Source organism: Dromiciops gliroides, chromosome 1, assembly GCF_019393635.1.
Source record: "Dromiciops gliroides isolate mDroGli1 chromosome 1, mDroGli1.pri, whole genome shotgun sequence".
NCBI lineage: Eukaryota > Metazoa > Chordata > Mammalia > Microbiotheria > Microbiotheriidae > Dromiciops > Dromiciops gliroides.
In genome coordinates, this window is record NC_057861.1 from 761272338 (window position 1) to 761380346 (window position 108009).

General features: G+C 54.4%; 1 protein-coding gene across 1 annotated transcript; it reads left to right on the plus strand.

The window, feature by feature from the left end:
• Positions 1 to 14242: 14242 nt before the first annotated feature.
• TRANK1 (tetratricopeptide repeat and ankyrin repeat containing 1) lies at positions 14243 to 81277 on the plus strand. The gene is given in 25 exon segments (XM_043984829.1): positions 14243 to 14345; positions 42528 to 42656; positions 44291 to 44417; positions 46708 to 46858; positions 47655 to 47773; positions 48090 to 48173; positions 48292 to 48430; positions 48728 to 48859; positions 50411 to 50584; positions 53806 to 53900; positions 53903 to 53969; positions 54218 to 54472; positions 54727 to 54909; positions 55225 to 58152; positions 59671 to 59870; positions 60431 to 60568; positions 61200 to 61346; positions 61784 to 61940; positions 62349 to 62437; positions 64487 to 64590; positions 64686 to 64818; positions 66073 to 66218; positions 70033 to 73076; positions 74545 to 74643; positions 79843 to 81277. Coding segments are annotated over 24 exon segments (8940 nt in total). The 5' UTR covers positions 14243 to 14345; position 42528; the 3' UTR covers positions 79944 to 81277.
• Positions 81278 to 108009: the final 26732 nt, after the last annotated feature.

Sequence of the window (108009 nt, forward strand, 5' to 3'; positions counted from 1 at the left end):
TGCATGCCAAGTTGAACAGGGCCCATCACTGAAGTAGCTGTTTTTTAGTCACGTTGGACTCTTCATGACGCCATAGATCATACTGTCCCTGGTGTTTTCTTGGCAGAGATACTGGAGTGGTTTGCCATTTCCTTCTCCAGCAGATTAAGGCAAACAGGATTAGGTGACTTGCCCAGGGTCACAAAGCTAGTAAGTGTCTGAGGGCAGATTTGAACTCAGGTCTTCTTCATTCATGCCCTGGGTTTCTATCCACTGAACCACCTAGCTGCCTACTGTTTAAAAAAAAAAGCAAACCAGAGGTAAGCAAGGCAGAGCTTCTGAGGGTGCAGACAGACTTGTGATGGTAACATGTGGTAATGAGTATGGTTTACAAAATTGTCAGACTAGCACTTTTTGGTGCCAAAAAATTTGGAATCCCAGTGGGTGTCCACAAGCTTCAGAGTCACTAAATCCCTCATGGGACAGCATGGCAAAGCTGACTGCTGCTGGATGAGCCCAAAGGAACAAGGAGGAGGAAGTCAGAGATGCCAGGAGGGGACAGAGGGAAAGCTGACTGAGCTTAAGGAATGTCCTGTGGGTGTCAGCAAAGCAGAGAGCAGGAAGGGGCAAGAGACTGAGACAAACTGAGCTGGAAAAGGGAGGCTTTTCTGATAAAGGCAGGGAGGGTTTGGGGCTTGAAAGCACCAGTGTCTGGGACCCTGCACTGGTCTGGAGGCACATGCAGCCTCCACTCCTTTGTCCCCCCCCACTTGTTTTCAAAGGCTCCAAGAGTCTGGAAAGTGTTGCTGAGGGGGTCCCCTCAGTGGAGGGGGAGACCCTTCCCAACAGCAGCCACTTCCGGTCCAGGAAGGACTTTCAAATAGGCAATGTCGGATTTTTCCCATCTCCTGCCCAAGCTGCCTCAGTAGGAATCAAAAGAGAGGCTTCTGCTGGTGCCAGGTAAGGGCTGTGGAAATGACATGGACAAGAGCATGGTGATAGGATGGGCTAAGCCAGAGGTGGGAAGGGGCAGAAACTGAGGCTGCCCAGCCAGGAGGGAACCCACAGAGGCCAGCTTGGCGGCTGGGCCTGCAGAGATGCCAGACCTGGGAAGGCGCCCACAGCAGCCCGCTGCCCCAGATGGCAGGAAGAAGAGCTGAGTGACCTGCCCAGTGGCATCCCAGGAGCTAAATGAACTGTCTAGCCCATCCTCTCAGCAGCCAAGCCTGGCAAGAGATAGCTCAGAACCAGGGACCCATTTGCTCAGCCCAGCAGGGCACTGATCTGTCCAAGCAGTGAGAGAGACACCGTACCTTCCAAGGAACAAAACCAGCTGTGCCACTGACCCTCAGGGGAGCCAGTCCAACCTGGTAGGGAGTGACTTGTCTATTACTGCCCTTATCTAAAGAGAGAAAGAAGCCCATGTACCAAGCTCCTGCTTTGCCCAAATTGTGAGTTGTCTTGACTACATACATTCCATAAATGCATGTCTCACTCTTACTGTGCTCTGATTCGTACCCCTCCCCAGGGTTGAGGGGAAATGCTTGACGACCACCATTCTTGCTCTGCTATTTTTAAATAAAATTTTATTTCCCCCCAATTACATGTAAAGATCTTTTTAAAATTCATCTTTTAAAATTTTGAGTTCCCAATTTTCTCTGTCTCTCACTTACCTTCTCCCCCTCCCTGAGACAATAAGCAGTTTGGTAAAGGTTATACATGTGAATCATACAAAACACATTTCCATGTTAGTCACATTGTGAAAGACACAGACCAAATTAACCACAAAGAAAAATAACCCAGAAAAATCTGGAGAAAACAAACTCTGCTTCAATCTGCATCCAGACTCCGTCGATTCTTTCCCTAGAGGCAGAGAGCATTTTTCATCATGAATTCTTCAGAACTATCTTGAACCATTGTATTGCTGAGAATGGTTAAGTTGTGAACAACAGTGTTGCTGTTACTGGGTACAATGTTCTCCTGGTTCTGCTCATTTCACTCAGCATCCGTTCATAGAAGTTTTTCCAGGTTTTTCTGAAATCCATCAGCTCATCATTTCTTACAGAGAAATATTGTTCCATTACATTCATATACCACAACTTGTTTAAAACCATTCCCCAGTTGATGGACATTCCCTCAATTTCCAATTCTCTGCCACCACAAAAAGAGCAGCTATAAATAGTTTTGTACATGCGGGGCCTTTTCCCTTTTTTATGATCTCTTTGGGATATAGACCTAGTAGTGGTATTGCTGGGTCAAAGGGTATGCACAATTTTATAGCCCTTTGGACATTGTTCCAAATTGCTCTCCAGAATGGTTAGATCAGTTCACAGCTCCACCAACAGTGCATTAGTGTTCCAATTTTCCCACAGCTTCTTCGACATTTATCATTTTCCCTTTTTATCATATTGCTTCACTTTCTTTAATGTAGATACTCAAACACAATACTGAACCCAGTCCTGATTGGTGGCACTTACCCATTTCCCAAGTGTAAATGCTCAAATGGAATATTTCCCAGTCGCCTTGCTTGGCCCTATAGTTGCCTTGGTTAGTACATGTTTAACAACCAGCTCTTCATCTCTATCCCCATGACACATTTTGAGGCTGAATTGGCATTATTCACATTTTCTCCATTACTTTCTTCACTGTGAATGCTCAACACAACACTGGACCCAGCCCTGACTGGTGGCACTTTCCACTTTCCCAGATGTAAGCATCACCATAACACATCCCCCTGGCCCTGCTTGGCCCCTCATCCCTCCAGTGTCTCCCATGTTCAGGAGGTAGGAGATTTCTTTAAGTTTTCCTTCTCTATTACTCCTCATTGTTACCAAGTCAACTCGGTTCAGTAAATGTTTACTAGCTACTGGCTAGATGGAAGACATTGTACTGAATAGATCACTTAATTAAAGAGGGCCCCAGCCTGCAATTTCATTGGCCTATGGAACTCCCATGTGAGGAAACTCTCTCCCTCACCTTAGGCTTATAGTAGCCTTGAGAACAGAGAGCTTAAGTGTTCTTGCCTAGAGTCACACCATTTTTCTATGTCAGCCAGCTCTTCCTAGCTTCAAGATAACTTTCTGTCTATTGTGCCACACTACCAGATACTGGGCATCCAGAGACAAAAAATGAACCATTGTCCTACTGGTGGGGGGAGACATTAACAACATATACCCAAAGAAACAAATGCATGGCAATTCCAAGAAGAAGGCAGGAAAAACAATGATTGGTTGGCAACAGATCAGAGAAAGCCTTGGGTAGAAGGAAAGCCCTAATTTGGGCCTTGAAGGAAGCTGCGTGGCAAACCACCTGGCCAAAGGGATGAAAGTGGGAGATGGTATGTCATGGTTGACATCAGGAAGATGGTGAGTTTGACCAAAATGGAGAGTGCGTGAAGAGGAGGAATATGTGCTGGGCCATAGGAAACGAGGACCACTCCCACCCAGTGTAGACCCTGACTGGGAGGTCTGGTCCATCGGGACAGAGAGAAGAGAGGAGGGGGAGAGGAAGGGAAATGGCTCAGGGCACCAGAGGATGGGGAGGGGAGTACACATTTACTTATAAATATTTTTCATTTAAAAAATATTTTAAAATTTTAATTTATTAATTAATTAATTTATTGCAGGGCAATGAGGGTTAAGTGATTTGCCCAGGGTCACACAGCTAGTAAGTGTCAAGTATCTGAGGCTGGATTTGAACTCAGATGCTCCTGAATCCAGGGCCAATGCTTTATCCACTGTACCACCTAGCGGCCCCGGGAGTACACATTTATTAAGTGTCCATCATCAACTGGAGTGGACGGGCCTTTCCAATCAACTGGCAGGACCGGCCTCTAACCTGTGGAAGGCCAGAGCCAAAGAGAGCAGGCTAGAGACAGGTGAGCCAGGAATCAAACAAGGATTGAATGTCTCAGTGAGGGAAACAGCTTGCAAGCGAAGTCCTCCTTGTGATTGGGCTACAAGTCCTTGAGGTCATCGAGCCCTGTAATTGTTCAGCAGAGCATGGAACCAGGCTAGTTTGGCCGGAACAGGAGTCAGGCACCTGGTTCAGTTCACTGGGTGCAATTGTTAGCTCATCAGGGGACCTGATTGAAGAGTTCAGCTTTCAAGTCAGGGTCCCCTGGAAAACAGGGAGCTCCAACTGACCTAAGTAGTTAGTATAATCATTACCTAGATCTTATGGATGAATGGGGACATTATAGCTCTCAGGAGACAATACCAGGGGTCAGTCACTGTGCTGCAGGCTTGACAAACATCTCATTTTGGTCCTCACACTGAGCCAGGGAGGTTGTGAAGGCAGCAGGTGCCTCTCCTCACTGCGCCATCCGTCCTCCCTCCTCTTCCCAGCAAGGTTTTAGACCTCCAGCCCTCTGAGCTCAGAAGAGGATGCTCTATTAATCTTCTGTAAGCAGGACCTTTCACTCTCATCTCTTCAGAGTGCCCACTATCCTAGGTAATTTACACAATCCCTGGGTGTTTCCTCTTCCTCCTTGTGGGCCTAGATGGTTCCTGATATGTCTCCATTAACCATATGGCCTTGGGGTGGGGTGACCCTTTGTTTGGGACTTTGTTGACGCCTTACTATGAAAGGTATGGACAGACCTGTTAATGTTTCCCTGAGATGGCTGAGGCAATGATCCAGATGGAGCACCTGGATCACCAAGGGCTATACCCTAAGGTTGGCCACAGACTTTTCCGTCTGCCCCCCTCCCGGGGCTATCTCCCCCAATTAAAATGTGAGTGCTTGGAGAACAGGCAGTGTCTCATTTTTCCTGGGGTATCTGCTTGGCACATAGGAAGTGCTTAGCCGATCCCTCTTCATCTATAATAAGTTTAGGAAGTAAGCCTGGGAACCTCTGGGAGGAGATAGTTTGGGAGATCCATAAAACAATCAGAGTCTGGAATTGACAGGCAATTCATTGGCCTGGGAATGGAGACCAGAGGAGGATCAGTCAGTTCTTAGTAGATTGTGTTTGTCAGCGGACGATGAACCTCCCTGCTTAAGGGGATGGGTCGAGTTAGCCAGCGTGGGCGTGAGGAGAGGCCAGTCTCTTCTAAGAGTCTTTCTGAAGCGAGCAGGCACTTGACATGCTTTTGGCTTCCAGCTTCAAGAGAGAAGATGGGTGAGGCCCCTAGGTGGGGCAGTGGATAGAGCACCAGCCCCATAGTCATGAGGACCTGAGTTCAAATCCAGTCAGACATTTGAGCCTTACTAGCTGATGTGACGCTGGGTAAGTCACTTAACCCCATTGCCTTGCTGCCCCCACTCCAAATTAAAAAAAAAAAACATGAATAAATAAACAGAAGAGAGAAGATGGGTGAGTCTAGTCCCACTTTTAGTTGCTGTAGGAGAGGATTCTGGGAAGAACCCAACAGGAGAGAAGCCAGCTGTCTCATCATGCCCCTGTCCTAGCTTGCAACTCCAGAGACTTAGGGGAGTTCCCCTGGGGGGAGATCCCGGACCTCTCTCTTGGCTGACCTCCCAACGGGAGAGCTCCTTCTCTCTGTATTGCCTGGTATATGGTCTCCGGTACATGCCATGGAATTGGAGACATGGGTTTCTTTGACAACTGCTACGGACACTCATTGTGGAAGTGACGTTTGGTGGGAAGGGAGTCAAGCTTGCCTCCAGTATAGAGCTTGGGGTCCTGCTTCCCCCTCCAGCGATCTGAACTTATCTTGCTTGAAGGTGAAAATCACATCCTCTGGACGAAGAATATTTAAGGGAGATCATAGAGACAGTTCTAGCGTGGCGCCCTTCTCTTCAGGGAGGGCAGCGCTTGTCTGGTCCCAACCTCCTGCCTCCTCCTGGAAGGAATTCATGTCTCTTAGAGAAGAAAGAGGCTGGGGGTGTCCACGTGCATGCTCCATGTAAGGAAGAAATCCGCTTTGCTTTCCAGGGACTCCCCTCCCCCCGCCCTAAAGAACCTTCCTGGAAACAAAGAAGCACCTTTCATAGAACAGTGTGCGCAGTAGCTGCCTCATTCCACACCTGCGACCCCCCTTCCTGATGAGAAGAGGGAAGTGTGCTTCAGGCTGTCCTCTGGATTGGTCAGCGATGGATGCTCTGTTGTCTGCTCCTGACTGGTTCCTTTACCCAAGGGGTGGGAGGGTCATGGAGCATAACACACAGACACACAGACAGAGAGACACAGAGACAGAGACACACACACACACAGACACAGAGACAGAGACACACACACAGACACACACAGACACACACAGAGACAGAGACACACACAGACACACACACAGACACATACAGAGAGACACAGAGACAGAGACACACACACACATATAGACATACACAGACACACAGACACACAGACACAGACACAGACACACACACACACACACACACTGTGCTGAGAATTGGCTTCAGTTCATTACTGAGTTTCTCTGCCTCTTCTGGTCTGCCGCTTCTTAGAGGGCAGCAATAGTCCAGCCTGCCCCTCAGCCAGCAGAGGTGGTTAGACTCAGGCACAAGAGCTGGGTTTGACTCTCACTGGTCATCTCCGGGAGCTGCCTCCAAAGGGTGGCCCTGATGTTGACCAGGAGGCTGGGTGCTGGCCCTGTTTCCAAGCTGGTGCAACGACTGACGTCCCCTCATGTCCTGGCGCTAAGAAAATCTGATTCCCTTACCTCTTCTCTATTAGCCAATTTCTTCTCCCCATGACTGGAAAGTCTCTGGCTGAGCTGCCCTGTCATTAGGTGGCAAAGAGTCAGCAAGGGCCCAGGTGAAGGGCCTCAGACCGAAGGGCGTCTGCAAGAATGAGAAGAGTCGGCCACGCCTGTCCTTCACGACCTTCCACTCCTGGGGGTACATTATGTCTGTAGTCAAAGGGCTCTGCACCCCAAAAGAACAATCGCAGCCACAAGAAAGGGTAGAATATACCTGCTCTGAAGCCAAGGGACACACAAATGGACACACAATGAAGTGAGCAGAACCGCCCAAGCAATCTCTCCAGTCTCTCTACAATGGAAATGGAAAGAATGGGAAACCCCCATGGAGCCCTATCACAGTGTCTTCATTTGGACCAGGCTGGGCCCTAGAGAAGAATGGGAGCAAATCTTCTCTCTGCCGGTCTGTCTGTCTGTGTCTGTTTGTCTGTCTGTGTCTGTCAGTCTGTGTCTGTCTATCTGTCTGTGTCTGTCTGTTTGTCTCTGTCTGTGTGTCTGTCTGTGTATCTGTGTGTGTGTGTGTGTCTGTCTGTCTGTGTCTGTCTATCTGTGTGTGTCTGTCTGTCTCTGTCTGTGTGTCTGTGTGTGTGTGTGTGTGTGTCTGTGTCTGTCTGTTTGTCTCTGTCTGTGTGTGTCTGTCTCTGTGTGTGTGTGTCTGTCTCTCTGTCTCTGTCTGTGTGTCTGTCTCTGTGTGTGTGTGTGTGTGTCTGTCTGTCTGTCTGTGTCTGTCTGTCTCTGTGTGTGTGTGTCTGTCTCTCTGTCTGTCTGTGTGTCTGTCTCTGTGTTTGTGTGTGTGTGTGTGTGTCTGTCTGTGTCTGTCTGTCTGTCTCTGTCTGTGTGTCTGTCTGTGTCTCTGTTTGTCTCTGTCTATCTGTGTGTCTCTGTCTCTCCCCCTTCCTCTCTCCCTCTCTTATTTTTTGTCATGTGTGATGGGGGACTGGCCCTCTCCCACCCCCAGCAACTAGGAAGCTAAGCACACGTGGCGAGTGTTAGTAGGGGAACGAATGGCCAATGGGTCCAGTCCTTCCAGGCATGTGCAGTGTGCTCGGCTGATGTAATCCTTATGTGGAGAAGGCTGGGGAGCCTGCTTCTGGAGGGCTGTGATGATGTGTCATAGAAAAGAAGGGCTTTGGGGAGAGCGAGTCTATAACTGGTTCTGGTCTGTTAGCCCCATGATAGAGGGAAGCCTCTTTGATCAGCTTTATAGCTATGATTGGGGGAATTCCAAAGGCACTCGCTGACCAGAACAAGTCCATTTTGTTCCTGCGTGGCAGTGCTTCGGGGAAAGAAGAGACCACTCTGCAAGGGGAGAGATCTCGGGCCCTTCCCATGGGAGGAAGGCCAAGGTGAGGCCTGGGAAGCCTCAGGCCTTTGTCTTGGCGTTTGAGGTGGAGATGACAGAGACCTTAGGCTTTTCCAGAGGTCAGGGGAGTGAGCCGTCTGAGGTCTGGAGGGGAGGCAACTTCTGTTCAAATCATGGATTGAGGTGTCTGAGGGGAGCTTTGGGAATGATTTTGGTACTGAGTGTTTCTATGTTTTAAATGGAAACATCCTTTGTAAAGCCAATTGATGCTAACTGGCTAAGTGGTACTAGGGTGTTCATCACCATCACTAACGGGGTGGGGGGGTTTCAAGCCAGTGGCCCTAGAGGAAACACTCACTCTCTCCCCTCAGGAGTGCCCCCAGGAATGTTATGGGCCCAGGGTACCCCAGAAGTTCTCTGGGGCACATCAAAGAACCTTCTCCTTGAGAAACTGAACCAGAGGACAGACATACCTAGAGAGATAAGTGAAACCAGATCAGACTGAGCTAGCTCCTTGACCCCCACCCTTCATCCTGGTCTCCCTTACCCCTGGGGAGATAAGTTTGGGTGTGGCTGCTCCCTTTGTGTCCTGAAGAGATGGTTTGGGAGATCTGCAGCCACCCCTCACCCAATTCCTCCAGCCACCTCCAGTGGGGGATGGTCCTCCCTCACTAAGGGAACTTTCCAGTCAGATGGTCACCCCCATCAGTCCTCTATAAAAGTACCTGCCAGTCTCCTGCTCGAGGAGATTGGTATCTCAGAGCCACGCTCTGTGCCATGCCTCTCTCCCCAGAAGTCCAAGGATTTCTCTTGGTTTCCCTTCCCTTCCTCAGCCCCAAAATAAACTATCTTATTCTAACTACTTTTGTGTGCAAGAGGGTGTAATTCTTTAAAGAGGAATTCCTAAGGACCCCAAGCCCTACCCCTCCCCAAACCCCTTATCTCAATCTCCCCATGACTATGTGCTTCCTCCCTATATCAGGACCCTGAAAGGGAGATGGAGCCAGCCTTGCTGTGAGAGAGTGAGGCCAGAGAAATGGGTACACATGGAGTGTGAGAGGCCTGGATGAGTCTCAGTGGGCCTGGGAGGGAGGGTGGGTGGGCACACGTCTCCATGTGCTGCAGGGGGACCAAGCTTGGCTCCGGCCCCAGGTGGGCCTGGGGCCAGTCAGGGTAGCGCCATCCCACCAGTCTGGTGGGGAGCCTTGCGGAGCTGGATAGGTCAGTTATGATCATGTGAGCGACTGTGGGAAGCAGCTGGTTCTCCCTTTTGTCTAAGTGTGGCTGCAGGGGGCCTGCGGGGCCTTCGGGGGCCTGCAGGTGTGTGGACCCTCTGGCTCTTCATGTCCCTCTGGTCCCCCTTGGCAGGCATTTCATGATAGCTCCACAAGGTGGCGCTGTGTCTCCTTTCAGGTTTGGTAGGACACTGGCCCCTCCAGGACTTAGAGAGGTCTCTGGGGCCCAGGCCCCTGCTTCTTTCAGGGAACCCCTTTGTGCAATGTGTCTCAAGCCCACATCTTCCCTCAGGAGGCCTGGCCAGTCCACAGGACTCCCTTCTCCTTGGGCCTTCACTCTGCTCTTTCTCTGAGTTGGAATTCCCACCCACTCTGTGGACTCTGTGGCCCATGTGCCTCCCCTCAGGGGCCGCCCCTTCTGATGCCTCTGGGGAGCTTCCCTCATCAGGCACATTAATTTGTGTGTGTGTGTGTGTGTGTGTGTGTGTGTGTGTGTGTGTGTGTGGCAATTGGGGTTAGGTGACTTGCCCAGGGTCACACAGCTAGTGAGTGTTAAGTGTCTGAAGCCAGATTTGAACTCAGGTCCTCCTGAATCCAGGGCCAGTGCTCTATCCAGCCACCACCTAGCTGCCCCAGGCACATTAATTTGTAATGTGACAAGGTCCCTTAAGGGGCCAGTGACTTCCCAGCAATGAGCACATAGTAGGGCCTCATTAGGCTGAGGCTCCTTCATGAGAAGGCTCCGTGTGTTCCCCACTGGTCACTTCAGTCTGCTCTCATCTGGGACAAAGAGAAGCACACCATCCTTGGAGCTGGGGAGGCTGGTGTTCTGTTGGCCTCCAGGACCCTGTCCTAGGCACAGTGGAGGCTCTGCTGCCCACTAGGGTGACATCCTCCGAGGGCCGTATGCTTGTGGTCCAGATCCCACTTCATTGGCTCCAGCCCTTTCTTTCTTTCTTTTTTTTTTTTTTTTTTGGTGAGGCAGTTGGGGTTAAGTGACTTTCCCAGGGTCACACAGCTAGTAAGTGTTAAGTGTCGGAGACCGGATTTGAACTCAGGTCCTCCTGAATCCAGGGCCGGTGCTTTAACCACTGCGCCACCTAGCTGCCCCCCTTTCTTCTCACTTACCTCCCAAGCCCATGGTAACCTGGTTCTCTCCTCAGAAAGCGCTCTCTCCAAGGTTTCCAATCCTCTTTTAATCGTCAAACCTGGGGGCTTTTCGCTGTCCTCATCTTGCCTGAGTTTTCTGCTGCATTTGGCAGTGCCAACCACCCGGTCCTGGTGGGGACTCCAGCCTCTCCAGGTTTTGGTGAGGGCCCCTCCCCAGGGGGCTCTGCTGTGGGCCCTCTTCTCATTGAATGGTCTCCTGGGGCGCATGTTGTGAAGTGACTATTTCCATGCAAATGATGCTCAGATGCTTTATCTGCGGGCAGCTCCACTTGGATGTCCTGCAGACATCAGTTTTTAACGATGCACTCCCAGACACCCTCTTGGACGTCTTCCCGAGTAAAGTCCTGAGCTGAAGCTGGAAATGGTAGATTCTTTGGGAGCATCTCTGGCACTGTGGTCATCACCCAGTGGGTTCTACAGTCAGTCAACAAACATTTATTAAGAAGCTATGATGCGCCACACACCATGTTAAACACTGGGGACACAGAGAAAGGCAAAAGCTAGTCTGCTCTCAAGGAGCTCACAGTCTCATGGGGGGCAGATGCCACGTAAACGGGTACATTCATGATTTGGTTAGTGCAAATGGGAGTTAACCTCTGAAGGGGAGACCTGGGTAACTAGTGGGGCTGGGAGATGCTCCCTGCATGAAGTGGGCTTGGAGCCATGTGGAGGAGAGGCAACGATAGGCAAAGGCATGGAGATGGGAGATGAGAGATGAGAGATGGGAAACAGAAAGAAGGCCAGTGGGAAGGGGGACGGAGTAAGGCATAAGATGAGAAGAGGTAGGGAGGTCCCAGTTTTGTGCATGTGCGTGTGTGTGTGTGTGTGTGTGTGTGTGAGGCAACTGGGGTTCAGTGACTTGCCCAGGGTCACACAGCTAGTAAGTGTGTAAAGTGTCTGAGGTCAGATTTGAACTCAGGTCCTCCTGAATCCTGGCTGCCCCGGGGTCCCAGTTTTGAAAGGCTTTGAACACCAAACAAGACTTCCTGTTTGATCCTGGATTTGCTAAGGGAGCCAGCGCAGGTTCTTGAACGTGGGCTTGACACACCAAGGAGCTTAATCAACCCTACCCGGGGAAGACAAAACAGAAGAGGAAGCTGAAAGAGGAGGGGGTGGCTGGCTCAGGGCCATGAGGTTGGGTCAGAAGGTCAGAGTTTAAGGAGGACAGAAGGGGAAAGGTGGCCAGTGATGATGCCATCCGGGTCGTGACCGGCTCTGTGTGGGGCTGGGTTTGGGGCCAGGGAGAAGCAGGTCCTGGATCAGATAGATCTGAAACACTTTGGTCTTTTGCTATTTTGTGGAAACCAGGCCCTGGCTGGGGCTGTTCCTCTTCCTCCCACTCACACCCATCCCCCACAATTCTTTTGAGGCCATGGAGAGGTTGTTCCACTCAGTCAGGAAGACCTGGGTTCAAATGCCAGTTACTCCCTCCTTGTGTGCAGAGGGGCAAATCATTTCCTTTTTTGGAGCCTTGGTTTTTCTCCTCTGTAAAACTAGTAGCTGGCCCCAGGCCACCCTTGACGTGTCCGGGCCTCAGTGGCACAGTCATTACAGCGGCAGCCTCCTCTGGCCATTGGCCTCACCCTGGGGTCCTACAGGACACACAATAGCAAAGTCATTTCCTCCAGTCTTGTCCCTCGCCTAAGCTGGCTTAATGTAACCCACACTCCTCTGACCAGGCCGTGAAGCCTCCTTTCCCGCCCCCCCCCCAGGTCCCTGGGGGTTCTGTGGGGGTCAGAGGAGATACAGAAGGCCAGAGCGCCTCTAGGATAAAGGTGGCCCCATCCAGGGCCTCCCGCTTTGGCTTCCTGCCACTTACCACCCTCAGGGCGAGCCTCCCGAAGCTTGCAGTCCCAATGATTATTCTGGGTCTCCTCTGGGCGCGGCTCAGGGGCAAGGCCTAGGGACTATTCTGAGCCCCCTGCCCTCAGGGTCCCTGCATTCTAAATGGAGGGGTGGGCCAGCAAAGGCAGAACATCATCTATGCAAATTAAACGCAGTCATTTTAGGGGGAGCGGTGGGATTGCACCTGGGATGGGGGCGGGGTCCTGCGGGGCCTCAGCTGTTCTAGAATGTCCCCGGAGCTGATCCCTGCGGGAGCTCAGGATTCTGAGAGGGCGAGCATTCCAGACCCGGAGCATGGCCTGGGTCAAGGAGCGGCGGTGGGAGGTGGGACGTGGTGCGAGGGGAAGAGTCAGGGGCAGAGTTGGGCTCCCAGTGAAGGAGGGGGAGGGATGAGAGATGGGGCGGAAGAGAGGCTCCCAATGCCTGGCCCCACAGGTGGCCCACCGGCTCCCCGTGGTCGGGGAAGACGCCCATGAGCTCCCGGAGATGGCCCCCGGAGCCCCCCATGCCTGCCCCCAGGGGCTTCCTTACTGGAGAAAAGCCCAGTCTTTTTTCCTCTCCCTGAACTTAGCATTGAATAGGACATGTTCCTTGCAGGAGGAGGGGAGGGCGCCCCAGAATCGGGGTAGCCGGGGCTTTGGGGGAGCTTTAGTAGGGCTTAGGGGGAGAGAAAGCTCCGAGGGGGCGGTCCTCAGAATCGGGGTAGCCGGGGCTTTAGGATAGCTTCAGTGGGGTTTCGGGGTAGAGAAGGCTCCGAGTCGGGGGGCTCTCCCGAATCCGGCTGGCTGGGGCTGTGGGGGAGCTTCAGGGGGGGCTTCGGGGTAGAGAAGGCTCCGAGTGGAGGGGGGGGCTCCCCAGAATCGGGCTGGCTGGGGCTGTGGGGGAGCTTCAGGGGGGGCTTCGGGGTAGAGAAGGCTCCGAGTGGGGGGGGCTCCCCAGAATCCGGCTGGCTGGGGCTGTGGGGGAGCTTCAGGGGGGGCTTCGGGGTAGAGAAGGCTCCGAGTGGAGGGGGGGGCTCCCCAGAATCGGGCTGGCTGGGGCTTCGAAGGCCCCACACTAGGGGTGGAGGTCGGGGAGGGGCTCCCCAGAAGCGGGCTACGTGGGGTAGAGGCTCCAGGGCTTCGGGGTAGATGCCGGGTTGGCTGTGGAGCCTGGGAGAGGCGGGGCGGGGCGCCCGGTGGGGGCGTGCGCCCGGAGGGGAGGGGGGAGGGCTTCGAGGGGGAGGACCCGCTCTTCCCCCGCCCCCATCGGGCGTCGTGGGCGGATGGGGTCCTCCCCTCGAAGCCTCAGTTTCTTCCCGCGTAGGATGGCGGATGCGGCGGCCGTCCCCGCCGACGTGGGCGCACTGCGCGAGGCCGAGGCGGCGGGAGGGGGCGGCGGGGAAACTGAGGCAGCGGCGGCGGCGCGGGGCGGGCGCCGGGGGCGGGCCGGGGGCGGGGGCGCGCGGAGCCGCAGGCCCCCTGCAGAGGAGGGGGCGGGAGCACGCGCCGGCCACGAGCCGCCGCTCCGCCCCCGCCGCCCCCCGCCCACCTCCGGCGCCGATCCCGTCACGGCCGCGGCGGTGCCCGTCTCCGAGCCCGCGGTCCCCGGCCCCGCCGTCGCCTCCAGCTCGTCCCGCGCCTCCGCCCGGCCGCCCGCCATGGGCCCGCCCGGGGGCCCTCCCCCGAGGCCGCTGCCGCCGCCGGCGCGGGGCCGAGGGGGGCGGGGGCGCGCGCGCCTCGACCGGCCCCGGGAAGGCCCCTCCGAGCGGCCCGGGCGCTCCGAGACGCCGCGCGCCCACCGGGCCCGGGCGCCCCCCGCCGCGCCCCCCGCCGCGCCCCCCGCCGAGCCCCCCGCCGAGCCGGGGGCCGAGACCCGGAGCGGGACCGGGACCGAGGCCGAGGCCGGGACCGAGATCGGGACCGGGACCGAGGCCGAGGCCGGGACCGAGGCCGGGGCCGAGGCTGAGGCTGAGGCAGGGGCCCGGCCAGAGGAGGACGGGGGGGCCGAGGCCTCGTCCTCGCTGCCCTCCTCCCCGGCCCGGGCCCCGAGCGCGGAGGCCTCCGGCTCCGGGGCCGCGTCCGGGTCCGGGGGGCGCCGCCGCCGCAGCCGCAGCCGCCGCGATGCCGCCAGGTGGGAGACCTTCGGCTCCAGGCGAGTGGGCGGGGAGGGGGAGCGGGAGGGAGCGGGTGTGTGTGGGGGGATGGATCCCTGCCGGGCGAGGGGACGGAAGGGGAAACTGAGGCCCCCCGTGGGGAAGGGGCTTGCTTGGGGTCACTCAGCCTGTGTGCAGGCTCGGCTCTGGTGGGGAGGGGGCGCAGGCCCCAGATCTGTGGCGCCCCCCCCCTCCCGCGCTCCGTGGGGACCCCGGCTTGGGGGGGCGCGGGAGCTTTTCTCCCCCTGTCCCCGGGGAGCCTGAGCTCAGCATCCCTTGGTGGGGCGCTCATGGAGGGGCACGTTGGCACTCGGCGGGGCTGGGGGGGGCGCTCGGGAGCCGGGGGGGGTGTAGGGGGGGCGGCGGGGGCGCGCTCCTTATTGTTGCGGGCTGCCTAGCCTCCCCAGACATTTAGTAACCTTGAAGCCATCCCTGCCCCCCTCCAATCAGTTGCCAAGGCTCGTCAATTCCACCTCCACAACAGCTTTCCTATTGGTCGGCTCTGCTCCACTCGGCGGCCACCAGCCTGCGGGAGCCCCTCGCTCCCCGCTGCCCGCCGCGCACCGCGGCCTCCCCATTGGCCAGCCTGCTCTGGGGCCCGCCCCCTTCCAGGCCATCTTCCCCCTCCCAGCCGCCACAATAACTCCCCCCCAGGCTGGCACCCCCCTCCCCCCAATAATCGGAATGGCTCCTCTCGTGATCCTGGCTCGGGGTGCCCCCCCCCCCCGCCGCTGTCATCCCTCCTGTCATCTCCTTCCTTTGCATTTGTTCGGGCTGTCCCTCGCCTTGAGCTTCAAGCCTTCCTCCTTGGGGCACCCTAAGGGGGCCCAACTCTAGCGCATCCCCTCCCCTCAGGAGCCGGGATCTGGACCCCTGCTCACCCTTGTAGGGAGGCTTAGGGGTTTGTGAGAGTGGGTGAGGCTGGCAGCTTCAGGGAGCCCACCTTGGCCTTGCCCTGACATATGCCAGGCACCCACCTTTGGGGGCTTCCCACTCATCCACCTTTTTGCCCAGCCCCGTGCCCGGCTCACAGGATGGGATGGGCCTATGGGGGAGGGGCTGAGATTCTGGCCCAGGCTCCCATGCTCTGTGGAATGGTCTGGTGGTAGAAGTGTGGGCCTTGGCACTGACCTCTGGTACCCAGAGGCCACTTTTCCACCTTTAAAGTGGGCACTGGGAGTGATGTACGACCTGCTTTCCACAGACTGTTGGCTAGAAGATGCCTTGTAAATGTTGACCTGATTGGCATTAGCCACAGTGGGCATGGCCTGACGCGGTCATGCTCTTCCTCCAGTCTGGGCCTGCTCACCCTGGGCACCTTGGGGCGACAGGCTGTCGTCAGTGAGGAGTGAGGCTCTGTTCATTTCTGAGGATGGATGGGGGCCTTGTGGCAAGCTGAGCTTGCCCTCTCCACGTCTCTCGGAGGGCAAGGAGCACAGGTGTTTCCTCAAGGCCAGGAACCTCCCAGGTGCAGGGATGAGCTGGAGAAACGTGGGGGCGAGAAGGCCTGTCCCGCTGTGGAGGACTGGCCAAGACCTCTCCTTCCTGGTAGAACTGAAGACCCTTGAGGGCAGGCATTGTCTTTTTACCTTTCTTTGGCTGCTGGGGCCGGGCTCCTTTGTGGGAGCCGGACCTCTCAGACCGCCTGCCCACTCTGAGGACTCTGGCTCCTTCAGCAGTGTCTGGCAGAGCAGCCTTCTGGCGTGTTTGCTTTTTTGAAGCCATCATTTCAGCTAGAAGGCAGTAGAAGTAAAGAGGTCATTTTCCCATCCCCTCCCATGGAGCCCAGGGGTACCAGGTTCAGGAGACCTGGATGCAGCCTAGCTCTCTCATTTCAGATCCCAAGGGGGCTGTCACTTTGCCCTCTGCCTCCAGGGCCAGCCCCCTTTGCTCCACATGGTGGTGACCCATACCCCTGGCCAGTTGGTATGTTTGTACAAAAGAGGTGAGTGGGCCCAGCCAGGGATGGCAGAGCCACCTGGGAATTTCTCCATACCCGCTTTAATTATGAGGAGTGCTATCTGTCCTTTGGCAGTTGGCCAGAGTGGAGTCTCACTTGGAAGGCCATGCCTGGCACCAGCCACTAGCCACACTGGGTCAAGGGCAGCTGTCACTGGCGCCCATCCTTAGCCATCCCAGCTTTTTCCTGCAATGAAATTCAAGTGCTGCTGACCCACATATCTTTGAGGCCAGGCTTCTGGGCCTGTTGACACTCCTTGTAACACACCGAGTCCTCTCCCTAGAGAGTTGGGCAGAGGGAACTCACTGCAAGTGACTCGGCTTTTCTTCAGTAGGAGAGGTGGGTGGATGCAGGGGTCCAGGCTGGGCCCCCTGGAAGAGTGTAGATTTTAGAGTTGGCAGGGCAGTCCAGGTGATCCAGTCCAGGCTCTTCCTTTTACAACCTGGGAAACTGAGGCACAGGGGCTTTACCTGGCTTGCCCAGTGTCGTGCAGTGAGGAGGCTGTTCCCTTGTTTCTGGACAGTCCGAAGGGTTGCAGCCCCCTGGTTGACTTGCTGGTGCAAGACGTCCCAAAGCAGCCCAAGCTGCCTCTGTGTTCACTCCCAGGCATGTTGGGGTCAGTGCTGGGGCTTGACTCTTCTTTGAGAATGGAGGGACCCAGGCAGCTAGGTGGCACAGTGGGTAGAGCCCTGGCCCTGAATTCAGGAAGACCTGAGTTCAAATCCAGCCTCAGAAATTTGACACTAACTAGCTGCGTGACCCTGGGCAAGTCACTTAACCCTCATTGCCCCCGCAAAAAGAAAAGAGAAAAGAAAAGAGAATGGAGGGACCTGGGCCCCAGGTGGTCCTTGCCGAATGCAGTGTGTTCTCTCTGCTGGCTGGGATCAAGTACTGGGCACGTTCCTAGTCTGAGGTCACCTGATTGGATGGGGAGGGAGGCCCTCCTCCTCCGAGTCCAGTCCCGTGTTGCTGTCATCCCACAGGAAGTGCTGGGCCAGTCACCTCCCATTCTTCCTACTTGTTCCCTGGCCTCTCCTTTCTGGCTGAGGAACCTCTTATAGCTGGCTGTCCTGGTGTCAGGCCCCCCAGAACATGGGAGAACTTGACCCGCCCTGGGGTCAGGAGACCCATCTCCTTGTCTGGCTTTGACTCATTGGAAGCAGACACTGGCTGTGCGCTAGGCACCGGGCTAGGCCCCGAGGATGCAAAGAAAGGCCAGACAAGCCAGTTTCTGCTCTCCAGGCCCCAGGTATAACATCTGCCCGGACAGCTGAGACACAAGCCAAAGCGCACAAGAAGTGTTCAGAGTAGACAGAGGTGATCCTGGAGGGGCTGGGGGCGGGGGGGGGGGGTGCGGCTCGGGCAGTGTCATTCTCGTGAGGTGATATTTAGCCTTCATCCTGAAGGAAGCTTGGGAAATTCAGTAGACGTGAAGAGGGAGAGCAGTCTGTGCATGCAGCACTGTCAGGACAAAGGTGTGGAGACAGTAAATGAAGTTAAAGTGTGAGGAACAGCAAGTGAGCCACCAAAGCCAGATTGTAGCTCGTGGGGAGGGGAGCCTGGGAGGGAGCCGCTGGTCAGGGGCTTCAGGTGCCTATCAGAGCACTTTCTATTGGACCTCGGAGGTCAGGGGAGCCCCTGGAGTAAGGGGCAGCCTGGGCTTGGGGAAAACTGCTGTGGTGCCTGAATAGGGAGAATCACTGCTTGGAGCAGGGGAGGCTGGAGGCGGCAGAAGCATTTAGAAGGTTCTGCAGAAATTCAGGTGAGAGATTGTGGGTCTCAGCAGGGATGAGAAGACGTGTGTAGTAACTGAAGCTGCAAATGGCCAGGCTTGGCACCGACCTCCCACGCACAGAGGCTGAGAGTCTTGGTGACGGGGCTGGGGAAGGGGAGCTGGGAGATGGGCAGGGGTTGGGGGAGAGATCGTGAGTTCAGTTTGGGCTCCACCGAGTGAGATGCCTATGGGCCATCCAGTTGGAAATGCCCAGGAGGAGCTCAGGAGGGAGGCTGGGTCTGGACACGGCTGACTGAGAGTTATCTGCCTAGAGAGAAGAATGGGATGGGGAGGGGGGAGCCGATGAGATACCAAGTAAGGTAGCATAGGAGGAAGAATGGGCCTGGCACAGGGCTCGGCGGAGGGGCTGCCCTGTGTCTGCTAAACATCTTTGAAGACCAGGAGCTCAGGCACAGTGGTCCCAGTGTGCTGGTCTATGAGCAAGGCCAGCAGCTGCCCATAAGTGGGATCCCAAGCTCCTCGGTGGGTGGAGGGCAGTGGAGCAGACAGAGCAGGTCTTTCCACAGTCGGCAAAGGGGGGCTTCTGTTTACCTGATTTCTGGGAGGGGATTTCCAGGACATTCTCTGCAAAGTCTGGTGTTAAGCAGCCCTCGGCTGATGACAAGGCAGAAGGTCTTAGGGCTCCAGGGATTCACCCCCCCCTCCAATCCGGGCAAGAGCCCACAATGGAGCTTGGGAAATACAGAGGAGTTCAACGGTCTTGTAGACCCCACTCTCAAGTAGTCAGGCTGCTCTTTTAAATCAGGCGGATCCCAGTGATGAGACAGTTCTCAATCAGTAATTAATAAACGATGCAGAATAAAGTGTGCTGTCATCTTCACATTCCCCCATCATGAGCCTGTGGAGCCCACATCTCCCTTGAATGTCATCAGGTATGATCAGCATCCACAGGAACTAGATTAGTGATGGGGCAATGGAAAGGGATGGTCATTGGCTTCACACTGGAGGCAAGGCTGGCTGTGAGAAGTCGGTTTACTGCTGGGCCCCTGACGAGTCCCCCTTGCCTGCTCCATCTGCATGTTGTGATGGCCCCGTGGTCTTTGGGTTCACCAAATCTGCTGGGGGCAGGCCCCCTCGTGAAGTCTGCCTTGCCTAGAAAATGGCACATGGGACAGGCAGACTTTCCATGCTTTCTGGGCAGTCCCCTGGTAGCCAGCTCCCAATACTCATTTCATCGCTAGGTGAGGTTCAGACACCTCGGGTATTTGCGTGGTTCTGTTCTGGAGTAGGGTCCACGGAATGGCCCCTCTGGAAGGGGGGGTCTTCACGGAAGGGCTGGCCACTTCCAGGGGTTCCTAGGTTTCTGCTGTTGCCCTTATACAAAACAGACCTTAATGCAATTTGATGAACTCTAGAAGTCCTCCCTGAGCATCTTGGGTGTGCTCCCTGTAATTACAAAAACAATCACTGGTCTCTGGTCTTTATCTCTCTTTAGCCAAAGCTGGTTCCAATTCCTGCCCCCCCCCCCCATATGATGACCATATTAACAGGATGTGAGAGCATCCATGTCCTCTAGTCAGTTGTAAGGCCACGTGGCCTGGATTATTTGTGATTCCCATGACAATTAAAATGATTCCTCAGGCAGTGCAGTGGAAAAAGGAGGCATCTTACTCACTCCCCCTCATAGGAGGAAGGGACGCTGTGGCACGCTGCGGCAGCATCAGTGCCGTCCCTTAGATTTCAGGTTTGGCTCGCACCAAAAGGCTCCATGATCCACAGGGCTCGGAGCCGGTCTCAGGAGCATGGGGGCGGGAGATGTCTTGTTTGCCAAGATGGGAAAGCGAAGTCACGAGGCTGGCATCCCCATAACTTTCCCCCTGTAGCAGCCCCAGGCCATGGGGCACAGGGCATTCCTCTTGAGGGATCGGACCCTGGGAATAGCAGCAGATGAAGGTCCTGAGCAGCCTTTCCTCAAGCCACATCGAGTCACTAGTTAGGGCGCAGGGCTGGGTTGCTGTTTGTCCCAGGTCTTCTTAAGCATCAGGACAGGCTGGCTCCTTCACATGAGAACACTTAGATTTGAGGCGTTTATTCATGGACCTCCAGTGAGTGTCTGGTTCAAAATGTAGCTTCCCTTTTAGTAACATTTATTAGCAACTCAAATTTCATGACTTTCTAAATGAGCTTAAAACGAAAGTCACGCATTATTGGTCCTAAAAGGGCTAACCCAGAATCTCTTCTGTCTCAGACACGAGAACAAATTGATCTCGTCCTCAGACCATACAGCCATGCATCTAATGAGATAAGCGATTAAGCTACACCATGCTTAAAAGTACCCTCGGTAATGAAATGATAGCAATACCTAATTTATATGGAGGAAATAACATAGCATCTATAGGCCTTTTTAAAAAAAGATGATGGAAAAACTATCGGGAGAAATAGCAAATAGCCGGGGTCTTCAGTGTGGCCCTGACCCCTAACAAAAAGGATAAACAAGAAAAAAATGAAGGACCTGACTATCATTTTAGAAAAAGTTCACTCTTTATATATATATATATATTTATATACACACACACATATATATACATACATACATATGTATATATATATATATAAATAATTATTTAAAGGGTAACTTGGAAATGTCTCCACTTTGGCTGGGAGAACTCCTGGTTCCTCAAACCAGGGAGTTTCACAATTAGGTGTCAGCAGCAGGCAGGGTGGGCAAGCCTTTATCCCAAGCAAGCCCACAGGACAGAGATCCCCCAAGAGGATGGGCTACTCTTCTTCTAACTGTAAATTATTATTTCCTAATTTTAAACAAAATATACCCTGTTAAACAACTAGCAGTTCTCAAATATACAGTAATATTATCCGACAGATTAACACCATTCATATTAAAAGGGGAAGTAATTTGCCTTAACAGCTTTTCTCAGCTTTCTTAATCCAAGAGAAAAGTTTGTGTGCATGAGCCAGTAAGTCAGTGGCATGCATTGAAAATCGTTCAGCCTATCTCCCTTGGTATTTTACTGGTCGTGGCCAGTGACCTCTAGGAGTCAGCAGTAAAGTGAGTAAAGGCAGTTACAAAAATGACACTGGCTCATTTACATGGTGCTTCCCACATGCACGCCAGGCTGCTCTCCGGTTCTGGCACAAGCCTGTTTTCTCTTGAGAACGTTTCCATTCGGATTCCTCGGTTATCACCTGAGCTGCTCCCTAACTTGGATCTCCGGGCAGTTTGGAATAGTAAGACTGTCTGCTTTGCCTTTTGGGAGACTGGTTTAGAAGAAGAGACCCCACTGAATATTGCAGAGTTTTTAAACAATCTTGCTATCTCTTGGTAGTCCAGGTACCAAGAAGCAAAACCTATATTAACCTAATGAGCTCAATTTAGTGCCTTTCAAAGTAACCATTCATTGTTTTAGGGTTTCTTTCATGTGGACAATAAGATATTATAACTTTATCCAAACATGGTTACAAAATGTAGATCACCGATTTGGTTGGGGGGAGGTGTCCTCAAACCGCTTATTAAATCATAAGAATTCTACATTTTAAGGCAAAAGGCACTTTATTATTATTATAACTCTTCAAAGACTTAATTGGGAAGTGGCCTCACTTAGCAGTATTCCACAGTAATTTAGAAAAAATTCACACAGCAGTATGTAATTAAAAACTTATTCTCCTAATTAAAAGAGAATTTCCATTTCTAATCACGTCTTTTATTTCTGTGGGATCGAAGCCTCTGCCTTTCTTCACTTGCCTAATTCTTAAGAATCTTAATAATCTGCATTCTAGTGAATACAAGTAGTTTTTTATAGTATTTTATTTTTTCCAATTGCATGAATACAAATCTTTATTACCCCAAACCAATTAATTGCCATACTGTCATGTTTGGGTGGGTAAAGGTTTACACAGTGCAGTTGATTTATTCCAGTTTCTTTGAGGCCTTTAGTGTTTCTAAGTGAGAGTCAAATAACCCCCCAAACAACTCGCTCAGCTCTTCATTGATGACCTTGGAGAAGGAGCCATCTCTTCCTCACAGTTCGCCTCTCCTTTGCCAAAGAAGCATCCACCCACCCGTTTCATGAGGCCGGAGCTCAACTATGGTTTTTAATTGTTTGGTCTGTTCTATAAAAACAGCTTCCATTTCGGTGCTAGCACTTAAATGGGGCAAGAAACTGAGAAGCACTTTTCCCTTGACTGTGAGAGATCTTTGCTCCTCATCGTTTCCTCCTCTTGTAAAGTCTGTGATATTTTCCAACGCTGTATCCAGTCAAGCACTTGGGATTTGGGGGTGGTCTCTCATCAAAAGGGAGTTAATTTGCTAATGATGTTAAATGAACAGAAATCATCACACTAATTTAAGTTTTATATTCAACCAAATCAAGTACAGCCACATAATGACTACTACAAACAATTTGAGAATCTCCATTTTCGCCAGAGTTCCTCCCTGACTGCCAAGATTTCCCATCGCAAGGCCCCTGTTCGCAATCAGCTTGGGTTTGAACTTTTCAAAATTAACTGAAAAGTGATGGTGAGACTGCCGTTGTTGTCATGTAGTTGTGACCATCACATCGATTTGATTAAATGTAAATCAGACAACAGTAACTCGGACGGCACAGTTAGACAAATCCTTTGGTGCTTAAAGACCCCGATGTAGCTTTGAAATAGCCTTCCCTGATGACTTCATACTGCGTTTACTAACTCTTTGATAGTAAAGCAAATTGTCACCTCTTATGATCTATTGTTCAAATCTTTCTTATTGTCAAACGGTCAACATTTCTGCTAGAAATAACCTTTGATTGGTAGCATAATAATTCCTTCATTGGAAATACCTGATTTTGTTCAAAACACTAACAGATATTAATGGGAGGGACCAGGAATTGCACTTAAAAACAGTGGCTGATGGAGACTGATTTTCCGAAGGGCACAAGGTATAACTTTTTCTCTCTTTCCTTTCAAGTCGCTCCAAGCCTAGGTCCGCTTCTTTTTTCTTACCATCCCTTACTATAGCCTTCACAGAAAAACATCTTATTTTGCTTACTTTTAAGTTGCTTCCTGATCCCCAAACAAGCTTTTCTCTCTGGGAATACTTTGGGATTCACCCTATTGTTTGGCTGATACCCGGGCTTGTGTGAAGGTGCCTTCAGGTTGGTCAGTTAAAACCGGTAAGCAATAGAAGGAGCTCCGGTTTTACTCACTTTGATTCCTTGGGAGACTGAAGGTAGTGAACTTTCAAACACATCCCATTTCCATCCTCCAGTAAATTTGTCAGGCTCTTCAAGGGCAGGTTTTGAAAGAATCTGTAACCCATGTGACAAAGGGATGCTACAAAGTGGCACCAGAGCCTTCATGCTCAGAGACTGAGGCACAGAGACTGCTTTGCAATTGATTTGCCGACCAGAAGTGGGAGTGGCTGCTCGCGCTGGGTGTCTTGGGCAGTTAGAGGTCTGTTTTCCGGCTTTAACTCTCCGACAGATTACTTTGACGTTAAATAGCAAATGTGCTCAGTTTAGACTCAGGAAATTTACTGTGATTTTACTCTAATTTTGCCAGTATCGTTTCCCCAAGTTGTTCTTATCTTAATGTTTCTCTGAACTTCACTGAGCCTCTCTTTGTTTTGTTTTAGTGAGGCAATGGGGGTTAAGGGACTGGCCCAGGGTCACACAGCTAGTAAGTGTCAAGTGTCTGAGGCCGCATTTGAACTCAGGTCCTCCTGACTCCAGGGCCGGTGCTCTATGCACTGCGCCACCCAGCTGCCCCCACTGAGCCTCTCTTGAACAGAGATTTGCCAATTTCTGTTTTTATCAGACTTACAAAGTTTACTGCTACCGTTCAGACTCATCAAAATACCAACAAAGGCACCCAAATCATGATTTAGGAATTTCTAGTGGCACCTGTGGGCGTGGGTCGGCACCAGGCAGCATAGACAAAGCCAGCACTTACACAAGGAGGCCCTTTAAGGAGCAATGGACATGTCCTGTAGTTCATTTGTCTTGTTCATAGTCTCGGTTGCACTTTAGCCAACATCTTCCTCCCTGGGTATCCCTAAAGACACAAAAGCTAAATCCCTGCTAGAGAGAAGATCTGGTGAAAGTTCCGTCACTCCAGACTCTTTGCTAAAGTACATACGTGGAAGAACTGAGGCTGACTAAGGCCTGGGAAAGGCCGGAGGAGAGAAAGCATCCAGGAAGTGGAGGCTTAGGGGAAGTTCAGCCTCCAGGAGAGTCCTCCAAGAGGAAAACCTTCTCCCCCATAAAAGTATTTTATTATTTTCCAGTTCCATGTAGAGATCGTTTTCAGCATTTGTTTTACTAAGGTTTCCAGTTTCAGTTTTTCCTTCCCTCCCTCCCCTCCCTCCCCTCCCCAAGACAGCAAGCAGTCAGATAGAGGTTATATATGGACAATCACATTAAACGTTTCTGCACGAGTCATGCAGGGCAAAAAGGAAAAACCTCAAAAAAGAAAAACAAACAATAGAAATAGTGTGGTTCAATCTGCATCGAGACTCCACAGTTCTTTTTTTTCTAATTTGGAGAGCGTTTTCCATCATGGGTCCTTTCGAACAATCTTGGACCATCATTGTATTGCTGAGAAGAGTCAAGTCTATCACAGTTGATCAACACATAATGTTGAGGATACTGTCTGTGTACAGTGTTCTGGTTCTGCTCATCTCACTCAGCATGAGTTCATGTAAGTCCTTCCAGGTTTCTCTCACATCTGCCTGCTCATCGTTTCTTATAGCACAGTAGTATTCCATTACATTCATATACCACAACTTGTTCAGCCATTCCCCAATGGATGGGCGGCCCCTCAATTTCCAGTTCTTTGCCACCACAAAAAGAGCAGCTATAAATATTTTTGTACATGTGGGTCCTTTTCCCTTTTTTATGATCTCTTTGGGAAAAAGACCTAATAGTGGTATTTATAGCCCTTTGGGCATAGTTCCAAATTGCTCTCCAGAATGGTTGGATCAGTTCACAGCTTCACCAACAATGCCATTAGTGTTCCAATTTTTCCACAGCTTCTTCAACATTTATTATTTTCCGTTTTTGTCATATTAGGCAATCTGATATAGGTCTGATAGGTGTGAGAGGGTACCTCAGAGTTGTTTTAATGTACATTTTTCTAATTAATAGTGATTGAGATCAGCTAGGTGGAGCAGTGGATAATGCACTGGCCCTGGAGTCAGGAGTACCTGACTTCAAATCCGGCCTCAGACACTTAACACTTACTAGCTGTGTGACTTGGGCAAGTCACTTAACCCCAATTACCTCACTTAAAAAAAAAAAGAAAAAGAGAATCAAAGGGTATGCACAACTTTATAGCCTTTGGGCACAATTCCAAATTGCACTCCAGAATGGTTGGCTCAGTTCACAGCTCCACCAACAATGCATTCGTGTTCCAATTTTTCCACAGCTTCTCCAACATTTATTATTTTCCTTTTTTGTCATATTAGCCAATCTGATAGGTGTCAGGTGGTACCTCAGAGTTGTTTTAATTTGCATCTCTCTAATCAATAGTGATTTAGAGCATTTTTTTCATATGGCAATAGGTAGTTTTGATTTCTTTATCTGAAAACTGCCTGTTCATATCCTTTGACCATTTCTCAGTTGGGGAATGACTTGGATTCTTTTTTTTTTAATATGTAAAAACAAATTTATTTATTTATTTATTTATTTATTTTTTTTCAAACAAGAAGTTGCGAGGATTTATTGTACAGGTGTGCTACACTAAGCACAAAGAACAACCAGTCCGGAATGATAGGAGTCCCACGGCACAAAATCAAAAAGGTTAGGTGGCATGTCCTTTTGTCAGGGAATTGTCAAATGGTGGTCCTTCGTCAGATGGTAGAGCTAGCATAGTGCTTCGTAGGGAGATGAAGTTTCCAGATGATTTCTGCCTTCGAGAATGTCACCAAGGGTCATTCCATCTCTGCTCCTGTGGCCTCAGTGCTCAGCACGGTCTGATTACTTGGACCTCTGCCTCATCTTTCTCCTCTTGCGTTTCAGCCTACGCATTCGCTTCTTCCTCCACTTGGCTCTCATGGCGCAGCGGAAATCGACAAGATGGCGCTAAGAAGAAAACAAATTTATTTTAACATCAATTTTAAAAAAAATTGTTCCAACTTCTCTTCCTCCTCTATTCCCACCCCCACCCACTAGAACTCAAGCATTTCAAAATAAATTATACATGAGTAGTCATGGAAAACATTCCCACATTAGCTAGGTTGTGAGAAAAAAACAGTCAAAAAACTCCCAAAACTTCAGACTAAGGAATTGTCAAAGAGAAAAAACATTTTTTAAAAAATGTGTTTCCAGGGGCAGCTAGGTGGCGCAGCGGACAGAGCACCGGCTCTGGAACCAGGAGCACCCGAGCCCAAATCTGGCCCCACACACCCAACACCCACCAGCCACATGACCCCGGGCAAACCACCCAACCCCAATTGCCTCACCAAAAAAGAAAAAAAAAAAGAAAAGAAAAAAAATGTGTTTCCATCTATTTCAGATACTATCACTTCTTTCTCTGTAGATGGGTTGCCATTTTCATAGTCTTTCAGGGTTATATTGGACCATTGCCTTGCTGAAAATAACCACATGCTTCCCAGCAGATCATTTTACACTATTGCTGTTATTTTGTATACAGTGCATTTCACTCTGCTTCAGTTCATGTAGGTCTTTCCAGGTTTTTCTAATAGTATCCTGTTCATCATAACCTAAATAAAGTACCTTAAACTTGACAAAGAATTTTCTTCGTATTAGCCCAGCAAAGTCATCATAACTATTTCCCTCCATCCTATTCCCTTCCCATGATATTTACTCTATTTTCTATCTTCTTTTAAACTATTCCTCCTCAAAAGTGTTTTACTTCTGACTGTCCCCTCCCCTACTCTACACTCCCTTTTTTTTCACCCTTCCTTCCTTATCCTCTTCCCCTCATACTTTCCTTTAGGGTTAAATAGATCACTCCTCCCAACTGGGTGTGAATGTTATTCCCTCCATGAGCCAACTCTGATGAGTTTAAGGTCTTTGAGCTAATTCTATGTTCCAAATTTTCTTCCTCCCTCCCTCCTCAACCCTCCCTATGACATCAAGCAATTCAATATTTCATACTTGTGCCGTTATGCAGAACATCTTCACCTTCCTTGGAAGTATTTTGCTTTTTACTACTCTCTCCCAGAATCTGCCTTTCCCTCCTTCCCCTCCCCCCCCATCTCCCTCCCCTCCCTCAGGGCAAAATATATTACTATACCCACTTGAGTATGTATGTTAGTCCTTCTTTGAGTCAATTCTGATGATATTAAGGTTCAAACACTCCCCAATTCCTCCCCCTCTTCCCCTCCCCTCCATAAGCTTTTTTCTTGTTTCCTTTATATGAACAACCTCTCCCCAGACCATCTCTCCCCTTCCCCCTCCCCCAGTCTATTTCTCCTACACCTCAACCCTATTTTAAGGATGTCATTATGGGTTAGTTAGGTGGCACAGTGGACAATGCACCAGCCCTGGACCCAGGAGGCCCCAAGCCCAAATCCGGCCCCATACATAAGACACCCCACAAAGAACAAAACATAACATCCCTTCGTATTCAGTTCAGTCCTGTGTCCTCTGTATTATCTTCCCATATAGGAATGTTAACAGTTTGATCCTTTAATATCCCTCATGAAGTCTTTTTCCTGTTTATCTTTTTATGCTTCTCTAGGGTCTTGTATTTGAAAGTCAAATTTTCTATTCAGTTCAGGTCTTTTCATAACAAATGCCTGAAAGTCTTCTTTCTCCTTGAAGTTCCATGTTTGCCTCTGAAAGATGATGCTTAGTTTTGCTGGGTAGGTGATTTTTGGCTGTAGTCCCAGTTCCTTTGCCCTCTGGAATATCACATTCCATGCCCTCCGGTCCTTTAATGTAGAAGCTGCTAGATCTTGCTTTATCCTTATTGGAGCTCCACAGTATTTAAATTCCTTTTTTTCTAGCTGCTTGCAATATTTTCTCCTTGACCTGGGAGTTCTGGAATTTGGCTATAATATTCCTGGAGGTTTTTCCTTTTGGGATCTCTTTCAGGAGGTGATCGGTGGATTCTTTCAATTTGTATTTTAGCTCTGCTTCTAGAAAATCAGGACAATTTTCCCTCACAATCTCTTGGAGGATGGTGTCTAAGCTCTTGTTTTGGTCATGGTTTTCAGGTAGTCCAATGATTTTCAAATTATCTCTCCTAGATTTATTTTCTAGGTCAGCTGTTTTTCCAAGGAGATATTTCACATTGCCTTCTATTTTTTCATTCAATTGGATTTGCTTTACTGTGTCTTGGTTTCTCATAAGCTCACTAGCTTCCATTTGTTCAATCCTAATTCTTAGGCAATTATTTTCAGCAGACAGTTTTTTAATCTCCTTTTCCATTTGGCTTTTCAAACTGTTGACTTTTTTCTCATGACTCTCCTGCATCGCTCTCATTTCTCTTTCCATTCCTTCCTCTCTTTCTCTACATCTTCGTTCTATCTCTCCTACTTTCTCTCTTCAAATCCCTTTTGAGAGCTTCCATGGCCTGAGACCAGTTCATATTTTTCTTGGAAGCTTTGGATGTTGGAGCTTTGACCCTGTTATTATCTTCTTCTTCTGAGGATGTATTGTGGTCTACCTTTCCCCCAAAGAAGTTTTCGATGGTCTTCTGCTTTCTCTGCCTACTCATCCTGGCTTACTGTTTCTTGGCTTTTTACTCCTTAAAGTGTAGCACTGCTTCCCGGACACACCGTTGGTGCTACAGCGTGGCCCAGGGGGTGATTGGGCTTCTTCTCAGCCTGCCTGGCTTGTGAGTAATCACAGCTGCTTTCTCTTTGACCCGGAAACAGAAGTCTGATTGAACTCTGATTCTCTATAGTCGGAAGCTTGGCGTGCTTTTACCCCTCCCCCACTGGGCCACCACCACTCGATTCAGCCCACTGGTTCAGACCCAGGGCGCTTTGCCCCAACTCCAGTAGATACTGCCTCCACTTCACCCCGGCCTACCTCCGAACCCCCTCACCTGTCCGTGATCGGAGCCTCAGAAGCTGCTGGTGCTGAAGACTCTGACGTGTTGGAAGCACTGTCCCTGGCTGGGTCCGGACCGCGCCTGAGCTGTTCAGCCTGATCAGTAGGTGATCAGAATCGCCCTCTTTTGCGGAGAAACAGTCTCACTCTGTTCTTATGTGCATTAGGCTGTTCTGGGTTTTGATTTTTACCGCATTATTTGGGCGTGAATGGACGGGTTTATCTGGAGCTTGTGGGAGTCACAGCCTCTCCTCCACCATCTTGGCTCCGCCCCCCATGACTTGGATTCTTATAAATTGGATTTAGTTCCCGATATATTTTAGAAATGAGGCTTTTGTCAGAAACACTGGCTATAAGAATTGTTTCCCAGCTTTCTGCCTCCCTTCTAATTTTGACTGCATTGCTTCTGTTTGTACAAAACCTTTTTAATTTAATGTAATCAAAAATCATCCATTTTCCATTTCATAATATTCTCTATCTCTTGTTTGGTCATATAAACTGTCCTCCTTTCCATAAATCTGAGAGGTAAACCATTCCTTCAAGTTCTTCTGAGACAAATCCTGGGACTGGAGGTGATAAAAAATCTGCACTGGAGAGAAACCGAGGCACAATGTTCCAAACATACTCATGTATGAGCAAGACTAGCAGTGAGCTAAGTGGGATCCCAAGCTCCTCAGTGGGCAGGGGGCATTGGAGCAGTCAGAACAGGCCTTTTACAGTTGGTAAAGGTGGGCTCACATTTAGCCTGATTTCCAGGAGGGTTTTCCAGGACATTCTCTGCAAAGTCTGGTGTTAAGCAGCCCTTGACTTAGGACCTCAAAGGACATCTTAAGGATCCAGGGATTTATTCCCCTTACCCCAATCCTCATTCCGGGGTAAGAGTCCACACTGCAGCCCAGAAATATAGGGGAGTCCAAGGGTCTCCTGGATCCCAATGTCAAGTAGTCAAGCTGTCACTTTAAATCAGACAGATCCTAATTAGACACAGTTCTCAATCAGTAATGAATACATAATCCAGAATAAAGCAGGGATCAGTTTCACCTCTGGATGAAGCAAAGGAGACTGAGAAGGAGGAGAATTAGGAAAGAGGGGAGGGGGGCTGGAGGAGGAGAGGGGGATGAACAGGACTGAGAAAGGGACTCGTGCATTTGTAACTTTGGCCATTTGGGGAATGATGTAGAGATGGGGAAGGAGAGGGAGAGTCTACAGCCCATGAAAGGCCGGAGAGGTTCAGGACCATGGTTAGCAGACAGATGGCTGAAGTGAGGCATTTTTGAGGATGGGGAGACCTGGGCATGTTGGTAGCCAGTGGGAAAGCAGGCAGTAGATGGGCAAAGATGGGAGATATGTGTGTGGGGGGGAACAAGGGGGCCGTCTGTTGGAGAAGGATGGAATGGGATTTCGTGCATAGAGAGGGGTCTGCATGCCTTGGGAAGGAGAAGGCCACCCCTTCATGGGGGACAGGAGTGAAGGAGGCATCTCGGTAGTGGGAGAGGAGGGGGCTCTCAGCCAGTGCTCTCATTTTTTTCATGTTCTCAGCGGAGAGGTTGGGAGGGGGGCAGCCTTGGGCAAGAACAGGTGGGTTGGCACACCACGGAGCCCTACCAAACCGAGTGCCGCATCCAGGAGAGTTTGAGCTGCCGTAAGCATCTTGTGCGGTCTTGGGCTAGCAGGGATAGGATGTTAAACCCTTAGTGTCAGTGGCTGGTTGGACTCTGTCCTTTCTGTTAAGTGCCCGGCTGAGTCCTTCCCTGGGCCTCCTGCTTCAGGGACAGAGCTGGGGCCCCTGGCTACTCTCTGGGGGCGGGGGGCAGCTTCTCTCCTCTTGGAGATAGCCTGACTGGGCCCTAGCCCCGAGGAGACGGTCCTTCAGTAAGCTTGTGTTCAGCACCCCCACAGGTAGCGTGCATCTGTGTGCAGCATGCTGGGGATGAAAAGAGAAGCAGGCTCCGCCCTCGGTGCTTCTGTGGTGCTGGGGACCAGGCAGAAATGTGCATGGCAGAACTTTGGACTGAAGGCGGGTGCCAGGGCTGAACCTGGAGGCAGTGAGAACTTGGAAGAAAGCAAGCCTTCTGGGCAGGAGGGGCGAATCACAGAGGTGGAAGCTGTTCTGGCCACTTGGGGCTGGAGTGCAGATCTTGGGAGGGGCAAGGCCAGCAGGGTGGCCTGGAGGCAGACTGGCAGACCTTTCCTCTCTGGGCTCCAGGCCTGGAAGGCTCTTCCTACTCCTCTCTGACGCTGGTCTTCCCTGGCCCCATGATCTCCTACCTGTCCTGTCTAGGGCTGTGCTCTGTGGGTATTTGCTTGCCCTGGGTTTCTTCCATCAGATTGTAACTGTCTTTGCCTCTTTTTGTATCCCAGTGCTTAGCACTGCCTGGCCCACAGTAGGGTGCTTCATAAATCTTGATGGAATTGGGTGAATTGAAAGTAGGTTCTTGACAGTAGAAGAAGGGACCATGTCCCCCAAAGGTGTTGTGTAGGGACATGGACTGTTCGCCCCATTGGTTCCCCTTGCAGGATGAGGGAGAAGGCAGAGTCTGAGGTGCCAGGGGACTCACCCTACGCTGAGGACCCAGTAGGGGCTGGAGGGAGAGGGAATAAAGTGTGATGGGCTGGTACTGACAGCCCTGCTTGTCCCTGTTTTCTCCATCACAGTTCCAATGTGTCTTGGCATCGTTTTCCTCAGAGAATCGTCTGCATTGTGGAAATTGTTCCCCTAGATTGTACCATCATGGAAATCTTCCAAGAAAAATAGGTGATGCTGTTAGGGGCACAGATGGTTTATGGCCAGGGCCGGGCCTCAGGAGATGGTCATTTTGGCAGGGATGTGGAGACTCGATTGGAGAGAAGAGAGATCGGGGGTCATTTCATTTGGCCAACCAGGCTAGATGTGCTTCCTTCCCACTGACCGGAAGCCTCTCCCATCGCTCCTCTGCAGCAGCTGAGTTGGACCTCCTAGGATCTTCTGGGTGTGCGCTCAGAGGCTTTCTGAAGCAGGAGCTTTGCTCCCTCCCATCTGCCCCGAGGCCAGGGCTTCCCACTGGGAGCCCATCTGGCCAGGACCCAGGATGCACCTGTGGTGCTTCCTGTTCATGCCATCCATTATGCCCAGCTGAGCCTCTGCCTGCAATCACTCCCACCCTTTGTTGCCTTCCTGCCTGTGTATGTGCTGCCCAATGAAGGTGGAGAAAATCATGCCCCGTTTCTGGTGTGACACCAGCTCCGCTGGGCCCTCGCCACTGCCAGGCAAGCCTACTCTGCCCCCCCATCAGTCCCCTCCCTCCCTACCTCAGCTGAGACCCTGCCTCCTATTTATGGGAAAACAGAGATTCTCCATGAGCTCCCGCTTCTCACCTCCTCCTCACCTCCATCACTCAGGCCCTTCCTCCTCCACCCCCATGCCCCATGAAGAGGCAGCCTGACTTCTTATCCCAAGGCTGACGAGTGATCCCTTCCATCCCACCTCCACTGCAGATCGGCCCCTTGTCTCCCCACTTTCCCTGTCTGCTGGCTCCTTTCCCTCCTGCCAACAAACATGCCCCTGTCTCCCCCATCCCAAAACACCCTCCCCTGACCCTTCCATCCCACTAACTGTCTCCCTATATGCCCTTTGGGGCCTCCACAGTCTCTCTCCTCATTTCTTCTTAACCCCTCACGGTCCGGCGTCCGACCTCATCCTTCCACTGAAAGTGTTCCCCAAAGTCCCCCGGTGGTCGCTTAGTGGCCAAATCCAGTGGCCTCTCCTCAGTTCTCACCTCGGCCTCTCTGCAGCCTGGGACTCTGGGGGTCACTCTCTCCTCCCTGACACCTCTTTCTCCCCAGCCTCTGACGGCTCCTCCTCTGCCTCCTTGGCTGGATCCTCCCCCAGATCACGCCCTCTGACCGTGGGGGTCCGGCAGGGCTCTGGCCGGGCCCCCTTCTCTTCTCCCTCTATTCCGCTTCACCGGGTGAGCTCATTAATGCCCGTCTCCTTGCCGAGGATTCTCACATCTGCCTTTTGGTGTCCCAAACTCTGATGATCTCCAACCTCACATCTTCATCTTCCTTTCAGACATTCAGGCTGGATGTCCAGTAAAACACCTTCAACTCTTTATATCCCAAACGAACTCCTCCCCTCCCTCCTAAACTTTCCTGTTACTTGGAGGGCACCCCCAGCCCCCCAGCCCTTAGAGTCTGGGAGGCTTTTGGTGAGTTTTATACGGAATATAGACTGAGCTTAGACTTAAGACGATTTGTTTTGTGTTTCTACTTTCCTATCCCTCTAATCAACATCACCTTGTGACTACCATACAATAAAAGCTCTAACTAGAAAACCAGAAGCTTCTTCCATTTACTAGTCTGGGAGATCAATTAAGGGAAAGGTTAAAGAGGGGAGATTTATGATCTAATATCCAATTTTAAAACTCCTCACTGCCACCCCATATCCAGTATGGTGTCAGGGCCTCTCCCACATGCCCCCTTCTCTCCTTGGATCCTGTGCTCACCTGGTGCAGACCCATACCATCTCAGCCTGCACTATGGCAATACCTGCTGGGGTCTGCCTGCCTCAAGTCCCCCCCTCCCAACTCCTTGGCACCCGGTCACCCTCCTGAAGCAAACACAAAATGCCTTTTGTAACCTAGCCCCCTCCTCCCTTTAACTCTTCTGACCCCTTATTCCCTAACACGTCTCTGCCATCCAGTGGTCCCAGCCCCCTGGCTGCTGCATGGACCTTGGCTCCATCCCTTGGCTCTTGGCGCTTTCTCTGACTGGCTCAGACACAGCCTAGGATGCCCCTTGCTTACTTTCAGATCTCATCTGCAGGGAGCCTGCCCCAAGCCCTCTCCACTCCAGGGCTTTCCTCTGTTACTTCCCCCCTTAGACTGTGAGCCCCTTGAGGGCAGGGAATGTCTTTTGTATCTCCAGCACTTAGCCCGGGGGTCTGGCCCCAGTTGCTTATTGAATAAATGTCTGAGAGGAAGAAGTCTGCCTTCCAGGCTGAGGGCAGAGAGCACAGGCAGGGCCCTGGCCAAGCTAGAGGTCCAGCTGTTGCATGCCTGCTCTTGAGAAGTACAGTCTGGGGGCGGGGGGGGGGTGTCTAGGTAGATCTCCAGTCTGTGAGCCTTAGAGGTTCTGCACGTGGCCGTGGCTGTCGGTCTGCACGTGGCCAGTGCCAGTGGACACTTGAGCTTTGCTGCTGCTGACCCTCCTCTGGCTGGACTTGACCATTCCAGGGCATCTCTGGTAGTGTTGTCGATGCCTTCTCTCTTGGTGTGTTGTCCTCACTCTCACGGCTCCCCCACCCCACCCCAATTCCTGGCTTTGTTCTCTGTCTCCCGAGCTAGGTGTGGGTCATGGTCCAGGGGTCTAAGGCTGTGCTCCTTTGGGTCGGAGTGGAAGTCTCGGAAATAGGCCGAGTGGTGGTAGCTTGTGGGGCCTCAGCCCCCAGTATGATTAATGCAAATCAGCAAACATCACCGGGGCACTGGCTGGTGCTGTGCCTGCTGAGACCCAGCTTCTGAGCCAGGACTGCCCCCCATCGGTCTTCTCAGGGTGAACAGAGTGAGGCCCTCAGAGCGAAAGGGGCTTCTGTTAGCCAGGCCTCCTGACTCCCACTGCAGGGCTCTGGGGTGCTCAGGACTGGTCTGGGGGGCCCTGGTCATCCTAACCTTGACCCCTGAAGCTTGGCAGGTGGGTTTGCTTTAGGAGGAAGTCCAGTCTGTAGGTGCCAAGAGCCCCTGAGTGGGGACCCTTGAAGGGGTTTTTCCTCCCTGCCACTGTGTTGGGGGGGCAGGGTGCAGGTGTGGACTCCCCTCCGATTGCTCCTCAGAGAGAGGGCCCGGCCAGCCTCACCTTCCTTCCTGCACGTTGGGGCAGAACAAGGGTTGGGGAGCCTGCTTGGAGCTGTGCTCTTTCCACCGGGAGGCCCAGAAATCCCTGGGGCTGTCCTGGCCTTCCTGGTGGCTGGAGCCAGAGGCCTGCCCTTCAGTGGGCACACAGCCCACCCTGCACCTGGAGGGCAGGCAGGAGGTAATGCCAACCGAGGCCAGCCAGCCAAGCTCCCCAAGGGGAAGGCTTCCTGTGATTCCTCAGGTGGGGCCCCCCTCCTCCCCCTCCCCTCTGCCAGGGACATCCCCACTGGGCAGGTTGCTCCTGCCCTGAGGCTCCCAAATGCGTGGAGGGAGGGAGCAAGGACAGCAAGAATTGGAAGAAATAGCTCAGAAGGACAGAATGACCTGTCCTTCTGCCCTGCTGAAGGGGGTAGGGGGCTGCTTCTCAGACCTGCCTTTGGCTTTTCAGGGGAGCTCCCAGTACTGGCTTCTCAGCTTCTTTCCCCCCCCCCAGCCCCACTAGGGCTGGCCTCACTCTGCCCTCAGGGGCCAGGGGATTCCTCCCACGGCTGTTCGAAGTATGTGGGCGCCTTGAGGACCTCGCTCCACTTTTCCTATCCTTCTTAGAGCTGGGGTCCAGCTAGCGGTGCTCTTGGTTCCCCAGAAGGGAGGACAGGTCCTGAGCAGGGGTCCCAGGAAGCTAGCAAGCTTTTCATTCTCGTCCAGTTAACTAGGAGATGGCCTGGGCATCCTTGGCCACCCCAGCACCCCTTCTTGGCAGTGAGGAGGCCTACCAGTGCCACGGAGCCCCTTCCCCTGCCCCACACTCCCAACAGCTCCTGGGAGTGCCCCATAGGCCCTTCAGGGTGAGCCTCCCATCTGCCCCTGAGCTCTTGGCAAGGGCCCCCCCCCCCCCCCCCCCCGCAATCTTTCTGGTCACCACTCCTTTCCACAGGATTTTCCCACTAACCCACCTGCTGTGTTCATGGTCCCTGAGACTGTGCCCCCCACTGTTCTCATTGTCCTTTCCTCTGTTTGGGGTTCACCCTAAAACCAACTGAGACTCATGGAGAGGGGTCCCACCTTGTGAGCCGACCCACCAGACCCCTTAGTTCTGTGTTGCTCATCTAGGCCCATAGGTGGTATAACAGGGTATAGAGTTCCAGGGACCTGAGTTCCAGTTCTACCTCGGATGCTTACTAGCTGTGTGACCCTGGGCAAGCCTCAGTTTGCTCATCTGTAAAATCAGGGTATAACAGTACCCACCTACCCCAGGATCCAAAGTGCAGGTCTGGGAGTGAGGGAACAAATTGTTGCCCTTGTTTTGCCCCCTCCTCGCCCCGCCCCTCACTCACCCAGGGACCCCGCCCAGCTGCTGCCCTCCCCCTGAAGCTGGCCACAAAGGACTGTGCTGAGGCCGAGGTCAGCTGTGAGCCCTAGAATTAGGTGGGTGATGGTGACTGTGCCTGCGCCGTGCCACGTGAGGATGCCAGGGATGCCCTTAGAGAGCTTGGATTCTAAGCAGGAGGAGATTCGAGAAGTGGAGAGGAGCCGAGTGGCAGGAGGGGTGCGGCAGACCCGCCAGCCCAGCCAGGCTGGGTCCTGGCAGGCTGGGTGGCAGGTGCCTGCCCAGGCTAGGGGTGGCTTGGGGAATCCTGCTGTGGGGTCATTTGCATAGAGCTGAGGATGAGCCTATGGAGAGCTGGCCTGCGGGGGAGGGGGGAGGGCAGGGGGGAGGAGCAGGCAGGCGGAGGGGAGCAGCCCAGGCTTCCCTCTCAGACAGAGCCGGGCCACCGTCATGGCCAGCATGGGGGAACGTGGGGGAGCTTCCAGCCCGGGAGCCTGAGGGCAGGCCGCCAGACAGGTGAGAGGAGGCTTCGGGAGAGGGAGCGCCCAGCGGTCAGGAAGGACCCCGTGCGGTCACCAAGCTTTGGCCATGGAGCAGAGGAGGGAGCAGGTGGACGGCAGAAGGGACCCGGGAAGGGTCTTTGCTGGGGTGGGGGAGGTAGACAGAGGCGTGTTTGCAAGGCGGGAGGAGGGACTGAGCCGGAGGGAGGGGAGGGGGGGTCCGCCCGGGTAGGGGAGAGGGGTAGAAGGCACCAGTTGGGACGGGAGATGAGGAGGGGAGAGGTGGGTTCTCTGCTGGGGGAGAGCCTTAGGAGGGGGCTACCCTCAGCCATGGACCAGGGACAGGGACCTCAGGACGGCTGGGGGGTGGGCACTGGCCCAGGCGGTTCACCAAGGGGGTTGAGACACGGAGGGGACACAGTGTAGCCGACTAGGGTGACAGCCTTGGAAAGAGCTAGGAGGTCACCCCGGGGACAGGGCGGGGGAGAGCAGGGGAGGCCTCCTCAGGCCCTCTCCCTCCCCCTCCCCCTTCCTTTCGCTGCCTCTCTTCTCCCTTCCTTCTTCTTGCCTCCTCTCCTCCTTCCTCCTCCTTCCTCCTTCCTCCCTCTCTTTCTCGCTTCCTCCTCCCTCAACCCTTCTTCTCGCCTCCCCCTCCCTCTTTCCCCTTTCCTCCTTCCTTCTCCCTCCCCCTTCTCTCCCTTCCCTCCCCTTCTCCCCCTTTCCCTCCTCCCTCCCTGCCTTCTCCCCTTCCCTCCTCCCTCCCCTCCTTCCTTCTCCCTCCCCCTTCTCTCCCTTTCCCTTCCCTTCCCCTTCTTCCTTCTCCTCCCTTCTTCTCCCCCTCTCCCCCTTCCCTCCCTCTTCTCTCCCTCCTCCCTCTTCTCCCTCACCCTTCTCCCCCTTCCCTCGCCCTTCTCCTTCCCCCTTCTCTCCCTCCTTCCTCTTCTCCCTCCCCCTTCTCCCCCTTTCCCCTTCCCTCCCCCTTCTTCCTTCTCCCTCCCCCTTCTCTCCCTCCTCCCTCTTCTCCCTCCCCCTTTCCCCCTTCCCTCCCCCTTCTCTCCCTCCTCCCTCTTCTCCCTCCCCTTCTCCCCCTTTCCCCTTCCCTCCCCCTTCTCTCCCTTCTTCCTCTTCTCCCTCCCCCTTCTTCCTTCTCCCTCCCCTCTTCTCCCTCTCCCCCTTCCCTCCCCCTTCTTCCTTCTCCCTCCCCTTCTCCCCCTTTCCCCCTTCCCTCCCCCTTCTTCCTTCTCCCTCCCCTCTTCTCCCCCCTCCCCCTTCCCTCCCCCTCTTCCTTCTCCCCCTCTTCTCCCCCCTTCCCCCCTTCTCTCCTTCTCTCTCTCCTCCCTCCCCCCTTCTCCCTCCCCCTTCTCCCCCTTTCCCCTTCCCTCCCCTTCTTCCTTCTCCCTCCCCTCTTCTCCCCCTTCTCCCCCTTCCCTCCCCCTTCTCTCCCTCCTCCCTCTCTCCCCCCTCTCCTCCCCCCCCTTCCCTCCCCCTTCTCTCCCTTCTCCCCCTTCCCTCCCCCTTCTCTCCCTCTTCCCTCCCCTTCTCTCCCTACTCCTTCTTCTCCCCCCTTCCTTCCCCGTTCTCTCCCACCCCTCTTCTCGCCCCCTCTTCTCCCCCCTTCCTCTCCCTCCCCCCTCCTCTTCTCCCCTTCCCCCTTCTCTCCCTCCTCCCTCTTCTCCCCCCTCCCTCTTCTTCCTTCTCCCCCCCTTCTCCCCCCTTCCCTCCCCCTTCTCTCCCCCTCCCTCTTCTTCCCCCTCCCTCTTCTCCCTCCCTCTTCCTCCCCCCTTCTTCCTTCTCCCCCTCTTCTCCCCCCTTCTCCCCCCTTCCCTCCCCCTTCTCTCCCTCCTCCCTCTCCCTCCCCCTTCTCTCCCTCCTCCCTCTTCTCCCCCCTCCCTCTTCCCTCCCCCTTCTTCCTTCTCCCCCCTCTTCTCCCCCCTTCTCCCCCTTCCCTCCCCCTTCTCTCCCTCCTCCCTCTTCCCTCCCCCTTCTCTCCCTCCTCCCCTCACCCCACACCCCACCAGCCATTTTGATTTCAATGTTGGTTTCAAAGTGAGCTGGTTTCACCAGCAGGTCCTGGCTCTTGGCCAGTGCTTGGGAGACTCTTGGCTTTGGTGTCAGAGCCCCGGGCGCATTCTCGGGAGCCCCAGAGAGGCTGTGTGGTGCACTGGATGGTGTGGAGTCCGGGAGAGCCGCAGATGTTTCCCCGCCATGAGACCCTGCAGAGCTGAATTTGGGGGCTTCTGTGCAGCCGGTGTGAGGGAAGCCTGAGGCCAGGTGCCCGCCCCCCATTGCTCACCCCATGACTGCCGGCTCCCTGACGGCTGACGCTTCCATTCCCTGGGGCGGGCAAAGGAGGACGGCCCTGTCCTCACCCTCCTGGTGCCCTGCGCTCTGGGCCACTTCCCACCTCCCTCACTCTCTACCCGCTAGTCTTCAGCCTTGCCTCTGGCTGCTCTGGCCACCCCCAGGAAGGGCACTCGCCTGGGGGCTCCTTCTCTGTGAGTAACACGGGGCTCTCGGTGGGGGCTTATAAGGTGCCCCCCCCTCTGAGCTCAGTGGACCCACGCCCTCATTTTCATTTCTGTGACCTATTTGCATGGCTGGACCTTGGGCTTCCCAGATCCCCTGCTTGTTAGCCTCCCTGCAGGTGTGGACTGGACCTGGGGCCTCAGCTGGCATCCTCCCCTCCTTCTCCCTTCTCCTGGCTGTTGTGGGGTGGTTGCCGCCTTTTCCTCTGCCCAGGCCGCTGGGGCGGCTCGCTCAGAAAGGACTTCTCATAGTTCTTGCTCTGGTGGAGGCGAAATGAGACTCCTTGGGGGGCTGCCCTCCCCAAGACAGATCCCTGCCTGCTCTGCCCCCACGGGGAACCTTCAGGTGCTGCCCGGCCACAGCCAGTTTGGGTCCCAGGCAGGATGTGAATTAAGAGGTTGAGGTGTCTTTGTCAGGCTTTTTATGGAAGGTAATTTATGGGCTGGGTGCCTGCACCTGGGGAGGGGGGAGGGGAGAGGCAAGGGGTGAGGGGGGAGGGAAAGAGAAAGGAAAAAGGAGAGGGAGAGAATAGAGAGGCCTGCAGCCATCCGTGGTGGCCGTACCTTGCCTCTTCTGCAGGAGGGAGGCAGCGAGGGAGGGGCAGGAAGCCACAGGTGTTTGGGCTCATGTTGTTCAGAAGGACCTCCTTGGACTTTCTGGGCAGCGGAGCGTGGCCTGGGCATCTTCTCGTTTGTTTTTTGTTTTTGTTTTTTTGTTTTTTTGCAGGGCAATGGGGTTTAAGTGACTTGCCCAGGGTCACACAGCTAGTAAGTGTCTGAGGCTGGGTTTGAACTCAGGTCCTCCTGAATCCAAGGCCAGTGCCTTATCCATTGCACCACCTAGCTGCCCCTCGTTTGGTTTTTCTAAGGCCTGGACAGGCCGCCACCGTGTGAGTGCAGAGCACCAGGGCTCTGGGTCCTGGGCGTCTCCCCCTGTCTCCACTGCGGGTCCCCAGGGCTGGGGTTTGTAAAAGGAAGTTTCATTACAAGATTGACATAGAGTGTCCATGCACCCAACCAGCTGACCTTGCTCACTGACTGCAGCATGCTGGGCTGGCTCTTGGGTTACTTCTTCTCATGCATTTCCTTTCTGGTCAGTCAGTGGGGCTCCCCAGGCTCTCCATCTTTGTCATCTCACATTGTCGCCTGCGGAGCTTTCCAGATATTTTATCCTACCTCAGTGTCGTGATACTAAGTCCCTACTTAGGGTTAGGAGGCACGCTCATTGGCTAACCGTGACTGTGCCAACTGCCAGATTGGCCTCCCTCCACATTCTGCCAATTGGCCAGCTCCTGGTCTTTGTCTCAGCTCAACAAAAGGTTCGGAGGTGGAAGGGGAAGGGAGGAAGACCCCGTCCCTGTCTTGGGGCTGAGGGAGGGCTCTGTTCTCATATATCTGTGTGAGTTCTCACACATGGACAATTGGCATATCGACTCTTTCTTTTCTTGTCCCAGTTCCATTGTTTTGGGCTGCGAAACTTTTCCATTTCATCTCATTGATCTTGCCTGCTTTATCTTTGGAGAGCTCCCCTTTGCCTTGTTTGCTTAATAATTCTCTCAGTCACAATTGCAAAAGGTGCCTAATTTGTTCGCCTGCTAATTACTTTACTTGGTGATGTTTACCCTTCATTGGGGTATTCATCGTGACCTGGGATCGGATGTCGTGTGAGATGCTGGTCTAACCCTGATTTCTGCCAAACTTCTCTCTAGATTTTCTAGGAGCCCTTCCCCAAATCATTTCTGGTTTTGTTTGTTTTTGAGGACTGGGTTATTGGGTTCAACGACTTGATTTTTCCCACGCCGTATTTATTTTTGTAGGCACCTCTTCTCTCCCCCTTAGAATGTAAATGAAGTATGAGTAGGGAGGGTTTCAGACTGGTGCTAGTGACCTTTGACCCAGCACACAGCGCCTGCACCATCCTGGGAACTGAGGAAACACTGGGTTCTGGATTGGTTGATAGTTTGATAGCATAGTTGGGGGGTGGGACATCGGATTCCCCTTCCTTCTCCTTTTCCCTTTCGGCTGTAGAACTTCTGTTCAGCTTTTTGGTTTTGGTGCTGCCTTTTTCTGGAGGAGTCGTGTGCTGCTGTGGACACCCTTGGCACCCTTCTTCCACAGCTCTCCAGCATCCCTGACCTGCCAGGTGCAATGCGTCGTGTGCTAGGGTTGCAATTACAGCAACGAACCCGGCTGGGCTGGCGGCAGGACCTTCCTCTTATGGGGAGAGGGAGAGTGTTGTGGAGGCGGGCAGAGAGGAGCAGACACTTGGGTGGCTGCATGTGGTAAGGAAACAGGGTTCAGGTTTCTGGAAGAAATGTGGGCAGAGCCCTGAAAACCGCAAGTCAGAGCTGCTGCAGTGTGTGTCAGAGGTCCCCCAAGAGGAACTTTTGTGTCTATAGCAGGCTTTTGGTGCGCACCCCGCCCACCTCTCTCCTCCTTCCCACCCCAGGTGGGGCTGCCCACCCTCACAGCCAGCCAGCCAGCCTTTGGAGGCCCTCGCTGTGTGCTAGGCGCTGCGCTAGGTACTGGGGGTACAAAGCAAGGCAAAACCACAGTGCCTGCCCTCAAGGAGTTTACCTTTTGACGAGAAGGAGACCAGTTTGAGAGTGAGCTCACTCAAGGAGCACCCTGCCCGGGCCTGGTGGAGATTCCACTCCTTAACCCAGCCCAGAGCAGGCAGGGCCTTCCCCTCCCGCTCCTAAATCGGAAGGCCCTGGGGAGTCCTTCCTAAGCGGCTGTCTCTTTCCAGGCTCCAGGACAAGAATGCGCGAGGGCAAATGCTTTGCAGGTGCCTGGCCTGGTAGGTGCTCTGTGAATGTTAGCTTTATTAGCACCACCACCACCACCATCGTCATCCTGCTTTGGACTGTGATCCGCTGGGGGACCCCAGGCAAGGCACTCAACAAGAGCGCTGACCTCCAGGGTTGTTGTGAGGGTCGGAGGAGACGCACAGAGAGGGCTGCCTAAAACCTCAGGGTGTTGTGTACATACGGTTCTCCGTAAGGCCTTCCAGAGCTAGGAGGCTGACCTCTCAGTGCTTGAGAAGAGCATCCGGAAAGCTTGACGAACCGGTGGAGAGGAGGACTAGTCACTCCCACGCGGGGTTCTGGAAGCTTGGCGGGATGCTCTGCTCTAGCGCTCCAGGGGTGCTGCAGGGGGAGCCTCCGCCGCCCGCCGAGGCCGTCCTGTAAACGCCAGCCCGGCTTTGGAAGGGAGTGAGGCTGCTGACTGGCGGCTGCCCGCCCTGCCTCGAGCCTAATGCTGCTTGTTTCTCTGCCTGCACAGAATGGACCCAGCGACCTATGCTGAGTATTTGAAAGAGTCTGGAAACCAGATTTTTAAAAGTGGGAACTTTTCCTTGGCCGTCAGAAAATATGACGAGGCCATCCAGGTGCTGCTGCATTTGTACCATTGGTGAGTGTCTGACTTTCCCACTGTGGAACGTTTTCCTTTGGTCACAAAGAAGCCGGGTTTGCCAAGGTCCCTCCTCCCAGCTGGGCTTGTCTTGTCTCCATTCCTGCTGTCGAGGCTGCCAAGGATGGTAGAGACCAACACGGCGGTCCCCCAAGGGACCCCCGAGGGGCCTTCTACCTTGTTCCTGCCTGGTTTCATATCAGATTTGGGTTGTGCTGAGGGCATGAGGAAGAGTCAGCATTGGAATTCAATGTCAGAGTCACTCGGAACTGTGCATTGGGGGCAGCTGAATCTGGAGGGGCAGCCAGCCAGCCAGATGGGGTGTCCACACAGACTAGGGGAGGGAATCCTGGGGGCACAGACAGCCCAGCCCAAGGGGCAGAGAGAGAATTCCAGGAAGGCGCTCTCTCTGAGGTGTGCTCCAGGGAGTCTTCCTTGTCTCAGGTCTCATCCTCTCATTTTTCATCTCGCTTTGGGCGTCTTGGTTCTTTGTCTCCTGTTACTGCCTTGCCTGGGTGCCCACCTTGGGAGAGAATGAGGCTCAGCTGGTTGGTTTTCCCTTTTCCAAGGCAAGGAAAATCCTTCTGAGAAGGAGAGGGGGAAAGGACTTTACGTTTTTGGATGAAACATGATTCATTTCAAATATGTATTTCTATTTCGTTTAAAAGAATTCTTTGACAATGACACATAAAATGAATGAAACGGGGGTGTCATTTACATTTCCTGGTATGTTTCTTCTCCCACCCCTTCTACCAACAAAACAAAACAAGACAAAACACCCCAGAATACTTGACAAACTAACCAGCGTCTCCCCAAGCCTCCAGGGTTCCGTGTCCATCACCCCCCGCTTCTCCAGAGAGGAGGCAGCGAGGGGCCCCAGGCTTGGCCACCGCAGCATTGACTCTCACATGGCGCATCTCCGTTTTTATATTGTCGTGCTCACTGTGCATATCGTTCTCCTGGTTATGTCTGCTTCTGGCTGCCGTGCTACTCATTGTGCTCATCATTGAATTTTATCTCATGGGCATCTGCTTTGTTGTTCTCCGCCACCTTGCACTGTTAGAGCTGCTTTCCTCTTGTCACGGACCCCCCCCGGAGAGGTCCCCTTGGTCCCTCGGTTGGGAGGAGGTGCCTTGATGTCTGTTTCTCTCATAAGCCACCCTTTTCACGTGGTGGTGAAGGAATCTCTCTCTCTGGCGATGTAAGCACACGCATGCCCGTTTTAAATGTGGAAAGTGCTTTCTAAAACACTGTTGGGTAAAGCGTGTTTGGTGACAGGTCATCGCTTAGGCGTGCTTCCGTGAAGACTTGATGGAACCTATAGTTAGAGCCTGGCTGGGGCGATGGATAAGTCTTGGGGGCCACCGCACAGCCTGGCTGGACCTGCTTCCATTTCCTTATGTATAAAAGTGAGGAAGGCAGACAGGATGACCTCAGAGCCCCCCTCCCACCTCTAAATGGGCAGTCCTGTGGTCCCCTCCTGTGGCTTTAGCGCTTTGTGCTGCATGTGAGTCTGCACGTGGGCACACTGTGGCCTTCGTGCTTTTCCTCTTGGTGGAAGTGACTGGCATTGTGGGGTGTGTGGCCTGGTCCAGGCCAGGCGCTTAGGGTCAGCACTGTGTTCTTCTCCTCAGGGTCCCCCCAAGAGACCTGGCTGTGCTTCTCTGCAACAAGTCTAATGCGTTTTACAACCTGGGGAAATGGAACGAGGCATTTTATGCGGCCAAAGAGAGCCTCCAGTGGGATCCCTCTTATGTCAAGGTAATGCGCTGCCCTGCCCGCCCGTGCTGGGGGTGTGTCAGACCCTCGGCCAGGCTTCTCATCCACTGTCTTTGTGCTTTGAACAGGCTCCCTAAGGCCATGAACATTGTCTGGAGGACAAGAGAAAAAAATTCTGGCTAAGGACTAAGTAAGGAAACACCTGCACGTGTAGACGTAGGAGCAGAGCATGGCCCCTGTCCCTCCCCGTCCTTGACCGGGGTCTTTCCTGGCCTGGCGGCATCTTTGCGGCTCGTTCCTTGCTGGGTGGCCTGGCAGACTTGCTTCTTGTCTCTGAGCCGCCACTCCTTCCTTCCTTCCTTCCTTCCTTCCTTCCTTCCTTCCTTCCTTCCTTCCTTCCTTCCTTCCTTCCTTCCTTCCTTCCTTCCTTCCTTCCTTCCTTCCTTCCTTCCTTCCTTCCCTCCCTCCCTCCCTCCCCTCCCCTCCCCTCCCCTCCCCTTCCCTTCCCTTCCCTCTCCTCCCTCCCTCCCTTCCTTCCCCCCTTCCCTCCTTCCTTCCCTCCTTCCTTCCCTCCTTCCCTCCTTCCTCCTTCTCTCCCTCCCTCCCTTCTTCCTTCCTTCCTCCTTATCTCCTCCTCCTTCCCTCCCCCCCTCCTTCCTACCTTTCTTTTTCCCTCCCTCCCCCTCCCTCCCTCCTTCCTCCTTCCTTCCCTCCCTCCCTCCCTCTCCCCTCCCTCCCTCCTTCCTACTTCCTCCCTCCCTTCCTTCCCTCCCTCCCCCCTCCCTTCCCCCTCCCATCTTCCTTCTTCCTCCCTCCCTCCCTCCCCTCCCTCCCTCCTTCCTTCTTCCTTTTCAGTCCCTCCCTCCTTTCCTCTCCCTCCCTCCCCCTTCCCACCCTTCCTCCCTCCCTTCCTAAGATGGGCAGGGCTTTCCCGTGAGCTCTTCTCTTGTTCTCGGAGCCTTGAGTGGCTGCACTTGTGCATCTGGTCAGTCCTTCCTTCAGGCAAAGTCTGGCAGGAGCAGAGCATTGGTCAGTCCTCCCGCCTACTGTTCTCAGACCCTGTTCTTTATGGTCATTCCTGGAGCCACTTGGTGTGGAGGACCCAGGCATTCCGGGTGCCCCCGATGCCCTCGGGGAGGCAGACGCCCAGACACAGTGTTGGGGTGGTCTCAGGGTGTGGTACAGGGGCTGCTTCAGGATGAGGCGGGTTCTGTGCCCCCCCCCCCCAGGTTGCTTTCCCTGAAGCTTCTGGCTTTTGTTCTTGCAGAACTTCTCTTTGCTGGTAAAAGGGGGTGATGCTCCCCTCCAGGAGGGGCTCCCCATTCCTCTATTTGTACCGGCCCATCTGCTGCCCGGCTTCTTATCCGCCTTGGGGGATGGAAGGGAGTTGGGGACATGCCCTGCAAGCTCCTGGGCTGCTGCTGAGCTTCCCACAGGATGGTGGGGACGAATCCTCCAAGCTTTGGAACTCGGGCCTGCTCTTGCTTCTTGAGGCTAAGGCAGAAGGGCTGTCACTTCTGGGACTGATTGCTCCCCTTTTCTCTAGCTCAGGCCCTTGCCATCTCTTCCATGGATGGATTCCCCCCCCCCCCCCCCCCCCGCCTCCTCCCAATGTGTTACTAAACCATCCCAAGCTCCCTGTGGCCTGGAGATTCTGATCTAGATTTCTGAGCTCGGCGTTCGAGGCTCCACAGTCTTGCTTTGGCCTAAGCCCCCTCACCGGCTCTCCTTGCCAGATGCTCTGGACCCTTCACGCCCCTTGCTGGCGCTCTTTTCCCATGCCTACAAGACTCTCTTCTTTGCCCAGTAGAATTCTGGCCACCCTTGAAGGGCCTGCTCTGAAGTGGATTTGTGTCCAGGTGCAGGGCCCTGGCCGCTCGGGCCTCCCCGACGGTTGGTTGGAGCCTCTGTCCACTGTGGCCCCTGCAAAAGGATGGCCGCGGTCGGTGCCATTTCTCTTGCCATCATGCTCCCAGGTGCCCAGGGGCGCTCCTTCTGCTGCTTTCTGAGGCCCCTGTGGCCCATCCCCAGTGTCTCTCTGGACATTGCCCAGGCACTGCCTTCCCTGTACACCCTCTTCTTGCCTTGACCCCCCCGGGCTGGGGTTTTATTCCCCTCTGTTCTGGATGAGTTCTTTCATGACCATGCGGGCAGGAAGGCCCGCTTCTTCTCCTGCGCCAGTGTCCTTGCAAGCAGGGCCGAGCATGGCTGCTGCGCCAGGCCAGCCCGCTCCCGGACGCCGGTGCTGCCCCAAGGTTTGGGGGGAGCAGTGCTCCCCTGCCTGTAAAGGTCTGGGGTGCAGTGACTCTCCTCTCTCCCCTTTCTGCTCCAGGGATACTACCGGGCTGGCTACTCGCTGCTGCAGCTGCTGCAGCCCTATGAGGCCGCTCAGATGTTTTTGGAAGGTCTGCGCATCCTTCAGAGCTCCCCGGACCAGGTGCAGATCTCCGACCTCATCGTGGGCATCTTCACCACCATCAGCGGTAAGCGGGGCGGGCCTGATCCCTATGGCCCCTGAGCTGCCACGTGGTGCCCGCCTCCCTCTCTTGAGAAGATGGGCAGGCGGCCCCTGGGCAGAGGGCTGGCTGGCCAGGCGGGGGCAGGCAGGCGCTCCTCGCCCAGCTCCCATCCCCTCTGGAGAAGAGGAGTGCTGGAGACCGTGGGGGGCCCTGGGGGCATGAGTGTGCCACCTCCCTCACCTGCCAATGTGCTCATTGAAAAAGGAAGTCCCTCGAGTCTTATGGGGGTGGGGGGGACGGTCTGGCCCAGGATGGGCCTATTGAAATCCCCGCCTTCAGGGCCTGGCTCTGGGCTGCAGCCTCCTAGGACTACTCTGGCCCGCCTGGCTCAGTGCCCCGGACAGGTGGCCGCTTCTGGTACCAGCTGGTGGGAGGGCCACCCACGGCTTTGTTTGGTCCAGCCTGGGCCTGACCAGGAAGGGGAGCTCACCCCTTTCCCAGGCCCAGCTGTCCCTGCTGATGCCACACCCACACCAGGTCATGTGGAGCTCTGCCCCTTGGGCCTGGTTCTGGCCTCAGTCCAGATGCCAGGCTTGCCCTCTGTGGTTGTCCGCAGCACCCCTACTCCCGGCATGTGGCCCTCCCCCCTGCCCCGTTCCCTCCTCCAGACTCCCTGGGGCTTAAACCACGAGCCCTGGGACTGGAGGCAGCGCTGCCCACGCTGTGCTCGGCCTGCGGCAGCCTGCAGGCAAGAGAGAGGCACGAGGGTTCGAGTCCTACTCCTCAGACGCTGTTGGCCGCTGCCTTCTCGCCTTCCCAGGGGAGCATGTCATCTTGCGCAGCTTCCTGCCCTTCTTTGAAAAGATTTTCAGTGTTGGCTTTGACGCAACCGTCTGGCAGGCGGTCATCGAGAAGCTGGCCAAGAAGGGGCTGTGGCATGTGAGTGGTGCAGGGCATGGCGGGCACCCAGGCTCTGGGAGACATGAGCCCTTTTGTCTTATCTCTGGCCTGCTCTGGTTTTCTAATGTGGTTTGGGGGGGCCGGGGTCCACACGCTCTGTTCTGTCAAGAGGAGAAAAGCCCCCAAGCCCATCTTCCCCAGCCTGGCAGCGTCCCAGAGTAGAGCAGGCTGCCCCCATGAGCTAGTGGCTCCCGTAGAGCAGCCCCGGCTCTCTGGGCTTTTGAGAAGCCAGGGGCGCCTCCCTGGGAGCCTCCCACCCGAGGGGTGCTCACCAGTCCTCTTCTTACCTCCCCAGTCCTTCCTGCTGCTGTCCACCAAGAAGGACAAGCTGCCCCGCGACCTCAGGGTCCCCGACTTGTCGCTGAAGGGTCTCTTTGAGGTATGGGGGCCGTGCCGGGGTCGGGGTGGCCCTCTCGCCAGCGGTGGCCGATGCCTCCCTTCAGGCCGGCTCGCTTTGTGCCGGCGGCGCCCTCAGCCAGGCCTTCCTTGGTCCCCAGAAATACGTCCTCTTCGGGCACTATGAGAAGATGGAGCAGATGCCAAAGCTGGTGCAGTGGCTGATCTCGCTGGGAGCCAGCGTCGAGAGCATCGGGCCCTACCCCCTGCACGCCATCATGAAGCTCTGCATCCAAGCAAGTGAGTGGCCCTGCGCCCCCCGGGGGTCCCTGGCCACACCCCAAAAACTGGGCCCATGCTGTCACGCCCTGGGAAACGGCCCGAGGGGGGCGGCGTTCTCCTGCAGCGGTGTGTCCCTCCCAGCGAAACGTGAGGCATTGGCCCCGCCAGCTGGGGGGGGGGGGCGGGTCACCAAAGTCCTTTCTCCCAAGGCCCCTCCCCTTCCTCCTGGGGTGCCCCTGAGTCCCCTGCCCAGGCCGGGCCCAATCTTCTGTCCAGGCAGGGGAGTCAACCGGTTTACTTTTCAATTTGCTTCAGAGGAAAACCACCTATTCAGGTGGCTCATGGACCAGAAGCCTGAGCTCAGAGTGGACATCAACCAGACGGACGCTGACGGCTGCACCCTCCTGCACCTCGTGGCCTCCCACTGCGCCGGCTACCTAGGCAGACGTAAGGAGCGCGAGGGGGCCCTGGGGGCAGGGGGAGGGATGCCCCAGGCTCCTGGGGGTGCTCAGCCCCCTGCTCTGAGCTGCCTCCTGGAGGCAGGCAGGACTCTGCTGGGCCCCCAGCTCCCGTGGGGTTCCCACTGGCAGTCTGGGGACCGCCCCCGTGGGACAGGGCTCAAGGGTAGAGAGCTGAGCTTGGAGGTTCCAAACCTGCAAGGAAACATTTTAGAAAGAGCCACAGTCTTGTGCAGGGGCTGCTCGGGCAGCGTCCAGATTGTTCACGAGCTCGCCTGAGCGGGAGGCCTCTGCCAGTCAGGTGCTTGCCGGCCCCGTGCTGGGCTATCTCAGCATGCCTAGGAGGAGTGGGGTGAGCCTGGGCATTCCCGTCATCCTTAGGGAAGGCCAGGAGTGCCAGAGGAGGTAGCGGGGCTGGGGGCTTGGAAGCGCCGTGACCAGTTGGGGACAGTGCCCGCCAGGCTGCCCCAGAAGTGAGACTCGGGAGAGGAGGGCGGGTCTGGGCTCCCAGTCCCTCACCCTGTCAGTGGGCATGGGCCAACTAGGGATGTGGTCAGGGATGGGGCTGATGCTCCAGACAGCTCACAGCACAACCCGGCATGGAGTTTGTGGCGGGGGGACGTTCCAGGGGAACATCCTGTGATTCCTCCTCTCGACAAGCGCCTTCCCTGGGGGGGCCCGACTGGGCTGAGCCCTCGCTGAGGGCCCTGCCTCACATTGTCCAGCAGTGGCCAGGGATGGGGGCAGTGCCGGTGCCCCCAGCTCTGGCTCCCCATAGCTCCTGCCGAGGCACCTGGGCGGGAGGAGAGAGCACAGGCCTCTCCTGCTTCTGCTCCTTACTGGTGCTGCCGCCCCGGCATCCTGTGAGATGTCGGGCTCCCTTGGAAGGCTCTCAGGACCCTCTGTGTCCCGGTCATGGATTGTTGGGGGGCTGCGCTGAGGCTTGGGGGTCTTGTCCCATTCACAGATTTATGTGGATCATTTCCTCCAGTTATTTAGATGTGGTTTGGAGAAGGGGGCCTTGGCTCTCCTGCCCCGACTGCCAGGGCTGGGGGTCCTGGGCACAGTGTCTGATGGAGTGGGCAGGGAGTGGAGGCTGGCACAGGCAGGGTGAGGGGCTAGGGACTCCGGAGGACTGAGGCAGAGTGCCGAGGGGTAGGGGAGCAGAGGCGACCCTCAGGGGCCCAGGCCCCCTTCCTCCCTCGCCCTGACTCTGTCCTGGTGAAGGCAGGGCGCTGAGCCTTATGGGGGCTGGGCTGGGCTCCTTCTCTGCCAGGAGGACCTGCTACCTCGCCTCCACGGCGGCTTCCCCTCCCCCACTTCCTGTTTTTCTCTTGGAGCAAAGGGAAAGGAGACGTTCCCAAATCTCTGACGCTGATGCTTGTTGCTAGGCAACGGCATTGCCTGGTAACCCATTTCTCTCACTTGCGGTTGCCAGGGAGCAAATTGGAGCAGTCAATTGGTGGGATGGTTTTGGGGGGCTGGCATCCCTGCCCCGCCCCCCCAGGCCACGTCAGCGACTTGTCTTTCTTGCCTCTAGGCCAGACTGAAGATGTGCAGATGCTCTTGTGCTTGGGGATTGACCCCACCATTGTGGACAGGCAGGCGCGCTGCGCCATCGACATTCTCAAGCGCAACAAGAACTTCAAAGCTGTTGACAAAATCAACTCCTTCTTGGAGAGTCGCAAGCGGGGCTGCGCCAAGAGCACCTCAGGTATGTGCACACGTGTGCACGTGCGCCTTGCGGGCCTTGAATGCCAGGCCTGCTTTGGGGGCTTGCCTGTGGCTCTTGCACTTCAGACCCTGCAAGGACCCACCGACGTGTCCCATCCGGCCCTCTCCCAGATGGCAGAGACTCAGGCCCGGTTTCATGTCCATGATCACATAGGTTGTGAGAGGCAGGTCAGAGACTTGAACTCGGCTCCCGTTCTTTCAGAATTCTTTCCAGGATACTGTGCTGCCTCTGGTACTCCAGAGCCCCTCCCCCGAGAGGAGGGCTTTCCACTTTCTGGGGAAGGTACCACCCCCAATTCAGCCTCAAGGGAGGCTCTTGGGGCCTCCAGCCTCCTTTTCTCAGCTTAGTTTATAGTTCTCCCATCCAGCCTGACCAAGGGATGGGCCACACTATGGGGCTCAGTCAAGGAGTGTTCATTGACTGCTTGGAATCCCGGGCATGGGGCCTCTCCCAGAAGCCCTGCCTGGTCTCCACTGTGGTTAGGGCTTTCTGCCCCTCGGCATCCTGTGACCCAGCCTTCCTCCCAGCTGCGTCACACTGCCCCCCCTAGCAGGGGGTGGTACACTTTGTTTTTGCCCTCCTATGCACACAGCATGGCACACAGTCAGTGCTTGTGGGTGACTCCTGTCACAGCTTCACAAATGGGCATGCTCTGAACGGTCCAGACGCCGGGATGAGCATGGAGGCCTCTGGCCAGTGCCTGGCCCCAGATGCACGGGCACCTCCATTGCTCTGTCTGGTGGACAAGGCTGTAGCAGGGTCGCCCTGTCTCCTTCCCCCATCCCTGCGACCTTTTTGGTTTTTTCCTCCCTATTTGTGGGGTCTGCCAAAGGCACCTCCCACTCCTTCCTGATGGCCAGTCCCCTGTGGAATGCAGGGAAACCACACACCTGCCCAAAGGAGGTTTTCTTCTTCCAGTGACATCCTTAGAGGGTTAGTGCCTGGGTCCGACAGGAGGAGCTACTATCTGTGGCTCTTGGACCACCTGGCCATTGGTGCCTGCTCCGCTTGCCAGCGCCCCCCGCCCCGGGAGGAGAGGGGGATGCCTTTGCAATGACCTAGCGGGTCCTAGCTCTCACCAGCGTGGGTCCCCTCCTTTACCCATGTCTGGGTATTGTGGATCGCATCAACCTCTCCCTTCTAAAATCCTGGATGCCACTTTTTGTTGTGCATAAACCTTTTTGTATACCTAATCAAACCCATCTGTTTTCATTCATTCAGCAGTTGGGTATTTATTAAGCATCTGCTGTGTGGGTGCTGTGTGTGTGAGCGTGTGCGCGCGTGTGCGCTCCTAGAGAAGAGAGAGTACTCTGGCAGGTAAAATTAGGTAAACCAAGGCACAAAGTTCTGAGCACATTCAGTTTATTAGTAAAGTATGAGTTTACCAAGACAGGCTCTCAGCTTCCAAGGGAGGGGGACAGCACAGAGAATAGGGCTTGGTAGGTGGGGCTGCTAACAATCCCCTCCTTCCCTTGAGTCCATCTGTGAGGTCAGAGGGAGGGTCCCAGACTCTTGGACAACAAACCAGGCATCCTCGAAGGACGGCTCGCTAGCACAAAGATAGTTGACTAGCCCCCCAGTGTCCACCCGTGTCTTCCAAGGACAGTGGAATAGGACGGTGACGGGCAGGAGGCTTGAGTTTCTAACCCTAGCCAGCCAGTTCTGCACTAGTTTGGTGACAAAGACCCAAAACTCGGGAAGTTAGAGGACAAGGTTAGTGACCCAGGAACAGGATCACTAAAACGATACAGAATCAGTCTGGTGATCTCACTACCAAGGAGGAGACAGCAGTCAATAGTGTCAAAGGCCATAGAGGCCGAATGGGGATGGAGAAAAGGCCTCAGGATTTCTCCATTGAGAGAGCGCGCTTTTCACTTGATAAGGAGGTTGGAAACCAGAATGCAGAGAGTTAAGGAGACAGAGGAGGGGGTGTAGAGAGGCCTTAGCGTAGGTGACCTTTCCTGGGCATTACTCACAAAGGGAGGAGAGCTAGGGGACAATCAGGTAGCTGTGGGGGGGGGAGTGGGTTTGCTAAGGATGGGGGGTACCAGGGGCATGTTTGGAGGCAGGAGGGAACCGAGCGGAGCAGACAGGGATAGTGGGAGACAGAGGGGCCAATCTGCAGTGGGGGGTGGGATGGAAGGGATCACTCATCAGCCTTGGGATAAGGAGCCAATATAATAAGATAAGGAGCGGTTGAGGGACTGGAGGAGGTGTAGCATGAACTGGTTCGCCCAGGGTGCAGAGAGCGGTGGGTGCAGGGAGATGGAGGGAATTGAAGGGTTGAGGATTGGAGGTAACAGTGATAACGAAGAGGGAAGGCAGGAGAGCAGGAAAGCCAATTGGATCACAGGCAGGTGGGAGGATTCAGAATGCATTGACTGTGGAGGGTGATGGTGGGCCAAGGGTGTGGCATCTTTTCTGTGGCTGGGGTGGAGGGCAGGCTCTGGGAAGTGAGAAGGGTGAGTGCCTTTCAGGGAGGGTCAGTATGTGTTGAAGCCCCGAGTGTGAGGGCAGGGCTTGGCAAGGGGATACTGAGGCAGGGCTGGGCAGGGTGTGCCCCAGGTCTGAAGTGAGGAGAGGAGGGGGAGGGGGACAGAAAACAAGTGAGAGTGAGTGGCTTGGGTACCACCCACCATGGGGTTGGGTTGGGGGTCCTGCCCCACTCCCTCTCCTCTGGCTGCTCGGTGTGGAGGAGCCGAGGTTTCTCTCCCCAGGGGTGGGAGACCTTTGGAACCTTGGCTGGACCCCACCCTGCTGGGAGGGGCTGCTCCTGGGCTGCCTTTCCCCACAGCCACCACTAGATGACAGCACATGCCCATGTGGGCAGAGCTCTCTCCTGTAGAGCCGTGCTCCCTGGTGGGCGCTTAATCCCTGCATTGGATGGACCTTCCCACTGCTGGAGGGCCAGCCTGCCTCGCTGGGTGGGCTGCCCCCACTGGTGTGCGGGGAGGGGGACTTGGGGCCCACAGTATAGAGCCCCCTGTGAGTGTTCTGTCTGGGGGAGGGGGCTTGAGGAGGGGGAGCCAAGGGGTGGGCGCTGTCATTGACAAGCCATCTGGGGGGAAGCAAGGGGGGTGGGAGCACTTGTAATGAATAAGACTGTGGTGGGGGGGCGGGGGGCTGGCCAAGCCGTCATCCCCCTCCCCCCAAGCCTTTGCCAGATGCAGGAAACCGGTGATGTCATTGGTGTGTTACAGGGCAGAATGTGAGCGAGGCGTCCCTGCGGGAGAGCCACGCCTTCTTGGACATCCTGGAACCCTTCATCCAGTACCTGTGCACCGAGAAACCGCTCCCAGCAGAAGGGGCCTGCTCAAACACGAGGTGGTGCAAAGGTTCCTGCGCCTTCTGTCCCCCATCCAGGGTGAGAGCCGGCCCCCTCCCCAGGGCATCTGGGGGAGCAGGTCGGGGGAGGGGCATGTAGGGGGTGCAGACCTCAGGGCCCAGCCCCCCCTCCCCCACCTTCCCTTTTGGGCCGAGGCCACTGTGGCGGGCCGTGAGGGAGCGGGCCCCGGCGCGCGGCCGTCCCTGCCCGCTGTGGCTGCTCTGCTCTCAGGGCGTGCTGGGCCGGCCGCTCCCCCGCCATTCATGCCCCCTTCCCTGTTTGCACAGTCCTTCCGCCCCACGTCGTCTGCGAGTTCAACCACGCGTGCGCCAGTGCCTTCATCCGGCTGCTCCTGGAAAAGCAAAAGTGGCACGAGGTCCTGCTGCTGCTGACTGGCAAGGCCAACGCTGAGTCTTCTGTGGCAGACGGACTCATCAAGAACTGTAACTTCTCAGACCTGGACATCCGCACTGTGATCCAGCACCTCAGTCACTGGGACCGGCGCCGCATCTACCTCCTGGGCTGTCTGATCGATTGTGGGGGTGAGTGGGGTGGGAGTGGGCAGGACCGCCCACCTAGACCCTGGCCCCTGTGCGGAGATCCCCGGCCCCTTCCTTCCCCTCATGCAGGGACCCTTGGGGGTCAGGGCCTACAGGCCTGCCTTTGCAGTGGACCCCCTTGGGCCCCCTCCCCTTTTCCATCTCCTCTGCCTGGCCCTTGAGCCGGCTCCCAGGGGCTGGGGGCTCCTTCCGTACCCCCAGGATGGGGTCAGCGATTCAGGCCCTCTGTTCTATAGCACCCACGGAGGGGCTGAACAGGAACCAAGACCGTGAAAGACCACTCACAATGTGCTTGAAAAGTGGGGACTACCAGCTGGCCTTCCTGCTGCTGACCAAGGGCGCTGACCCCCGCGGCATGACCCTCACAGAGGGCGACATGCCTCTGCACGCGGCACTCTTCATCTACTTGGATAAACGAGGTATGGTGCGGGGCTGGGCTTATCCATCCATCAATGGATTGGTGGCAAGCTTGGAGCAGGGATGGGCCTCCCCCCTCCCATCCGAGGCCCCCCTAGTGAGCAGGGCTTGGTCGCAGGGTCCAGCAGGGAGGGGCCTCCCTCCTTTCCCATCCCAGGCCCCCTCCCCGCCCCCTCTAGTGAGCAGATCTCTTCTGGGGGGGAGGCCAGCAGCCAGGGGCCACCCGCACAGCGAGTGGGGCTCGGGTGCAGGGTCTAGCAGGGAGGGGGCGGTGCCGTCCCAGACTAACAGTGTCCCCCACGTTTCATGGTCCACAGCGGACATCGGCTTCACTTTCCTGAGTCACCTGCTAGACCTGTACAGCTCTAGCCCGTCCGACTTCTACTTCCTGGACCCCAACGCCCAGGACGCCAATGGAAACACGGTGATGCACGTCATCTTCCAGAAGGGCACGCTCAAGCGCGTCAGGAGAGTGATGGACTTGCTGGCCAGGTTCGACATTAACTTCAACCTGAAAAACAAAGAGGGCAAGGACGTGAGGCACCGCATCAAGAAGAATGACATGCTGCTGGTGACCTGGAACAAGGCTGTGATGGAGAACCGCCGGAAGGGCCGGCTGGACGGCATCTCCTCGCACCCGCCGCGGCTCCTCAAGGCGCTGGCTGCCAGCCCCACACGGCAGCAGAAGAATGGAGCCCTGTCTCCGGCGGGCTCCGCCTCCCAGCTCCCGCTGGGAGACGTGGACCCGGAGACGCAGGGGGCTGATGGGCAGGCTCCGGCCGGCCGGGAGAGGGGCCGGGCCCTGGCGGCCTTGCGGCCAGAAGCCGAGGGCAGCAAGCCGTTCACCCTGCGGGATAGCCTGGTGCAGGCCATCGTCGTCCTGATTCAGCAGATGGAGCTGGGCTCTCTGGGCCCTGAGGACACACCGTCTTCCCCCAAGGCCGCCCCCGCGGGGGCCATGGAGGAAGGGAGCCCTGAGGACCGTGTGGCGCCTGAGGATGGCAAGAGCGAGACCGTGGGCGAGAAGCCTGCCTCACTCCCACAGGTGGAAGTCGAGGCCACCCGCTCTGGGCCACGGGCGGAGCCACAGCCGCCCGTGCCGGTCGGGGAGGAGGATGGGGGCGAGGGCGCGGAGGAGGACGAGGCGCCAGTGCGGGAGCTGGGGGCCTACCTGCAGGACTTTGACAACATGACGTGGGAGATCGAGTGCACATCGGAGATGCTGAAGAAGCTGGCGAGCAAGGCGGTCACGCAGGTGCTCAAGAAGAAAATCATCACGGCCATCCAGCACCTGGGCAACGGGGAGTGGACACAGGGCCTGCAGAAGCGGCTGCGGCACCTGCGCGGCGACATCCGGCTCTACGAGGCCAAGCTGGACAAGGGCGCGCGCATGCTCTGGGAGCTGGCCATCGACTTCTCGCCTCGCTGCAGCGAGAATCCCGAGAAGATCATCGCCACAGCACGGGCCTCGCACCCCCTGGAGAAGTCGGGCGGCGTCTACACAGAGATCATCCGCATCTGGGACGTCGTGCTGGACCACTGCAAGCTGAACGACGCCATCCGGGCCATCTGCGCGGCCTACAACCGCGGCCTGTCCTGCATCCTGCGCAAGAAGCTGAAGGGCATCCACACGGGCCAGCTCTCCTCGGGCCTCAAGATCCAGAAGCGCATCCCACGCTGCTACGTGGAGGACACAGATGCCGCTGACGGCCACGGCCGTGAGCGGGCAGTACCCGAGTACTTCCCGCCGGCCAGTGCCGTGGCCACCGAGTACAACATCATGAAGTTCCACAGCTTCAGCACCAGCATGGCGCTCAACATCATCAGCGACAGCACGGCGCCGGCCGAGTACCCCTTCCGTGTGGGCGAACTCGAGTATGCCGTCATTGACCTCAACCCGCGACCCCTGGAGCCCATCATCCTCATCGGGCGTAGCGGCACTGGCAAGACCACCTGCTGCCTCTACCGCCTCTGGAAGAGGTTCCACTCCTACTGGGACAAGGCCGACCGAGCGGGCAGCCCGCTCCTAGCCAAGCACACCTGGCCCCGGAAGCCAGGCGGGGCCGCCGCCGCCGAGGACGAGGAGCTGGCGGAGGAGGCCGCCGAGGACGAGGACGAGGACGAGCCCGAGGTCGTCGACAGCGGGGACGACGAGCCTGAGGACGAGTCATCTTCCAGCGGCCCCGACCCAGACCCCCTGGGTGCGGCGGAGCCCGTGGAAGAGGCGGCCGAGCCGGGCGAGGTGGGGCAGCTGGAGCACCTGCGGCAGGTGTTTGTCACCAAGAACCACGTGCTGTGCCAGGAGGTGCAAAGGAACTTTGTGGAGCTGACCAAGTCCAGCAAGGCCACGAGCCATTTCCGGCCGCTGGAGCCCACCGTGCACCGGCCTGCAGGACGTGCGGGATGAGAGCTTCCGCTGTTCGTGACGTCACGGCAGCTGCTGCTGCTGCTTGACGCCTCCATGCCCAACCCCTTCTTCCTGCGCAACGAGGACGGCAGCCTCAAGCGCAACATCCTGGGCTGGTCCATGCACGAGGAGTCGGCCATCCCCAACTGGCAGGAGGACGAGGAGGCTGGAGATGGCGAGGGCGACTACGGGGAGGAGGACAAGGCGGCGGAGGCGCACGGCGGCGAGAACGACCCCCGCGTCTTTGTGACCTACGAGGTCTTTGCCAACGAGATGTGGTCCAAGATGGTGAAGGGCAAGACGTCCCACAACCCGGCGCTGGTGTGGAAGGAGATCAAGTCCTTCCTGAAGGGATCCTTTGAGGCCCTGAGCTGCCCGCAGGGCAAGCTCAGCGAGGAAGCCTATCGGCAGCTGGGCCGCAAGCGCTCGCCCAACTTCAAGGAGGACCGCGGCGAGATCTACGCGCTCTTCTGCCTTTACCAGCGCATCCGCTCACAGCAGGGCTACTTCGACGAGGAAGACGTGCTCTACAACCTGTCCCAGCGGTTGTCCAAGCTGCACGCGCTGCCCTGGTCCATCCATGAGCTCTACGGGGATGAGATCCAGGACTTCACGCAGGCCGAGCTGACGCTGCTCATGCGCTGCATCAATGACCCCAACGCCATGTTCCTCACTGGCGACACTGCCCAGAGCATCATGAAGGGCGTGGCCTTCCGCTTCAGTGACCTACGCTCCCTCTTCCACTACGCCAGCAAGAACTGTGTGGACAAGAAGCGGTGCCCGGTGCGCAAGCCCAAGCGCATCTACCAGCTCTACCAGAACTACCGCTCCCATTCTGGTAGGTGCACGTGCGTGCATGCTTACAGGGCATGCTCACGCATACCCACTGACACATTCACACATGCACGCTTGCAATGCATAGTCACGTCCATGCACACATGCTGACAGCACAAGCTCGCATGCTCATGCACATGTGCTGACAGCACATGCTCACATGCTTGTGCACAGAGTGCACACTAACATGTTCACACGTGCACCCTTACAATGCATGGTCACGTCCATGCACGCATGCTGACGGTGCATGCTCACATGCTCATGCACATGTGCTGACAGTACATGGTCAGATGCATGCTTACAGGGCATGCTCACGCATACCCACTGACACATTCACACATGCACGCTTACAATGCATAGTCACGTCCATGCACACATGCTGACAGCGCATGCTCACATACTCATGCACAGAGTGGACACTAACATGTTCACATGTGCACGCTTATAATGCATGCTCACATGATCTTGCATGCATGCTGACAGTTCACATTGACACATGCACACTTACAATGCATGCTCACACACTCATGCATGTATTCTGACAGTACATGGTTGCACACTCATGGTTACAATGCATTCTCACACGATCGTGCACACATGCTGACAGTACATGGTCACATGCATGCTTACAGTGCATGCTCACATGTCTGTGCACATATTGCACACCAACATGGCCACACATGTGTGCATGCATGCTGACAGTATGTGGCTACACATGCCCACATGCTCATGCATGCATGCTGAAAGTACGTGGTCACACATGCATGCTTGCACGTGCACACATGGTCACACATAAGCTGGTGAATCTACACTCACACATGGTCATACATATACACTGATGTGTGGTCACATACATATACACACACATGATAGACACCAATCATTCACAGAGATACCATTGCATACTTATACACATATGTACACACACCGTTGAGGACATACCACACATACCACACACACATACTCATACATGGTCACACATGCATAATGATACATGTACATACACAGAGCAATCCACATGTACTCATGCACAGAGATGTAGCCACACACACACACACTTCCACATGTGTACAAACACAGTTGGGTGCACACACTCCTAGGTGCACAACACATGTTCATGCACACTCATTTACACGTGCACAAATGTGCACTGCACATGCATGACGCAAAGATCCTGCAAGCAGACACATGCCCGTATTCATACACGGAGTCCCCAGCAGGGCATGACAGGCATTTCAGGGGAGGAGCCTTGTCCCCTGGGGTGGCCAGGGAGGGCTCCCTGGTGGCGGGAGGCGCAGAGGGGCTCAGTTCCCGGCTGGGTGGCGGATGTGTCAGGAAGCTGAGCTGTGAAAGAGCAGAAAGGAGGGGCGGCTGGTGCACACCCTTGGGCCTGCGTGATCTTGGATCGGTCCCTTCTCTTTCCTGGACCTCCATCTCCGATCTCCTCATCTGTAAGCTGGGACAGGTGGGCCAGACGCGCCCCTCTGCGCGCCTGCCCTCACCGGCCCTCCTCCCGTCACAGGCATCCTCAACCTGGCCTCGGGGGTGGTCGACTTACTGCAGTATTACTTTCCCGAGAGCTTTGACCGGCTCCCCAGAGACGCCGGGCTGTTCGACGGCCCGAGGCCCACGGTGCTGGAGTCCTGCAGCGTCAGTGACCTGGCCATCTTGCTCCGGGGCAACAAGAGGAAAACGCAGCCCATCGAGTTCGGGGCCCACCAGGTGCGCCTGCTCTTGGCAGCCGTGGGGGGCAGCGGGCAGACGGGGTCTGCAACGCCACGCGTATGGGCGGCAGGGGAGTCCGAGGGGTCTTAGGGCAGGCACGTTCTGGGCAGCAGCTTGGCCCAGGGGCACCCTCTGACCCAGGCTTTATGTGTCCTCACGCCTGTGTGTGATGGGAAGCCTGCATGTGTAGCTGCGTGTACGTGTGTGTGCATACGTGTAGAATTCTGGCCCTAACAGATGCATATACACACACAGACACGCACAGACATTTGTACTTGTGTGTGTCACTCTGAACTTCTGGGGGTCTCCCCTGGTCCCCCAGCCCACACTCTTGGTTCTCTCTCCCATATGGCTCCTGCCCTCCTGTGTTGGCTCTGTGCCTGCCCGTGACCTCTCGCCAGGAGCACAAGTCCCCTGGAGGACAGGGTCTTTGTGCTGCTTTGTCTTGGTGGGCCCAGCCCCTGGCATGAATATATGTGGCGCTGCCCAGGGGTGTGGCCGCCCAGGGCCTGGCTCTGATTCTTGTGCCCTGTGGGTTGTTCCTATGACCCCCGCAGGTGATCCTTGTGGCCAACGACGTGGCCAAAGAGAAGATCCCCGAGGAGCTGGGCTTGGCCCTGGTGCTGACCATTTATGAGGCCAAGGGGCTGGAGTTTGATGATGTCCTCCTGTACAATTTCTTCACTGACTCTGAGGTACGTGGCACTCTCTTCTGCGTGGTCGTCCTCGTCTGTCCGCCCGGTCACCAGACTTCTCTTGTGGCGTCCTTGGTTTTCTGCTTGGGACCCTTGGTGGGAAGGGTCTGCTTGGCCATGTCTAGGGGACCCTTGACGGCCCTTCACGCTCAAGTCCGTACAAAAACCCTCCCATGTCGCTGGGAGGTACCTGCTCAGTGTCTGCTGAGATCCTGGGGACACGGAGCCATGTGGAGCAGATGGTGTCCTCGCTGGGACTCCTGGGCTGCTCGCTCCACCAGGGGCTGGACAGAGCAGTCACGGAGGCCCAGGGGTCGGCGTTGGTCTAGTTGTGTTCTCAGTGACTAAGGGAACTCTGGGTGTGGACAGTCCCTTCATGAATGCAGACTGACCACTTGTGTATGACTTAGAGGGTTAGTAAGCTGCCTGGGGGGGCCCACCCTGGGGCCTACCTCCCCCCATCTTAGGTTCTTCGGCTGGCCCGGCTCGCCAGGCTACAGTGAGGAGCCGGGGCACCCTGAGCTCTGGGGAAGGTGGCTGGCGTCAGGCCGGACATTGGGGGGTGTGGGGTGCGCTCCTTTGGAGGGTGCGGAGGGCAGAGGAGGGGCTGACTCCCGCCTGTTATCCACAGGCCTACAAAGAGTGGAAGATCATCTCCTCATTCACGCCTTCGCCTGAGTGCCGCAAGGAGGAGAACAAGCCCCTGGTGGAGGTGCCCTTGGAGAAGGCACATGCGTCTCCGAGTCGGCCCCAGCTGCTCAATGTGGAGGCCTACAAGGTGGGTGTGCGGGTGGGCCCTGCCCTGAGGGCCGGCTGAGTTCCCTTCTGAACACACCTCAGGGGGGCACCCAGAGGTGCTCGGGGCCTTCCTGTGGATAGACAGACGGATGTGCCCTTTCTCTGTCCCCCCGCCCCAGCCCTTCAGCTCATGGGGGAACCCGAAAGGAGGCTGGTGTTGGAGGGCTGGGGAGGGGGGCTTTGAGGTGCTTGGGGGGGGTCACACATGGAGAAGTTGGTGGAATGCCCACCTGCCCTCGGTTGGCAGTTTGCAGACAGACAGAGACATGGGTCGCAGCGGGTGTGACTTCCTGAGGAAGGTCAAATCAGCAGCGTGTGTCGGGTAGGGACGGACTGTGCCGGGCACTGGGCAGCCCTGCGGCCCCTCTGTTCCAGGGAGGAGCCTCACTGCTGCTCTGTGCCTGCCTTGCCTCCTAGCTTCTTAATGGGGAGTTGAAGCAGTTGTACACTGCCATCACCCGTGCCCGTGTCAACCTCTGGATCTTTGATGAGAACAGGGACAAGCGGGCGCCTGCCTTCAGATACTTTATCAGGAGAGACCTTGTGCAGGTGGTCAGGACTGATGAGAACAAAGGTGAGGGGGCCCCGCTTGACGGGGAGAGCGCGGCTCCTCCGGGCCATCCCCCTCCCCAGGCCCCTTGTCACAGTAGCTTGTGTCTGCCTGTGTCACTGGCCCTGGGCGAGGGGCTCTGGCACTCAGTGTGGGCTTTGGAGAGCTCAGAGGGCAGGTGCAGGACCGACCTTGGGCAGGTCCCTGCCCTGGGCCTCAGTTTCCTCTTCCAGGCCAGGCCCCTGAGGGGTCAGACCTGTTCCCTTCAGGCCCCCTCTGACCCAAGCCCTGCCCCTTGGAAAGACAGGTCTGGGCCAGGGATCTGGTCCCGTGCTTGGAGCCGTGCGGGGAGGGCGAAGGGATGGTGGGCCTTCCCCAGTCCAGGCGCCAGCCAGGCACAAGATGCAGGCTGGGGTCTTTGCTTCTGCACAGACTTCGACGACAGCATGTTTGTAAAGACGTCAACTCCTGAGGAGTGGATCGTGCAGGGAGATTACTACGCCAAGCATCAGTGCTGGAAGGTGGGTACCCGGGGGGCAGAGGGAGAGGGCCCATGGAGGGGGTGGGGGTGGGTGGGGAGAGGCAGGCCCTGTCCTGGTGGCTCGATGGGCACTCACTCATTCCCTCGCATACTGATTGGCTCACTCGCTCGCTCACTCGTTCACAGTAATAACAACTAACATCCACATGATGCTTTGTGCCGGGCACTCACGCACTCCCTCATTCCCTTGCTAACTCATTCAATCCCGCCCTGCAGGGCTCTCCTCCCTGGGTGTCTGCTTTGTTTTTGATTCTGATGCTCTAAGGGCCCTCTGGGGTCTGGCCTGGAATTGTCTCTGACCTCTGCCACATGGTGGGTATTTCAGAGGCCGATGTGTATGTCTCCCAGGCCCCCTTGGCCCAAGTACCCATTGCCCAGTGGTTATCCTGCAGGGCTGGGCCTCACGGTTGGGGCTGGCGCTGTCTCTGAAGCCTCATGGTACCCCCTCCATGAATAAGGGATGGTACCATGTGGGTGGAGGAAGTGGGCGGCCTGTCTTTTGGGCAGTGGACAGCTGTGCTGCCCCTGTAGTGTGTTGGAGGCCCCCCTCGGTAGGCCATAGTGACTGGAGTCAGGCCTCTGTGGGCTGCTCCACGTGGCCCTGTGGCTGCAAGGTTGACTTCTTGGGGCTGGCAGGTATGGGTGGTGCCTATGTGGAGGGGATGCTGGTGGACGACCTCCAGGGGTGAATGGAGATGTGCTGGCAGTGTGCCCTCTGGAGGCCGTAGCGCTGTTCTCAGCTGCTGGGCCAGGGGCCAGCCAGTGTTGTCAGGGCAGGGCTGGCCCAGGAGCCCTCCGCTACCGGTCACGGGGCTACAGGATGGTATGGTTGGGCCTGGGGCATGAGGCGCAGGCTCTGGCTCACTTTTTTTTTTTTGCTGGGCAATTGGGGTTAAGTGACTTGCCCAGGGTCACACAGCTAGTAAGTATTAAGTGTCTGAGGCCAGATTTGAACTCCGTTCCTCCTGACTCCAGGGCTGGTCCTCTATCCACTGCGCCACCTAACTGCCCCCTCTGGCTCACTTTTGCCACCATCTGCCTGGGTCAGGACAGGCCCCCCGCTTAGCCTTATGTCCCCGCTGGGGAATTAGACCAGGAGGTGTTGAGAAGGGAGTGCATCGGGCCCTCATTTGGTCCTCATGACAACCCTGGGAGGCGGGTGTCGTTATTATTCCCACTTTACAGTGGAAGAAACTGAGGCAAACAGTTTAAAGTGACTTGCTGAGGATGCCACAGTTAGTGGGTGTCTGAGGCTGGATTTGAATTCGAGCCTTCCCTACCCCAGGCCTGGGGCTCTGCCCACTATATGACCGGCTGCCTTGGCGCCCTCACTTTGTTTCTTGGCATTGTTCTGCTTGTAAGAACCTTTGGGGATGGGGCCTTGGCTTCTAGGACCCCAAACCTGGACACGTCAAAGACTGAGTGTTGCCCCCATGGGCCACAGCCTCTGGGCCCCATTGCCTCGAAAAGATCATTGAAGGGAGGCCAAGGGTGGGGCTCTGGGGCCTGCCGATCCACTCAGTTATTTGACACGACAGGGAAGTGATTTGCTTATCACCCCGCAAAGCTTTTCTCTCCTATCCCCCCAAGCAGCCTGTGCCAGTTGCCCCTGACCTCCACACCTTGCTTAGGCCCATGTGTAAAAGGTGTTTGACAGTGATCAGTGAGGGAGGTGACTCTCCTCATGGGGTCACCACAGTGAGGCCTGGAGGTGCCCTGGGAATGAGAGCAAGTGTGGTTAATAAAGCAGGGAGCATTTGGAGGCCCTCCTTTGTGTCATGGGCAAGGCCTTTGCCTAGCCTGGGCTGCCACATTGGGCAGGGGGTGCCCTGCAGGGGACAGGCACCCCTAACCTTGTGGGTGTGGGGAGTACAAGCCCCCCACAAGTCCCGCACTGGTCCTGCCTTGGGGAGGTGAAGACGGGCTGGCGTCGGCCCTGGAGCACCTCTGCCAACATAGTGTAGTGCCCTTGTGCAGCCCCGGGCCGGATGCCTTCCCCCTTATCCATAGGCACTGCTCCTCTCTCCAGGTGGCAGCCAAGTGTTACCAGAAGGGAGCCGCCTTCGACAAGGAGAAGCTCGCCCTGGCCCATGACGCCGTCCTCAATGTCAAATCCAAGAAAGTCAGCCCCAAGTGAGGCAGTGGTGCTGGCTGGTGGGGGGGCCTGGGGGTTGGGGGCACCACGGTGACCTGCTCACACCTCCTCCCCTTCTCCCACCGACCCGCAGGGAGAAACAGATGGAATACCTGGAGCTGGCCAAGACCTACCTGGAGTGTGGGGAGCCCAAGCTCTCCCTGAAGTGCTTGGGCTATGCCAGAGAGTTCCAGCTTTCTGGCCTCCTCTGCGAGAAGCTAGGAAAGGCATGTATGGGGGTGGCCAGCGGGGAAGAAAGGGCACCTGCCTTTGTTAATAGTCTAGTGCGTGTGCGTGTGCGTGTGCGTGTATGTGTGTGTGCGTGTGCGTGTATGTGTGTGTGCGTGTGCGTGTATGTGTGTGTGCGTGTGTGTGTGTGTGTGTGTGTGTGTGTGTGAGAGAGAGAGAGACACTCTTATGGGGTGGGGAGCTCTAACTCCCCAGGTAAGGTACTCCTGGCATGGGGTATGGCTTGGGCAAAGCCACCGAGGTGGGATTCTGAATTGGAGACGAGCAAGAAGGAGTAAGGTTGTGAAAGGCTTTCAGGATCCACCAGATGAGTCTCTTTTGACTTGGGGGCCATAGGGAGCTATGGAAAGCCCTTGAGAGGAGCAGGGAGGCAGAGCATGGGGACTGGCCTCTCTTTGGGTAGCCCCAGACACCCTCCTCCTCGCTGCCTCACCTGTGAAATGGGGCTGATCCCCGGTGTGGGAGGACAAGTGCTCCTCTCTGTGCCTGGAAGCCTCCTGGGGTCATGAGTCAGCAGCTCTCTGGACCATTAGTCCAGTAGCCTGAGGGACTTTTAGGAGCACCCCCTCAGCCTTGGCCCATGGCCTGCCACGTAGACCCGAGTGACCACCATCTATGGGGTCAGAATGACCGTACTACTGCCGGAGGCCCCTGCAAGTGTGAGGAGAGACTCGGGCAGCTGGTCCCTGGAGTGTTCATTAGGTGCCTGCCCCCCAGGGCCTGGGCTCTGTACTAAGCAGAGGGGGTGCAGAGCAAGGTCTGAACGGTTCCTGCCCTTGAGGGGCTCATAGTCCAATGTGGGGTGGCTGACCTGCAGACCTCTGTGCACAAGGCAGTGCCTGGCAGAGGAGGCTCAGGGTCTTCCCGGGAAGGCCTCTGGGTGGGGGTGGGAGGCCTCGTGGGGGCCTTAGTCTGGGGAAAGGCCTGGAGGAGCCCCAGGAAGGGGGAGGGGAATGGATCCTGGCAGCTTAGAGAGACTGGGCGACAGGGTTGGGCCTGCCCCATTTAGTCAAAGCCCAGGTCTGAGGTGGGACCCGAGGCCTTGGGCAGGGAGCGAGGGAGCGAGCACTCCACGGGCTAGACCAGTCCCATTCTCTCCCCGTCCCACTGCTCGGCCGGGCCACAGGCTGTTGGCCTGCTGGACATCAGCCCTCGGGGACGCCATTCACCCTCACAGGCATGTCTCCCCAAGTTGGCGGCCTCTGCTCACTCAGTGTCCTCCTGCGCCCTAGATCAAAGACGCCGCCTACTTCTATAAGAGAAGCCAGTGCTACAAGGATGCCTTCCGGTGCTTCGAGCAGATCCAGGAGTTTGACCTGGCCCTCAAGATGTACTGCCAGCAGGGGCTCTTTGAGGAGGCTGCGCAGGCCGTGGAGAAGTAGGTGCCGCTGTCCCCTAGTGAGTGTCCTCTCTCTCCCGGGAGGGACTTGGGGCGGAGTCCTGGAGGGCCTTCCCAGCCCGGCCGCCTGGGCTGCCTGGCTCTCCGCACGGGAGTGTCCCGGGGCGCCGGCCTCCCTCGCTTCTGGCTGTCCTTTGCATGCGGCTGCTGCGCCTGGGGTCGCTGTCTGGGACAGAATCCCACGTCCGCCGTCCTCCCCTTGATGCGCTTCTGCCCGTGTCCAAACAGCAGCCGCCGTTTGGGCGGAGTCAGGATGGGGCTGGGGGGGCATGTGCCGTAACCTGAACATAGAAACAAATGTTAAAAGAGTGATGCGCTCTCTGAGGCTGGAGGAGGTTCTGAACCCAGCAAGGGACAGAGGAAGATTCTGGGTGCATGAACAAAAGCAGTGCAGCTAGATTGAGAAGGAGGGCCACCGATAGGGAAAAGCAGCCAGACCTTCACATCAGACATCTGGCGGGGTCTGGGATCCAAGTCACGTAAGCCCGAGAGCCATTCCCCAATGGATTGGGGGTCTCAAAGGAAGAACTGCAAACCATTAGCCACCCCATGGAAGATTGCACCCCCTCTGTCAGAGTAAGAAGAAGGCAATCACAGAGCCCTGAGGGCTCCCCCACACCCAAAGGCAGGTGTGCCCACGCACCGTCACTGTGAATTGGTCCAGATGCTCTTGAATATCTGGGGAATTGTGCTCCGGGCACGACCCAGAGATGCCACGGCCCAGGGGGCTGTGACCCCAGAGGTGGCTGTGAGCCTCAGCTTAGAGTGGATGCCCATCGATTGGGGAATGGCTCATCACGCACGCACGTGGTGGCCCATGCATGTTGCGGAGCATTTCTGTGCCTAACGAGACGCGAATGTGAAGAAGGCGCAGAAGCATGGGAAGACTTTGTTCACCTGATGCATGTTTGCGTGAGCTGATAGAGAGGGACTCAGAAGTGCCAGAGAAAGTGGTCACAAGGATGTGAATGGAGAGAGCCCCCCGCCAAAAGCCCAGCGAGTCCCAGAGAAATGGGGGGAGGGGGGAAGCACGTGCGCCTCTCCCTTCTCTGCCAAGGTCGGGGTGGGGGGGCCACAGGGAAGGAGCACCGCATACACGGTCACACGTGGTCCATGTGTTGGTTGGTCTCACTGAACTGCTTTCTCTCTCTCTTTTCATTCGGTTATAAGGGATGGCTCGCTGAGGGGATGGGGGGAGGAAGGTAGAGTCAGAAATTAAGATGATGCTTAAATGAGATGTTGACGAAAACTGAACCCCAAAGGACCCACCCATTTCCAGGGACCGGCTCCACCCAGAGTAGGAGCCACAGGCCCCCTTTGTGGGGGGTCCTGGGGGTAGGCACCACCCCCAGGAGATTCACACAGACCCGGCTGTGACCACCTTGATGCCCATGGGGCATGGTGGCTTTCTAAGATCCCGAATAAAGAGTCGGAGCCGGTCCGCAGCTGTTGGCCCCATGGCCGCCGGCCCCACGGCCCCCGACAGCAACGTGCTTGCTCTCTGACCAGATCCGCGAGCCCCTGTCTCTCTCGAAGCTTCGTTTCCCCAGCTCCAAACGGTGCCGTGCAAAGGGCACCGGCTTTGGAGTAGGAAGACCGGCCCCTCCTTCCATCTTGGCCACTTAGTAGCCGTATTGACTGTGGGTAAGTCATTTCTCTCTCTCCTCTCGCAGCCTGTTTTCCTGCTCCATAAAATGGGAATGACGCTCTTTGCCTTCACTGCCTCTCGGGTCGTGGGGATCCAGGGTCCGCTGGTACAGGCAGCGTGTGCGTGTGCGTGTGCGTGCTTGGCCCGTCCCCGGCTCCGGGGTGCTCTGCAGGCCTAGGTACGTGTCCATCCCCGAGGGGCACGAGGACCCTGCCCTTCTCCCCTGAGGAGCGGCGTTGTCTCCCAGGGTACCGGTGGAGGCCGGGGCCCCTTCCTCGGATGGATGGCAGGAGAAGGGTGTGGGGCTTTCTGCCTCTCGGGATGGCCCGGGCTCAGAAATCGGGGTCCTCAGGCTCCCTTGGCCTGCACTCGCCCTTTGGGCCTTTCGGCCAACACCTGCTCTCTGGCCACTGGGGGGCAGCAGACAGATTGCCTCCCCTGACTCCTGGACTCGGAGTGGGAGAAGATCCCAGCATCTTCCTAACATCACACATGAGGAAGCTGACCTAGAGGGGGCAGCACTTGACTGAGGTCTCACCACCACCATTTTGACCCAGATCTTCACGTTCCAAAGCCAGGGCTCCTCTTGTGGGGGATGGGCTCGGCCCCTTCCCAGCCACTGAGGGAGGCCCCAGACCCCAGGTCTTCCTGGGGTGCCAGAGCGGGGGTTGGATTGTTTCGGTCTTCTCCCTGCCTTGGGGTCTGGGGGAGCTGCTGACCAGTCTGCTGGGGGACTTTGGGGGTGTCGAAAGGATGAATGAAAAAGCACTGATTAGCCCCCTGCAGCGTGGCAGGCACTGAGCGAGGCAGGCGGCTGCTCTCTTCACCCCAACTCCTATTTTAATGGGGACAGACAGTGCATGGGCGGGGGGCGGGGCAGCACAGAGCCCTGGACAGTCACTGCTCTGGTGATTGGTGCCTGGGCTGAGCACAGACAGCAGAGTTGGGGGTGGGGGTGAGCCAGGACACGGCCGGGTCTGGACAGGGTCTGGACGTGGTCTGGGCCTGGCTCACTCGGGCAGCTCTGGGGAGTGGGGCTCATTATCGGCCCAGGACGGCTCGGCCTCCTGAAGCTGGCTGGATGTCTGGCGTGGACACCAGGGGTGTCAGGCTGGTGGACGGCGAGGTGCCGCACAAGGTCCCCGTGGAGTCCTGGGGCAAAACCCAGTTGTGCGGCCTTGCCTGTGAAGCCCCCATTCTACAGGATTTGGAAAAGGAGCTTTCTAGGGCAGAGGGTCAACCCCAGGACCACTGGGGATAGCGCTTGACTGCCCATTGGCCAAGGACGGCAGGTTTTTAGAGGAAAAAAGGACTAAGCTTCAGAACGGGAGTGGTTGCTCTGTGGAGGGAGGATGGGAGCCCTGAGGGGCTAGCCTGGACGTGTGCCTGGGGAGACCAGGTCCCCACCCCTCGTCTAGCCTCTGGCCTAGGGGCGTGTGGGACGTGTGACCCTGGGCGAGTCATTTCTCCCCGGGTCCATTTGCTCCTGTGGAAGAAGAGCAGTGTTCGTAAGCATAGTGCAGAGCCTCCCTTGTCCTGATGCGCCCATGAGATCACACGTGCAGGGCAGCGCCAGTTAGGCTCACGATTCGTTAGGCATTTTCTGAGTCCCCGGGCTGGGCCCCGAGTGACCGATGCACGTGAGAATGGTCAGCAGCAGCAACCTCGGGGCAGGACTCTCTGCCCCCTTGTGTGGGCCCGGCCCTGGGCTGGGGGTGGGGGGTGCCGGGTCCAAGCAGTGCGGTGCCTGGGGCCACGGCGCATCTGCCCTGTCTCTTGGTCCGTCCAGCAGATTGTGTGTAATGGGTCCGTTCTGCTTGGTGGATGGTGCGGGCTGGACGTCCTCCTGTCGTCTGAGGCTGGGGGCTGCCCGTGGGTCTCTTAGTCCATCCAGCAGTTTGCGTGTTATCTGCACTTCTGCTAGGTGGACAGCCCGGGCTGGACATCCCACGGGGTGGACGTCCCGGGTCGGACAGCCTGCTGAGTGGACATCTTGCTGGGTGGACGGCCCGGGCTGGCTGTCCCGCGGGGCTGTCCTGCCGTTGGTCTCCAAGAGCGGGGGCCGCCTGGGGGCTTCTGGGGGTGGGGCGTGAGTAGAGGCTGGCCACCCTTAGTGAACGCTCCTTGTGTCTCTTGGCGTTGCAGGTTCGAGGAGATGCTGAGAGCCAAGACGCAGCCGGTGTCTAAATTATCCTACTCTGCTAGCCAGTTCTACCTGGAGGCCGCGGCCAAGTACTTGAGCCTGAACAAGACCAAGGAGATGATGGTCGTCCTCGCCAAGCTCGACACCGAGGACCAGCTGGTGTTCCTCAAGTCGCGCAAGCGCCTGGCCGAGGCAGCCGCCCTGCTGAAGGGGCAGGGCCGCCGCGAGGAAGCGGCCCTGCTCATGAGACAGCACGGCTTCCTGCTGGAGGCCTCGCGGCTGACTGCGGACAAGGACTTCCAGGCCTCCTGCCTGCTCGAGGCCGCACGCCTCAATGTGGCCTGGGGCTCTGACACGGAGGACACCGAGGTCATCCTGAAGGAGGCGCTAGACCTGTGCCACCAGACCGGGCAGGAGGTGGGCATCGCCAAGGCCTACTTTCTGCAGGGCATCCTGCTCAAAGACTTCCTGCTGCTCAAGGGGGCCTTCTACAAGTTCATCCACCTGAACCACGCCGCGGGCGCAGTGGAGGCGCTCTACGAGGCCATGCGCCACTGCCGCCCGGGCACCGACAAGCTGCTGGCCCTGGCGCCCGGCGGCCTGGAGGTGCTGCTGCACGTGGTCAGGGCCCTCAAGCGGGTGACCAACAACGCCGAGAGGGAGATGGTCAAGTCGTGCTTCGAGTTCTTTGGCATCTCGCGGGTGGACGCGCGGCACTGCCAGATGTCCCAGAATGAGCCCGGGCCCATCCTGAAGATCGTTCTCGACCTCAACCCGGCCTTGAAGGAGAAGAAGGCCAAAGACCCCTTGCTGGTGGCCGTGGACAGCGTCAAGCTGGCCCTGACCAAGCACCTGCTAGCGCGGCTCTGCGAGATCTCGAGGGGCCTGCTGGCCATGACCTGCCCTGGCATCTGCCGCAGGTTCATCGCCGGCCTGCAGTGCGAGGACCCCGCTTGCGTGGACTTCCACCGGCCCCTGCGGCGCTGCGAGGCCAGGACCCTCGTGCAGTCTCGCATGCACCTGGCCGCGCTCAACGGACTTCTGCTGGAGGCGAAGCGGGTGTTCCCCAAGACGCTGGCGCCGGAGATGGAGGAGATCGACTACCTGCTGACGTCCGACTCCTATGGGCTGTGCAAGGCCTTCCTGGACCTCATCTTCCCCAAGCATTTCCACCAGAGGGTCATGTCGGAGAACCCTCTGTCCTGCCGCGAGATGTTCCGGCCCAGCTACCGCTCCTTCAAGGCCTACCGCTTGGCGCTCAAGGAGTACGTGCACTTCCGCTTCCGGCACGAGCGCACCCGCAGCCAGCGCGAGTCCACGGACCTGTGGCTGAGCACCATGCAGGCCCTGGTGCTGTCCTGCAGCTACCCCGAGGAGTTCGAGAAGCTGCTGCACCAGGTGGAGGAGGACTACAGCCGCGAGCTGCAGACGCTGGAGCCCCGTGACGACTCTCCGGAGGCCTGGGCGCGGGCCAAGGGCGTGGAGGGCAGGTGCGGCATGCTGCTGCCCCACAAGGATGCCGAGAGCGCCGAGAAGATGCACCTGTGCTTCATCCGGCTGCTGCAGAGCTCCCTGGACCAGCTCTACGTGTACCGCGACCCCGAGGACTGCAAGCGCCTCTTCTTCCGTTTCATGAACGTGCTGGTGCGGCGCTGCAAGGAGCCGCTCATCCCCACCATCGGGCACACGCTGGCGCTGCTCGAGTTCCAGTTTGTGCATTGTGGCGCCGTGCTGGTGCGGCTCTGGAAGAGCGCCGCGCTCTGCTTGCCGCGCAGCTACATCGCCCTCATGCACCACTGGGACTACCTGTTTGGCAAGAAGGACGAGGACAAGGAGCTGGGTGACGTCTTCGCCATCATTCAGGAGTACAAGCCCAAGGACGTGACCCACGCCATCCGCACCTTCCGCTTCCACCTCGCCTACCTGGCCCGCGTGCTGTGCGGCTGTGAGAACAGCGACTTCGATGTGCTGCTGGACGCCTTCAGCGACGTCCGCTGCGTGGCCTCCGGCGAGGCCGAGCGCGCCATCGTCCTGTGCCTCGTCATGCTGGTCAACGCCGGCGCGGTCATGCGGCCCTGCTGCAAGCCCGTGCTGTGCCGTCACTTCCAGGAGATCGCTTCCCGCCTCCGGCTCATGCACGCCGAGTTCCCCTCCAAGGTGCCCGACCGGCTGCTGAGGGTGACGGACAGGCTGCTGGTCGCGGCCGACGTGAAGGCCGTCGCCGAGGCCCTGCAGGACCTGCTCTACGAGCGCGACGAGGAGTACCTGATGGACTGCTATTGGCGCTGGGACGCGGTGCACAGCAAGGGCGCCGTGGTGCGTGGCCTCTACTTCGAGGAGGTCAACCTGAACCGCCTGCTCTACCTCCACCCAGGGGACTCCTTCCTGGTCGACCTGGAGGCCGAGTTCGACCGGGACGAGCCTGCAGAGGAGAGAGAAGACGTGCTCGCTTCCATCCTCTTCCAGAAGCGGAGCAAGGAGCTGCGTAAGATCTCCTCCCGCCGCAAGCTCCGCAGGGTCTGCCTCGTCGTCTCCCTCTGCATCAAGTGGTGGCGCCGGGCCTGCGCCAAGGCCGAGCCCTCCTGGGAGGAGCCCCGTGAGCTGGGCGCCGGCAACTTCAAGCGGGCCGACGTGGACAGGACGCAGTGTGACCTGTGCGGGGTCAAGTTCATTCAAGGCCCGGAGAACTACTTTAGCTTGAGGGAGGCCTTGATGCCCATGGAGGCCGAGCCCACAGAGAGGGACGTCTTGGAGGCCGGCCCGGACTTCGAGGCCGGCGAGTCCTATGAGAAGCACGTCCACCTCGAGGCCCACCAGATGAAGCACGCGGCCTACCAGCGCTACCTGGAGTTCTTCAGCACGAGGGTGGACCCGGCCATCGGCGAGGGCAAGCTGGTGGTGAGGAGCATCGAGCAGAGCGCCTGCACCGAGAGCCACCTGGGCTCCCAGGAGCACAGCCGGGTCCTGCAGAGGAAGATCCTCGAGAACATCAAAAGGGTCTCTGATGCGGTGGAGGACGTCTACCGGAGGAAGGCCTGGGCTGACGGTAAGCTGGGACCCCTCCTCCCAGAGCCCGGCCTCCAGCGCCCTGGGGAGACGTTCCTGGGGCCGGGCAGCGGGGACTGGGAGTGGGGGCGAGGTCTCGGACGCAGCTGTGAGGACCGAGCGCTGAGCGCGGACAGGGCCGTGGTCAGAACCAACACCACAAGGAGGGTGCCGAGCGTTCTGACTTTGTCAGCTCCGGAGCCGGCGCCCAGCACGGGGGACCCTTCGTCCCGGGTCTGGCTCCTCCGTGCCCTCGCTTACGTAGCACAGAAGTCTTGCTGAGTGAGCGCCCTTCATGTGAGTATGGGCCGTGAGAGGGAGAATGGGCGCTCCCCTCTCCCGTCTCTCTTTGACCATCCTCTTGTAGGCCGCCCGTTAGCCTGACGCTTGGCTCCCTCTCTTACCGAAAATCATCTTTCTGGGCCTCTGCAGCCGTCTGGTAGTCTGGCGTGGTAGCCTCCTTTGCATCCATTCATTCATTAGCTCCAGCCCAGCCCAGTTCATGAAATATCAATTAGAAACTCCCTCAGTAACAGTGACTTTTCCCTTCCATATTAAGTGCTATGTATTTTATAACCAAATATCAAAATGGCAATAAATAGAGATAATCAATGTAGATTGCAATATTGGACTGTGAGAAAAGTCACAGCTGGAGTCACCTCCAACCTTGATAGCACTGGTTGACTTTTCTTTATGAGAAATCAGGCCCACACCACTTCATTTTTTCTCTCAAGATACCAAGTAAGATCTCTCCTGAAAAGTCCTTCTTGCAAGATTAAGGTCAGGACAGTCTCTTCAGAAAAGAAGCTCTCTCCATCTCCTTTCTCCCTGTCTTCTGCTCCTTCTCAGCCACACCACGGACCAATGTCTTCAGCTTCTCTCCAGCTGTCACTTTTAATGGTCTCTCTATCTCCAGCCTATCTCCCAGATCCTCTTAGAAACAAAGCCAAAGAGTCTCCCCGACTCCCTGGGGAGGAGCATCTCTTAGCCAGCCATTTTTGGCCGGGCCTTCCAGACTGCTAGCACAAGCGCCTCTTCCCCAGCGTTCCATTTGGCTCCTCTAGGACAGGCCGGTGGCCTCCGAGAGGGAGGCGTTCCGCGAGAGTTGGCAGGCCCTAGGGAGCCCTGACAGGGTAGCTGTAACAAAGCGAGAGCGCCCAAACTTCTGTAGATGCCAGGATTCAGGCTGCTGAGGCTTTTCCTCCCCAGCCCCGAGCCGGCCCGTGGAGCTGACGAGGCTCATCCGGAGGCCTCGCTTTGGGAGATTCCGACGACCCTTACCGTGGTCTCTTCCTCGGCCGGTGGCTCGGTCGCTGAGCCGCGCAGCCTCTGCTGCCGGTGCAGCTCGCTGGCCGTTGGCAAAGGGGGCACCCGCAGTGTCGCACAAACGGGGTTGTGTGTGGGAATGTCCTGTCGACACTCCTGCTCCTGCTGTGTGCTTAAAACCATGCGTGCTTTTGTTTCTGTAGCTGAGGAGACGATGACTAGGCTGGTTAACATTTTGACCCCTTCTGTCAGTGATGCTCGGGAGTGGCTGATGAGAACAGAGGACCGTTTGAAGGAGGAAGGTAAGGATGCCTCTCTATCAGCCTTGACGGCTTTCAGGTGAGGGGTGCTCAGGTCCGGCACCAGAGTGGAGACGGCCCGGCTGGACACACGCCTGGGACCAGCCACCCCGGTCCTCTCTTTGTGGCTGGTCATTCTGTCAGCCTTTTGTTCGTCCATGAGGACTCGCGGGGGGATACCTGCGTTGCCCTGTCATGGAGCGAGGGTGTTTTCCCAGGCAAACTTTGGCTGGGTGGGGGGGCGGGGCTTGGCAGGGGCTTGGTGTCACAGAAGTGCTTGTGAGATGCTGTGTCAGTTGCAGCGCGCACGGTGGCGTAGAATTGGGGCGAGGAGGAGGGCGACTGTGTGCCCTGCTCTCTGCTTGTGTAGATGGTCTGAGGATACAGGTGGGGAGAAAGTGAGGCTCCTCAGGTGGGCAAGCTGGGCTCTGTCCATTGGGGGCAGGGAGCTCATTGGTCAGCCGCAGGACGGGGAGGCGCTCGGATGCCCCGGCACTGTTGGGAAGGGGCAGTCGGGGGCCGGCCTCCCCTGGCTAGGTGGAGTGGCCATGATTGCCCAGGCAGCAAGCTGCGGGCATGTGCTTGTGACAGCGGGTGCCTCTGCCTGCCCGTTGTCTGAGCCCCCTCCATGGTCTGTGTGGTGCATAAGAAGGTCAGGCCTGGGTTGGGGGCTTGGCCTCTCGCTTTATCAGAGCATCGGGAAACCAGCCCCAATGACTCCCTTCGTGTGGCGAGTTTTCCTCTCTGCCACAGAAGCGGACATAGCAGGTGGCTAGAGGGCAGCTTCAAGGCCAGTAAGGCCCGGATTCAGGTCCTGCCTTGAAGGGCAGAATGGGTGCTGGCCTGTTGTGGTGGAGGGGGCTTCCTCACCTGGGAGTCCCCACACCAGCAAAATCCCAGCTGCAGCGCCTTGTGGCCTCGGTGTTTGACACCCGCTCTCTTGGAATCCGGAGGCGGTTATTGGAAATGGGAACCTTTGTTTGTCAAACGTGTAAACTGAGGCTCCGAAGTGACTTGTCTAAGGTCACTCGACCTGGTCTCCCAACCCCACGCCCAGCCCCCTCCACCTCTAAAATCAGAACATGGGCCCAGTGCCTGGGGTTGGGCTCTTCTCCTGGATTTGTGGTTCTAAAGGAGTTAGCCCGGGGGTGCAAAGGGGAGGGTGGACTCAGCCCTGGGAGGCGCCCCCTTCCTGCTGAAGAGGGTCAGGAATGTACCAAGTGCTCCGGGATAGTGGTCTCCCGGTTACTGTCCGGGTCCTCCAGAGAGGGGGGTCTGTGTGTGAGCGCCACCTCAGCCGGAGATCGCTTGGGGACCACCTTAGAGGGGGAGGGGGAGGAGGAGGAGGAGGCTGGAGGACAGACTGGCACTTGGAATGGGGGAGTGTCTCAGACACGCCCTGGGGGCAGCGGCTCCTCCCTTCCTTATCCCAGCCAGACTGGGCCCCAAGTCCTCCAATCAGGTCCTCTTTGGATCACAGTGATCCTGCTTCTCCAGGGTAGGTGGCTTTGGGGGGAAGGATTCTGTGTCGGGGAGGACGGGGGACTTGGCTTCCTCTGGGGCGGGGCTCATCTTCCTTTGTGTAAGGTTTATTAATGCCTTCCATGCCTTTCCCTCACGCTCCCTCCCCTCCTCCCTCCCAGAGAGCCATCCCTCATTCAGTTCAGTGAACGCCAGGTACGGACCTACTGTGTGCCACACACTGTGCCACGTGTTGTGGATACAAATAAGAAAGAGGCCCTACCCTCAAGGAGTTTACAATCTAATCACATAAAAATGGTATTTTATTAAAAACAAGAAACAAGGGAAAAATCAGTACAACCCATTCATACACTGAAAAAGGCTGCAAACATGTGAAACCCTCCCTCTGGGTTTTTATGTGAGTCGTTCTTCCCTCCCGCGTTCTTAAGGTCGCTGTATCGTCGTCTCCTGGGCTCTGCTGCCTTCCCTCTGTGGCAGGTCCCAGGGAGCTTCCCAGGATTTTTGGTCTCCATCACACATATCATTTCTTAGAGGATGCTCACAGACCATGCTGTGTTCATCTGTGACCCAGTCAATGCACATCTACTGTGTTTCCAGTTCTTTGCTATCACAAAATGCAGCTGTTAATATTTTGGAGGATATGGGACTTCCTTTTTATCGATGGCTTCCTTGAAGCAAATGTGCATAAGTCCACATGGCTTTCTAAAATGGCTGTACCATTCTGCAGCTCCACCAACCATGTATTAGTGTGCCTCTATCTTCCCACAACCCCTCTAGTACCAATTCAACCTGGATCTGTGAATTTGTTTTCTATCTTTTCCCACATAATGCTCTGCCTTTTATTTTGTGTATTTTCTGAGAAAGGGCCATGGCTTCTTCATACAGCATAGCAAAGGGGTCTGTGATGTAGACAAGGCCAGGAGCCCCTGCCATGAAGAGTTCTTCAGCTTTTGTACATAGCTCTGCTGGTGTACGGGACCTGTCTCAGTGCCCCGCCCCTTGCCTCCCTGGGGTCCGATCTTTGGCACATAGTAGGTGCTTGCTAAAGGGTGTTGATGGATGGGCTTCCTCCCCATCCTGATCCTGCCTTGATGCCTAGTCTCCCCGAAGCCTAAGACCCTCAGCCATGTCTGGGATTGAGGCTGTGGCGGGGCGTCTCCAGATTTCTCCTGTTGTGGACCCATTGCAGAGTCAGGAAGCCATGCCCTCTTCTCAGAAAGATGCTTTTTAAAGGCATTAAGCAAAAGTGCGGCGGATCACAAGTGACTCCCATGGTGGTGAGGTCAGCTGCCAACTGTTGAGAAACAAATTTGTGGCCCCGGCCAAGATGCGTGGGCTCAAGCGCCCTTGTTACGACGGTGCGGAAGCTGTGCCCATAGTCAGAGGCCGGCCTGGAGCCTGACGGGGCCTTGGGGACAGGGAGCTTGCCCGAAAGCTCCCACTGATATAGGGTGCCTTGGCTTTCCCCAGAGGGCTGCTAGCGGAAGGTGTCGTGCCATTCAGTACCCCAAGCGCCTCCTGCCAAGAGGCCCTTGGTTCCATGATAGGGGCTGGTGACCTGGTGGGGCCCGAGTTTTCTTCTGGGCCCCCTTTGGAGTTGGTGTCCAGTCCAAGCAAGTCTTTGAGGTCGAGATGGCTGTGTGCAGCCTTTGCTCCCTTCGGTGGGGACTCTGACCTCGCTTGGGGGTACCGAGCCCATCTTCTAAATGTTGGGCCTTCAGACCCTTCTGAGGGGTGTCTTCTGTCTTCCTTGCATCTCTGGGTCCTAAGTTGTACCAGCTGAAGACCTACCTGGCTCCCCTTGTTGTCTGGTGGAGTTCCTTGTGGGCCCCCAGAGAGAAGGTGGAGCTGTGGGTGTGTGCCCATGTGCATGCGCGTGTGTGCGTATGCATGTGTGTGCTGTGTGCATGCATGTGCGTGCTTGTGTGTATTTGTGCAGTGTGTGTGCATGCATGTGTGTGCTTGTGTGTATGAGTGTGTTTGTGCCTGTGTGCCTCTGTGTGCCTGTGTGCGTGTGTGTGTGTGTGTGTGTGTGTGTGTGTGTGTGTATGTGTGTAGGGTCTCTCGACCCGATTCCTGCTGTGAAGCCCTCTGGGCTAAGGTCTCACACAGTGCCCACCTTGCTCACTGTGACCCTTCTTGGTGAGGAGGCCACCTCTCTTCCTGAGCCTGTGCGCTGGGCTCTTGGGAATGTGCTTCAGGTGCCTCCACCTTGTCCCATCTTGGCTTCCCTGAGCCGCTCGTGGGCACTGGTGGCAGCTATTTGCTCCCGGTGGTCTTATCCTATTCTTCAGGGCCCCTTTTGTGTTCCCTTTGCCTTTGCGGCCCTGCCCCACAGTGGAGCAGGAACAGAGAAAAAGCTGGTCAGAGAGACCAGCCACCCGCTGTGGGTCTAAGCCCATGACCCCTCGTCCACTCTCCTGCCTCTCCCATCTCTGTGTCATCTGGGGCGCTGGACCTAGAGTCATGAAGGCCTGGCTCCAGATCCCACCTCAGACGCCCCCGGGGAGAGGGTATGCGGTGGCACCTGCCTCACTCGGCTGTTGCGAGGCCCGTGATCCTGTCTGGATGTTCAGTTGAGGACCTGGCGCATAACAGATGCCATGGAAACGCTGTCCTTGGCTTTGATGGGTTCCGATCGCTCCTTTGCTCCTGTTGGGATGATTTCGCTCGGCTCGGGTCCCCTGGCTCGTCCTAGTTACGCAGCAGTAGTCGTGGCTCGCACGCTCTCCCCGTGGCTGCTCCCTGCTTTGCACGGCTCTCTGCCCACCCCCACCCCCCCAATTCATGGCTGGGCCTGACCCGGACACTCAGGGTGGGATTTTACTGTTTATGTTCTCGTGTTTGTTTTAGCCATAAAGATTTACATCATACATGGAAGCGTGTGTGTGTGTGTGTCTCAGGGTCTGGCCTGGACTCAGAAAAACCCGAGTTCAAATTCAGCCTCAGCATTAGGCCTGTTTGCTGGTTTCCGCCGGTGTAAAATGGGAAGATCACAGCCCCCGCCTCCCAGGGAGTTGTGAGGCTCAAACGAGGTCCTGTTTGTAAAGCGCCTTGAAGTGCTGCAGACGGGCCAGCCGTGGTGTGTAATCATTGGTTATCATTGGCACCGTGGGCAGCGCCTCTGGGAGGCCAGGCTCTGCTAGAGGGGCGGGCTCTGGAAGGACCCTGGAGGCATAAGGACCTGTGACCTGGCCAGACCTGGCCAGACCCTCCTTTCCGGAGTTTGCCTTGGTCATTCAGGCTCCTCTGTGACTGGACCCGGGAACACAAGTCCAGCAGGACACGGGGGCCAATGTAGGAGCATAGAATGCAAGACACATGTCAGACATGAGTCTGCATGAGATTATGTGTGCACACAGTGTGTGGTGAGTGCACGCACATGTGTGTACATGCATGTATGGTATGTGGATGGCATGTGTCTGCACAGGAGTGTGGTGTGGGCATGTCTCCGTATATGTGGTATGGACTAGGTGTCATGATGAGGACGTGCACACACACGCACACATGTGTGCTGGGTATCTGTATGTAGACTGTGTGGTGCGGCCATGGCCGTCCACGTGTGATGCAGGCACGTGTAGGCCTGAGCACACGTGGGCGCACACAGCTGCAGGGGTGCCTTGTCCAAGGGCCTCAGAAGAGGGCAGGCCAGACAGGCCTCCCCGGCACGCTTCCTGGGACCACTGCCCCTCAGGTAAAGTCTGTCTCTCTTTTCCCCAGGCATTGTTCAGGAAAATGACTATGAGAACGAAGTGGAAGACTTTGGGGAGCTCCGGCCCAAGAAGTTCTCCAAGAAGCGCGGGTGGCGCCGGAGATACTGAGCCGTGGCGCCCCGGCCACGCCCAGGCGTGCCAGCGCCCACGAGAGATGGGTGTACATAGTGTAAAGAAGGGGCCGGCCAGGCCTCGCTTTTTACCTGTTTGTTACTCTGTTGTTCTCTCGGGGTCCGGGCGTCTGCTCGCCCACCTGCCTTCGCTGACATGTAAGGGGATTTCAGGAACAAAACTCCCACAGGCCAGGCTTCCTGGAAGTCCGAGTCAGGGCTCCTGCCCCTGAGGTATCACTGGACCAGAGAACGGTGGAGATGGTGGGCGGCCCTCGAGGCCCGGCCCAGCCCTGCGGAGCTGCCTTTGGCGCCGCCTTTCCTACCCTGTGTCGGCAGCACAGCGGGCACGACTTGTAAATAGGAGGCGCCCGTGCCCAGTGTGTGCTGCCACTCTTGTGGACACAGGACGCTCCGCTGGTGGGAGGGGGAGCCGTGCCCTCCTGGCCCTCCTGATGCCCATCTCCACCTGCTGCCCCCAGGACCGCCCCGCAGGCTGCACGGAGCCCTGCGGGGAGAGGTCGGGCGGGCTTCTCTCTTGTAGGCAGCCCTCCTGGGAGCAAAGTCTGCCTTCCCTTGGTCTTGACAGTTGGCTGATCGAGACTCGCCTACCTCAGAATTAGGTCAGGAATGTCCTTCCCCAGTGTCCTGTGGAGTCCTTGTTCTCTGTACCCTTTCCCGGGGGAGGCCCCCGCGCCCTGCGGCTCAGCCTGCCTTATGGTGGCGGCCCACCCCTGGTACTAAGGAAGGCGAGCCCCTGCCCCCTTGCGCAGATAATCCAAAACTACTCTGACAGAGCTCGACACTGCACCTCCTCCCCAGTGTTTATTTCCGGCCGGAAGATTCGCTTTTCTCTCTCCACGCCCGCCTGCCATCCGTCTGTCCAGCCAGCCAGCCATCCGTCTATCCGGTGCAGGCTCGGATGATGAAGATGGCCCACCCTTCGCTGAGCACGCCGGGGCTCGCAGAGCGCGCAGAGAGAGGAAGCAGCTGCCGGCCGGCTGGTCGCCGCGGTGTGGGACCCGAGTCAGAAGTGGCCTGTGAAGCCCACCCGGCCTGCTTTGAGTGCCTGAAGGGAAGGGAGGCTGGGTGTCCTCTGTGTCCGTCTCTGCTGTTAGCCGCGTTCATTCGCTTTCTCTTTGCTCCGCCCTTCGCTGCCCGCGCGGGGCCCGGGCCTCCAGCTGAGCCTGGGCTTCCCCAGGCCGGTGGCCCCAGCGTTTCCTGCAGGTGTCCCTTCCTGTTCTTCATTGTTGTTCCAGATGTTTTTATAGATTTCACTGGCCAAAAGCAGAACCAAACAAAAGTATTGTTGTCTATCAAGTTTTTACAAATACAGGTGGTTTCTCTTACCTGCTGCTGTCCTCTGCTTCTTGACGGATGCTCTGCGGCCTGTCTGACCCTAAGCGTCCACTCCAGAAGGCTTGGCCTTTCCCTTTGGGGAGGGGCCACTCACCTAGTCAGGAGTGGGCATGGGCAGCCCTCTTCGGGGCCCGCTCCTCCAGCTCCTGCCCTCAGCCTTCAGGGCTCACGTGGCACTCCCGGCAGCCGCCACTTCCCAGGCCCCCTCACTTCAGTCTGTGTTGCCGTGGTGGGAGGCCGGGGTCATTTGGCTTGGGGTCACCCAGGGCCCTCCCCTTTTCTGCACGGCCTCTCGGCTCCGACACTCAGCAAGAGCAAGGCAGCCGAGGATCCCGGCCTGGGTGATGCTGCTAGGCTGGGGGTCCCAGCTCTGGCTGCCCAGTCTGGGCCAGGGAGTGGTTGGTTTTCCTGCCACAGAGAAGTAATCATCAGCTGCACTGGAGAAAGGAAGGACTTGGGGAATCTGAAACTGGATTTGGGGGAATGGAAGGGCATGCTGCTATTGGCTGCCCTCCATTGGCCTCCAGGGACTGTTTCCAACTTGAAGGCATGTTCATGTGTGTATACACGTGAGTGCTTGTGTGCATGCCTCTGTGTGTGTGTGTGTGTGGGGGGGGTAGAGACCCTGACCCTAGAGACTGCTCAGGTATTTGAACAAAGCCAGAGTACAAGGACAGGCTGACCAATATGCGCAGACACCCACAGTACACAGTGCACACACCCACATGCACATACACACATGTGCATGCATGCACAATGCCCACATGCCCACAGACACCCACATGTGCACACACACGCCTGCACACTCACCACATGCATGCACACAGACACACATACAACCCTTCCTACTTCAACAAGCTCTAATCTAGAAACAGCAAAGTGTCCATGTATGGAAGGACACACAGGAAATTCCCTGGGAGGGGCCATCGAGTGGGTGACCTCGGACTCCCCACCTTGCCCTTCGTCCTGGGCTGGTCTACCAGGAACAGAAGAGATCTTTGTGGCAAAACAAAACCGAGTGAGGAAGGATGCGGATGCTTGTGGGGGGAGGTGCTCTTATAGACTTTGGTCAGCCAACCATCATGCACTTATTAAGCACCTCTTGTGTGCTGGGCATCGCTCGAAGCTCTAGGGAAGCAGACAAAAGGGGCAATTTCCCTGCCTGCTGATGGGGGAGAGGAGCACCCAGCCCCCTGCCCACCACATCCCAAAGCATATCAACAGTGATCTTGAAGGGGCTGGAAAAGAACAACTCAGCCAAGGTGTAGAGCGATATGTGTGATACGTAGCCGTATGTGTTTATATGTCACAACACACACAACCTTGTTATACACACATGTACATGTAACAGATCTGCACGCCGACTCACACTCCTACACATGAGATTCACACACGTGTGCACCTATTACACACGCATATATGATGTCTGCGTGCATTAGCTTTACACGTACAATGCACACACATGAAGACCGCAGCATATACAATGTCCATAGTCCACAAAGTGGCCAGATGATACCTACAGGTCCAGGGCATGCAACATGGCTACCACACCCCCATTAGCCGAACACGTCTAACACACGTATGTCTGCATAGCACACGCAGAGCACAGTCACCCCTGGACTGATCGCACCATTCACATGTGTGTGAGAGATGCATAACCTGTAACAAGCACGTGTAAACACATCGACACCTGCATGTGTATTTGTCTACACGATTGATGGGAATCCAGGGTCTCCCAGACATCTGAATGGAGTTGTTTGCTTTAATACCTTCAGGACTGAGTTTGAAGCTCGGTGCTTCGTGTTTCCTTTACACTTCGTTTTGTGGGTTTTGGGTTTTTTGTTTTTCACTCTCAGCAGCTGGGGCAGGTGGCCAGTGGGCCCATGGGGTGGGTGGAGCAGCTCCTCTTGGGGGCCACCGTGGCCACCTGATCCATCTCCACGAGACCTTTTTTCCTGTGGTCACATCAACAAAGCCTCATTCTGTGGACAGCCGTTAAGCGAGGGTCACAAAGGCCGAGTGCCTTTCCGTCCCCAAGCAACCATTGATAGAAGTTTCTACAGAGTTCAAAAATCGACTGGCAATGTCTGGTATAAGACAGTGATTATATGGAATTTCAGTACGAAACAAGACTGTTCTTAAAAATTAAATTAACCTTTCAAAATGTTCAGTAAGTTGATAACATTTTTACTTCTGGAGTTGACTTTTGGGACACCCCATTGATGACATATAGGCACACACATAAACATATATACATACCCCTCCCATACATGTGTACACATGCATATCCCCCACACAGATGCACACTCATAAGCACAATACATGAATATACACATTGCCCACACATGCACACTTACATACTTCCCCACTATACCCTCAAATGCACCCCCCACAACAATAGACGTGCACACCCACTCCACACCCCCTGCACATAAAGCCTCCCCTCCCCCCATGCACACACACCGATGGTCCCTAACAGCAGGCCTAGATTTCGACTTGCTGACAAGATGCCCTGATTGGTTCTCGCTCATGGCGCCCTCACGCCCTCAGACTTCTGGAGGGATGGACCGGCTCCTTGGCTGGGGATGCTGCACTGCCCAGGCTCTTGGCCAGAGAGGTCGCCCCATGTGAGCAGAGAAAAGCGACGGATGATTTTCTCAGAGAGGAAAGGAGGCTGAAAGGGTTTCTGCATTTGTCCCAGTATTTCAGTCAGGTTTATTTGGGGGAGGGTCCATGGGAAAGAGCTCCAGTCACAGTTTTCACAGCTTTTGAAAGGAAAGGGGTGATTGCGTTCATGCTGATGGGCTGCGGGAGGCGGGGCCGCGGGAGGCACTCCGGGCCCGCTGAGGAAGGGTCTGGTGAGCCCGGATACACAGAATGATTCGCACAGAGCTGGTGGCCAGAGTGCCGGCGTTTATAAGGCGGACATACGGAGGAGCTGCGCCTCCCTCCCGGGGCCTGGGTTCTGGAAGCCTTCTGTTCTCTGGAACTCAGCAGCGATGTGTCAGAGGCTCATTTGTTTTCATTCTCGGCGAAAGGACACTTGCAAATAAGGGCTACGGCCGGCAAGCGCAAGTGCGCGAGGGAGGGCTCCCAGACCTCCTTTTAATCCCTAGCGCCTCACCGAAGTGGACCCTCCCCTTGTTCATCGCTGGCCCATTATTTAAGGGTGACGGTCTACTCTCAAAGGCTAGCTGACGGAACGCAGTGTTCGTGACCCTAATGTCCACAAGTGTTCTTTGGGTTCTCAGCCAATGGGGGAGGTGACGCAGGGACATTTCCTCAATCTTCCCTTATGTGACCCAGCCCAGAAGAGGACCTCATGGAGACCAGCTCAGGGTTACTTGAACCATGTGATCTGTTTGCGGGAGGGGAGGGAAGGGGGACTGAGACCTTTGTCCTCAAACAGGTCGGGGGAGTGTCATTTGAGTGGTGACGGTTCTGTCCTTATCTGTCGCCCACTGCAAAGGCAGGGCAGGCCCGGGCCTGTGCCCCCAGACCACTGAGCAGAGGCAGCTGGTCTCTGAACGCTAAGGCCACGGCCCTCCACACCGGGCTTGGCCCGCACTCACTGGACAGCTCGTCTCCCGGAATACCTGGGAAAGGGGCTCCAACTGCCCGGGGCCTGATCCTTCGACTCCCTCGGGACAGACGCGGGCTCTGTCAGGCCCAGCCCTGGTCCTGCTTCCTGGCCCTGGGCCAGTGCGGAAGCCCCGCCCCTGCTTCTTAAGTCCAGCCTCCAGGCCCGCCCCTGCTCCTCCAGACCCTGGGCTGTTGCTACTAAGCTCACCTGTGGGACTCCTTGTGGGGGGAAGGGCTAGATGTGGCCATCAAGCTGGAAAGCATCTTAGAGATCACGGAGTCCAATGCCCTCATTTGACATAGAAGGAAACATGAAGTGACTGGCCCAGAGTCACAACCTGCAAGTGTTCAAGGCGGGATTTGAACTCAGTTCTTTCTGAGTCCAGTATTTTATCTGCACCCCACAGTCACTGAGGTTTTTTTTGGGGTGGGGGGCAGGCAATGAGGGTTAAGTGACTTGCCCAGGGCCACACAGCTAGTTGTGTCAAGTGTCTGAGGCTGGATTTGAACTCAGGTCCTCCTGAATCCAGGGCCAGTGCTTTATCCACTGCGCTACCTAGCTGCCCCTCCAGTATTTTATCTACACCCCATAGTCACTCAGGTTTTTTTGGGGGGGGGGGCAGGCAATGAGGGTTAAGTGACTTGCCCAGGGCCACACAGCTAGTTGTGTCAAGTGTCTGAGGCTGGATTTGAACTCAGGTCCTCCTGAATCCAGGGCCAGTGCTTTATCCACTGCGTCACCTAGCTGCCCTCTGTCATTCAGTTTTGAGATAAATGTGATGTATTGACAAAAATGAAAAAAAAAAGCTACATCCCCCACCCCCTTTCATCCTACGCCTCTCTTAATTCCTTTTCCCGTGCTCCTGGAGACACAAAGGTGCCTTCACCTTGTTCCCCTTCTCGGATGGATCCTGGACAGGGAGGAAGAGCAGGGACACTCTGGCTCTTTAGGGCTATTTCAAGCCATCTCTGTGGCCGGCCCTCAGCAACGGTTCCTGGTCCTCCCACCCCGACCTCTGTCCTCGTCCTTGGGGATGGCCCTCCGTGCCTGCCATCACCATGGGTGCAGCTCGGCTGGTCGCCATGACCCGTAGTTTCCACCTCCGGGATTCTGGGGGCGGCCCTCCCTGTCCCACTCCACATGCGTGGATAGACTGACCGACTGCAGCATGGCTGGGGGAGCGGCCGCAGGAATCCCGCGAAGCCATTTCTGGGAGCCCCAGGTGGGTTCCTCCTCCGGTCTCCACGTACTCGGGAGGTGGCAGGGTAGACTTTGGGGCAAGGTAGTTTGTACCAACTCTTTTTTTTTCTTAAATTAATAAAGTATTTTATTTTTTCCCCGTTACATGTAAAGATAGTTCTCGACTTTTGTTTATACAAAGCTTTCCAATTTCAGATTTTTCTCCCTCCCTCCCCTCCCTCCCCCCTCCCCGAGACAGCAGGTAATCTGATATAGGTTTTATTTATATATATATACATATATATACATACACATACATATATATACATATACATACACATATATATACATATATGTATATACACACACATAATAACATTAATCCTATTTTTGCATTAGTCATGTTATAAGAGAAAAATCAGAGAAATGATAAAAAACCTCAAAATAGAAAAACAACAGCACCAAAACCAAAAGAAATAGTATGGTTCATTCAGCATCTATACTCCACAGTTCTTTTTTTTTTTCCTTGGATTTGGAGATCCTCTTCTATCATGAGTTCCCTGGAGCTCTTCTGTACCATTGCATTGGTGAGAAGAATATAGTCCATCACAGTAGATCAACACTCAATGTTGATGATACTGTGTACAATGTTCTTCTGGTTCTGCTCATCTCACTCATCATCAGCCCATGCAAGACCCTCCAGGTTTCTCTGAACTCCTCCTGCTCATCATTTCTTACAGCACAATAGTATTCCATTGTATTCATATACCACAACTTGTCTAGCCATTCCCCAATGGATGGGCATCCCCTCAACTTCCAATTCCTTGCCACCACATAAAGAGCAGCTATAAATATTTTTGTACATGTGGGTCCCTTTCCCCTTTCCATGATTTCTTTGGGGAAAAGACCCAAAAGTGGTATTGCTGGGTCAAAGGGTATGGACAGCTTTATCGCCCTTTGGGCATAATTCCAAATTGCTCTCCAGAATGGTTGGATCAGTTCACAGCTCCACCAACAATGCATTAGTGTTCCAATTTTCCCACAGCTTCTCCAACACTTATCATTTTCCTTTTTTGTCATTTTAGCCAATCTGATAGGTGTCAGGTGTGTACCAACTCTTTTGACTACCTTAGGAAAAACACCTTGCCAAAAGCCGATCAAGGGGCAATTGATTGATAGCAATCAACAGGGAAGCTCAAAGCCCAGCAGCAGGGGCTCCCGGCAAGGAAGCTGAGGCTGGGAGAGAAGGAGCTGTCCATGGTCCTAGAGGAATAAGACTCTGCAACCCTTTCTATAGTACACACAGTAGCATTATAATGACCTCCATCCTTAGCCCTAAGGCTAGATTCCCCTCTCCCTGCCTTGGGGCAGCCCCAACCCAGCAAGGCTCTTGTGGTTCCTGGACTAGGGAGGAGCGGAGGCAGCAACCAGCTTGCCCTGGTGCAGAGCAAGGACGAGGAGGGGAGCCCCCAGCAAGGGTGGGGGTGGGGCGCAGAGGGCTATTGATTGTGTTCCCTGGCAGCTCAGTCACTCAGCGTCCAACCAGATGCCGAGCCAGGTGCCTTGCTGACTTCCCCAGGGAAGAGGCAGCTAGCTTGGCTTCTGTCTGGGGCTTTAGTGCCCTCCCTATTTCTATTCTGGTTGTTGAAAACGTGATTTTTCTGGAAAGTGACCTGGGGGAAGGGGGAGCAGCTCTAATTGAGATAACAAATAGCAAAACACTTGGGGAAGGCTCAAAGCCTGTGCCAGTGCTGGCTGCTGTCTTCACTCTAGTCTTGAGGGACTGAGGCATGGGCACACTCCCTGGCATGGGCGCTCGCTCCCCCAACTTCTCATGTCTATGCCTTTCCTAGAAATCCTCCTCTTTGTAAGGTAGGGTATCCTACTGCCCCTTGTTTACCTAGAATCTCAGGCAACACGTGGCCAAATGACACTCAGTTGGCCCCTCGCCACTGCCCTCTGGGGCACCCGGTATTTCCCAAATCTCAGTCCATGATTCACAGAGGCTTTGGCATTGTGATGGGACTTTGGTGCCAATGCAGTGCCCTCCTGTTCTTTATTTGAAGGGAGTATAGGGAGAAGAGCATGAGGTCCATGAGGGTGATGGAGCCCACCCAAGACAAATGCTGTAGTTTTGCTGGGGGCCAGGGGGTGTCAGCCTTGGTGCCAAGTAGGCAGACTTGGGAGCGGAGAGGATCCGAATTCTGGTCCCACCAATTGGTTTGCACCAGGCTTCTTGGCTCACAGTTTGAATGTGAAGTCAGGGCCAGCAGTGGGCAGGGAAGTTGGCACCTGGTGCCTTAGCAGATCTTCCCTTCTCTTCCTGTCCCAAGGACTGCCTTCCCCGCCCCCACCCCACCCCCCCAGCTCCTTAACAGTCTGTGTCTGGCTGAGGAGGAAAGGAAGGCTAGGGATGGAGGAAAGCTCCTTCCCGATATGCATTCACTAGGGAGGGAGCCTGGGCACAATGTTTCTCTGGGAAACCCGGATGTCGTGTGTTTGGGCAGGCAGTAAGTGGGAGACTTGTGCCCAGTCAGGCAGAAAGCAAGAAACAACCGGCTCCTTGCTGGCACCGCATGTAAGAGGTGTGTGCTGCTAACTGAACCCAAGAAGCCAGCGATTCGAGCTCTGTGGGGAGACTGTTCTTTCGAGGACTAGCAATGGCCACCAAGACCTGTTTGGCAGCAGAGCTCGGATCACCCGATGGAGAGAGCGCACCAAGCAGAAGACGCTTCAGTTGTGACAAGCCCGGTTTGGCAGGCAGGCAGGCTTTCAGGTTGGTGAGAACTTCACAGACGTTTCACTTGAACCTTGCAGCAACAGCCTGCAAATGTGGGTGCTCTTAGGATCAACCCCATTTCATAGATAGGGAGACCAAGGCAGGTTAGAAAGTTCTGTGGCAGAACTTGAACTCGGGGCTTCCTAGTTCCACTTAGAGGTCATGCCACCTGGCTCCCTTAAAGAGATGTTAAATACCCTGTCCTTAGTCATGCCACTAGTACATGAGAAAGGCTGGACTTAGGCCAAGCTCTTCTTGACCTCAAGTCCAGCACTACCCACCAAGTCATACAGCCTACTTATCCCCTAGGCTACTGCTTGGCTTGGACCATGAATGTTTATTAAGTAACTACTGTGTGCAAAATGCCAGTGCTAGGTACTGAAAGTACAGAGACAAGAACAAGCTAGTGCCAGCTCTATGATATGGGGGTGGTGCTGGGAACCCCATGTATATGTATGGAAGTTCAGAATGTGTGTATCCTTACAAATTGGGAAAAGGGAAAAAGGAGAAAAAATTGGATGTAGGTGAAAAGGAACAAATGACTTATTTGCAAGAGAAAGGAGAATTAAGGTAACAGACCTCCTGATTAGCCCCTACCACATCTCAGAGTGGGCTGGTCAGGAAGAAGTAATATCTTATAGGTGTGTGTTTGCTCGTACACAGCTGCTTGTTGTCTCGTGTATTTATGTCTGTCAAATGTTGTGATTGTGTTGTACAATCTGTGGGGAATTTTTGGTTGGACCCTGTAGCCTTTCAGAGTGGTGCAGAGGTCTTTACAGGTGTGTGTCTTCTTAAGAGTTTGAATTTGCAATTGGAATGTAACTTCTTTGCTAGGCATTCATAGCCTTAGATGAACATTGCAAAAGCTGGTTTAAAAATGCTGCTACTTTGCAATCCTTTGTAGTGGAATGGTTAAAAATCAGGGAATTATTTGTAATGTGTAAAAGTTTCAAAGAAAAATGAACTCGTGCTCTCTTATTCTCCCTCCCTCTCAGGTGCTGGCACAGCAATGGAGTGGTTAGTGGGTGAGAATGTTTAGAAATTTTTTTAAAAGCGTCCAGAGAATTTTAAATAATTGGTAAAAGCAAATAGAAAGAAAGCTGTGCTGTTTTATACTGACAGTGCAAAGAATTTGGAATCTTGAGGGAAAAAAAGAAAAGAAAAGGAATATATTTAAGATGTACTGCCACTTTAAGTGCTCACCTGCAATTTCAAGGTCTGTGAATTCTGGAAGAAATCAGAGTAATTGAGTTTGATTGGAAAACTAAAATACTGTTGGAATGCTGTTAAAGTTTTAAAGTTATTTTAAAATTCATTCATGTATTGTGTTAAAATTAGAGGATACAAAGCAACTGATGGTTTTAACAAAAAACAGGCACAGTTGTTTCCTCTAAGACACAGAAGAAAGCACTGGTTTTAAGCTGGTAAATCATTATACAGGAAAAGACATTCTAGATTTCTTTTAATTTGTAGACTTGCCAGAAAAGAGCTTGTTACAAGGAATGGTTTCACTAAGGATGTATAAGGCTGCTTATTATATAGAAGTAATTTCTAATGATTGATCTTTACACCAGGATAAAGTTTAAACCTGAGAAGAAGGAAAGAAAAACCAAGCAACATGTGTGTGTCCTGGTCAACTATTTCTGCTTATTGAAACTTCATGAGAGTAGAGGTTTGCTATTTAAGATACAATATTTTGGGACTGTAATTTATAATATTGTTTTGAGTTTTGAATTCAGGTATAATTGTTTGGATGGTTAAGCCCGTAACCCAAGTACTGGAGAGAATGCCACAAATCAATGCCACAAGAGAGAATGTGGAGGTATCTAGGAAAAAGCCAAGAGGATGATCTGGGTCTCATCCGAGGTAGGCTCCTTCTGGCTCATTGTGTTCCTGCTGAACAGGAAGTGTTTCCCCACCTGGCTATCCCTGAATCTGGCTAGTGCTGCATGACTGGTGGTCACTTGTGACTTTTACCTGAAATCAAACAGAGCTAAGGATGTTTTATCCTGGCTTTATAATCATGTCCCTGATTTTTCTTTTAAAGCAGATTTCCATAATCAGAGCAAGTCGTCGGTAGAAGAAATGAGCACAATGCAAGTAGGTAAGATCTTATTGTTTTCAGTTTAAATGTGTGGTTACTTGATATGACAACCAGCTAGGTATATTAATACTCAGGTTTGCCATCTTGCTGCTAATATAGACACACCTATAAGTATATATGTATGTGCACGTGTGTGTGTGTGTGTATATATATATACACACACACACACACATATGCATATATACAACTAAATGAACTGGGTATCTTTTTGGTTTAGAAGGAAGTGAAATTCCTCCCCATTGTAGATGAGAGGGAGGATGGTCACTAGGAAACATTAGTTATGCATTTCAGGTCTTACCATAAATCTGCCAGTCAGATCTGTTATGTCCTGCCCAGGGCACCAAACTACCAACTCGGTAGCACAAGGGAATCACAGGGCAGACCTTGCTGCTAGATCAGTTGCCAGGTCCATCCACCTGTTCACCCTAGCCCTGGTCCCCTTGCACCCTACCGTGCCCCAAGGTATCTCCCCTTCCTATACCAAGGAGGAGATGATAAATCTTTAGTGTTAACTACCACCTGTTGAAGTCCATATGCTACCTTGGGCTATTTGGATCCCAGAATAAGAATCCTACTGCCTCTTCTCAGATTAAAGTCAGAAGAGGAACCTGGGATAATTTTCTTTGGTGGGTATGGAAGACTGCTGCCCTTCCTATTCCTTTTGTTGGGTAACTTGAACATGAAGCTATGCTTACAAATTTAACATTGGTAATAGAATAAGTTTCTAATTCCACTGCATTAGGGTTACAAGAATTGGAAGAGTGTTTGAACTCTCTGGCAAATGTGGTCCTGGACTGAGGAGGAGTCTATATGGTTCAGAACACCTCCTGAAGGTGTAAAGTTCAACCTGAAGGTTGAGCTTCTCATACGGATATTACCTGGATGGCTGAAACTGTTCACAACTGTTTACTTCATCCAGTTTTTCATGGATCTCTTAGATTTATTCTGTATTAGGGTCCCTGTTGCCCCTTGGTCTGTTTGTTAATCATTTGTGTTTTGTGTTGTGGTCCTTGCATTTGTAACTCTAGCTCCTAGATCTCCCTCAGTTCATAGACCCCCATGGGCCCCTACATTGCCCCCACTCAGCAGGAAGTAGATACAGAAGAATTGTCATCCTTTTCCTTGGGATATATGAAAAGGGGGGAATAATGGAGAAGGCCAAAAGGGTTAACGGACAACTATCAATAGTAGCTATCAATAGTACCTAAAAGGGGTTAACAGAAAAACCTAAGACCTGTGGAAATTTATTTTGATTTGGGAACCCTACCTTTAGGCTGAGATTAGAAAGCCTTAGGCCCTCAGGGTCTCTCCCCCTCCTCCTCAGCGTCAGCTGAGCCAAAAAGCCCCGTGGGCTGTACAAAAGCCAGGTCAGACAGCTGGGGGGAATAAGCCCCCAGCTCCCTCCGACCTGAGCAGAGCTATCTGAGAGATCCCGGACTGGTCCAGGCCCGGCTCTGGCATAGCCTGAGGCACGTGAAGCTGGAGCGCACCCCACCCCCCCCACCAGCCGCAGCCCTGGCTAGCGGATTAGCTTGGTCTATGGGGGTGCAGAGAGCCCCGAGATTTGAATGGAGAGAAGAAAAGGTATATATAGACCTGGGAGTTAGACAGCAGGGGGTTTGGTTCAGACAAGGAGACAGGGGGCTGAGAAAAGGTCAAGAGGGTGGCTGACGAGATTAGAGGGGACAAGGTATGGGGGCTGACAGGAGGACTGGAGGCCTGTGGACAAGACTCAGGGGATCGGACTAGAGATGGGGCTACAAGGATGCAGGAGAAGACGAGAAGGACTAGGGGCAGGGAAAAGAGAGGCCGAAGGGCAAACTGACGGAGCAGACAGACAGAAGGTCGGTGAGAGAGAAACATGGGTTCAGTGGTGGCAGTAAGGAGAGGAAAGTTAGAAGCAGGGGATTTACAAAGTGAAAGGGGCTTGGAGTTAGAATAAAGGACCTGAGTGCCCTGAGGCGGGCTCGGTTAAAGCCCTTATTGTATTAAAAAGGTTACAGGCCTTATTACAAACCAGGGAAAGTGTAACATGCCCTGAGGCCGGAGGCGGCTAAGGCCCTTATTGTATTCAAGGAGTGGGAAAGAGACGCAGTGGAAAGAGACCGCAGGAAAGCAGTCAGGTTGTACATTTTATTTCCCTGTATTCTTAATTTAAATAGTATCTCATAAATAAACTCTGCTTTGATTATTTGGTTAAGAGGCTTCTTAATATTTGGCTTATCAATTTAGGAGGGGAGCAGTGTGGTGGAACTTTAGAAAGGGCCCACATTAAATGAATAGCAGTCAGATAGCCAAACAGTCAAAAGTCCCCAGATTAGTCATCCCCAGATTAGTCCCCCCCAAATTAGGCTAGTAAGTAAAATATTTTTACATTTGAATGGCCACCACGAAAGGACTTACGGCCCAATTATAATTTTCTAAACTTATCATTTTTCATATAATCATGATTTAAAAATAAGTCCAATTATTATAATTTTCCAAATTAGATATAGCTAATAATAATTTTTTTTTTGCAGACCCGAGCTCTGATTTAGATCTGAGCTCTAAGAGGAATTCAGACCCCAGTTAATGGATAACTTAAGACTTGAGTCTTCATTAATACAAGTCAGGGCCTCGTTTCTCATTACCCACCTTAATCAGCACTCATAACAGGAACACAAAGAGGCAGGTTATAGAGACCTGCCAGGTCTGATACACAGACAGGGCATAGAAATTCTAACTGATAAATGAAACCAGACATGGGAATGAAAAGGGGACATGCGCAGAAAAGGCCAAATTTGTCCCCAGATCCACCTTATGACACGTAAACCCACGAAACACAACCTGGGGGTTGGCTCAAGCCCCCAGGAACTCCAAATGAGGATAAGCCCTCCCCTGTACCTCCCTAAGGTGGGGATTATTATAATGAGACTGACAATCAATTTATCCATACTATAAATATAACTGTCTTTTCTTTCCCTATTCGAGAGACGCCTCCAAGGTACCCTCCCTGTGTTCATTCACAGTATTGCAATAAAACTTGGGAAACTGAGTCACCAAGTCTTGTCATTCTTTTGGGATGACTCACGATCAATTTGACCCTAAATCCATCCCACATCACTAACTACTTGGGAGTAGCCTGTTAACTCTCCCAGGCCCCCGTGTGGCAGCAGCTGACCCCCAGGTTCAACAGCAGTCTAGTGGGTATGGCCTGAATATACTGAAAAATTACCCAAAATATAGAATCTCTCCTTATGATCAATGAGCTCAGACGTCTGTTTTTCCCATGAGCTAGTCATCATCCTTCCCCTTCCCATTCACTGTTAATACTCATGTGATTTATTACTAGATAATGTGATACATTCAAAATAAACAACATGCTTCAAATGGAGGCTGAAATACTATTGCAGTCTGGGTTGTTTCTCTCTCTGCCCCTCCCTCCCCCCTTCTCCACAATCAAAGGGCAAAGGGGAGGGGGCAAATTTTTAAAAACCACAGGAGTTTCCTCACAGTGGTCTGAGGTCCTAGGGGAAGAAAAAAGCCAGGAACTGGGATTCTGCTTGACCTCCCTGTGGCATCTTCTAGTTTGGTCCTGACCCTGTCTATACTTTCCATCTCCTCTAGCTACCTCTGGTCCACTCCTACTGACCTGCCTCTAGGAAGGGGTCTGCTCCCAAGTGCAGGGCTAGAACACCCCTACTCTACTTCCTATTGCACCAGCAGGAGAGCCATGGACTGTCTGGTGCATGGGCTTTTCTTCCTCCTCCTTCTTCATCTTGGAAAGAAAGCGAAGGAAGGAAGGAAGGAAGAGAGGAAGGAAAGAAAGAAAAAAGATAACCAAGAAAGGAAGGAAGGAAAGAGAAAAAAGAAAAGGAAGGAAAAAGGAAGAAAGAGAAAGAACAAAGGAAGGAAGGAAGGAAAGGAAGGAGGGAGGGAAAGAAAAGCAAGCAAGCAAGCTCTGGGCAGAAGTTGTAGTGAGGATGAAGGAAACAGAAGCCTGAGAACTATGGGAAATGTTTGCCTACACAGTTACTGAAGCCTCTCTCGTTCCTTTAGCCCTGGTCCCCCTGGGATTTAGCCAGGGTACATATCCCTCCTGCCTTGAATTTCCTCTCCTCCTTTTCACAGCACATCCTCTCTTTACTTCCAAGTCCTCTTTGACATTCTTCCTCCTCAAAGCCCTTTCAGAATAACTTCTGCTCTTCCTCTCCTCACCTCAAGATCTGTCCTCCCCAAACACAGCGATCTTCCTTGTCTTCCCCTTAATGCCAATAGCATTAACAGAAGTGCTCTGGGTAGGGGAAATTCAGTCAAGGCACACATTTAGTGCATGTGAGAGCCCGCGTGTCCCCCCCCCCACCACACACATGGCAGCTAGGTCAGTTAGTGGATAGAGCAATGGGATGGAAGTGGCCAACCTGAGTCCCCATCTTGCCTCGGACACTTACTCACTGTGTGATCTTCGGCAAGTCACTTAAGCTGTTTGCCTCAGTTTCCTCATCTGTTGATTGGGACTGAGGATAGTGGCTATCTCACAGAGATATGTAAAGTGGGTCCCTAGACATTTATAGAAATACTAGCCACCACTATTATATATTAAGCTCTTGCTGTGTACAAAGTTCTGGGTGACGACCCACGTTATCCCCTATGGTGACAACAATGAAATACCACATATCCTTTTTTTTTTTTTTTTGGTGGGGCAATAGGGGTTAAGTGACTTGCCCAACTAGTGTCAAGTGTCTGAGGCCGGATTTGAACTCAGGTCCTCCTGACTCCAGGACCGGTGCTTTATCCACTGCGCCACCTAGCCGCCCCCCCCCCCCCACCACGTATCCTTTTGACAAGTTGACTGAGCTCTGGAATCATCATAGGAAATGAGGGGTTGGTGACTTAATTATTAGCATTTTTCACATGTGATTCAGAAAGGGGCAGGGACTTGCCGAGGACCGTATGTCAAGTACTTGATGTAGCGGGGACTGGCTTTGCCTTTCCTGGTACCATGGACAGCTCACCTTGGCAATGGCATCCTCGTCTCCTCCTCCTTGGCTTCTGTGGAGCGGACTCTTCCTACTAGGTCAGCAGGTGTGTCTGAGAATGCTTAGAGGATCTAGCCACGTGGGCATCCTGAAAAGACAAGTTTTTAAATGAAAATTTAGCTTAATTCTACAAAGACAAAATGCTTTTCCACAAACAAAACAAATGCAGGCAGAATAAAACTAGAAACTGTCAAGCGGAAAAAGGGCTTCGAATGAAATATCAGGATAAAAGCAATGTTTGAGCCGGAGGGAATTGACCGAAATAGCTAAGACCAAGATTTCTTCAGGGCAGCTAGGTGGCGCCGTAGTATACAGAGTGTTGGGCCTGGAGTCAGGAAGCCTCATCTTCCAGGATTCAGCTCTAGCCTTAGACACTTACTAGGCTGTGTGACCCTGGGCAAGTCATTTCACCCTGTTTGCCTCAGTTTCCTCATCTGTAAAATGACCTAGAGAAGGGAAATGACAAACCACTCAAGTATCTTATTACCCCCAAATCTGGTCAAAGGACACAGACAGCCTGCAAAAGGATCGCAGTCAATGAGCCTATAAAAATGCTCCAAATCACCGGTAGGGAATTCACAAATTAAAATAAGTCAGATTTCCCCTGACTCCCTGAAACAAGTCAAAAAAAAGGGAAGCGTTGATGTGGAAAGACAGTAAGACTAATACACTGTCGCTGGAGCTGTAAATCGGCCCAACTCTCCATGACTCAGGCACGTCACTACTAAATATTCACCAGAGGAAGGCAAGACAGAAACAAAATTCCACTATGAAAGCAAATAGCCAGCACAGTGGATAGAACACTGGGCCTGAGGTCAGGGAGAGCTGAGTTCAAATGTGGCCTCAGCTACTAGCTGTGTGACCCTGGGCAAGTCACTACACTCTGCCTGCCTCCATTTCCTCCAATGAAAATGGGGATAATAAAAGCATATTCCTCCAGGCTTGTTGTGAGAATCAAACGAGAGAATATTTGTCAAACACTTTGCAAACTCTAAGGCCCTACCTGAATACCAGCTCTCTTTGTGATAGCTAGGAACTGGAGTGAGCAAAGATGAAATGAAATGTGCCTATGACTGTCATCCCATATTATTGGGCAGGAAAATTGAGGCACACAGAGGACTCAGGGAAACTGGAGAGAATCTGTAGGAAGTGATGCCAAGTCATGGGCATGTGCCTGTGGTGACCAGGGGAGTGGCTGGAGGGTCTACACCTGGGGCCACACTTCCACATGCCCAAACAGTTCTGACCCAGCAGAGCCCGACTGTGAAGGGTGTGTGGGATCTCTCGCTTTTTAGTTTATCAAATGAGATGATGCCAGTGAGACCCTCTGCCAGCCTCAGAACGATAAAGTGCCACAGGCAGCCATGGCCTTTGCCGTCACTGGCCGTCCTTGTTGGTTTGTGCTATGACTTTGATGAAACAGGACCATCGCTGGTCATGCTGCTCCAACTTGTGCTTGTGCATTCAGTTCTGTGAACGAGAACAGTATGGTGCCCATTTTGCAGTCGAGGAAACTGAGGCAGACAGACTTGCCCAGGGTCATAGAGCTGGCGAATGTCCAGGGCTGGATGTAAACTCAGGTCTCCCTGACTCCAGGCCCAGTGCCCTATTTACTGTGCCACCTGGTTACCTCGTTCACACACATGTGTGGCATTAGCTAGCATCTGTCAAAGAACAACTCTCCTGCTTTGTCTAGTTACCCTAAGCCACCAGTCATGGCTGAGAGGCAGCCTGTATCCCTGCCCCCAAACCTACCTTGGGCGCCCCCTCAGACCCTCTCACCAGGGAGTGTCCGTGTTCCTCATGAAAGGAGCCATATGCCTCCTTATATAGATCTCCATCTTAGAAAGAGACCCCCTTGGGATGGGCCGGTCTCTTCTGTGGACACTCTGCCCGAGGGTCCCTAGGTTAGGTCACCCACCTGTTTGTTCTCGCCTCCACCTCCAGGACTCTTCCCACTGGACACCATCGTCATCCAGATGAAAGAAGCTGCTGTGACAGGGACGTGGGTGCTGTGGGGGTAGGGATGGTGGGACGTGGCAGTGCCCTCTATTGTGACTGCCACCGAAAGACCCCAGCAGTGAGGACCTCCTTCCCAGTGTTCCAAAATGGGCGGCTGTCCCTTAGGGAAAGCAGTGAGATATGTACTTCCTTCTCCTAGAAAGAGGGGAATTCCCCAACCGCCCTTGGCTTTTTGGGGCAGGAAGAGGAACTGGCTGCTCCCCAGTGTAGACAGAGCTCGTCTACACCGTTTACACTGGGGAGGGTCTCTAACCTAAAAATCAATGATTCTTTCAATTTGATCCCCACTCAGTGACAGAGCCCTTCCCCTGTTCTGGGTGATTTGCATTTTAACTACTTTCCTAGAGTGTTCTGGTTTTCTAATTAAGAGAGTGAGCTGTTCTTAGTTATCTTGGTATCTCCCATGGGGCTGAGCGTGGTTTTTATACAGGAAATACTCAACTCTAGCCCCAACTCTAAATTTGAGCTTGTTGACTTGAATTGATAGGAATCAACCACTTCCATAAAAACCCGAAGGCTAGAGCAGAAGATTGTAGGAGGGCTTTTGGGGGGTGGGTTGGGCCAACTGACCAGACTACCCATTCCCCTAGGCATGTTGGGAGGGCCCGTGGAAAGAGAAGGGGGCCTGGAGTCAGAAAGACTGAAGTCCAAACCTCTGGTTGCCTCAGTTTTCTCAGCTGTAAAGTGGGAGTAATATTAACACCTGCCTCCCAAAGTTGTTGTGAAGATCAAGTGAGAGAAGGTTTGTAAAATGCTTAGAACAATACCAGGCACTTATTGGGAGCTTAACAAATACTTGTTTCCTTCTTGATTTTCTGAGTGAGATTCGTCTTGCACAAACACACAAACAGAAGCAATAATTGTGTGCTGTCTTTTAGTCTGAGGTATTGGCAGTAACAACATATTGGGCACTTAAATATACTTCCCTTAAAGTTTGCTAGGAAAAAAAATACCCCAACCCAGGTTGTTGTATGTGGAGCCTTGCCATTAAAAGCATCAGTCTTCTAAGAAAAATCTTAGAAAATTTAAACTACTTTTTTTTTTTAAACAAGTCATGCCTTTCCTCTTGGCTGCTTGGAAGGTTTTTAAAGCATTATTGTAATTCTGAAGTTTGTGCCTGAGAGAATTGCATTTTAGGTTTGTTTATGCTAGTGTTCTATGAATTTTATTTCAAATGTCACATATTTTCAAAACTTCTGGGAAGTTTTCTTTTATAATTTCCTGATACATGGTGATCAGATTCTTTTACTTATCCCAGATTCTCCAGAGTCCCAATATTCCTAAATTTCACTTTTTTTAGTTTGACCTCCACATACATTCTTCTCATCTATGTTTTTTCTTTCCTAGTTGCAAGATTTTCTTTTTTTACTAAAATTCTATTTTCTGCTATTTGCCTCCATTCTATCTCCCTCCTTATTTCATCTCATGATTTTCTTGCTGATTCCTTTTCTTCTTTTCATTCCTTGTGTCTCAATTTGTTTTGCTCCCAATGCTACCTCTCAGACTATTTCTGCACATTTTTCTTCTGACATTTTAGACTCAACTTTTTTTTTTTTTGCTTCATGTGAATTTTTTCTAACTGTGTTTTCCTGGGCCTGCTTATAACTTTGGGTGGTTTTAAATCTTCATGGGAGGTTGCTGATGGTTTTTCTTCTTTTTGATATTTCTACAGCAGTTTTTGAGGGGAATTTTGATGGAAATCTTGTGACTTTTCCCTTCTCCGTTTGCTTGAAGCCCCTTGGTCTCTGTTTAAAGGTTGTTTTTAAATTTTTTTGCATGTGTTCACCATCAGGCAAGTTTGCTGCAACATTTTGGTGATATTTACAGGGCTCCAGGAAGGTTATTTAGGAATGCAAACAAACAGAACTACTGCATATGCTGTTGGGTTTGGGAATGAGTCCCTCTTCTTTCTTTCCGATTTTTGTGGGACTCTGGGCTCCTTGGTGGCAGGGACTATCTTTAGTCTTTTTGGGGAATCCCTACAGCTTAGAGCAGTGCCCAGCACCCAGTAGGTGCTTAATGCATGTCTTTTCACCAGCTTTCTGATTTGAGTTGACTTCTTTCATTTCTCCAAATCTGAATTCTTTGAGTCTGGTGGCCCTAAGAGGAAGCTGGTTTAATAGGGAGCACCTGGGTGTGTGGTACAGCCTCAGCCTCTGGGAGAAAGGTACACCTGAGGGATCCCAGTTAGCTGACTCAAACAGCACAAGAGTGCAAGGGCATTGTGGGTATATCGTGAGCCCTGAAGTCACACAAGGCCTCCGAGGCTCAGAGAGGAGGTGGGGGGTGGGGATAGCTTGGTGGGGGAGAGGGCACAGTAGGGACAAGAGGTCAGAGAGACCAAGGAATGGGAGGAAAGTGTAGACACTGCTATTTCCGCTTTCTGCAGACTCTTGTCCGAGGAAACAGTGGCTCCACAGGGCAAACTTCCAGGCCCGGCATACCGACCTTGCTCTTTGGCTCCAACCGTTTTCTAATGCTGAGGGAGGGGTTGAGTGCAGAAGCCTTCTGGGAGCAGGACCAAAAGGTTGGCAGCTCTGGCTCCTTAGAGGCTCCCTGGGGCCTCTATTAAGAGCATCCCTTGGCATCTTTCTACAGAGCACTCCTTAGTGGAGCGGCCCCCAGTCCTTGGGGCAGCCAGAGCTGCAGATGGGGCAGGAAGACGCCGTATTTACTGAAGAGCAGTCCCACTGAGCTGAGGCCGGGCCAAGGGAGTCCTTCAGATAGCCCGTGATGAAGCAGTTGGGAGAGTCTACAAGCCCCAGGCACTGATGTGTGTGGACCAGGCTCTGCTGGGTGACGTTTTCTTCACTGCAAACACAGACCCGCCCTGACATGGGCTGCTGCCTAGGCGGCATTCCTCAGGAGTGGAGTCTTTCATCCAGACCTGGGAAGGCTGGTATTGCCCTCGGGCTTCTCTTGGGATTTCCTGTCCTATTGAGATGCTCTCATTGGACAATTTCCCAGATGTCAATGGAGCCAAATTCCAGCTGATGCACTGAGATGACGTTAATTTGGAACTTCATCTTTGCCCTTCCCCTTCATTCAGCTCTCTATGGTGACAATCTCGAGCAACATTATTCAATGCCTTGCTAAAGTTGTTCATTGTTTCAAGTAATTTTTGAGTTGATTCTCTAAGTATACCATCATATCATCTGCAAAGAGTGATAGTTTTGTTTCCTCCTTGCCTATTCTAATTCCTTTAATTCATTTTTCTTCTCTGATTGCTAAAGCTAACATTTCTAGTACAATATTAAATAATAGAGGTGATAACGGACATCCCTGTTTCACCCCTGATCTTATTGGGAAGGCCTCTAACTTATCTCCATTACACTCCATTACACCGGGCACTCTATGGCCCGGTGATGGTAAGTGACATACACTTGAATGAAAATCTGAGCAACCACCTGGGCTGGGTCACTTATAGGGAGAGGACAGGGATGGAGCCAAATCAGTATGCTTCCAGGAGTGAGACAGAGAATGACTGCTGAGAAGCACTCCCCTCCCACTCCTACCCCAAGATTTTCTTTTCATTTTAAAAATTTATTACATCAAAAACAAATAAACAAATACAACCAAATGTAAAACCCAAACCAACCCAAAGATACGAGAAGATCATAATCCAGGCTTTCTTGTCTAACCCAGAAAAAAAAAATCTGAAAACATTTTAAAAAGCAAAAGAAATAGAAATGCCAGCTTCAAAAATGTTTGTCCAAAAAGTAAGGTATCCACTGTACAAAGAAATGATAATGCAAGTAGAGGAAGAGGTTGAGAGGGATGATAAAGGAGGGTCAGTAGGACCCCCTCCCCTGCACCTTGGCTGCTCCTTGATTAATTACATCATATGAGACAGTGGGGTAGAGATGGGAATCTAACCCAGGATAGGTGTTAATGGCAAGGGGGAAGAGAAATAGAACTGTCCCTGGAATTCCCCTTGCCTAGAGTGGACTGGAGATTGACAAAAGGGTACTAGAAGGGATATTGGGAAAAGGAAGATACCCTAAACTCCAGATCTCTATGGGGATATGCTAAGGGAGAAAGTCTGGAGAGCAAGGAAGGAATTAACAGATCTCAGAAAACTTTGTGGGGGTCCAACTTCCATGGTTGAAGAGGCTCAAAATTAGCCTTATGACAAAGGGCCCATGTCATATTCCTGTGAAACACATGGAAAACCAAGTGAGAGACATTCAGCACATCAGTCCCACTGTCTTTTGTAGCCAGCTCTCATTTCTTCCCTAGTGAAAGTAGGATCGTGTGGTGGCTTTTCTGAGATCTCTATCTAAGCTGGCTTCCACCCTCTCTCCTAAATCCTCTTTGTCTCTGTATCAGCGGTGCGTCCTATCTCTGGAAATAAGTAGTGAAGGGAGAGAGGGAGGGGAGGAACTGTTTGGATTGTAGTGTATTGATTTGTTTGTTTATTTATTTATTTATTGGTGAGGCAATGGGGGTGAAGTGACTTGCCCAGGGTCACACAGCTAGTAAGGGTTAAGTGTCTGAGGCTGGATTTGAACTCAGGTCCTCCTGAATCCAGGGCCGGTGCTCTATCCAGATTGTACTGTATTTATAAGGGAGTCTAAAGGGTTGCTTGGAAAGAAAGGGGGAGCTAGGGGGCAACAGGAGGGAGATAGGATGACACTGGCCCTCACCTAAGGATATATTCCTCCCCGAACCCCACCTCTCAGGCTAGGTATCTGAGATTGAAGAATGAGATCCCCTGTGACAAGTGGGTAGTTCTAACAAGGAAGGAAGGCTGTCTTGAGAGAAAAAAAATGACCATCCCCAAGATTTAACTGTCTGTGCAAACCATATCTGGGTTTCAGCACATGGTTTCCAATGGCGATTATTCAAATAAAACGGACTTTCTCTGCTGCTTTATGATCTCCTCTGCTGCTCGTCCCACTCATCCCAAATCACCTTGTACCATCTATGTAGCGTGACCTTTGGGCCCCTTGTATGAAATAGCTGGTATGTGTCTGTGTGGGAAGAAAAGGGCCTCCCCTGCTGTCAGGGTTAGGTAGAATTTTGGATGATCACACACATGCATAAGAAAACCCAAGGTCCCAAGGGCCCCTGAACCCCCAGTGATGAGGAGATGGTCAGGGATACTGGAAGAATTTCTGGGTGTGAGTGTGGGAATCCACCAGCATGGAGACAGTAGCATGGAGCTGAGACACAGGCCAACTGTTTGAAAGGGACCTTAGCTGGGAAGGGAGCACCCAACCCAACCCAACCAGCATTTATTAAATTCCTCCTCTGTGCAGGGCACTAGGAGTGCAAAGACCAAGAGAACACTTTAGTCCCTGCTCTCAAGGAGCCCCCCCCCGCCCCGAGGAGGGCAGCAAAGTCAATGAAACACAGTTTGAGGAGGAGGAGGAGAGCCCCCCAACTAGGGCTGCTCCCTCTCCGGTGACTCCCTGGGAAACCTGGTATTTGCCATTCTCTCCTGGTGTCACAGATGAACGTGCTCACAGGGGGCAGAGCAGCTGGAAAGGCAACTCTGAGGTGTGGCTCTCCACTCTGAGCATAGGAAGGGGTCTCGAGCGGCCTACTTTTCGTGTCCTGGCTTGGCCTGCCAGGACCCTAGGATTCAGTCCAGTGACAAGAAGCTCCCCCTGAGGCCACCTCATTGTCCCTGTGTACTCGGGCTGCTTTGCTGTGGAAATCCTCTGCTCTTGCTCATTCCACTCTGAGTGGCAAATTTCTGGGCATCAGAAGGAGGCCAGATGGCACCTCCAGCAGACACCAGAAATAAGCAGATGCACTTAAAACAGGCTTGTATCTAGGGAAAACTGCAGCCTGTTTAACCCAAATTCCTCAGATCATGAACACACCAGCCAACTTTTGGTTATTTTCTCCCATTAGCACTTTTGATCACTTATGCCAGTGGGGGAATAATAATAATTATGACAAGAATGCCATTGGCGAATTTGCATAATCCTGTAAAGTTTGTAAAGTGCTTTCCCCACAAGAGCCCTGCCAGGTAGGCAGCAGGTCTGAGCAGAGATCTTAGAAACATGAGGTGAGACGACTTTCCCGTGATCACTGAACAGAGGTGGGGCAGGAGTTGCCACCCTCTCCAGACTAGATGTTCCTGAGCTTTGAAGAATCCCCCAACCCTTCCACTCGGGTTTATTGTGGTCCCACAGCATGGCTGCCAAGCCGGCCTGTCCCCTTGCCTAACTGCCTCCAAACCACTGCAATCTGAATCTGTCAGGAGCAGTGAACTGAGGATCGTGGGTTGTTGGAGCTTCCATTTCTCCCTCCCGACTGGCTCCTTCCTTGCCCATGTCTCCTCCATCCTCAGAGAACTCTCACTTGATCCTTCCATCCCCTATCTTTGGATCCCTCCATTTCCTTTCCTCTCACTCTTTAACACTCCCCAGTCTAATTTTCCACCTCATCATTCGACCCAGATTGCTCTCTCCAAAGTTACCAATGATTGAGAGCCAGGACACCTGGGTTCTAGTTTGGGCTCTACTCTTGAACTCATTTTAGCTCCCTGTGCATCAGTATCCTTGTCCATAAAAGGAATTCAGTCCCATTCAGCAAACATTTGGAAGCACCTACTGTGTGCCCAGCATTGGGCTATAAAGACAAAAACCAAAACCAGCCCACGTCCTGCCCATGAGAATCTACTGATTTTTTTTTTGCCGCGTGTGTGTGTGTGTGTGTGTGTGTGTGTGTGTGTGTGTGTGTGTGGGCAATGAGGGTTAAATGACTTGCCCAGGGTCACACAGCTGGTAAGTGTCAAGTGTCTGAGGCCGAATTTGAACTCAGGTCCTCCTGAATCCAGGGCTTGTGCTTTATCCACTGCACCACCTAGCTGCCACTGAGGATCCACCAATTGATTGATGGGGACTAGATTAGATGACATGCGAGGGCCCTTCTGGATCTAATTCTTTTTGGCTTATGCCAGTCTGCAGGAAGCCTTTCCTTCCACAGTACTCTCTCCTGGCCGCTAGCCTTTCTTCAGTCTAAGGTTATCTTATATCTACTTTGTACATGTCTTATCTTTGCTTAGATACCTGTACATTGTCTCTCCTGTCAGACTGTAAACTCCTTGAGGGCAAGGACTTTTTTACTTCTATCTTTGTATCCCTACTGCCTGGCACAGAACATACCATTCAGTAAGTGCTTCATAAATGCTTGTGGATTGATTAGTTAAATCTAGGGGACCTTCCAACCTCCTTCGAGTCATACCAGAAAGATTGGCTTGTTTCCATTAAAAACAACAAAAAGCCCTTCATCATTTAGAGTCGGTAAGGACTTGAGAGACCATCTAGTTCAACCTCCTCATTTTACAGCTGAGGAAACTGAGGCCAAGAGAAATGAAATGAGTTGTACAGCCTTGTAAGGTAGAAAATGGCAACACAAATACCATCTCCCTCCCCAATCTGTTGCCTTGGGGTAGAGTCCATAGGAGTTGCCTGTGCTTGTCTACCTACAGCTTCCCAAGCTCAAGTCAAAGATCAGAAACCCGAAGGTGAATGACAAACCCTACCCATGGGCCCCCTTCCCCACAGGAGGAATGTCAGGCGAGGGGTTAAAGCCACAACAAAGTAGAGCCGGTGGGCTGGGCCTTGCTACCACCCACTAGCACTGTGAAATATCGGGACAGTGCAGGTCTGGTGGAAACAGGGTTCTGTAGTGCCGGAGGTTCTTGGACTTTGGGGAGGGAGGGGAAGTTGGACGGTGAGCTAATCCAAGTTCATGCCCAAGTTCATGGATTTAGGACAGGAAAGGACCTCCAAAGTGATAGATGCCAATGCTCTTCTTTTTACAGATGAACAAACTGAGGCCCCACAAGGTCGTACTGTAAGTCTCGGAAGAATGCCAGAGGACCTTATGGAGTGGAATGAAGGGTTCTCCATAATGTCATTTTGATTGCCTCACCTCCAAGTTCAAAATTCTCACCGGAAGGGAGGCCCATCCATGGGATGGCGTTAAGTCACAAGGAATCTAGAACAACTCTGGTACACACTCTGGAGAGGAAGGAGAATTGCGTCGATGGCTTCTGTTCTGTGCTGTACGTGTTACCCTGAGTGGGAGCTGAGGACCCTGTTACTCACATATATGTAGCCTCATGCTTGAGCCCCCTTCAGATTTCTGAAGGTGGGCTTGGAGTAGAGATAATGATAAGCCAATAGGAACTTTTGGAGTCTCGCTCCCAAATTGGAACTGCTCATTGTGAGCTCAGATCTTTCAGGGGGGTGGTGATGATGGTGGTCCTTGAATTCACTGAAAGATTAACCTATCAAAAAAGGCCTAGGGGCCTTTTCCACGATTCCATGTGTGAGACACTAGTCTCTCCTTATGCCTTGTAAGAAGGCAGTCAGCCAGCTAGGCGATGTAGTGGATAGAGCACTGGCCCTGGAGTCAGCAGGACCCGAGTTCAAAACCTTCCTCAGACACTCGACACTTACCAGCTGTGTGACCCTGTGCAAGTCACTTCACCCCAATTGTCTCAAACATCCAGGGCTATCTCCAGTCATCTCGATCTACATCTTGCCACTGGCCCCAGATGGCTGGAGGAGAGAGAGTGAGGCTGGTGACTTTGCACAGCCCTCCCACACTTCAGTCCAATTCACTGCAAGTCCTGACTTCAGCCCAGTGTCATGCTCCTCAAGAACAAAGAGCAGACAACAGCAAGACTAAAGACGTCTCCTGAGTTTCTGTGGCACGGAGCCTCCAGCCTCCCATGCAGATCACCTGGTGATGGCCCTTTCTGGATCTAGCTTAGCTGCTCCTCAGGTAGCCAGCTCATCCTTGGAGCTCATGCAGCCTGGTAGTGACCCTGCCAAAGACTGCTGGCCCTGAGGTACTGGAAAGGTTTGGGAAGGAGGTAGCCCGGGAGTGGTATTGCAGTGGAGGGAAAGTAGCTTCCCCAAGTGCTTCACTTAGACCCAGAAAAGAGCAGGCATTTTTGGAAAGCTGACTCAGTGTTTTATGTTGCCCATAAACCTCCCCCACTTTCCTGCCTCCTCCCTCTCTTCTCCCAGATGCCCCACTTTCCCTTAGTATTCCATTGCAGAACCTGTGTCAACTACTGAGTGACACTAAGACATCTCTCTCTTTGTTTACCTACTCTGAAGTGGGTGCCAAGGGGCCCTTGGGGTGTGCGTGTTCGTGCCTGTGCATGTGTGCGTGTGCATGGGTGTGTGTGTGCACGAGCTTGTGAGCACTTCCCCCCTCAATTATTCTCACTCATTACAAGGGAGCAATGGAGAGTTCCAAGCAACGCCTCCCTTCTACCCAGCCCAAATGCTATGAAGTGGCAGGATCCTCACTCAAGCAGTGGATGCCCACTTGGCCTGGGAATGGCTTTTTGTCCAATGATGATGTACTTGCCTGGGAGTTGCCTATAAACAAACACAGGTTGGCCAGGTCTCTCTTGGCTCCCAGCTCAGCTGTCTCCTCATTGAGCTTCCATTTGTGGACAAGGCTTGTGCCCTAATTGCCGAATATCATTATTGGAGTCTCTCTGTTGCGTCAGCTGAGCAAACTCCTGGACCCAAGCTCTAGGAGTGAGGGAGGGCATTCTCTGGGCAAATGCAGCAACCACGGGTGATAGTGACGTGAGTGTACAGGTTAGTCTGTCTTCTTCTGGAACAATGGACCTGCCAAAGGCTGGATTGTTTCCATGGTAGATTTCGGTTCTGTGCGGTTGGAAGCGCTCTGTGATAGCAGGCAAGGATCCTGGAATCTAGTCCTGTGCCCTCAGGGATCTTACATTGTAAAGGGGTGTGGGCTGTAGGAGGTAGCTGTGTGAAACATGAGAGAAGAGCGAGAATGGAAGCTGAGCAGTGAGAAAAAGATAGATGCAAGAGGGAATGTGGAGGAATGAATGACGAGAGTCATTAACTGGTTATGTCGGGTGAAGGAGAGACCGAGACAAAGAGAAGGCTAAAGAGAAGAGGAGGGAAAAGGGGAGCCCCACTAGATAAAGGCAGCTAGGAAGACGCGGTGGGATTCCTTGTCTTTGGCTGAAGGCAATAGAGAGGGCCATTGACAGGCGGGGGG